Below are 144179 nucleotides of genomic sequence, written 5' to 3'. Positions count from 1 at the left end.
GCACAACCAAACCTCCTGACATTTTTGTATGCGAATGGACTATTAAAAGCCTAATGCCCTTGAACAACTGTCTGACAGTCTTACTTCACTAGATTAGGGGACTGAATTGTTCCAAGATTCCCTGATCCATCTTCCCCATCCCAACCTCTCTATTTTAAATACAGGTAAGAAGGTTGGTGACCTTCAAGATGCTTCTTTTATCTAAGAAATCTTGGGGGCAGCTAGGTGGCTCAGTGGATAGAGCACTGGCCCTGAAGTCAGGAGGACCTGAGTTCAAATCCAGCCTCGGACTAAACACTTGACACTTATCAGCTGTGTGACCCTGGGCAAGTCACTTAACCCCAACTGCCTAAAACAGAGAAAGAAATCTTGGTTTGAGTTCTTTAGGTTGCATGGAACTCTTCTTACTAAAACTTTATTTTGTTGGACTAGACCAGGGGTGGGGAACCTTTGGCCTTGAGGTCACATGTAACCCTCTAGGTCCTCAAGTGCAGCCCTCTGATGGAATCCAAACTTTACAGAACCTGTAAAGTTTGGCCTCAAGGTCATATGGCCTGGCAGGTTCCCTACTCCTCTCACTCTGCCGTGAGAGATTATTTGTACTTGTGATATATGTGATTCCTTCTCAGCAAAAGTGAAATTTAAGTGAATATAGAGTATTTTCCAAAACTTTTATAAAGCTGTCTGTTAAACTCCATTACTTTGTTAAAAGATGATCCTAGTTACATATCTGAATATCTGGATTAGTCAATGAAAGCAAAAATAAAACTTTTACATTAAAGTCCCAACAGGTAGTCTGAATAACTACCTACTTTATGCATCATTAATAGGAAGTTTGTAAAAGACAGAAAAGGCTGTGGAATTTACAGGTTGATCTCTAAAAATGGAACTATACCATGACAGTTTCATAGCTATGTCTAGTGTATTCTCTGTGGTTGCAGAAACCATATTATTGAAAAGCCCCTCTAAAAGCCACACATGCCTACCAACTAGAGTTGTATAGGTCTGGGGCCAGTACAGTACAGTTGACAAAAGTATTAGACTTCTTTCAGAAAGACCTGGGTTTAAATCCCATCTCTAATGCTTGCTAGCTGTGTGACTATGGGCAAGTCACTCAACCTTAGTTTCCTCATCTGTAAAATGGAGATAATAATAGGGAAGGGAATAAGTACTTATATAACACCTTCCTCATCTGTAAAATGGAGACAATAGTAGGGAAGGGAATAAGTACTTATATAACACCTAGTATGTCTCAAGCACTGTACTAGGCACAGTGTACAACTATCTTGTGTTATCTCCAAAACAATCCTTTGAGGAGTGTGCTATTATCACCCTCAATTTACAGTTGAGAAAACTTAGGCAAAGAGAACTGAATGATTTGCTTAAGTACATACGGCTAACAAACATCTGAGGCTGGATTTGAACTGAGGTCTTCCTGAGTCTAGGCCCTGAGCTCCATTCGTGACACCACCAGCTGCCCGATGTAGATAACCCTTAGTATCTACCTCACTGGGTTGTTGTGAAGTTCAAATGAAATACCATACATATGTAACATCAAAGCACTACTTAAACATTGGTTATTTTTATGAAAAAATTAATACCATCCTCTTGAGCTTCTGTATTAGCCTCTAAGAATGAATAACAAGAATAGTAAGCAACTTGAATAATATGATGCATTAAGATTCACAAAACACTCTCTTCAGAACAATCCTGTGAAGTAGAATTTCAAGTATTCTTCTCCTTACTTTTCAGATGAGAAGACTAAGACAGAGAAGCCTTAATCAACTGGTCATGGAGAGAGAGCCTGGTAACGCTCCTTCACTTGTTTCCATTTAACCGAATGGTTACGCCTTCTGACTCAGAACACTCGCCCTAAGACTCAGTCACTGTGCTGATTGGTTTTCTGGAGCTTTGCTGTTGTTCATGAGTGCCCTGAAGATTGGGGAAAGGTTTTGTCTACAATGCACCTTCCCATTCTAATAAGTGCATGGGAAGGCTGAGGGTTAAGGAAGGATGAAAAAAACCCAGGAGAGTTTAATTTGTGTGGAGAAATGTTAGAGAAATTATTTTCTGACAAATACTGAAATACAATTCATATGTTTTTATGGCAGAATCCTGAACCTACTTGCCACAGCTTTTTCGGAAGCTAAAAAAACAACAACAAAAAAAACCCAAACCGTACTAGTTAGTACAAAGGTCCATGGGTGAAAAAGAACATTTTTATATTTTCATGTTTTTAAGAGTTATTCATTTATTTACAAAAAAAAGGGAAAATTATTTCAATTTAAGTAACTTGGTTTGACAACAATCAAGAAATTATGTTAGATCACAATTTTTCCCCCTAACGAAGTACTTTACAATCAGGAAAAATCCATATATAACACAAAACATCCACATAACTAACTCTAAAGCATTAAATTAGAACACATCATAAGGCAGCTAAATAAAATGGTTCTATTACAAAGATAATTTTTTCTTTTGTTTCTATACTTTATGTATATATATATATTGTAAGCCTAGGAAGAACTAACCTACTTGGGTCTTCATTTCCTGGACCCATGTGTCTTCACCTTCATCTGAACAAATTGAACCACTAGTAGCTATGCCTAGGAGGAGTTAAGCCCCTTGGATCAGCACTCCATGCGCCCATGTTTCTTCAGCCTCTTTATCCACCACTTCCCTCATTTATCTCCTTGCCAACATGGACATTCCCCCTTTCCTCCTCAGGCTCACAGAAATTAATATTATCATTGTCTCCAGAAAGGACAAAATGAACCTCCCCTATTGTTCTATTCAAGAATACACAGAACTATACAAGAAAGATTTTAACATCACCAGTAACCACGACAGTGTGGTTACTTATCTAGAGCCAGACACCTTGGAGAATGAAGTCAAGTGGGCCTTAGGAAGCACTGCTTACAATGAGGTTAGTGGAAGTGATGGAATCCCAGCTGAGCTATTTAAAATACTAAAAGATGATGCTGTTAAAAGTACTGCCAGCATATTTGGAAAACTCAACAGTGGATACTGGATTGGAAAAGATCAGTTTACATCCTAATCCTGAAGAAGGGTAATACCAAAGAATGTTCGAATTACTGAACAGTTGCATTCATTTTACATGCCAGGAAGGTTATGCTTAAGATTCTGCAAGCTAGGCTTCAGCAATACGTGAACTAAGAATTACCAGATGTGCAAGCTCGTTTTCAAAGAGACAGAGGAACTAGAGACCAAATTGCCAACAATAGCTGGATTATGAAGAAAGCAAGGGAGTTTCAGAAAAACATCTACTTCTGCTTCACTGACTATACTAAAGACTTTGTGTGGTTCACAACAAAATGTGGAAAGTCCTCAAAGAGATGGGAGTACCAGATCATCTTACTTGTCTCCTGTGGAACAGGCTCAAGAAGGAACAGTTAGAACTGAACATGGAATAACTGATTGGTTCAAGATTAGAAAAGGAGTATGACAAGGCTTGTATGCTGTCACATTTATTTAACTTATTTGCAGAGTACACTGTGCAAAATGGCAGGCTGGATGGATCATAAGCTGGAATTAAGGTTGATGGAAGAGACAGAAATCTCAGACATGCAAACAACACTGTTCTGATGGCAGAAAGAGAACAGGAATTAAGAGGAATTAAGACGCCTCTTGAAGAGGGTGAAAAAGTAGAGTACAAAACCTGGCTTGAAGTTTCACATAAAAAAAATCTAAGACTTTGGCAAATGGTCCCATCATTTCTTGGCAAACAGAAGCATATTCTTGGGTTCAAAGATGGTGGCTGCAGCCATAAAATTAAAAGAAAGTTGCTTCTTGGAAGGAAAGCTATGGCAAATCTGGACAGCACACTAAAAAATAGAGATAACACTTTGCCAACGAGGGTCTGTATAGTCCAAGCTATGGTTTTTCCAGTAGCAATGTTTGGCTGTGAGAGTTAGATTATGAGGAAAGTTGAGTTGTGTAGAACTGACACTTGAGCTGTGGTGCTGGAGAAGACTTCTCAGAGTCCCTTGGACAGCAAAGAGATCAATCAGTCAATACCTAAAGAAATTAATCCAGGCTATTCACCAGAAGGTAAAATATTGAAGCTGAAATACTTTGGGATTCTTTGGAAAAGACCCTATGTTGGGAAAGACTGAAGGCAAAAGATAAAGGGGATGGCAGAGCATGAGATGGATAGATGGTGTCATGGAAGCAATGAACATGAACTTGGACAGATTTCTCGAGATACTGGAGGACAGAAAGGCCTTGGGGTTGACCAAAAAATAAACTGTTCTATTCATCACTTTGTGATTTCTCACACCAAAACTCCCTAAGGGTGTGGCTATCACTCCCCAGTATGGGCGGTCTTCTGGAATAAAACCTAAGATCCTTGAGGACAAAGCTGTTGTCCAGTCACTTCAGTTGTGTCTGACTTTGATGACCCCATTTGAGGTTTACTTGGCAAAGACACTGGAATGGTTTGCCATTTCTTTCTCCAGCTTATTTTACAGATGAGGAAAGTGAGGCAAACAGGGCTAAGTGACTTGCCCAGGGTCACACAGCTATTAAGTATCTGACACTGGATTCCAACCCAGGTCTTCCTGACTCCAGGTGGGGCACTCTATCCACTGTGCCACCTAGCTGCCTAGTTAAGGACAAAGGACTGCCTTGCTTTTGTATTCATAGCAAAAGAGCAAGCATGAACTAAAAGCTTTTCATCCATTCATCTAAACCCTCAGGTAGAAAAAGTAAGTTACTTGAGGGCAGGGACAGTTTTGTTTTTGTATTCCCAGGACCTAGCAAAAAGACTTGCAGTGGTAGGTGTTTAATGTTTGTTGAATGGAACTGAATCATATTCACTCTCTTACATGATGTAATCTATTATGGTCCTATTATGGAGTCTTTTCATGATCAGGGGTTGTGATTTTAAAATTTCCTCTTAATACATTAATTTTTCTTCTTTTTATTACTTTTCTTATACCACACATCTCCCCTACCACATGTTTCCTTAGTGCAAAAGAAATTAATGGATTTCCCATTCTTCTGATAAGTTATCTCCTAGAATAGGAAACCTCTACATTCTTACATGAATGTTCAAATCCATCATTTTAGGATTTAATACTTTTATACAATATTTAACTGCCATTGGGTATTTTCAAGAATTTGTAAGCAGTTTTGGGGAATGGCTGAACAAGTTGTGGTATGGTATATGAATGCTATGGAATACTCTTGTGCTATAAGAAATGATGAGCATATGGACTTCAGAAAAACCTGGAAAGACTTGTATGGACTGATGCTTAGTGAAGCAAGCAGAACTAGGAGAACATTGTTCACAGTAACAGCCACATTGTTCGATGACTGACTTGATAGACTTAGCCCTTCTTAGCAATGCAAGGATCTCCAAAAGTCTCATGATGGAAAATGCTATCCACATCCAGAGAAAGAACTATGGAGTTTGAGTGCAGATGGAAGCATATTATTTGCTATTTTTTTTCTTCTGTTTTGCTTTGTTTCCTTTATCTTGTGGTTCCTCCTATTGGTTCTAATTCTTCCATACAACATGACTAATGTGAAAATATTTTTAACAGGAATGTATATGTAGAGCCTGTATCAGATTGCATGCTGTCCTGGGGAGGGAAGTGGAGAAAAATTTAAAACTCAAAAGCATATGGAAGGGGCACCTAGATGGCATAGTGAACAGAGCTCTGGTCTTGGAGTCAGGACAACCTGAGTTCAAATCCAGCCTCAGACACTTAACACTTACTAGCTGCGTGACCCTGGGCAAGTCACTTAACCCTGATCACCTCACAAAAAAAAACACCACAAAAAAACAAACAAAAAAAAAACCCATATGGAAGTGATTGCTGAAAACTAAAAATAAATTAATTTAAAAAAAAGGAAAAAAATAAAGTTCAACTAGAAAAAAAAATTTGCAAGCAGTTTTAACTACGTCTAAGTTTCCTATTATAGCCGGGATCATCACTGAGAACAGTACAGCTCTGTCATTTGTCCAATTAATTTACTCCCAATTCAATTACTCCACCTCTCCCCATGCTTAACCCTTTCTAGACCTACTCTTGGTCCTCAATGAGACCTGCAATCCCTCTACACTTCCTCCCTACTTAGCCAGGTCATCACCCCTGCTCTGCCCATACTCTCTTCTCTTTCAAATCATGACTCTTGGAGAGTCAGTTAAAACTCTACACCAGGGGTGGCCTTGAGGCCACAAGTGGCCCTCTAGGTCCTCAAGTGTAGCCCTCTGACTGAATCCAAATTTCACAGAACAAATCCTACTGCTCTACACTCTACTCTCAAATTCCTTATTCCCTTGTCCAGTCACTGCTCATGGAAACATGATCAATGGGTCCACTACAAATTTATGTTATCTAATCTCAATTGGGTCCTTGCTGCAGCAAGACAATTCTACTATTTCCCCCTAACAGACTCCCTATTCTACACACCACAGCAGCTGTTCCAAAGCTTTTCTTCTCAAACTTTTTATAACCTCTTCCTTCCTACCACCTTTTCAGCTAGAGAATCTTGCCTCATCCAGAAATACTGAGACCATCCACTGAGGCCCTCTTCTTCCTTTCCAACCTCCTTTCCCAGCAGTGAGAAAATGTACCTCCCTCCTCTCCACTTTGCTATGGGTATGGAACACTGAAGATTTAGTAAGACTCTGAAGATATATGTTGGTTAGATTAGTTGAACTGTTTTTTTTTTCCTTTTATAAAAAACTGTCAAAAGACAGTCTGCTAGGTAGGAAGGGGGAGAAGACAGGTGGTGTAAAAATAACAGGAAACTACAAAAATTAGGGGACAAGTAGAAAAATAAAGAAGCAAATAGACCTGTTAAATAAAAATCTGAAATAAAAGTGACAAGAGGGGAAGCAACCTTGAGAAGGTGATGTAAAGGAAAATACGCAGTAGGTCTCTATGAAAAAAAAAACCAAAACACTGTACCTTCCAATGAGTCCCTCACAGGTCATTAGAAAATAGTTAGGAGGCAGCACATTTTGAGTAGTACCACTGTATTTAAGCATTAACACCTCAAATGGAAACTGTACGCTGGAACCTTATACTACTTTACAGACACTTTAAAAAAAAGGCCTATTATGCAAGACTTTTTCAGAAACAATCTACTAAAATCAATAAATTATTTTCTATACAGCAACTTAAAAAAAAAAGCCAGTAGAGTACACGTGATTTACATTAAAACACATGCAAGACATGGTTTTTTTTTTAATGAGTCAAGTTTGTTTTTTTTCCCCCCTATTCTAATAGACATAAGAACAAATATAACTACCTATTTTATCAAACTTTTCCCACTAATTAAGCAGGTAGGAATAAGGATGCTCTTACATGGATATAGCTTACTAGGACTTAAAAACAACATTTAAACTTAGGACAACTATTTATGTTCAACTGATGAAAACCATGGGAAAATTCAAAGTTCCAAAAATTGTTTGTTTCCAAACACACACCTGTTCAAATCACTGCAAATGGATCCAGTAAGCAAGTAACAGGTACAGCAGTGTTTTGATATGAGAGTTGGGTTAGATTTCTTCATGCAATTTCTGGTTTCCCTTCCTATGTTGACAAAATTCCAAGGATGCCACAGAGGGAGTACGTCTTCAGCTCCAGAAGCCAAAAGAAAAGACTTTTCTTTTTGATCCAACATCTCCATTCAATTGGAAAACTGCATGCTTAAATCTTGGAAGACATGTTTGTTTTTTGTTTGTTTTTTCTACTGAATTTTCTTTCCTGGAATGTTTCCAGCTGTTTCAAGAGGCTTATGATTATGGGAAAATAAAATGCAAATTCAATTAAATTTCTAGTGGGGTGGGGTGGGTCAAATGATTGTTTTGAGGTTAAATCTTAGAATTGAAAAGGTCACCTTAGACTCAGTTTTGGTCTCCAAATAATGGAAATCGACAACAGTTCATTTGATGGGCCAGAGAGCCCATGCTGCGCTAGGCAGCAAGAGAGCGATGAGGATGGAAGAAAACAGGTTCACAGCGTTGTTATCAAGAATAGGCTTCCCCGATATGTATTTCGTCTCACCAGTTGGCTGGCTGACAACTGAGCGGGTGTTTTCATCCCAACCTGAAGCGGAAAGGAAGGAAACATAGTACAGGCTCAGCTCACAAATTACAGATAACCATACTGAAATGAGGTACAAGCAACTATCTCTTAAAGACACACTCAACCACTTAGATCTCTAAGCCATGGAAAGGAAGTCAGGTTTGGATTTTAGTGGAGAAGGTCTAGACGTTGGTCAAGTTAAAGCAATAATTTCATCAACACCCCAGCTCTTAGCATGGTGCCTAACACACTGCAGGTGCTTCCTAAATGTTTGCTGATTTATTGATTCACTATGGAGATTCGTAAAAACAAACAGCTTTGATAAAATAATTTTGTCGTTTAGTCGTTTCAGTCATGTCCGACTCTTCGTGACCCCATTTAGGGTTTTCTTGGCAAAGATACTGGAGTGGTTTGCCATTTCTTTCTCAAGATCATTTCACAAATAAGATAATGTAACCTTATTACTAAACAGAAATGATCAAGTAAACCAAATGAGGAATAAAATATAATCATGAACAAAGTCAAGAGGAATAAAATCACACATAAAAATTCAAGTATTTACATTTTCATAAAAGGAAGGCTAAACAGTTACAAGATCTTCTTTGCTCTCTGTTTTCTTCCTATATCTTTTTTGTCTGTGTATGTTTGAGGGGGAAAGATGGGGAGGGAGAAAGGAAAGTCTGGACCTGTGATTTCAGTGATCTAGAAAACTCCGAAATGAAATTTATCTGCAAATTTTAATTGTATTGGCTGCAGCACTAGTGTGTCAAGACTTGAACCTAGGCCTTCTTGGTTCTAAGGCTGGCCCTTTATTCAATATGCCATGCTGTTTCTCTGTATACATATAAGATTTTACTGTGGTTATTTTTGAAAACAGGCTGTGGATACACTCTTAGATTTTTGTTTTCTTCACTTGGCATTACTTCACATATTTCCCAAGTTCTTTTTGTGTCCTTTATACTTACAATCTTGAATGGCACAAGGGAAGAACATTGACTCAGGAATCAGAGGCCCTGAGTTCAAATCCTACCTCTGATATTTACTACCTGAGTGACTTTGGGCAGGTCATTTCCCCACCCTGGGCCTCAGTTTCTTCATCTGTAAAACTACTGGGTTATGTCCAAAGTTCCCTCTAATGTTAGAGCTATTCCACTAGATACAACTCCAAAATTTATTCAGTCATTCCCCAACTATTGGGCGTGGAGTTTAGTTTTTCACTTTTATAAACAAAACTGCTATTAACATTTCGGTAAACATAAGTCTCTTTAGAATTGCATCCTTAGAACTCAGTTTTATAAATGGGATCATGGGCCAAAGTATATGATCAATTTTGTAAACTTTATATATGGATTGACCTTTTGTTCTTCTGCATTTTCTCCCCAATTCTTTATAGACCAATATAGTTAAACTGAAGTTTAAAAGGTAATGTAAATATACTTACCAGAGTACTGCATTGTTGCTCCTAAGTATGAGTCAATAACTGACCCCAATAAACCGGCCATTCCCGCAAACGCAACAACTGGCCATTGGGGAGCAGAAGATTCCAAATCATTCACAAAAATCAGCTGTGTGAAGAAGAAGGCCATGCCCACCAAGGACCCACCAAGAAAGCTGGAGAGAAAGCCTACCGCAGTGACCCCTCCATTGGTACCTAAAAAACATAACACATCCCCATTGAACTAAGAAACGTCACTTGTTGACTCGGATAACTTAAAGAGAATTGAACAGCCATTAGGACTACTGTTTACAATTATGGATATAAATGTGATGACAAATGGGGGAGGGGGAGTATCAAAGCCATCAGGTTGGAAAAACAGTGGGTAAGAGTGCTAGAGCTGGAGTCAGGGAGACCTGAGTTCAAAACTGGCCCTAGAGACTAAATAGCTGTGTGCTTCTGGGCAAGTCATTTAACCTCTGTCTGCTTCAATGTCCTCATCTGTAAAATGGGCATATAATAACAGCACCTACCTCAAAGGGTAGTTGTGAGAATCAAATGAGATAATATTTGTGAAGCACTTAGCACAGTGCAGCACATAGTAGGTGCTATATAAATGTTAACTATTACTGATAGTAGTAATAAACAGGCACCTGAGATGAGCTTTGAATAAATGAAAAAGCATTTACTGAGTGCTTACCCTGGGGTCATTCATCATGCTAAGTGCTAGGGATATAAAAGAAACAAGACTAGGTGCCAACAAGGACAGAACTTAACGAGAAGGGAAGACAATGCAGAAGGGACAGCAGGAGGTGGAAATCTAGGGCTTCCAACAGGCAGAGCTGAGCAGGGAGTCTATTCTAGGCACTAGGGACTGCCGGGCAAAAGACCGAGAGAATGTGAGAAGTAAGAAAGCCCGTTTATTTGTACCCAAGAAAACATGAGGGGAGTGATGTTCATAGGAACCATTAGATAAGGACTCACTGCCTAACTGATTATGTTATCCCCTTCTTGAGCCAAATCTGATGAGAGTAAGGTTTAAACAATGCTCATTTCCCTCCCTTCTTTCCCTCTGCTAGATAAGGAATCACTGAGGATGAGAGGATGACTGTGGGGGCAATCTGGGAGAAGCTGAGAGGTATGATATCAAACGCACCTAGGGTGTGGTGAGGAGGACCACCTCTGGAAATGTTCATGGCTTTTGAGATGTGGAGGAGTGAAGAGGAAGCTCGCTGGGAACTGAACGGTCTCTACTTTCCCCAATGGAATATGATTATAAGGTCTTCAGCTCACTTAGGGCTGGGTGTTGTAGTGGAAAACTGTTTTGCGTATGTTTCTTAAACTCTTGTCTTGTTGCTTGAGACTCATCTTCTAGTTTTGATTTGCGATGTAGTTTTAATTTGCTGCAGAAATTTACTAGCTGGCTTGCTGAATCCCTCATGCCTTGGCCTCCCTTGACTGAGTATTCTGATAAATTACCATCCCCTTACCTTGTTCTTAGGTATGAGTCCCTAACAGCGAAGTTGTCTAAGGTTAGAACACTGGGTGGTCCTTCCTTACCCAGCACCTAGAAATAAGCCTTATCACTGTTCAGATCCACAGGGGGAATGCCCCACAATGCCCTATCCCCATCTAGATGGTTAGGGGAGCACTCGATAAAAACCCTGGTGGAGCAAAGACTGTCAGTCTCTTGACTGCATGATTGTCTCCTACCCTCGGCTGAAGCACCAGGAATTCCTCCTCTCTCCTTTTTCTTATTTCCTCTAATAGGCTTTGCCCACTTATACTACTGACCTCTGGGCTTTGCTCACTACCCTCTAAAAATGTCAGCATGCTACTAATAAAGCTTCCTGTAATGACTCTTGAAGTTTTCCTTTCCTCTCAGAATTCAACTGAACCACCTATATAGGTAAGAGGTAAAGGCTGGACCACCAGTACTTCCCTTTAGCTTAAGACTTTAGCTTTAGCCTAGGGTTCCAGATAGGTGTATATTTGTGAGTAGGACCTCCTGCCCTCACTGAAGAGACCAAGAGTCTTCTGGTCCTCAAGGCTGGGGGTCTAAACCTAATGCCTCAATGTTACGGAATAGGACCTGGATGTCTCTGCCACAGGGGAAGGGAGTTTCTTCCCTGTTGTGGTCAAGGTGAGGCTTGTACCCCCAGTGATATAGGTGTCGTGTAGGAAGCTTGACAAGAGAAGAAAAGGTCTGGAACAGCCCACTGAATGGGAAATGAGACAGAAATTCACTGAAAGGAGTTCTGATATGCAACATGATCTTCTCTAAAAGCTGAAGGGAAGAAGGTTTGGGTAACTACATAAACCAAGATTAGTTTTAAAGAAAGGACTGTCTCCTATGAGATGAAAGACAATGGGCCATCTAGAACATTTATTCTTTCTTCTTTGGCTCATGAGATCTTAGGACAGATATTATCATGGATTCCAATGTTTCCCTCTGAATCCCTCAGAGAGGTATCTTGGTATAGTGGATAAGGTGCTGGCCTTAGAGTCAGGAGCACCTGACTTCAAATCCTGCCCCCAGATGCTTCCTAGCTGTGTGACCTTGGGCAAGTCCCCAACCTCTTTGTCTTCAGTGTCCTCATCTGTAAAATGTGGGGGACTGGGCTCAGTGGCTTCTTCTCCTGTTTTTTGTTTTTGTTTTTTTTTGAAGGCAACTGGGGTTAAGTGACTTGCCCAGTAAATGTCTGAGGCAAGATTTGAACTCAGGTCCTCCTGACTCCAGGGCCAGCGCTCTATCCACTGTACTACGTAGCTGCCCCTGACCGGCTTCTAAGGTCCCTTCAAACTCTAAATATATGACCCTATGACAAGTGACTGTATCTCTAGCTAGAAAATGCCTATGAATATTTTATATTAATAATAAATTTTATGTTAATAACATCTGTATTTCATATTAACAAATTTGTGTTTATGTTACATTAATATAAAACACTTTATATTTATAACAAGTTAAGAAACCGTACTAATTTTGACTGATTAAATCTTCACTTTCAAAGCCTAAATAAGATTAAACAGACATTAAACCAGAGATTTCAAAACCAAGGTCACGCCTCACCAATTGGAACTCTTTGCCAGGTTGTTATCAGCCTTGGTTGGGTGGTACTCGCAACAGAGCCAATTTCTGAAGCCCATGTATCTCCCGCAGAGGAGGCCAAGGAAGCCAAGAGAGACAAACACATCCAGGAAGCGGTGTACTGTTTGGAGAAATCAATGCAGATTTCACCGGGCCCGTTTTCTATCATGTACAGCAATGCCAGCTCTGTAGGCACAGCTCCATTACAGAAAACCTGAATCCAATTTCTCTGCCCCCCTGCAGAAAAAAAAAAATTAAGACAAACTTGTAGGCTCCAAAGGAAATGCTTAAAGAACTACAAAAGCCACCTGCAGAAAGGATGTGTATTTTTTTTAAACTGTGAAAGGCAATGGAAGATATGATTGTGGAATCCTTATGTGTTCAGTATTGACCAAAATGAGGATAAAATGTATGATAAAGTATAATAGAATGTATTATGGCATAAACTGTGCTGATGGCTGCTGTCACAATTAAATGATTTAAAAAGAAGAATAGCTCAAATGCTCTAAAATTCTAGGAAGGGGCAGCTAGGTGGTGCGGTGGATAGAGCACCGGCCCTGGATTCAGGAGGACCTGAGTTCAAATCCGGGCTCAGACACATAACACTTACTAGCTATGTGACCCTGGGCAAGTCATTTAACCCCACTGCCTAGCCAAATAAATAAATAAAGTTAAATTCTATGAAAAAAGACTACACTGGGGGCTATCATAAATGACTTTCAGATAAATTTAACCATGTCAGAAGAGCCAAACATGCTTACATTTGAGGAGAGAAACAAAAAGAACCAAGTTCAAGGCAGACAGCTTGGGATATTGTACAGTGAAACACAATTTACTCGTGACGTTATCAGCAGATATGATAAAATTTACCTTCTTTATATTCGGGATCTACACGCTTCTTTTCTTCTTCTTTCCACTTGGTGAGTTTCGAGGAAGAAATGAAAAATGTCATCAGAGAAGTAAAAAAGCTCAAATTTGCGATGGTCAAGATGAATCCAACTACTACTCCTAAAAGAGACACAATGAAGAAACGCACAAAAGTTCAGTCTATACTTTCATTAATTTAGAGAAAGAAAAATAAAAGTTATGACTTTTTCCTACCATTTCAAATACACATTTCTGAAATTTATACTTAGCAATTTAGATATTCCTAAACAGAGAGAGAAGCTGAAGCCGTTTCAGGTCCATTTGTTTCTTTTCTTTCCTTTTTGTATAAGAAATATAACGTCAGCTTCACCAGTCTCTTCCACAGAGACTGTTCTATTTACTATGCTGTTACTATACCTTTAAGAGGCAATAAATTCTTGTGCATTTATATATATGTTTTAATACTTTGTTATGCTACCTTTATAATTTTCCTAGTATTGAAGCAACCCTACATGCCTGATGTAAATTCATGCAAGGGTAAAATCTTAATATATGTATTAAAACCTTTGCTTAAATTTTTGCATCAATATTTACCACAGATCTCAGTCTGTAGTTTCTTTTTCTGCTTTATTTCTCCTTGGTTTAGAGAAAGGAACCATATTTGTCTCACAGAAGGTGTCTGGTAAGATCTCATCTTTATTTGTTTTTGCAGAGAGTTTATATTACATTGCAATTAAGCTTTCTTTGAATGACTGCCATAATTCACTTGTAAAGCCATGTGGTCCAAGTAAGAACTATTCTCTTAATAAGATGTCGCAATTTTAGTAATTAATGTGGAAATATCAAAACACACCCTTTCATTACTTTAGAACCCAGAAAGAAGTCTATCAGCCAAATGTGACAGACTGTAAAGCCTCACTTCGCAAACAGTGCTATATAAATGTAACATTATTACGTAATGTAACATTAGCTTCTGCCCTGAAATTAAAGTCGTTATACTTTCAAAAGAACTTTCATATTCATAACTTTCATTTTCACAATAACCCTATGAAGCAGGTAGGGCCCTTATTATCTCTGTTTTACGGGTGAAGAAAATGAGGTTCAAGGAAGTTAGATGACTGCTCAAAGACAGCTATATTTTATTAGTGAATCCAGGACCAGAATCTATCTCCTAATGCCCAGAGTTAGAAGCAGCTAGGTGGCAGAATAGGTAGGAGTGCTGGGTTTGGAATCAGGAAGGCCTGAGCTTGAATTCTGCCTTAAACACTTACTGGTTGTGTGATTCTATGCAAGTCACTCAGCCTTTGTTGCAACATCTGGGAAATGGACCTACCCTACAGGGCTGATGTGAAAATGAAATGAAATCGTATATGTAAAAAACTTTGTGAACTTTCAAGCACTATATAAATGCTATCATAATAATAATAGCTAACATTTATATTGTACTTACTGTATACCTGGCACTGGGCTAAGCCCTTTACAAATATTATCTCATTTTATCCTCAAAATAACACTAGGAGATAAGTGCTATTATTATCCCCACTTTACAGATGAGAAAATTGAGGCAAACAGAGGTTAAATGATTTGCTGAGTGTTTGATTAAAGTGTCTGAGGTCAAACTTGGACTCGGGTCTTCCTGATTCCAGACCTGGCACTTTACCCATGGTTACACCTAGCTGCCTCCAATGATGATAATATGATCATCGTCATCATCATCGTCTAGTGCTCCTACCCTAAAACCAACGTCTAATTGTTGCTAGATTCATACATTTTCCAATACTTTAGGCTATCTGTATAATAGATAAAAGCTACAGAGTCAGTTTTCTGTATATAAGAAAAATTTCCTAACAATTATAGTAGTTATAAAGCAAAACAGGCCATCTGAGATGGAAGGGCATTCTTTCCCAGAGATAATGGTAATGTACAGAAAGTCTGGTTTTGTCTAAAATACATTCTCTCTCTGCTTGTTAGGGGCTATTTACTTTTCCAGCCTGGTGCCTGGTAAATCCGTTGAGTGGGCCATCAAGGACTGCCACTCTTTCCATCCATCCTGCTAGCAACATTTTCAAAAGAAATCTAACAATTTGACAACAAATACTACTGAGGAGCCTTCTGAATCACTTCTGTGAGGGTTTTAAATTTGATCTTTTACATGTTCTGCATTTTTTCCTCTTCTAATTATCACTTCTCTTTACTATCCTTCCACTCTCCCCATCCTACTTCTACTTTAAAGAGACATTTTAATGAAGACATTTAGAATAAGAAATAGATTTTTTCCTATATTAAAAAAAGTTATTGAAAATGTACATTTCTGGCAGAGCCAATATAGTGGAGTAAAAGCAGCGACTTGCTTGACATCTCCCCTAAACCCCTCCAAATACCTGTAAAAAACGGCTCTAAACAAATTCTAGAGCAGCAGAACCCATGAAAATGTACATTTCCCAAGGAGTTCCAAAGCTTTCTTATGAGAAAAAGAAAATCAAATACAAGATTGATATGTTTTGACCAGCTGAAGTCTCCCTTCCCATAGCCAGTAAAACACAGAGGATGCTATATCTCTGTATTTACACGCTCCAATAGAGCATGGGCTTTTTAATGCGGGGGCCCCTGAACTTGGGGAAAAATGCTTTCTTTATTTTCCCTAACCTCTAAACTTAGCATTTCCTCCAATTATTTTAAAACATTATTTTGAGAACTCTGCCAAAGGGGGCTAATAACATAAAAGGAGATTAAGAAGAAGACAGAAAGGCAAATGAAAACACTTTCAATGACACAAAAAAAGGTAAAGGAGGTAAAAAGAATAAACAGAGTCTGTCAGGTAGGTTTGGAATTTAGAAGAGCTTCCTAATTCTGGCTAAGTTAGAATAGGTGAGAAATGATAAAGATTTCTTTAGCACAGAAAAGGTCTCTCCACCCCCACCCCTCCACCGCAATCTGCTAGAATAAGCTTATAATGTCACTCCTCAACAAACTGTAACAAATCAAGTGAGATAATGTATATATATGGAGGCTAGTAGGGACTTGAATAAACGCTTACTGCAAAAAAAAAAGAATCACTTGGTTAATCATTCACCGCAATTAAATCTAGCCATTTCACAGGGCGAAGGTGCTCAGTTTACACCACAGGAACGTGGCCAAGTGGCATTCTGGCTAGTACTGGACTTGGGGTCAGACGACCTAAATCTTCCCACAGACACTAGCTGCATAACCCTGTGCAAGGCACTTAATAACAATAACAACAGCTAACAATTACATAATATTTACTCTATGCCAGGCACTGTGCTGACACTATACAATTATTATTTCACCTGATCCTCAAAATCTACCTGGGAGGCAGGTGCTATTATCATCATCATCATCATCATCATCATCATCATCATCATTATTGGTATGCCCATTTTACAGATGAGAAAACTGAGGCAAACAGAAGTTAAGTGACTTTTCCAAGATCACAGAGCTAATAATCATCTGAGGCTGGATTTGAACTCAGGTCTTCCTCATTCTAGGTCCAGCACTTTATCCACTGTGCCACAACTTCTCTGTGCCTCAGTAGCCTCATTTATAAAATGAAGAGCTTGGATGCAATGGCCTCTAAGGTCTTTTTATAGTTTTATCTCTATAGTTCTGTCAAATTAAAAAATGTTACATATAATACAAAATACAAAAATATATATAAAATGTGAACATATATATAACATAAAATAAAAATAACATACACACATATTTGGGCTTGGAATCCGGAAGACTCATCTTCATGAGTTCGAACCTGGCCTCAGACACTTAGTTGCGTGACTCTGGGCAAGTCACTTAACCCTGTCGGCCTCAGGTCCTCATCTACAAAAACGGGCTAAAGAAGGAAACGGAAAACCTCTCCAATATCTTTGCCAAGAAAACCCCAAAATGGTGGCTACAAAGAGTTGGACAAGACTGAAACAACTCAACAATGATATGTCTGTATGTATATTTCCCAATTAGCAAAATTCTGCCTTCTCTTCTACCCACCCAAATTGATCCACCCCTTACCCCACCCAAATTAAGAATGCAAGAAAAACAAAAGACCTGTTAAAACATGAATACTCAAATTTCTGCACTGGCCATGTCCAAGAATGTGTCTCATTCTACACTCTGAATCCATCAACATTCCATTTCTTTCTTCCATAGCTCTCATTTCTTTTCCAATTTTCCCCCTAGCACTCTCATTTCACTTATTAAAAAACCATTTTTAACCCTTTCTGTAAAATCTTGCTTCATTTCTTCTAGGAATTCTAGTTGAATCTAGGCCCAACTGTTTTCCTTTGAGGCCTTGCTTGTAAGTTGTTTTGGAATCATTCTCTTCTGCTCTTGCATCCTGAGCACCCAGGTCACCATAATAGCTTTTCATGATCTCTGTGTGTTTGCTCATTCTTCCAGCCCACTGTTAGGCTTCAGGCTTAATTTTAGTACCAGGCTCTGTGTGCTTCTCAACGGAATGTCTCTGCAGGTTCTGTTGCTTCTTTTCTGGGACTCTTTTATTCAAGGATGCCAGGGACAGCTCAGGCTGGGGACCTGCAATATTTCAGCGCTCCCAAAGCGGTCTGATCGAAGGCAAAGTCTGATGGCTGACCTCTTGGTTTGAGCTCTGCAAGCTCCTGACTTGCGTTTGGGTCAAAGCAACAGCAAAATGTCTACAGGCCTCACTTCCATGTTGGTCAGGGCAGGAAAAATGACTCACAATGCCCTTTTCTTGGATTTCCCCATCACGATTCACTCTGGTGCTTTTTCTAGGTCTGTTTAGACGAGTTGGGTTTTTGTTTTGTTTTGCTTTTTTGTTGGGAGTGAGCTCACTGTCCTGTTTTCTGCTACTCTGACATCCTGGCTCCATCTCCCACTGCTGACCTTGAAAATTCCCAACAGTATTATTAAGAGACTACAGTCAGGGACCATCCTCCTGTTCTCTTCTATATCAGACAATCACAGACTTATGAGTTGGAAGGGATTTCAGAGGCTATCTAGTCTTCATTTAAAAGCTGAGGAATCTGAATCCTAGTGGTTAAGCTGACTTGGGCAAGCTTACACAGAGACAAAACTGGAATCCAGGTCCCCAGATTCCAAATCCAGCGTGCCAAACTGCTTCCAAATATCTGTATCACTCCATAATAATCTGACACAATGTTCTAGGACAACATGCAGCCAGTAACCTTTTAGAAAAAGTTCTTATCCTCTTTTTTACATTGATTTCACTTCCCAATACTCCTATCCTGAAACAGAACTCTCCCTTGTAACAAAGAAATGCAGTTAAGCCAAAATATATCAATATATACTGGCCACGTCTGAAGATGCATGCCTTATCCCACCGCTACAATCCACCACCTCTCTGGTAGCAATCAATCAATCAATCGTTAACTGACTGAAATATTTATCCCAGAGATAGAGACAGCTATTGATATTTTAGTGAAGTGTGTGTGTGTGTGTGTGTGTGTGTGTGTGTGTGTGTGTGTCTGTGTGTGGACGGAGAGAAAGGGAGAGACAGAGAATATAAGGGCCAGGATCTCCCCTGCCCTGTAACTGTACTGTTCAGTTGTGTCTCATTCTTTATAACCCTATTTGGGGTTTTCTTAAGCAAAGATACTTAAGATGGTTTGCCATCTCCTTCTCCAGCTCATTTTATAGATGAGGATACTGAGGCAAATGGGGTTAAGGAACTTGCCTAAAGTCACACAGCTAGGAAGTGTCTGAGGCTGGATTTGAACTCATGAAGATGAATTTTCCTGATTCTAAGCCCAGGGCTCCATCCACTTCTCCACCTAGGTACACCGCCCGTGCCACCCCCCCACTCTGTAGTCCCCTCTCCCACCTTTACATAAGATCCAAAAAAGTATTATGTCTTAGAAGAAAAAGGCACACACACACCAGCCCATGTTCATTTTTCCTACTACTGCTTAAAATGTATACTTAGTTACTAAGATAATGTTCTGAGTATTAATTAAAAGACAGCATTAATTAATTAAAAGATAGTATTAATACTGTACTTTGATGTCAGGTCCTAGTGAAGGAAGTAAATGCTTTGAAGGAACAGATTCCTTAAAGATATAGGATAAGAACTGGATTATAATTTCATCGATATGAGAAGCTCCCTACCAAAGGAAATTCCCTCTTGCCTAATGCAGATTGGCATTTTCTCAACAACTTAAAAGATTAAGTGACTCGCCCAGGGCCACAGAGCTAGGACAGGTCAAGAGTCAGCACTTAAACCCAGCCCTTTCTGGCTCCAAGGCCAGTTCTTTATTATCCCAGGGCTGACTTTAAAAGACAGGCTAATTCATTCCTTTGCATATCAGTCATCTCTAGACTGGGCCCAAGCCTTTTAGTGTCACTTTCCTTAATAACTTCTCCATTTCTTTTTTTCTCCTACCCTGCCTCTAACCTCACTATGAAGTTCTTAAATATATAGTTGCCCTACTGTTGATACTAAAAACAAACCACTAGACCAGGGTTCTTAACCTATTATGCTGTGTGTCATGAACACTTTTGGCAGGCTGTGGAAAGTGTGAACTCTTTCTCAGAAGTTTAAAAAAAATCACAGTGGAAGGAAATGCTAAATTTTAGTTGGAGACTAGTGAAAATAAAATTTTCTCTTTTTCCCACTGCAGTTCTCAGATCCCTGAAATCTATCCACAGGGATATATGGACCCTGGGGAAGAACCCTTGCATCAGAAAGATGGTTTTGACCAGGGAAATTACAACCATAAGACACCAACTACAACCTACTAATGGTCCAAAACATAAGAGCAACTCCACCAACTTTTTTGAGAGGCCCTTCCAGCCACCACGTATTGTGATTCTTTATCTATGTGAAAAATGAAAAGGAATTAAGAAGACTCTTGATGAGGGTGAAAGAAGAGAGCATAAAAGATGGCTTGAAGCTTCACATCAAAACAAAAAACAAAGATTTTGGCAACTGGTCCCATCATTTCCTGATAAAAAGAGGAAGAAGAAATGTAAGCAGTGTCAGATTTCATATTCTTGGGCTCAAAGATCACCACAGATGGTGGCTTCAACCATGAAATTAAAAGACACCTGCTCCTTGGAAAGAAAACTATGGCAAATCTGGACAGCATGCTAAAAAATACAGGTATCATTTTGCCAACAAGGGTCTATATAGTTAAAACTATGGTTTTTCCAGTAGCAACATACGGCTGTGAGAGTTGGATACTGAGGAAAGCGCCCACAGAACTGATGCTTTTTAACCGTGGTGCCGGAGAAGACTTTTGAGAGTCCCATGGACAGCAAGGAGATTTAAGTCAATACTTAAATCAATTCAGGCTATTCACTGGAAGGTCATGATGAAAAAAAATGGGACTCTTTGGAAAAGACCCTATGTTGGAAAAGACTAAAGGCAAAAGGTAAAGGGGATGAGAGAGAATGGGATGGATAGATAATGTCATGGAAATAATGAACATAAACTTGGATAGACCGGGAGAGATAGCAAAGGATAGAAGGGCCTGGTATGTTGTGGTCCATAGGGTCACAAAGGGTCGAATGCCCCTGAACAACATCTATCTGAAGTTTTGTGGGGAACTCTAGCAAGATAAAGAAGTTAGAGTTAATTTAGGCTTTATCGGAGCTGAGAACAAAATGCAGAGACTGGTTTTAAGAGTCAACTAAACAGCTGCAGGCTGTTGCAAATATCTTGGCTCCTTCTGACATCACTGGATTTGGTGAGAGAGGTGTTCAGATTCTATCTTTAAAAACAGGGAGAATCAGACCAAACAGTTGACACCTACTAGCCGTGTGACCCCGGGCAAGTCACTTAACCCCAACTGCCTAAAAAAAAAATGAGAAAACAACATGACTAATGTGGAAATATGATTATTATGATTGTACCTGTAAAACATATCAGATTGCTTGCTGTGTTGGGGAAGGGGGAGGGGAGGGAGGAAGGGAGATAAATTTGGAACTCAAATTCTTATAAAAGTGAATGTTGAAAACTATCTTTACATGTAATTGGAAAAAAATAAAATACTATTGAGTGGGAAAAAAATTGGTGAGAAGCCTTCATTGAGAAAGTGTTCCCCCTTTAAGACATTACTTGGTTTCTCATCAGCATGCTTCACCATCAACTTGCATTTATCTACGTCCTTCTTCCATAGCCTTTCTCATAATACTACTATGAATCCACATGACTTCACATTGTGAAACAAGCAGGGGATATGTGATTAGAGATTATTTTTCTATCGGAGGCATAAGTGGTACACTAGTTTAAAGCCTTAAAAATAATGAGGTCATGAAAGCCCAATGGAAAAGAGGCACAGAGGGTAAATTTTGCCTCCCAGGCAAGCAGCAAGAAAGCCTCAGATCAGATTTGTCTTAATTACTTCTTGTGTTATCTCTACATTGTGAATTACAAATCCAGCTGGGTGGCAGGGTGGCTCAGTAGGTGGGCATGGCTCTGCCATTTTAACTGATTATTGTTGCTAGTTAAGAGACTTAGCAAAGCCAGTAGATAAAGAAAGAGAGCAGGGAGAACTGAGTTCTAGTCCTACTTCTGACAAATTTGCTTTGTGACTCTGGACAAGTCTTTTCTCCCCTCAGTGATATAGGAAACTCTCTAAATCTACAAGTTGCTGAGAAAGTGCAAACTTGCGTTTATGGAGGGATTTTCCTCACCTGGGAGTTTCCTATTGCAAAGAAATCCCATAGCTAGTCCCTATCCCCTAGTCTTGCTAACTAGGTGCTAAGCCACACCACTTCTGAATGACTGCTTATTAAGGTTTTGTACCCTTTACATGTGGGAGCAAAGCCTCAGTCCACTCATGCTCGATTCACAGCTGTCTATGGTCAATCAGCTTCTATCCTAAACTTTAAGAGTTTACGAGTAGAGAGTTGGTTCTTGTCAATTAGACCCTATCATGTTATCCAAAGTCCTACCCTCTATTCCCTAGCAGGAGTGTCAATAGGAAAATTCAGTTAGCAAGCCAAAATTTGTCAAAACAAAATTTTGTTGTTCAGTCATTCAGTCGTGTTCGACTCTTCTGACCCCATGGACCACAGCACACCAGGGCCTTCTGTCCTCCACTATCTGGAGAAGTCTGTCCAGGTTCATGTTCATTGTTTCCATGACACCCTCTATCCATCTCATCCTCTGCCATTTCCTTCTCCTTCTGCCTTCAATCTTTCTCAACATCAGGGCCTTTTCCTTATCTTCTCATCATGTGGCCAAAGCATTTAAGCTTCAGCATTTGACCTAGTGAATAGCCTGAATTAATTTAAGTGTTCACTGGTTTGATCTCCTTGTTGTTCAAGGGACTCTCAAAAGTCTTCACCAGCACCACAATTCAAAAGCATCAATTCTATGGTGCTCAGCTTTCCTTATAGTCCAACTCTCATAGCCATACATCACTACTGGAAAAAACATAGCTTTGACTATACAGACCTTTGTTGGCAAAATGATGTTTTTGTTTTTCAGTATGCTGTCCATATTTGGCCGTAGCTTCTTTCCAAGGAGCAAGTGTCTTTTAATTTCATGGCTACATTGGCAGTGATCTTTGAGCCCAAGAATACCAAATCTGACACTGCTTCCATTTCTTCTTCCTCTATTTGCCAGGAAGTGACAGAACCAGTTGCCAAGATCTTAGTTTTTTTGATATGAAGCTTCAAGCCAGCTTTTATACCCTCCTCTTTCACCCTCATTAATCTAATTCGTCTTCTCCTTCTGCCATCAGAGTGGTATCATCTGCATATCTGAGATGGTTGATATTTCTCCCAGCAACCCTAATTCTAGCTTTTGATTCATGTAGCCTGGCATTTCATATGATGTACTTTGCAATTAAGTTAATAAATAAGGTGACAGTATACAACCTTGTAGTCCTCCTTTTCCAATCTTAAACCAATCAGTTCTTCCATGTTCAGTTCTAATTGTTGCTTCTTGTCCTGAATACAGCTTCCTCAGGGGACAAGTAAGATGATATGGTATATTCATCTCTTGGAGGACTTGCCACATTCTGCTGTGATCCACACAAAGGCTTTAGTGCAGTCAATGAAGCGGAAGTTGATGTTTGGTTTTTTTTTCCTGGAACTCCCTTATTTTCTCCACAATCCAGCAAATGTTGGCAATTTGGTCTCTAGCTCCTCTGCTTCTTCAAAAACCAGCCTGCTATTCTGGTAATTCTATCCACCGTACCACCTCCAAATAGTAACAGCTAACAGGTACATAGCCTTTTAAGACCTACAAAGTCTTTTACATACATTACACCATCCACCTTCACTAAAATCCTATGATGTGGTACTTCCAGAGTTTTGATCTGGGTGTGGCCAAGTCATTTAACCTCTGTATGCCGCAGTTTTCTCATTTGTAAAAGGATGAGGATAATATGTATGAGGATAATAACCTTGCAGAGTTGGTGTGAGAATCAAATGAGATGTTAGCTATTATTACTATTATTAGTCTTAATCCTAGGCAGTATTAGTCTTATTTTAAACTTGAAGAGACAAGGAAGTTAAGTTGTAGCTAATTTGTATCAGAGGCAGGATTCAAACCCGAGCCTCTACTGATTTCCATCCCAGGCCTCTTTAGCACACTGTGCTAAAATGGAGGAGGATGTACAGGTAATGCTGGAATTTCAACCTCCACACCTCCTGTCTACCTCCTCTCTGCAATGTGGGGTGGGGATGAAATTCGACAGGATCTACCAGCTAGGTTATAACCGCATATCTGCAGATACCTGAAATGCTGCTGAATCTCAAGCCTTTATAAGCTATATGTCCTGTATTCCCTTCCAACCTACCCAACCACAACTTCAAATTGAAAGGAAGTGAATTTTTCCTGACATTCAACAGAGCCCAGCAATGTCAATCAGTGACTCACCACAGAAATCTAGAGCCCCAAGGACCAAGAGAAGTGAACAAGGAGAGAAAGGTGACATGTCACCAAATTGCTTCCCCAGCATACACATGGCTATTTAAACATGAAGGCTACAGACCAAGAATCAGGAGTTCCATTCTACCCAGGACTAAGTCCCTGACATAGAGCTCCATATAATGAAAAGACCTCAGTACTTTTGGATGCACAAATTGTTTCACTGAGTAAAAGGACCATGCACATAGAGAGAATACAAGCTTTCAGTCAAAAGAATCCAGCAGACAAAAACAGCAAGGGTGGAAGAATTAAATAAAGTTAAGAGGCATGTACCAGGCATGGGGTCAGCCAGGCAGGAAATGGAGGGCCACATGTGAGGAGTAGCAGTAACACTACATGAAAGAGAACGTAGAATGTATGGATGGTAGCAATGTATCAGAAGCCTCAAAAGGTAGGTTGGAGTCAAAATGGAAAGGAAAGGTTTTAATGACAATTTTTAAAAATTATAATAAACTTTATCAGTAATTGTTTTCCCATTAATTAACCTGCATGCATGATCAGGGTCATGTCCAGATGAAAACACTTTCAGAAGATCATTCTCATCATTTCCATGGTAAGTGATAGAAGAGGTATTAGTATCTGATTCCAGTTTTGTTTAAATATATAGAGATGAATTTCAGCTAAAGCCCTAATTACTGTAGCCCCTGAGATGTAGGATTTTAAGGCAGCCCAGAGTTTAAGACTCTAGACTATTTTGTTTTTTGGGGTCAGGGGGAAGGGGAAAAAGAAGGAAACCAGAACTAAAAAAAAAAAAGCTATAATACATATAAAGTACCAACATTTTTTTTCTATTGGAATTACTAAGGAAGTTCAAATCAAATTTTGAGAAGCCTCATGGAACCTTATTTCATAACTCCTATTATTTGGTATCTCTCTTGCTATGATGACTCAATTATATTTACTTTAAATTTAAAGAAATATCATGTAACCTTATTTCTTAACTCTTGCTCTACGACACCTCCCCTATGACTTAATATAGGGTGTCCCAAAAGTCTTGGTGTCACTTTAATCTATTAAATCTTTGTTTTGTGGTTGGATATTTCAGTCATGTCAGATTCTCCATGACCTCATTTGGGGTTTTCTTGGCAGATATACTACAGTAGTTTGCCATTTCCTTCTCTAGGTTATTTTACAAATGAGGAAACTGAGACAAACAGGGTAAAGTGACTTACTCAGGGTCACACAGCTAGTAAGTACCTGAGACTGGATTTGAACTCGGGAAGATGAGTCTTCCTGACTTCAGGCCTGGCACTCTATCCACCGTGCTACCTAGCTGTCCCCAAAACACAGATTTTTGTTATTGTTCAGTCATGTCCAACTCTCTGTGACTTCATCTGGTTTTTTTTGGCACAGATACCGGAGTGATTTGCCATTTCCTTCTCCAGCTCATTTTACAAAAGAGGAAACTGAGGCAAACAGAAGTTAAGTGATTTGCCCAGGATTACACAGCTAGTAAGTGTCTGAGACTGGATTTGAACTCAGGAATATGAGTCTTCCTGATCCCAAGCCCAGTGCACTATCCCCAGCATTAACTAGCATTTTGGAGAAAAGCCTCAGTCTACTCATGCTAGATTCACAGCTCTGTAAAGCTTATTATTTACTATTATTATTTATCAGCACTTTACTTATTTACTCATTTATTTATTAAAGCATAATAAATTTCTCCCTGAGAGGCAAGGTGGCCTACCAGATAGAAAGGCCCACTGTCTGTGTCAGTAAGATATGGAGTCTTGAGGGACCACTTACTGGCTGCGTGAGCCTGAGTAAGTTATTAACCTAAGGGTGCCTTGAGACACTCTTAAGTTGCAGATTTGGGTTGGTAAAGGGAATCCTCACACCAGGAGCTCCCTACCCCCCAGTGAAATCATAGGTTAGTAAATTTTTTAATGGAAATAAGAATTTAATCAAGTATTGTATAAAACTATTTTTTATTTCTTTTTTATTAGATAAAACTTTTTAAAAATTCTCCTTTATCAGATGAAACATACAGAAAATTAAGAGTTTTTGGCTACCATTATTCATTCATCTCACAGTAGAAAGAAATGCTTCCATTCTTTGAACTCAAAGTTAACAACTTCAAACAGTCTTCAAAAAGTCTCCAGGTTTGGAGATTCAACATCGGCATGATGTGAAATGAAGTAATGTCACTGCTGGGCTGAGAACTAGCGTGTCCTAGAACTTAGGAGACTTAGGTCTGAATTTATGGTCTGCAACTTTCTAACTACATGACTCTGTCACCAAGTCACTTAACTTCTGAGGTTCAATTTCCTCATCTGTAAAATAGGAATATCGATATTACCAAACAGAGCTGACGTGAACAGCAAGGTTTTTAAAGTGTTGTAATCTATTAGCTAACAAAAATGTTACAAAACACCTATTATGTGCCAGGCACTTTGCTAAGCACTCAGAACACAAAAGTAAGCTCTCGAGGAGCTTAAATTCTGCTGGGAAAGACATAGAGACAGAACGAGGATGCCTAGCACAAAAGTACAGAGATAAGAGACAGAATATCACATGTAGAACAACAAATAGGTCACTATGGCTGGAAGGTAGAATGCGTGGAGGCGAGACATGGGTAAGAAAACTGGAAAGGAGGGCAAGGGTGAGGCTGGAAAAAGAAGACAACAAAAAAACAAAAACGCCCTAAATGCCAAACAGAACAGTTCATATTCGGAGTTTATTGAGTAGAGGGTGTGATACAGTTAGTACTTTTTACAGGTGTGTGGAGGATAGACTGGGGTATTGAAATAGTCTAGACAAGAAAGAGTTGATCAGGACCAGAATTACGGCAGTGTCTGTGTGAGCAAGAGAAGGGATGTTACAGAGAAATAAATGAAGAGATCTGGCAGCTGATTCCACATTTGGGGTAAATGAGAATGGAAGACTCAGGGATGACACCAAGGTTGTGAACCTACTGGGCTAGAAAGATGGTAGTCCCTTCAACAGTAACAGGAAAGTTTGGAAGGGTGGGTTTGAGGGAAAAGACAGCGTATTCTATTTGGACATGCTGGGTTTGAGATACCTATAAACACCCAGTGTGAAATGTCCACCAAGTAGTTTGTGATAAGGGACTGTAAGATGCTACATTTAAAAAAAAAACAACATTTTTTTTTGCATAGTGGCGATTACAATCCTCAATCACTCACCTTAGATTGGGTTGTTACATTTCTCCCTACCTTCAGCTAGCTCAATTCCCTTTTATTTCTCATTCCAGGTTCTAAGGTAAATGAAAGAGAATGCTTTAATAATTCTACTGATTACTAAAATGGCAACATCTTTCTCATTAATCACTTACCTCTGAGCCCCTACCCCAGCTAATCTTATCATTATACTGAAGAAACTTCTTTTCTTCATAAGCATTTGTTTATCACTATATCAGCTCTCTAATCACCAAGTTTAAATGAACAAATGTTGGATATACTATAATAGTATAATAAATAAGAGACAAATAATTGTTTATAATATATCAGCTGTGAGAAAGATCACAGTAAGTCACCTTTAACCATCACTACAACTGCTTACTTCTCAATTCTGGAAACACAGCCCTACCACTTGGTTCTCTTCCAATACCAATTAAAGTCTTCTCAAAAATTTTCTTTAGGTCTCTTTGAAAGATAGGAATTAAATCCAGTTCTCTCAAGAAATAAGTTCTGTTACTTTTTCTTTGTTCTCTTTTCACCCATCATTTTAACAATCTCTCCAGAATCCTCACACTCCTCACAGAATAATAGTTAATGCTCCAAGATTCCATTCTCTCTTAAAGATACAGTACCAATATCTATAGTACCTGTATGAAGACTTGAAGAAAGTATTATACATTCTTAAAAAAAAAAAACCACAAAACTTGTTAGAAAAAGTATCATTCCTTTTCAATATCAGTATGGAACTATTAGACACAAGGGTAGAAGAGATAATTATTAAATGTTCATAGTACACGCTAGTGGTTGACTGTCAGTCATGTGTTGAAGGGGTACCGCAGGAAAAAGAGTCTTCCTCATTGCTTAACCTGAATGGTATTAAAATGAAGTGTCTTAGGAAGAAGGTAGCGATCTAGAGGTAGTCCATTATATTTTCTATGTATTCTGGATATTCCTGTTTATATTCTGTCTCTAATAGACTGTAAGCTCCCTGAAGGCAAGGACTGTTTCATTTTTTGCTTTAGGATAGAGCCCAGCATCTAGAAGGTGCTTGCTGACTGACTGCCACTGATAAACTTGATGCTGACAGTACTCAACATGTTTCCGAACAACTAGATAAGCATGTGACCACAGCCCCAGGCTGATATTTAGTTCAGATTTAAGGAAATCAGCCCAGACCACTAAGAATTCTTGTTGTCCAGTGGCTGCTCAGGATCTTCAAAAATCTACCCACATCACTTCTGATGGCTATTTCCAAGTTTCATACTTTCGGACTGTCCCTGGGCCTAAAACTTGGGAAGACTGCTCCCAATGCTATGAGCAAAAGGGCAATTATCCCAAATAAAAGACAAAAACTGTCAGATTCCTGAACATTCTCTCCTTGTTATCTACTGAAAAATCATTTGATTCAAAAGTCAAATTTGATACAATTCTTGAATCATAAATTAAGTCCCATGAGTCATTTTGATTATGGGAAAATAGCCATGTGAATAAATTATACATAAGTTTATAATTTAGAGTTTATGTGAAGTAGTGGATGCGTGGACTCCAAGTTAGAAGACAGGTCCAAATCCTACTTCTGACACTTATTATCTCTGGGACCCTGGGCATGTCACTTAGCCTCTATGTGACTCAAGTAAGACCCTAGGGGATTTATATATGCTATGTATTAGATAGGTTGGATCTGCCTTGGTAGAAGGAGTTTCCCATACTGAGGAAATCACAGATTCTTATATCTTCATGTAAGTTATTTTCAAAATCATCATTTCACATAATTAAAAGGCAAAAACTAGAATAATATAAAATCTAATGACATTTCCATATTGCACATTTGGTAAAACACCATATGTTAGTTTACAAAGATGCTGGCTAGAGATACTAATTTAGTTTAGAAAGAAGGATAGGTTTAAAATCATATAGCAAGCAGACATGAAAAGGCCAAATACTCACTCCACAGCTCATTTAAATGCTACAAGAAAATAAATACCTCCCAAGGCACCACTGTGGTCCAGACTCTTCTTTTTTAAGCCATTAAATGCAATCAAAACAGGAACTATCACAGAAAACAGCCATCGCCACGGAGAAACAGGGTGCAAGGAACCTGAAAAAAATCCAATTAATAGCAAAGATCTTGTTAAGCATGGTCAAAGTGACCAGACTCTGCAACGATCTCCAATATACCCATTAAAAGTTAGACATGGTTACTGGTTAGCTGACATGTGCATTTGCAGCCGGATAAACCTACAAATGGATCCTGTCCAAGTTTGCATTAAATAGCCCAAGCAGTTAGGTGGCTCAGTAGAACAGACTGATGGGCGTGGAGTCAGGAAGACCTGAGTTCAAATGTGGCCACTCACAACCCAGGTGACCCTGAGCAAGTCAATTAACCTACCTCAGTTTCCTTGGTGGTAAAATGGGAATAATAATGGCATCTATTTCCTAAGGTTGTTGTGAGGATCATTTGCACAGCACCTGGTACAGAGTAGGCACTTTATAAATGCTTGTACTTTTCTTTCCTCCAACCTCAACTTTCATGGCTGGTTTTGAATCAAAAGGGTCTTCAAATCTGCGGAAGACCCACCTGGCTACACAAATATCAGCCTACACATTGGTAGATTTCCCAACTTGACCACCAAGTTACAACGGCATAATGTATGTGTAAGAAGGAACCCTTTTATATGTCAAATAATTTCATGGATCTCCAATATGACAGCAATTATGGGACTACAGTTACTGTTATTATTATTCACCTTAGCATTTAACACAGTGCTTGGAATACAGTAGGCATTTAATAAATGCCTGCTGACTATAGTATCCACTGACTGATGAATTATTTTTAAAAGCTGACATAAATTCAGTAATGCTTTACAATTAATATTTAATCATACATTAAAAGCAGTAAGAATTATATGTACAAGACATTATGTACTCTGTCTGCAGGAGGTAAATTTGCTTATTTATAGACTTGAGAACCTCTGGTAATAATTCTGCACCACCCCTACCCTGAGGGTCCTAGACCCACAGGCTGGGAACCACTGACTGTGTGATCTGGGATAAGTCAAATAAACCTCTTAGTAGCCTAGGCAACTCCTTAAGAGTGTATGTTACAGAGATGTTGACTAACATTGGTGGTAGAAATTTTCTTAGCTGTAAGGGACCTGTACGCATTAAACCAAAGGTCCAGTTCCTATCTCTATATCTCAAAAGATCAAAGATATGCTCTTAGAATGTCAAAAAAACTATGTAAAATTACCTTCAGGATAAAAAGAAAAAGCCAAGTTAAGACTGTCCTCTTGAAAATGACCCATCTCCCCCCAAAAGAAACCCAACCCAAATTATAGAAAGACCCAATCTTTCTTTCTGAAATTCTTCTATGGTAAAAGTGAAAAATCAGATGAAGAATTAAAGTACTATAAATTATTCAAAAAGAAAGCCCTAAGTCAAAGTCACAAAACTATTTTGTAGTTCCCTGGTCTTTAAATCTCAACAGACTGTACACTAAGAATTTCAAAAGTTATATTAAATGAAACAATATTAGGCACCAAGCCCCTGTGAAGTTAATCCATTCATTTTTGGAATTCCTGCCCTGAGGCCCAGAAGCCTTGCTTCCAAACCAAGTGACTGTAAACCAGCCCACTTATGCTTCCTAATGCCTCCAAGACCAAATACAAAATGCTGGGTTTGGCATTCAGAGCCCTTCATAAAATAGCTCCCTAGCCTTAACACCACACTGCCCAACGTCTACTCTTAGATCCAGCAACACTGGCCTCCTAGTCTTGTTCCAGGAACAAGACACTTCCCATCTCTCAGCTTTGGGCATTTTCTTTGCCTGTCCCCAATGCTTAAAATACTCTCCCTCCTTCACTTGGAATACTGACTTTTCCAGCTTCCTTTAAGTCCCAGGAAACCTTTAAATTCCAATGCCTTCCTTCTGTTAATTATTTCCTATTTCTCCTGTACATAGCTTGTTTTGTATATATTTGTTTGCATGTTGTTTTCCCCTTAGATAGTAAGCTCCTTGAAGGTAGGGCCTTTTTTTCTATCCCCAGCACTTTTAGCCCACAGCCACAGTAGGTCCTTAATAAATGTTTATTTGACTGAAAATCAATACTACTAACAACTCAGAACTATTTTCAAAGGGCTATAAAACTGTGCATACCTTTTGACCCAGCAATACCACTTAGAGGGCTGTACCTATTTGTATAAAAATATTTATAGCAGCTCTTTTTGTGGTAGCAAAGAACTGGAAATTGAGGGGATGCCCATCAATTGGGGAATGGCTGAACAAGTTGTGGCATGTGATTGCAATGGAATTCTATTGTGCCATAAGAAATGATGAGCAGAATACTTTCAGAAAAACCTCGTTAGACTTACATGAACTGGTGCAAAGTGAAGTGAGCAGAACCAGGGGAACACTGTACACAGTAACAGCAATACTATATGATGATCAACTGTGAATGACTTAGCTAGTCTCAGCAATACAACGATCCAAGACAATTCTAAGGGACTTATGATGAAAAATGCTATCCACCTCTAGAAAAAGAACTGAAGGAGTCTGAATGCAGATTGAAGCATATTTTTTTCATTTTATTTAATTTTCTTGTTTTTTTTTCCTGCAAAGTGGCTAATATGGAAATGTTTTGCATGATTTCACACATATACCTGACATCACATTTCCTTCCTTCTCAATTGATGAGGGAGAGGTGGAAGGGAGAGACTTCAGAACTCAAAATTAAAAAAAAAAGTTAAAAATAAATAATTTTTTAAAAAGATCTGTTCAGTTGACTGACTACTCTATCAATCCATCATCCCTGTCTCCCCAGATTCAAACTCTTTCCTAGCACCCATTCCCCAATGTGTTGTTTTTCCCTAGTAGAATGAAAGCTGCCAGAGTGAAGAAATTGTTTCTTTGGGGGGGAGGGGTATTTGCATTGCTCAGCACAATGCCTAGTGCACAGTAAAAGACTTAATAAATGTCTTTTAATTTTCAAGAACCAGCTAAGTAGTAAAGTGGAGAGCCACTGAGTTAAAAAACATTTACCAATAGCCTATGAAGCCCCAAGTACTGCACTAAGATCTTGAGATACAAAGAAAGGCAAAAAAACAGTCCCAGCCCCTCATGAAGCTCACCATCTAATGAGGGAGACAACATACAAACAAACAACTATGACCATGACAGAGTGCTGAGCCTGGAGTCTTAAAAGACACAAATCCATCGTAAAACACTAACTGTGTGACCCCGGGCAAGTCACTTAACCCTGCTTGCCTCAGTTTCCTCATCAAGAAAATGAAAATTAAAAATAGCACCTACCTCCCAGTGTGGCTGGGAAGGTCAAATAAGATAATTTTTGTAAATTGCTTTACAAAGCTTAAAATACTAGATAAATATTAGCTATTGTTATTATTTCAATGCATTCATTTATGATATCTGACATACAATTTCATTTGAAATAGTTCCATTTTTAACTACTTGTGATGATTAAGAGAAGCAGCAAGGTGCAATAGATAAAGAGCCAGCCTTAAGGTTAGGAAGACCAGGGTTCGAGAACTACCTCTAAATTACTAGCTATGTGACCCCAGACAAGTCACTTAACCTACTATTGGACTTGAAGATTCTCCAAGACTTTAAGTGGTAGAATAGGAGCAGACTGGCCTTGGCAGAGGGAATTTACTCACAGATAACTCACCATACTAATGAAATCATGGTTCCGCTCCAAGAAAAAAAATTACAAAAGTATTCCAATTTATTTATGATCATGTTAGGAAATCTGCCATTTTTAGGCAGGCATTCCTGGAGTCAGAATGACCCTATCCAAGCTTGAAGACTGTTTAAGGCAGGGGGTTCTTAAGTTGGATATATTTCAGAGGGCTGGGGAACTTGAACTGGGAAAAAAAAATTTATCTTTATTTTCATTATCTTCGAATTGAAATTTAGCATTTCCTTCAATTATGAAGAGGCAACAAGATGTTATTCTGAGAAGGGGTCCAGAGGCTTCACAGGCCTGCTAAAGGAATCCACTACACACACACGTATCATATTTTTATACATACACACACACACACTCTCTCTCTCTCTGTGTTAAAACAGAACCCTTGATTTAGGATTATTTGAAGCCACCCATAGCCAAAAGGTAAGAAATGCAGTGAATATGCCTTTATTTTTCAAGTTAGTCGGCTGGATTAACTATACTGATAATTACGTAATCAGGAATTAAGAACAACCAACCTGTTAAAAGGCATACACTTGAAAAGATGGAGGGGTAGAAAAGGTGCCATTTTAATATAATTTAGAAGCTAAAGACGAGTAAACAAACCTTTATACTTACCATAATAGGTGCTTGCAGTCATAGACACAATCCAGAAAGATAAAGAAATGAAAAGAATGAGGCTCAGGATAATTATATTAGTCATCATTTTTATATATCCTTTGCATATATTGGCATCAAGATCTTTCATGGGATATAAGGAAGCGATCATCTGGGAAGGAAATAAATACACCGCCTTTTTGGAAAAAGTCAAGTAAAACATTCTTTTAAAGGCAAGCAAACAAACAAACAAACAAAAAATCCACCCCCGCACAAAACAAAAAGCCCCCAAATTGACAGTATCTCCTATGGAAGAGGGGGAAAAAAGAAGGCTGCTTCCAATCTGCAGCTGCAGCTGCTGTTAAGAATCGATTCTCAGATTGGAAACGCAGCAGAGTCCAGGAGGAAAACGCGGCCATTGAGGCAGAGAAGGCGAGGGCTCTAACCTGCCCATTCTTGTCCTCTGGCCGCCCAAGGCAAGGAGGTGAGGGTTCCCCCACCCCTCCCAAGGAAAGGAGGCAGGGGCGTCTCTTCCAGCCAACCAGACCGGGCTGGGGAAGGAGGCAGGGGGTGCGCCCTGGGGCCCCCTCTTGCCGCAACCTCGGAGGAGGCTTCTTCCCACGCCCCCAGCCCCAGGCGGGGACAGATGGGAGGGGGACCCAGAGCCCCAGCCAGCCGCGCTGCAGGTCTCCAAGGGCATGCGCTCTGCGGGGGACACCTGGGACCCCCAGCTGCGGGGCAGCTGCGTCCAGCTGTCCCCACCCCCCCCCACCCCCCACCCCCCCCACCACCGACCGGCCGGCGCCGCTCACCTACAGGAAGGCCCTTTGCTGCATCGGGAAGAAGGAGAGCAGGCTCCGCCTGCTCCCCGGCTCGGCCCTCCCAGCGCATGCTCCGAGCCGAGCAAATCAGGCAACGGGAAAGGCTCTGGGCTCACGTGGGCGGTCAGGGAAGCGAGCCGAGGTCAAGGACAAGGCCACGGGAGTGGGGGCTGCGTCGGGGTCTCCAGCTTCGCTGCGCGGTCTGTCTGCAGCACCCGCGTCCTTGGCTGCAGCATGCAAGCCTTCTCGTGTGGGTGGGATTATAAATTTAGCATTGGAAGCGACCTTGGAGGTCATGGAGACAAAAATCTGTATTTTTACAGAGGGGGAAACTGAGGCCCAGAGAGGTGGGAAAGAATAATAATAATAACAACAACAACAACACCTATTTAGCACTTACTATGTGCCAGGCACTGGCTAAAGCCATGCTGCTTTACAATTATCTCATTCGATGTCCCCCACAACAACCTTGGGTGATAGGTGCAATTATTTTCCCCATTTTACAGATGAGGAAACTGAGGTTCAGTGACTTGCCAAGGATCACCCAGCTACTGAGGCTGGATTAGAACTCAGGACTTACTGATTCAAGTCTGATTCCCTATCCACTGTACCAACTAGTGACGACCTACCCAAGGTTGCAGAGGATGTTGGTAACTGTTTAATAATGGGCTCTCCAAATTAAGAAAAAAAAGTACGGGGACCCATAATTTTATCTGCGCTATTAACGTTTTCTCCATTACATTAAGTCTAGACATCAGCAAAACAATAAAGTCAAACCCTTTTTTGTAGTTTTTGCAGATTCCGAGATGAAACTGTAAGCAAAGTGACTTGCTTGGCGATCACACCATGATCCATGTGGCTACTAAGCGCCTGGCACTGTGCTCAGTCTTGGAGATTCAAAACGGGTTGGGGGGGGGGAGCAGAGGCAAAAGATAGTCCCTGCCCCAAAGGAACTTGCATTCTAGTCCAGCATCGAAGGCTATGCAAAGTGTATGTACTTAGATCCACAAAATTTTTTTGTGTATGAGACCAATGATTTCTTTGGTATAGGGAACTCGAGTCCAGGAAAACTCCTACCAGCCAACATCTGTACCCATTAATTTTAGAGAGCTGCCTGGTATGTTGAGTGGTTAAGTCGTTTGCCCAGGGTCTCACAGCCAGTATATATCAGAGGCAGTATGCAGACACAGGTCTTCCTGACTTCCAGGCCTTCTCTTAATTCACCAGGCTGGGGAAGTGTTTATTTTGCATTTACAAAATAAACACAAGGGGAAGGAGGGAAGAGGGAAGACATCAGTACTGGGAAGGGTGTTCAGGGAAGAATTAAGTAAGTATCTGGATAAATATGAATCTAGTTCTTTCTGATTCCAAGGCCAACAAACAAATTTATTATGCTGTGTTGTAAAAATTGTGCTAGGTTGGTTGGTTTGTTTGTTTTAGCATGTAGATTGTGGAATCAAGCTTTCCTTATCACATTACTTTATCTGGTTTGTTTATTGGGAGAGGCACTGTGGTGTAGTGGATAGAAAGTTGGTTTCAGTACAAAAGACTTGAGTTTTGTCCCACCTTTGACACACTGTGACTGCCTAACTCACAACCTCAGTGACCTCAGTAAAATTCTAAGTTGAAGAGTATTTCCTAACCTGTATTCATAGAAATTTCCGCTTAAGTTGTTCCCTACATCTACAGCTAGGTGGTGCAGTCCAGCTTTTGAGTCATGAAGAGCTGAGTTCAAATTTGACCTCAGACCCTTACTGGCTGTGTGATCCTAAGCAAGTCACTTAACCCTGTTTGCCTCAGTTTCCTCATCTGTAAAATGAGGATGATAATAATAGCACCTATCTCACAGAGTTGTTGTCAGAATCGAATGAGATAATTATAAAGTGCTTAGTGAAGTACCTGGCATTTAGTAAGCACTATATGAATATTAGCTATTATTATTATTGTAAAATTTCAGTTCTTTCTCTGCCAAAGTGACATTTAAGTGAGTTGAGAATATTTGTCAAAACTCTTAAGTTTGTACTCAATTCTCTTTAATGATGAGTCCTTCAAGTCTCAGCTGAAGTTCTACTTTCTGCAAGAGGCCTTTTCCAGTTCTCCTTATTCTCAGTGCCTGCCCTCTGAGACTATTACAATTTATACTGTACACATGTATCTCATTTGTACGTAGTTTGCATGTTGTTTCCTGGAATTAGACTGTGAACTCCCTGAGAAGAGAGGCTGTTTTTTGCCCTTTTTTTTATCTTCTGTGCTTAGCTCAGTAGCTGGCACATAGTAGACTTTAATTAATACTAGCTGACTGGAGTAATTCTTCTACTCAAAGGGTATGACATTTACATACTTGAATTTATCTTATCAATGATAACTAACAATTTATCAATGAAACAACATAAAATTGGTTATAAGTTCTTTCAACAGGTAACCTGGAATTTTTGCTTACTTGTACATCTTAAATAAAGGCAGCTAGGTAGTAAAGTGAATAGAGTGCCTGGCCTGGAGTTAGAAAGACTCCTCTTCATGAGTTCAAATCTGACCTTGGACACTTACTAGCTCTGTCACTTTGAGCAAGGTTTGCCTCATTTTCTTCATCTGTAAAAAGAGCTGGAGAAGGAAATGGCAAACCTCTCCAGTATTTTGGCCAAGAAAACCCCAAATGGGGTCACAAAGAGTTGGACATGACTGAAAAATGATTCAACAACATCATAAATAGGAATTTTGTGAAAGGGCATCAGAAAAGACTGTAGAATTAGAGCTTGACCTTGACAAATTTATGTTGGGTAAGTTATGTACCTGTAGTACCTACCTCACAGGGTTGATAGGAAGCTCAAATGGGATGTAAGTAAACCACCACACAAACCCAAACCTTTATAGAAATATCAGCAATTATTATTATTGAGAATCGGACTTTGTGCCATGCTTTGTAGTATTTACCTATAGCTGAGTTAACCTGTGTACAATTGTTAGTCTAGATTTTGTCAGTCAAGAAACATTTATTGAGCACCTACTAGGCACTGTGCTAAGCAGTGGCGAAAGAGACAAAAGACAGTCCCTATGCTCACAGAGCTTAAAAATAGGAAATAATTAACAGAAGCAAGGCACTAGAATTAAGAAGAGGGGTTGGGAAAGGCTTCTTGTAGAAGGTAGGTTTTTAGTTGGGACGTGCAGGAAGCTAGAGAAACCAGTAAACAAAAATGAGGAGGGAAAGCATTCCAAGCATGGGTGGCACCCAGTCAAAATGCCTGCAGCTGAGAGATAGAGTGTCTGGTTTGAGGAACGGCCAGGCCAGTGTCACCGGATTGAAGAGTATGAGGTGGGATGTAAGGTGTTAAGAAGACTGGAAAAGTGAGGGGGGGAGGGTTAGGTAATGAAGTGCTTGGAACATTAAGGAGAGGATTTTATACTTAATCCTGGAGGAGACAGGGAGTCACTGGAGTTTATTGAGTAGGGGGGTGCTGTGGTCAGACCCATGTTTTAGAAAAATTGTTTTAGTGCCTAAATGGAGGGTGAACTGGACTGGAGGAAAACTTAAGACAGATAGAAGGACCAGCAGGCTATTACAATATTAGTGGTGAAAGTCATGACAGCCTGTACCCGAGTGGTAGCAGTGTCAGAGGAGAGAATTACTTGTTATTTGTTGTTTATCCTTCCGTTCTGGAAGAAGACCAATGCTATCATGAGGGTGAAGTGTTGGCTGGTAAGTGAATTGGATTTAAGTGAGGTAGAGTAGAGCAAAGTCATCGGCCTCACTTTCTCCTCCAAAGTCACTGGAGTCCAGTGGCAAGATATATGTCAAGAAGACTGGTGATGGCCTGGCCAGAGGAGAGAAGATGGCATATTCAAGAGATGTTGCAAAAGTGAAATCAGCAGGCCTTGGCTACAGCTTGAATATGGGATGTGAGAGATTGTGAGGAGTCTAAGATGACTTTTACATTATGTACCTAAAGGACTGGGAGGATGGTGTTACCCTCAACGGTAACAGGGAAAAGGGAGGGGCAGGGAGGTTTAAGGGAAAAGATACTGAATCTAGTTTTGAACATGTTGAGTTTAAAATGGCTATTGGATATCCAGTTCCAGATATCTGAAAAGTAGTTGGAGATATTAAATTGGAGGTCAGCAGAGAAGTTAAGGCAGGATAGATAGATTTGAGAATCATCAGCATAGAAATAGTAATTAAATCCACTGGAGCTGATGAGAGCACCAAGTGAAGTAATATAGAAGGAGAAGAGAAGAGAAGAGGGCCCAGGACATAGTACTCTGGGACACTTAGTGGGAGTAACCTGGATGAATATCCAGCAAAGGAGACTGAAAAAGAAAGTTCTGATAGGTAGGAGGAAAACCAAAAGAGAGGGGTGTCTCAAAAAACTTGAGAGAAGAGAGTGTCCAGGAGCAGAGAGTGATTAACACTGTCAAAGGCCACAGAGAGGTCAAGAAGAATGGAGAGTGAGAAAAAACATTGCATTTGGCATTTAAGAGATCACTGGTAACTTTGGAGAGAGCAATTTTGGTGGAATGAATGGTGGAGTTGAAAGCTAGATTGCAAGGGGTTAAGAAATGAGTGAGAGGAGAGAAAGTGGAGGCACCAATCTGTAGATGGCCTTTTCAAGGACTTTGGCCACAAAGGGCAGGAGAGATAGAAAATGAAAACAGGGATGGAAGGATTGAATGAGAGGATTTTTGAGGGTTATTTGCTGAACCTGTGCCATAATTATTGATTATTATATCTTCCTAAGAAATCAGCATTTAATTTTACTCAGTGGATCAGTGGTTTTTTAAATGTGCTACATATATTTTCTCATTATACTTATTATTATTTAAAATTCTGATCTTAGTTCTGATAAGCCAGTAGTCTGTACATAGACATTTGACTCAGGGATACCTATCTCATGAATATGTTTAAAAACCACACACTTGTTTCATTCTTCATGGCACTATTTGGTATCCCCAGCACAAATTCTGGTTCACAGTAAGAGCTTAATAAATACTTATTGACTGCCTGGCTCAGCATACCAATTCTTTCTTTTTTTTCTTCCTTCTTTCCTTCTTTTCCTTTCCTTTCCTTTCTTTTCTTTCTTATAAAGTATTCATAATATAGAGCAAGGATTTTTAACCACTTTTGTTTCAGGGACCCTGTAGTTAATCTGGTGAAGCCTATGGACCACTTCTCAGAATGTTTTTAAATATATAAAATAAAACACATAGGGATATAAAGGAAACCAATATATTGAAATATAGATATCACTTTTTTTTTCAAAGTTCACAGACTCCAGGCTAGGAACTCCTGATATAGATGCATAAAGTTTATATATTATTTACACATCTTTGACTTCTCTCCTTTTATTTTTCTTAAGCCACATATTTCTCTTCATCCTCACATTTTCCCATCTTTGTACTGAACTCATTAAGTATCAGCATGCATGCTGATTTGACTCGAGGGTTTTATCAAGTGCTGCACAAAGTCCTACTCTGATGCTTCATCTGGAAGAGACTCTGGGTCCTTGAACATTCTATCAATGGAGCACAAACTTTGTTGCAGGTTCTGTCATACTGGAAAGGCTTCAAGTATGACCCCAGGAACAGTTCTTGTCTATTTTTTTTCTTGTTTATTTTCCAAGGGCCCAAACAGCGAATTACAGAGAAGCACATCATCAGAAGTCTGGCCACGTTACTTGAAAGCTTCTTTTGGCCATGGCAACCCATGAAAAAGAAAAGAAAATAAAATGCTTAATTTCATCTGTCAAGATGTATGTCTCAGATACCCTTTGATCCAGCAATGCCATTACTAGGTTGGTATCGAAAGAGATCATAAAAATGGAGAAAGGACCCACAAGTACAAAAATATTTATAGCAGCTTTCTGTGGTGGCAAAGAATTGGAAATTGAGGGGATGCTGATCAATTGGGGAATGGCTGAACAAGTTGTGGTATATGAATGTAATGGAATACTATTATGCTATAAGAAATTATGAGCAAGTGGACTTCAGAAAAACCTGGAAAGACTTATATGAACTGATACTGAGTGAAATAAGTAGAACCAGCAGAACATTGTACACAGTAACAGCCACATTGTGTGATAGCTGACTTTGATAGACTTTGATCTTCTCAGCAATGCGAGGATCTAAGACATCTCCAAAAGTCTCATGATGGAAAATGCTATCCACATCCAGAGAAAGAACTATGGCATCTGAATGCAGATCCAAGCATAGTACTTTCTCACTTTTTTTCATCTGTTTTCTTTTGTTTCCTCTTTCTTGTGGTTTCTGCTATTGATTCTAATTCTTCCTTACATCATGACTAATGTGAAAATATATTTAATAGGATTGATATGTAGAGCCTATATCAGATTGTCTTGGGGAGGGAGGTGGGGAGGGAAGAGTAGAAAAATTTAAAACTCAAAAGCTTATGGAATTCCAGTATTGTTGAAAACTGAAAATAAATTAATTAATAAAAAAAAGAAAAGAAAAAAAATGATGAGCAGGCAGATTTCAGAAAAAAACCTGGAAAGACTACATGAGCTGATGCTGAGTGAAGTAAGCAGAACCAGGAGAACATTGTGTACAGTGACAACAACATTGTGCTATGATCAACTAGGATAGACTTAGCTCTTCTCAGCAATACAATGATCCAAGAAAATTCCAAAAGACTCATGATGGAAAATGCTAGCCACATCCAGAGAAAGAACTATGGAATCTGAATGCAGATCGAAGCATACCATTTTCACTCTTTTCTTTCTTGTGGTTTTTCTCTTTTGTTCTGATTCTTCTTTCACAACATGACTAATGTGGAAATATGTTTAATGTGATTGTACATGTATAACCTAACATGTATAACTCATGACAAGTTCAAATTGTGCTCATTAAAGGAGACAAATATGATCTTGCAATTTCCTGTAGAATAAATTCACCTGGAATGTAGGGATGGTTGCAGTTTTTGATTTTTGTATCCACAGTGTCTAACCACAATGCTTTCTGTATAGTACACTTAAAAATATTTTTTGAATTGAATTGAATGGTGTGGGACTCCCATTTACTGACTCAATTTGTTCTCTTTGTTACCATATATTCCCTTCCACTTCACTGGGGTAGGAACTCAGTGTCTCCTTGATCTAGAAAATCTAGGTAAAATTTTTTGGTCCTCCCTTTGTACCAGAGAAGAAGTCTGAATTGTTATGGTATTAAAAGATAAAATATGTTAATATTATAGAATACTATCCACATATTTTATATATTTAAGTTTCTAAACTTTTTGTGTGTCATCTGTTGGCCTTCGTGTGTCATTTTCACATCTGTAGCTTCTGCTAAAAAACTCCCCAATTACCCTTTAATTTCTTATACTGACCCATGTGAAACCTCAATGGGAAAAGTCATGATGTGGAAGGGATAACTGTATATTCTTGTATTTTTTACATACCTTAATTTCTTCCCCCTTTGCCTCAAAATGTTAACATACTTGAAAAAAGTTGTTACCTCCACAACACAAGCTGGACAAATTCTCACGGTGGTCTCAATAGGCCAAATTAGTACAAGGAGTAGGTTATTACTATTCCTTTTCTTCATTTCTACTACTCCTTGTTCTGTCCTGCCTCTCAAAAAAAAGCTCCCAAGATGCAGAACACTGCCCCCAAACCGATAGATATTATGGTACCCTCTAGGGGTGTCTCAAGATAAAGCAAAATGATTAAAAGGAAATAGGTGGGAATTTGGTCCAGAAAAATAATGCAGCTGAGATGTAATGAAGAACTAGTCTTTGTTTAATGCTAAGAATACAAACTCAGGCTTTTTCTACCGATGTAGTCAAATATAAATATGAATCTTCCAAAGAGTGATGAAGAAGCCTTGTGGCCCAGTGACTTGAAGTCAGGAAGACCTGGGTTCAAATGCCACCTAACTAGCTGGTTGACATCCAGCAAATACTTGAACCACTCTCAGCCCCGGGTTCCTCATCCACAAAATGTGCATAATTACACCTGTAGTACCTACGTGTAAGTAAGGTGGATTTTGTTATTCTTTTTTTTTTTTAGATAATAGTTCCCAGCAGGATTTCACATTGTAAACAAATTCTACTGTGACTGTGCAGTGAGACATAACAATGAGGTAATGTAAACATTTGAGTTAAATTATAAATAACCTACTGTGTCTTTGTCTTGGAAATGCTAAGTCATAAGGATATTGCTAGAGTTAAAGTAAACTTGTGAGGCTATTGCTGGAAAATTGCCTCCTTTGTGTGCTTTTCTATAAATCAATAGAGCATTGATCGTTGAGAGGGGATTTGGGGAATGTGACAGCTAGGAAGGCTGTGCATGCCTTGATTGGCCCCCGTCAAGGCTTGGAGGGGGGATTTGTGAATGTGCTTGCCTCAGCTGGTCCCCATTGAGGCTTAGGGGGAATGCACAAGCTGGAATGCTGTGCTGCCTTGACTGGCCCCCATCAAGATAAGAGCCTTGCTCTTACATAGGGATTGTTGCCCCATTCCCGAAGCCCCCTGTGAGAAGAGTAATTAGGGAGGAGAAGCTGTAGGAGCTGGTGCTGCCATTATCAGCAACCCACTTGAGAAGAATAAAGTAAATTACTTAACCCCTCATTGTCTCCATTCCTGTCTTTCTGGCTGTCCAGAACCTGCTAGAAGCTACAGCCCAAAACCTCCGGTGTCCCAATAACACAGGTTTTATGAAGATCAAGTGAACTATTGAATGTAAATTGCTTTGCAAACTTAAAAATGCTACGTCTGTTTTGTTATTATTACAAAAAAAAAAGGAAGTAGGAGGCTGATGTTGACTTGCTAAACCCCAGATCATTTCTTATTCTCTAACAATCTGCTCTGCAGATTTACTGGATTGGCAGCCCCTCCTATCTTAACTGCCACTAACTTGATCTAGTGTGCAGTTCCAATCTGTCTGGGCCTAAGGTATGGAAGAAGGCTTCATTTTTTTTTTAACCAATTGAGCCATGATAAGTTTGAAAAAACAGCCTCAAAACTTTACTAGGCAAATGGGGTTAAGTGACTTGTCCAGGGTCACATAGCTACTATGTGTCAAGTGTCTGAGGCAGGATTTGAATGCAGGTTCTCCTGATTCAAGGATAGAGCTCTATCCACTGCACCACCTAGCTATCCCTAGCAATTTTTTTTTTTATATTTGGCTAGGCAATGGGGTTAAGTGACTTGCCCAGAGTCACACAGCTAATAAGTGTTATGTATCTGAGGCCGCATTTGAACTCAGGTCCTTCTGAATCCAGGGCCAGTGCTCTATCCACTGCGCCACCTAGCTGCCCCAGCAATTTTTTTTTTAAAGCAAACACAAAACAACATAAGACATTAAAGTTCAAGGTGAAGGGGGATGTCACCCTGACATGAGGTGTAATCCTATTAGGAAATAAAGGAAATCTGTAGGGTTGGGTACGGCCTATGACCTTGACTGCTGACTCTGGTTCCCCCTTTATTGCATTTAGGCAATGGTCAATTCTTCTCTGATTCATTGTAAGCACTTAATAAGTATTTATTGATTCTCCTAGCTCTTGTCAGTTTATTATTAAGCAAACACTGACAGTACCATCCATCGAACACAATGAAATCTAATGGCAAGAATTTTAGATGTACCCTGTATATGGTTTCTGAAAAATAAATTTTATTCATATTTTGTTGTCCTAGTAACTTGCTAACTCTTCTCTCAGTATTTTCCTGTAAAACAGGTTAAATGAAATTTAACTGGTGCCTTAGAGCAGTGGTGTCACACTGAAATAGAAATGGATCTCTGCAGGCTTCTTAGTGACTTAAACCATACATTAACATCTATGCTATATTATATTTTTAAAAAAATGTTAAATACTTCTCAACTGCATTTTAATCTGGGTTGCCCGTGGGAAGTTTTGCATGAGTTTTACACCTCTGTCTTAGAGTACATTCCCTTGCCAGTTATGTTTCTGACTGTCTTGGACTTCACTACCAACACTCAACAGCCTTCTTATTTTTCAAATTCTCTCAGCACCTAGGGCCTTCTTACCCTGGGGATATCCCTCCACCATCCCATTCCCCTTCTCCCATTGACGAGTTCCTTTGGGGGCCCTCCATTTTGGGGACTGACCTGCCCAGGCTGGCCATGCCTTATTTCTCTCCAGGCCAAACTTCTGACTATCTGGACGTTGCCATCACGGCCCTCCTTAACTACCTTTCTTCCCATTACGCCTCCCTTTCAGCTTCCTTTTATGTATTGTCTTTCCCAATTAGAATATAAGCTCTCTAAGGGCAGCTATAAAATGAGAAAATACTTGTAAAAGACTTGGCAAAGTACCTGGAACATAGCAGGTACTATGTAAATATTTATTATTATCATTAGTTTTTGCTCACATTTGTATACCCTAGTACTTAGCTCAGTAAGACTTAATAAATGCTTGTTGCCTGCCTCCCTGTTTTTAGTCTGCTATTTATTAAAAGGAAGGATGTGTTTTGACTTTAGTAATTTGGAACCAGTTTTATGTATTGCATTTGAGCTGTGTTTTGTTGTGTTTTCATGCATTTTACATCTGTAGTGGATCCATATTTTAGTTCTTCTCTCTTCACTCTATTGTTTCTCTGAATTCTTCATACTTATGCTCCCTTCGAACATAGTAATATCCTATTACGTTCATGTACCACAATTTATCCAGCCATTCCTCAATCATTGGGCACATAATTTGTGAAATAATTTCATTAGAATATCTAAAATGTGGATTATTATATTTTTCACCAAACCAACTTCTTCCGAATTGACAATTTTAGTAGGCTGCAGTCAGCTATCTTTATCTAGTTTTACATGTTTGAAACATCAGTGTTTATTTTTTATTGTTCTTTCTCCCTTACCTATCACATCTAGTTATCAAGTCCAATTGATAACGTTTCCCACATTTTCACCCTTCTTCTGGGCCATCACGGTGGCAAAAAGTTTCCTCATAGGATGAACTGGAGGTCACCCCTCCACTCCATTCTTCTGGTCACTTTTCAAACCAAGTTTCCTTATGCATGAATTTTTCATAATGTTTCTTTTCTCAAAATCTTCCATTGGCTTCCTGATGCAGTTGAATAAAGTTCAAATTTCCTGCCTACTATACCTTTCTAGTTGTAGCTTGTCAAAGGCCTTCAGGAAACCTTCCCTGATTCCTTTCCACCTACCCTCAGGTCTTATCTTTATTTACTTCTAATGAACTCATGAATTCTAGTTGTATGTCACAGCTTCTTTGTGTTCTAGGTCAAAGATTTCACATGCAGCTTCCACTCAGGATTTGACAGAACCAGATTAAAATGCAATCGGGAAATATTTAACAAAATAAATTAAAATACAATAGAATATAGATAAAGGGTAGCAAGGTAGTGCTGGCCCTGGAGTCAGAAAGTTCAGATCCAGCCTCAGACATTTACTAGCTGTGTGACCCTGGGCAAGTCACTTAACCCTGCTTGCCTCAGTTTCCTCATCTGTAAAATGAACTGGAGAAGGAAATGGCAAACTACTTCAGTATCTCTGCCAAGAAAACCCTTGGTCACAAAAAGTGAGACACAACTGAAATGATTAAACAACAAGGAACAAAGGTAATGTTAATATGTGGTTTTCTAAGACAATATGTGGACAGGCAGGGATGCTTATGAATAGTACTGACCCTGTTTCTTTTTGAATTTGACACTGCTGTGATCTAGAAAATTCCCTAAGACTATAATATAAAGTTTAGTCAAGATACTGGCCTTCATTGGTAGGGGATTTTCTGCATCTGGGAGTTCTCTATACTGATTAAATCATAACTTTTTACCTATTCAGCAGGCAATAGGAAGCCAATAAAATATTTTGGTTGTAAAAAATAGATTGTCAATTTCATGAAAGCAGATAGAGTGAATCTAAATCTTATTTGAACCTTGTATCATTTAGCTCCCAGCAGATGGTCCATAGGTAGATTTCAGAAGGTCAGTGAATTTGGATGGGAAAAAAGTACATATTTATTTTCACTAATTTGTAACTAAAATATAAAAAAAATTATTCTAAGGAGGGGCCCAGAGACTTTACCAGTCTGCCAAAAGGTTCCATAAAACAAATAAACAAAAAAAAGATTAAGAACCCCCAATTTACACAACAGATATGTTTGCTAAATTGGAGTCTTAAATATGTGTGTGTGTGTGTGTATTATGTGAAAGCTGCTAAGATGCAGAGATAATAGTGCAATATTCTTATTCCATATTTATCAATCAGTGTCTAATTCTTGACTTTTACACAGTGCCCCATAAAACACAGTTCATTTTAGCTTGAGGCTGAAATGACTCTAATCAAATTAAAATGTGCTTTTCTATAAAATGGGCTTAAACAGTAATTCTTAATGGTAGGTGATTTACAATGTTTTTATTTTTCTTTCATTTAAAAAAATCTATTTCTCGAATATGGAAGAGTTGCCTAATTCATAGTGTAGCACATTGGAGACTTTCTGCTGTATCAGTAACTTTTCCCTTTACACAATTATGGGAACCTATTCCTATGCTTAAATAATCTTTCCCATTTATAGGGTTTCAGGTTTTTCTGGAATGGAACTACCATGTTTACAATATGGAAATGACACCACCATATATGCAGCATTTGCTGATGGGGAAATTTTTAAAGGCACTCTGGCATGCAACTCTTTAAATGCAAATGAAGAGCACAGCCTAGCAATTTCACTCACGTTCTGAAATGTTTTACTATATCAGGTCTTCTTAAAACTGGAAGCTCTTAGAAGGCAGAATTTGTTATTCAGTTGTTTAAATCCTGACCAACTCTTTGTGACCCCTCTGGGGGGTCTCGACAAAGATAGTGGAATGGTTTGCCATTTCCTTCTCCAGCTCATTTTACAGATGGGGAAACTGACGCAAACAAGTTAAGTGACTTGCCCAGGATCACATAGCTAGTAAATATCTGAGGCTAAATTTGAAGTAGGGTCTTTCTGTCTCTAGGCAGGGCACTCTATTCACTGCACTACCTAACTGCCCTGGAAGGTAGAATACCTTGACAAAACTGGCAGTTGATATTTGGTAGCTTCTAGACTTAACTATCTTAAGTTTGCCCAACAAAAAAATTAAGTGATAACAAATGCACTGAAAGAACTTAGGGCAGCATAAAAGAATGAAAGTCTAGTTATCTATCTAGGATTTACTTTAATTTTCAACAACAAAAAAGAATATACTAATCCCTTTGTATAACTATTCATTTTATTCCAATTTGCAATACATTTCCCTGTGGAAGTAGAATCTAGGAAGACATTTGTCCAACTGTCTATATATTGGGTTACTCCATCTTTTGGAAACAATAGAATGGCAGCTCATTTTGCTAGGGATGGGAGTTGTATTTAACAATACACATTAAAAACTTTCGTATATTTTATGCTGACAGTCCGCAACTGTTTTGAAACATTGTGAAATGATGCTTTGGGCAAAAGTATTATACAATCGAAATGCTGACATGTAAGTACTCTTCTAAAAGGAGAGAACAAGCTTTAAAAAAACAAACCAGAATAATTTACTATCATAAAATAGAATTTAGCAGTCAAGCATTGACAACCATACTCAAAACTGATCTTTCAAACAATGATAATGACCAGAGATACTGAGGTCCTGTACCTTGTCTCACTTCACAGGGAAGATGAAAGACTATTTAAAATTTTTGCTCAAGTCTTGTTTTGACGTATGGTTAAAATGAGACACGACCAGACAAAGGGAGAAGAGAAAGGGTGATCTAAATACCACCTTATAGAGAAAACAGGACCAGGGCAGCTAGGTGGCACACTGGATAGAGCACTGGCTCTGGAGTCAGGAGGACTTGAGTTCAAATGTGACCTCAGACACATAACACTCACTAGCTGTGTGACCTCAGGCAAGTCATTCAACCCTATTGCCTAGGCACCCCCCCAAAAAGGTAGAGAAAACAGGACGTCATGTTTTAGAGTCCTTGTGCTACAGAACCAGAGCCTACTACTAAAATCCTAATCTGATAATGGGAATATGAAGGTGGACCCAGTCTTCGAAAGCTATACCAGCAGAACATTGTGTCTGAAAGTTGCAAAAACTTTGAGCAGGGGCTCGGCAATAAACTCCAAATCGGTCATCTGAAGATCATTTTAGCTAAGACAGAAGAGACTGAAGGATCAAACACTGTGTCACCAGGGGCAGCCAGGATAGAGAGCTGGGTCTGGAGTTAGGAAGACTCGACCTTCCTGAGTTTAAATCTGGCCTGAGACACGTACTAGCTGTGTGACCCTAGGTAAATCACTTAACCCTGTTTGCCTTAGTTCAGGGGTGGGGAACCTGCAGCCTTGAGGCCACATGTGGCCCTTTGACTGATTCAGTCATACTTGAGGACCTAGAGGGCCACATGTGGCCTTGAGGCCAAAGGTTCTCCACTCCTGCCTTAGTTCCCCATTTGTAAAATGAACTGGAGAAGGAAATATCAAGATACTTCCAGTATCTTTGCCAAGAAAACTCCAGATGGGGTCACAAAGAGTGGGACACCACTGAAACAACTGAACGATAACTGTGCCAAGCTGGGGATGCAAGTATAAAGAATGAAACCAATCCCTTACATTAGAATGGGAGAGATACTTACAAAAATATGTACAGTATAAAGTTAATAAATACAAATGTATACAAAGTAGTTAAATATAAGGAGTTTGGGAGGGCTTAGTGGTCATGGGAATTAAGAAAGTTTTCATGCAGAAAATAGTGCTTGAGTTGCATCTTAAAGGAAAACAGCTTCTATGAGACAGAGGTAAGGAAGGGGGGACTATAATTGGCAAGTGCAAAAGCACACAAATGGCAGATGGAATGTCATGTGAGGAACAGAGAAGTTAGCATTGCTGAGGAGCAGTGTTGGAGGAAGTGTAATATCTAGTGTGGTTGAAAAGGTAGGTTGCAGCTAGGTGGTGAAAGGCTTTAAAATGCAGTCAGAGGGTTTATATTTTATCTTAGAAGAGACAGGAGGCTACTGGAGTTGATGGAGGAGAAGAGCCAAATGGTCAGATTGGAATTAGGATCATAGGTCTGGAGCAGAACTCTAGAAGTTATTTATTCCAATTTCACATTTTACAGATTAGGAAACTGAGAATCAAGAGAGGCAAAATGACTTTCCCAGGATCACACATTTAATAAGAGACAAGGATGGGACTTGAACCCAGGTTCTCTGACTCTAAACCCAGTTCCTGAATCATCATCAGGAGGTTGGCCACAAGGGAAGCAACTGGTGAAGATGGTTTAAGTAAAATATGTAAACACTGATTCAAGAAAGACATGCTTGCATTGATGAAATCACAGATATTCTGAAGTACAAAACCTGAACTACTTCTGACTGGAGACTTGTTAACAAGACTGATGTGAGGTGGAAATGGGGCTAATCTGTGATTTTGAAATAATAAAACAATTACACAGGAACATGCAATATCTAAGAGAAAAGACATATATCAGCAGCTGCATTGTAGGAATAGGGATTCTAGAGACCAATCTTGAATGGATTAAAAAACAACACAATAATGCACAGTAGTGGTTGATCTTTCCAAAAAGCTTTAATGTTTGTAGTTGTAGTGTTATGTTTCTCCAGAGACATTGCTAACAACTTTACAGCCATTTCAGTTACCTGTTGTGAACAGGAACTAGTGGACAGGACTCAAATGAATATTACTTTGGTCCTTCGGTGACTGTGAGCTAATATTTTAAAAGATAACACATTGCATTTAAGTGGGTATGTGACCACCTTTAGCCAGATGTATAAAACTAATAAACAGTCATTTTTGCTGATGATAAATTGGTGAAAAGATGTAAAGATGGTCCATGACCAAAACATAATAGTTATGTTTAACACGTTAACACGGGACGATACTTATGTGAAAGATTAAAGTTTTTCAATGCATAAAGTTTTTTCCACAAGTATTTCTGACAAGTGCCCAATAAGAATGAAAACAAACTATTTCTTTACTTTTGCATTTGCCAAATCTACCTTCTTGATAGATACTGAAAAACATACCAATGTTAGGTACTACAGATTTAATTCAATAGATTTTTATTCATTCATTCATTCATTTACTTACTTATTATTTATCTGTTTATTTATTGTTTTAGGCAATTGGGGTTAAGTGACTTGCCCAGGGTCACACAGTTAGTGTCAAGTGTTTGGTCTGCGGCTGGATTTGAACTCAGGTCCTCTTGACTTCAGGGCTGGTGCTCTACCCACTGTGCCACCTAGCTGCCCCCTTGCCCTCATATTGTGCCTAAATTTTGGGAGTTGCTATTAAAAGTGTCATACTTGCATATACAAATTCTGATAGGAAGTATTCATCTGCTTTTTCCAGCAGTACATATTTTATCAAAGTGAGCAGTTATCTTCCATTATAGAAAACCACCTTTTGTGAAAAATTGAATTTGTGCTCTTTATGGTTACTAGAATGTAAACAAGTGTCATTTTATTTTTTTTTTAGGCAATTGGGGTTAAGTGACTTGCCCAGGGTCACACAGCTAGTAACAAGAAGTGTCATTTTAAAAAGAAGAAACTCCCAGATGTAAGTCTGACTTGCTTGTTTTCCCCATAAAATAAACCCCTTATGTGCAAAAAGGTGGAACCATCTATGGTTAAGCATTATACTATTTTCATGATATAATATCGTACATTGGAAAGAGGATTAAGAGATTTGATTTAATAGTTAATGGACTTTTCCATGATTTTGTTCACAGATATCTGAAATACAAGATGCTGAATAAATACAATTTATGAAATAAGGCAAACTCTTTGAATGATTCAATTAGAAAATAAATTCTTAAAAGAGTACCATATGCATATATTTGTTTTAGAAAAGAATCATTAAAATCCTATTTTTCCATATACAATGAAGGCCACAGAGTGATGCTGTCCTAAAGAAAAATGGAGGTGGCAGAGGGAGTGAATTCTTCTCTATACTGTATTTTCATGGTGTATATGTTGATTTAATGGTCTATAAATTGATTCCATTTTAAAACAAATTATAAGTTGTCAAGACTTTACATGGCTAAGTACCTCTCTGCACTGAAAGGCTATTGTGTTTCATGGAAAAAAACTGCTATGCTCTGAGCTGACTACCTAAGTAAGTAGTACAATAAATACTTCATGAACAACGTTGATATCCTAACACACATAAAAATTGCTTAATATACAACAGCATAAAACTAAAAACATATAAGTTATGAGAAAACAATAATATCTCCCTAATTGTTTAATAATTTTGGCACAAAACAGGAGATGGACTCAATGTCGCTGTTTCACAGCTCTGTGTGTGTGTCTGTGTGTTTTTTCTTGGAGCTCAAGGTGCCAAAGTACCCATCTGAGCAGATTTGAGGTATGCCTGGCCTCTTCTCGTCTGATGGACTCACTGGCACTTCCCATCTAAACAGTACTGAACATTTAAATTAGTGTATCATTCCCAGTCTAGTATTTCCGTGAGAGAGGTCACTATTAATCCCTTTTAACAGATATGAAAAAGGTAAAGGCAATAGTAAGTAAAGTGATTCACCATATATTGCCAAGTCAGTACCCACCACAATTTAAATCAAGAACTGGTACTTTTCTAAGGTTATATTTAATTTTGGAAAAGTACTTCAGCATCATATTTAGAATACAAAAACCCTCCTCCAATGCAGTTCAACAAGGAAAATTCCTTTTCTGACAGAAAATAAGTCCGTGAAATGACCCAAACATATTACCTGGCATAGACCATTCCTTCAAAAACAGGTTTTTAAAGAAAAAACAATAAATAAACTTGTAAACATAAGATTTCTTCATGTAGGAAAAATTTCAGCCAGAGTAAGTGTTTTTTTGTTGTAAGGCACTTGTGCTTACATTACAATGAAGTCTTCATATGAAGTTTTCTTTTTCCACAAAAATAAGTAACAGTCTTTATAAACAACATCCAGAAAATTATGCTATTCAAGCAAAACTGTCCTGAGAATATTGTTTTTAGCATAATTCCAGTAAATAACTTTTACTTCTGAATCCAGTGAAGGCTGGGCACAGAATTCAGTTTTGGCTAATATCAAAAGCCGGCTCCTTGGCTTGGTGCTGTCTTCATTTAAAGACTTTGTTATGTTTGATCTTGCTGATCCTGTACAATGATTTTGAAGTTTTGTAATGTAAGATCATTTAAGGCACTTGGCAGGATGTGTTCTGATGTGCCCCTGGGCAATATGTTATTTGCTTCTAAACTTTTCACCAAGCATGTGATTTTGAACCATCTCTGTGTTGCTCTCCGTTCTTTCTGCAAGCAATTCTTCATCTTTCTTTTTAAGCTTGCTATCTCTTTCTCCAGTTGAATTATCCTCTTTTTTGCCTCTGTGGGGCTTCTAAAGGCATAGCTGTGTTCAAGTAGAACTTGCTGACAGCTAACATTGGATTTCATATTGGATGGTCCTGCTGGGATGCAAGAGTTTTTCTTAGGAAGATTTCTTGACTTGGGTTTCTGTACAGAATAAAATGAAGAGTGTTACACCTGAATTACAGAGTTTTATGAATCAAAAGTAAATTTGCCCACTTTTGGAATGAAATAATTTTAAACTATTTACCTCATGGAAAGGTATACATTAAACAGAAATGACATTTTATATAATGAATAGAAATGTCCAATGAACTGATAATCAACCTTTTAGTCTTGTATTACCCATTAATTCAATGAGACTTTAGACAAGCTACTTAATCTCTTCATTCCCCTTTTAAATACATGGACCCACATGATATGTGTATAAAAATAATGATTACTTTAGGAATATTTTAAACATTATGATTACAAATGTAGGTTTTTTTAAAGCTTATTTTAAATTCAATAAACCTAATCATTACAATCATTGCAAGTCTAGTATTTCCATGAGAGAGGTCGTGATTAATTTCTTTTTACGGGTAAGAAAATTATTAAATTTTTTTTTAGGCAATTGAGGTTAAATGACTTGCCCAGGGTCACACAGCTAGTGTCAAGTGTTTGGTCTGAGGCCGCATTTGAACTCAGGTCCTCCTAACTTCAGGGCTGGTGCTCTATCCACTGCACCATCTAGCTGCCCCAAGAATATTATTTTAACACTGGGTTATTTTTAAGCTTATGTTAAGTTTAATAAACCTAACTAATAACCATATGTAACCATAATAAACCCAATTAATAACCTGAGAAAAGCAGTGCACACCTCTTCAAACAAGCATTTGAATGGCTCCAATCATGTTCTCTTTCTTTCAGTCTGAGGGAGAATCAGTCCCTTCCTTTAGGCCTCTGGCCTCCTCTGCCCTCTACCTATAAACGGGCTTTGAGGTGTTGCCTTCACTGCTGCAAGTCAATTCTTCTACACATCCTTAATTAACGAAGCGGCTCTTCTAAACCTCTTCATCTTTTCTCAAACCTCCCATGGCTTCTCCTCCCCAACTCTCAAATTTTACTGAAGAAATTGAGACCATCTCCCTAGAGCAGGGGTGGAGAATCTGCAGCCTCGAGACCACATGTGGCCCTCTAGGTCCTCAAGTGTGGTCCTTTGAAAGGTTTGTTCTGTGAAATCTAGATTCAGTCAAACATCTTTTGTGGCCAAACTCCTTAAAAAAGCTGGTTACAATAGGTTCCTCTGCTTCCTCTCCTCTCACTCTCTTACCCCTGCAGTCTGGTTTCCTACCTTCTCATTCAATGGAAACTGTTTTCTCCAAAGTCACTAAAGATCTCTTAACTGCCAAATCTAATGGCCCTTTCTCAATCCTCATCCTTCTTGAGCAGCTTCTGACTCTGTCAATCACCCTCTTCTTGATACTCTCTCATTGCTTGCATGTTATCTTCCCCATCAGATTGTCAGCTCAATAACAGGGACTATATTTTGCCTTTCTTTGTATCTCCAAAGTTTAGCACAGTGCTTGATACATAGCAGGCTCACTCTTTCTCCATTCATTCATTCATTCATTTAGTAAATGTTTGTTGACTGACTAACAGTCAGTAACTAAGGTAAATTGGTAGAGAGAGTTTCCTCACCCAGGAGTTTTCTATACTAATAAAACTACAGGGTCAGTCCACATTCCTATGTAATTGTGTCTTAACTGGCAAAATTAATGTCTCTGGAAGAACAAAACTTTCTTGATAAAAACTTTGCCTTGTTACTGATCCATTTTTCTTTCAAACTCCCTACCCTCTAATTTTTTTTTTTTGGTGAGGCAATTGGGGTTAAGTGACTCGCTCAGAGTCACACAGCTAGTAAGTGTCAAGTGTCTGAGGCTAGATTTGAACTCAGGTCCTTCTGACTCCAAGGCTGGAGCGCTACCTACCTGCCCCTACTCTAGTTTCTTAAAAGAATGAACTCTGCCCAGTTCCCCAACTTGCTCCTGACATACAACTTTGTTGGCCCATTGGGGAGTCAGATTTCTGTTTCCTTCACTCTCCTTTAAGGTTTCTCTGTAAAGTCCCCAGGGGCTTCTCGGTCTCTGTGGCCCATGATCTGGGCAGCATTGCGTTGTTCGTCACCGTATCCTTGGCTCCCAAGACAATATACTTTTTGTTTCTTCTCCTATCTGCTGGCTTCTTCTCTCACTCCACTTTCTCCTTTCACCCTGCTAAATGTGGCCATACTAAGCGATTGAAGTTCTTAACTCCTGGGAGAAAAAGCCAGTTTTCCTTTTGAGGGGAAAAGAATTTTGAAGAAGAGAGTGTATGAGTGTGTATGTATGAGAGAGAGAGTGTGTGTGTGTGTGTGTGTGTGTGTGTGTGTGTGGTGCCTTAAAGTCTAAGGAACATAAAATGTATTGTTGTTTTATTCATAAAATTATCATATTTGTTATATTTAAAATATATTGTAATACAATTACAAATTTTTAAATGTTTAAAATTTTTGTTATAAATGGTGCTACAAGCAGCTCCATTTTAAAGTTTAGGTAAAACTAAGAAATAGTAGAATCCTTAATTTGGGAAGCAGATGGAATTAGAGAACAGAAGAAACCTGAAAGAAAAAAAGTTCAATTTTCTGAACTTAGTGTCTACTTATTTTTTGGCTGGACCTAAAATTTCACTGGTGTAGGAAATTTTCTGTGAGGAAGCTCCTTCGATCACTGCAACTCTGCAAATGTCCTTCAACTTAGTTTTACAGTTAACCTGAGACGTTCCGTGCAGGGGCCATTACAGGCCTGGAGGGACAGCTTTCTAGCTCCTTAGCCAGCCAGTGTTGTTCAATATCCTTCAAAGTGTTGAGGAAATGCAGAAAACACTGACTTTCTGAGGAGGTATGACTAAGACCCCCAGACTTGGTGAATCTAACTAATCTCTGTCATACAGAACTCTACACAAGCAGTCTCACTTCTGAGTTTCGGCTATGAATAGTGTCTGTGTCTCTGGTGCTTATTTTTAACATTCTCCTGGACTTCTGAAAACTGAATGTTTGCTGGGATGGAGACAGGTTTCTCCACACTAATTTATTTCATGGTTTGGTTGGAGTACTTTCAATCATAATAGGTAATAGGCCGTTCAGACTTCTTACTACCCCAAGTTCTGAGCCTTTTGAGCAGGGGAGGCAATCAGTTCATCGTTTCTAACCACAGAAGGAATAAATGGATATCTCTGTTGATGTTCATTCCACCCTTAGGCCTTTGAGACCCTCTGGTCAGGCAGTTCTGACACTGGGATTCCAGAAAAGGACAATCCAAGAAATGGTAACACTGAATATTTCTTACTTTTCTTGTCAAAACTGCATTTTGCTTCTTCTGTACTGTTTGTACTCATATATTAATAAGCAGATACTGAAGAAAATTTTACACAAAAAACCTTCCTATGGCACATTGTTAACTATTTTGGGAAGTAAAGGCTAGGTAACAATATATGAATGCTGTATTTTATGTTATTTTTAAAAACAGGATAAAGTAGCAGTGTCAAACTCAAACAGAAACAGGCCACTAACCTGGAAGGCAGTCCCATAAAGACTAAGAAAACCACATATTAACAATATGTTTTTTCACTTATTTTGTTAAGTGTTTCCTAATTACATTTTAATTTATTTCCAGCTGCATTTAGAAGAGGCCCATTTATGCTTTAACACATCTATTAATTCTTCTTCTGTAATGTCTCCTCTTAGTCTAGTCCGGGGGTGAGGAACCTCAAGTACAGCCCTTTGACTGAATCCAAACTTCACAGAAAAATCCCCTTAATAAAAGGATTTGTCTGTAAAATTTGGACTCAGTTAAAAAGCCGTACCCAAGGACCCAGAAGGCCACATGTGGCCTCAAGGCAGAAGGTTCCCCAACCCTGGTCATTTCTATTTCTACTTTTGACCCCCTTTTCAGGCCCTCACCGTTTTACTACTGATATAGCCTCCCAAGTAATAACAAAGTATAATTACATCACGGCAATATACATATCATATAATTTCAAAGCTACTGGCTTGTTTCAAATGATATGCCAGTACAATGAACAAATCTGGAAAGTGGTAAATGTTCCTGACTGTAAGTCAAAAGACTTTCTATCAGTTCTAATATTCTATATCTTTACCTAGTCAATAAACATCTATTAAGCACTGATTATGTGGCACTGACTATGCTAAGTGCTAGGGATACAAAAAGGTAAAAAAGAGTCCCTGACCTCAAGGAGCTTACCGACTAATGGGGAAACAATGTGCAAAAAATATATATATGCAAAGCAAGCTATATATAGAACAAATAGGAAATAAAAAAGAGAGGGAAGGCACTGGAATTAAGAGGGGTTGGGGAAGGCTTCCTGTAGGACGTGGGATTTTAGTTGGGACTTAAAGGAAGCCAGGGAGGTCAGTAGTCAGAATGGAGGAGGGAGACCATTACAGGCTTGGAGGACAACCAGAGAAAATGTCCACAGCTGAGAGATCTGGAGCATCTTGTCCCGGAACAGCCAGGAGGCCAGTGTCCAGGATCAAAGAATGTGTTGGGGAAAAAAGTGATTCTTTTAGTCCAGGGTTCTTAACTTTTTTGTGTGTCATGGATCCCTCTAAGAGTCTGGTAAAACTTATGAATCCTTCTTAGACTAATGTTTTTAAACACAAAAAATATCAAATACATAAGGATGCAAAGGAAACCAATTATATTGAAATACAGTTGTCAAAACATTAAAAAAAATTCATTGCTCCCAAGTTAAGAACCTTGGTAAGGTCAGGTCTACAACTTGACTCTAACTAGTTGTAGGCCCTAAGGCTAGGTACTTAGTTAATTTCTCAGGGTCTCAGTATTCTTGTTTATAAAATGAGGAAGCTTACCTGGATCAGCGGAGTCAAACTCAAATAGAAATGGAAGCCACTAAATAGTACCTGACTTAGAAAATCACACATTAACATTTTCTATGTTTTATTGTATTTTTATTTTGTTAAATATTTCTCAATTACATTTTAATCTGGTTCCCTCAGCTGGGAAACGCTTCAGCCTTACTCCCTTAGTGTTTGACATCTCTGATCTATATAATTTCCAAGCTCTCTTCTATCTCTACAAATGAGATTTGGCAGGTATGAGGCACAGCAAAGGACAACTTTTTTGATCATATATGGTGTTCAGGACAGTCTTGCTTTCTTATGTAAAGGATAGTCTCCGTCAGAGAGATGACAAAAATGGGGAGTTGTGAGAAGGAAAAAAGGGAAAAAAGAAAGGAGTATCACCTACCATTGATTTTAGATGAGTACAGAAATCAAAAATTGTTGGTACAGCATCCATTTTAAGTCGTCTTGTTTGTCCCGTTAGGTCAAAACAGGAGGCTTCAAAGTGTTTTGAGCAAAGAAAAGTGTGTTTTCCCGGCACAAAATTTTTGCGCCTAACCAGACGAACCCATTCCTTTCTTCTTTGGGGATCTAAGGGAAACCTAAGAAACAACATACATCTCAAATGCCAACTGATTTGGAGAAATCACAACATTTCAGGTAATTCTAGTGGTTAAAGATAATTAAAAAATAAACAAAGATTTAATGTTGATTACATTTAAATATCTGCCTAAAAATATTAACACTGAAGTGATTTACACACTCTAATGAAAATAATTCATGCTTATTTTCATAAGAGTGAATAAACAGTAACTTCAATGTAGGAGTGATTAAGTGGTTTCTGTGATTTGGAGGAATAGATCCTTCAACATATTCCCTAGAATTACAAAAAACTGAATTTTTTTCCCCAGTCTAAAACTGTTTTTAACACATTCAATTTATCAAATGCATAGAACTATTTTATTAGGAAAATTTAGCCAGGCCATCTACTGTTGCTGATATAAATGGTGAAGGCAAATCAGATACAATACTCATTTTGTCAAGAAAACTTAGGTAAAAATGCCTCAATCTCTAAAATTTGTATTTTAGTTTCTAGTTAATTTGCATATATTTGTAATTGTTGAAATCAATACTTTGTCTATACTGATCATCCCAGTAGAAATCATGATTCTCATGAAACATAGTAGAAATATCACTAATAGGCCCAATTAGATTTTCAATTCCATTAAGGAAAATACCCTTTTCTTATAATATGCTATTTATTCTGAGGGTGCTCAGCAAAAATTTACTGACAAGCATATATATATATATATATACACACAAAAGGGATGTCTTCCTGTGTCTCTACATAGTTCAGAAAAAAATCAATAGGATATTGGAGAGATTATTGATTTAGAATCAGGGAAGCAACACCTAGATGTGATCAATTTGATCTCAACTTTACTCTGAGTGCCCTCTAATGGAAGTGCTGATCATTATGACCTTGCTATAACAGGGATGAGAAATGAAACTGCTATATTTGAGAAGCAAAAATATTGGGGACATTAAGAGATCATGAAGAGAAGGGGTCTGCATTGGAAAGCTGCCACTGCCATGACCCCCCATTATTCCTACATTTCCCTAGCAAGAATTTAGTAAGGTGAACTAGTGCATCTTTCACTTCTTACAGCTATACTGCCTTGCAAATCTCAAGGTTTCTGGGACACAAAAAGTAGTTCTTCCTTAACAAAAAGTTTAGAGGCATTTTCACTTTCATTCTGTCTTCCCCTTTTAAAGGATCAGATCTAGGACAAAAATGTAAGCTGACTTCAAAGATCCCAATTCCAATATTTTGTGATCATGTTAATAAAGCCTAAATAATTTTCTTCTCTTCCCCAGGAAAGACTAAGGAATGTTGACTGTCATTTTCTAAGACCTCTTCATGACTGTACATAGCCCATCAAACAAGTCTTGAAGATAAATAATTCCTATGATTAGTTATCCTTTGTTCAAAGGCATATTATTTTCCAAACCTTTGTCCTTGTAGCTTATCTTAAAATTATAGAGCCCAGACCTGGGGTCTAATCTGTATTCCTTAAACACAGTCATATGGATCATGGCAGTGACATTCTAAGATAACTTTTAGACTGAGAGGCACTGAAGTATAGTGGATGGAGGACTATCCTTGGAATAAGGAAAACTTGGTTCAAGTCCCGTCTCTTGGTCACTTACCATGGGTAAATCACTTAATCTCACAGGGTTCCACAAAACTCTTTAACATTAAAAATTACAAGGGAATTACTGTATTGGACAAGTGACAGGTCTGGACCATTGCCGATCTGGGACCATTCCCAAAATCTTTTGATTATCTATGCTGATGGAGAACATTTTTGTTATCATTTCCTAACCCATGATTTCATCAGTTGGGGGAACTCCTAAACTGTCACAATACAGATTAGCAATTTACCTTCAGATTTATGTTCTTAGAGAGTTGCCTGGGGCTTGGATCCACGTATTCCAAATGCAAAGACTAGTCTTAAATTCACTAAGCCACATTCTTCTAGAGAGTTTTCAAGTATTGAGAATTAGAATGAAATTTTGAAGAAAAGCACTGAGTTTGAATGAACCAATCAAGATTCTCTTTAAACTTTTATTCTGAACAAAAATAATTTCAATAAATTCAATTCAACAAATTTTTATTAAACATGTTCAGTCTTTTCAGTCCTGTCCGACTCTTTGTGACCCCATTTGGGGTTTTCTTGGCCAAGATACTGGAGCGGTTTGCCCTTTCCAGCTCATTGTACAGATGAGGAAACTAAGGCAAAGAGGGTAAGTGACTTACCCAGTGTGGCACAGTTAGTAAGTGTCTGAGGCAGAATTCAGACTCAGGTGCTCCTGGCTCCAGGCCTATCCGCTGAAAAAAACAGAAGCAGCTTGGTGTAGTGGATGGAAAGCCTCAATTAGAATCAGGAAGACCTAGGTTCAAGTTCTGCTTCTGATACCTACTTGTCTACGTGACCCTGTGTCAAGTCACTTGACTTCTCAATGCCTTCAAGACTATTATTTGTATTATTTGCAGCATCTGACAATGCTGATCTACTTTGGTAGAGGGAATTTATTCACTGGGAGTTCCCTATGCTAATAAAATCATAGTTCTAGTTCTCCCTACCCAACATCTCAAAAAAGTGCTTGGTGCTAGAAAACAAGTCTCAAGCTGGTACACAGGAGTCAAAATGGGGAGGTGGTGGTGGCAAAAAGTGTCCCCTCTCCAAAGTGTCATACTATATCATACAAATCCTGAAAGGTTACATATATTTTTTAGCAGCCAATTGTATACAGCCCTTTTGAAAATGGTCTCCATAAAGAGCTTATACTTGAAATAAGCATAAAGAAGATACAGAAGTTTCTGCAGAACCTATGGATTTTTTGTTCATTTTAAAGCAATTGGCAGAGAAACAATTTTACCTTTCTTAATCCTAGGGGTAGAACAGACACCAACCCCTGCTTTGGATTCTGATAAACAATTAAATTCATTAGCATTACCACACTTTTCATTGCCTGCTGCCCCTCAGAAGAATAAACTTTGATGTCAATCCTGTAATTCGGCATTTCCCAATTTTAATAGCAAAGCAACTGTTTTTTCCAGATGGGAATCGAAGGGATTTCTTTGGTCCAACCAAGCTGAAAGATGCCTCTCTTTGCTCTGGCCTCCAGAACCTTGGCTCCTCCTGTATTCTTTCTTTCTTCCTCCTACCATCCTTTCTTTCTTTCCTCTACTCCAATCTTCCCCCCCTCCCCCATCGAAGCTGAAAATGCTGGTGGAGAATCCGGTCCCCTACGGGAGAGATGATGATGCTCCAGTATCGTCTAGAAGAGGGGATGGGGAGCAGGGCAAGGGTTTCTTGACCTTTTGTGCGTCATGGACCCCTTTGGCAGGCTGGTAAGGCTCGGGATCCCTTCATATAATAACGTACATATTTTTAATTTGTTAACTAAAAAATGCTAAATTTCAATGAGTGGAAAGATGACATTTTTCTCCCGTTCAAGTTCACGATCCCCTTGAAATCTATCCACGGACCCCACGTTACGCTCCCGGGTTCGAAGGGGGTCGGGCTGGGTGGCAGCTGGGTCAAGGACAGCCGCCCCGGGCGGTCCTGGCTCTGGCCGCCCCGTACCTGTTACCTGTGGAAGCTGACGTTGATGTGCTTGTTGTAGGTAGCCGCACAGCCCGCTGCGGCGCAGTTGGTGGGCATCTCTCTGACTCCCCTTATCCGACACACGCGGAGCCGAGTCAGGGGACGGGATGCAGCCCCGGGGACCCCCGCGGGGGGGTTGGGAAGGTGGGAGGTCCCTACTCAACCTGGGCTTTCTTTTCCTTTAATAAGATGGCGGGCTCGAGCCTGCAGGGCTGACGGTCCCCGAGTTCCCGCTGCCCTTGTTCTTCACCAACATGGCGGCGCTGTTCCTCCACATCCAGCGCCCCCCTCCGCTGCCCTTCCTACCCCCCCCTTCTTTCCCTCGGGGAGAAAGAGAAGCATCCGAAGTCACCCAAGGAGGGGAGAAAATCTTCCTCCAAGGAGCCGCTCAATGGGAACCGATTCAGGGTCTGCAGGGGGTTTGTGAGTGTCGGGAAAAGGGCGAATAACGGGAAGGGGAAAGGAGTGGAAGAAAAACTACACCTCCCATCACGCACCGCGCGCCACGATGGATCACCGCATGAGCCATCCTTAACCGCGTGCCGCCTCGGCCTCGGGAAGGCACTTCCGGTTTGCCTCCTTCCAGCCTCCTTACTCGCCTGTCTTTTCTCGCGAGGCCCTGGCGGAAGATCCGGGAATCTATCTCGAAAGGGGCACAGAGAGAGCTGGGTGGCCGGCGGTGGCGGCGGGCGTGGGGGAAGTTGGAGGACGGCGCTCCTTCGGTGTAAAAAGCGTCCGCCTCGGGGTAGGGGTGAGGCTCGGCCGGCCCGGTGAGTGAGGAAAGAGGGAAAGAAGGAAGGAAGGAAAAAAAGAAAAAAAGAAAGAGAAAAGAAAGAGAAGCAGGTGAGTTATTTCTTTTTGGGTGGCGGCTGCCCCGACGGTGGGGGTGCGGCGTGAGTCCAGGCTGCTCCGTGGATGGCGGCCCCGGACGCCGCGGCCCCGGCCTCCAGCGGCCTCTCGCCTAAGGAGGAAGGGGAGTTGGAAGACGGGGAGATCAGCGACGATGACAACAGCCAGGCCCGCAGCAGGAGCAGCAGCAGCAGTAGCGGCGGCGGCAGCGGGTTGCCGTACCCGCGGCGGAGGCCTCCGCACCCGCCCCGGGGCGGTGGCTCCGGCTCGGGCGGAGGCTGCGGCGGCGGCTCGTCGTCGTCGTCGTCGGCCTCGTCGCAGCAGCTGCCGAGGAGTTTCTCGTCCCGCTCGCGGCACCCGTCGGAGCGTGGCCCCCTTCGCGGGCCCAGCGGCGGCTACCGGCCCAAGGAGCCGTTCCGCTCGCACCCACCCCCCATGCGGATGGCGTCGTCCTCTTCGCTGTCGGAGGGCAGCCCTCGGCAGTCATTCTGGGAGCGGAGCCACATCGCCCTGGACCGCTTCCGCTTTCGAGGCCGGCCCTACCGCGGCGGGGGCCGCTGGGGCCGCGGGCGAGGCAGCAGCAGCGACCGGGGCGGCAAGCCGGCGGGCGGCAGGCCGCCGGCGGGAGGAGGGGGATCGGGCTTCGGCAGCGGCGGCCAGAGCTGGAGGGAGCCTTCTCCTCGCAAGAGCTGTATCCTTTCCGTGGGGGTGGTCGGGGATCCCCTTCTCCTCGTTTCACAACCCTTTCCCCTCCTCCGTCCCTAGAGTCTGGGTTTGGGAAAAGTAATGCCCAGGAGCAGCCCCGTAATAAGCAATGCCATCTTTTATTGTTGTGGGATATTCATTGACTTGTCTACTTTTACAATTCATTCCACAAAAGAGAAGCGCCCACAGGCTGTGCTGGGCGCTGGGATGAAAAGACCAAACAACCCCCCCACCAAAAACCCCCCCAAAACTCCAAACCTCTCAAGTCCATCAGTGTCCTGGAGGAACTTATCTTTGGAGGAGTACAATACACATATGTAAGTAAATAGAATTTTGTACCACGTAATGGCTTTGCACTCCTTTTAATTGTAAAATTTCCCATCACTCCGTTCATTTGCAGAACTCAAGTTGTAATTTTATTTAATGCTATCTCTTCTTGATGCCTTTAAAAGTGAAGGGAAAAAATGCTCGACAAAGAGCTACGGGAACCCTCTGTTATTCAGAATTGTGACCCCTTGATTTTCCTAGCCTCTTCCATTTTTTTCCCTTGGTGTTTGCTGTTTGTTAGAAGATCGTCAGATTTGGGTAAGTATGGACGAGAGACACGTTTTAGTAAGTTTGGCTACTGATTAAGGTCTTGGGAGGGATTGGGAAGGAAAACTTAAGTTTTTATTTTTATTTCTTTAAAATATTATTGTCTTCAGGTACCACCCTGTGTGGGGTTATAGAGTGAGTAATCTGTTGTTAAGAGTTAGTGTTCATACTTTTGAAACAATCCTAAGATTAAGAACTAGGAGGAGTTTTGGAGTTTCGGAAAGGGTTAGGGCTATGATAGAGATGAGAGATTAAAGCTCAGAGTATCATATATCAGAGTTGCCAGGGGCCTGAGGTGTTCTCCTGTATATTCTGTCAGTCAGTAAACATTTATTTAGGTCCTCCTATGTGCTAGGCACTCTGTTAAGTGCTGGGAATACAAAATCCTTGCCCTCTAGGAGTTTTTACAATGGGGATGAGCAGGAGAGGTGGAGACATCCAGTAAAAAAGTATGTTCAACCAAGCTATATACACAGGATAATAGAAACAGACAAGAATCCTTTCTAAAGAATCTGGCCTTTGTTTGAAAGCCATTTCTCTATAGGCAGTCCATTCCATCTTGAGTCAACTCATTGCTAGGAGCTTTTTCTTTAAGTCAAATCTAAATTTGCCTCTTTATTCAAACCCTTCAGAGGGGTTAACTTTTATTGTGTGATAGACTCTTTTGGGGCTCTGGTGAAGCGCCTGGACTCTTTCTCAGAATAATGTTTTTAAATCTGTAAAATAAAATATATATGATTGTAAAGGAAACCATTTATGTTGAAATAGTTACCAAATATTTCTTAAAAAATGGGCCCCAGGTTAAGAACCTTTGGTTTAAGGCTACACAGAAAGTAGCAGACTAATAATTTTTTCAATTAGAAATTAGGCCAGATCCCAAATCCATTACTCTTTTTCCTAGGCATATTTTATTTTTTTCCAATTACATGCAAAGATAGTTTTCTTCATTTTTGTACAATTTTGAGTTCCAAATTTTTGTCACTCCCCTTGTTCCCTCCCCAAGACAGCAAATAATCTGATATAAGTTGTACATGTACAATCATGTTAAACATATTTACACATTAGTTATAGTGTAAGAGAAAAATCAGAACAAAAGGGAAAACCATAGGAAAGAAAAATTAAAGTGAAAATGGTATTCTTCGATCTGCATTCAGATGCCATAGTTCTTTCTTTGGATGTGGCTAGCATTTTTCATCATAAGTCTTTTGGAATTGTCTTGGATCGTTGTATTGTTGAGAAGAGCTAAGTATATCCTAGTTGGTCATAGCATAATGTTGCTGTGGCTGTGTATGATGTTCTGGTTCTGCTTACTTTATTCAGCATCAGTTCATGTAAGTCTTTCCAAGTTTTTCTGAAATCTGCCTGCTTATCGTTTCTTATAGAACAATAACATTCTATTGCATTCATATGCCAGAGCTTTTTCAGTCTTCCCCAATTGATGAGCAAGCCCTCTGTTTCCAATTCTTTGCCACCATGAAAAGAGCTACTGTAAATATTTTTGTACATGTAGGTCCTTTTCCCTTTTTTATGATCTCTTTGGGATACAGACCTAGTAGTGGTATTGCTGGATCAAAGGGTATGCATAGTTTGGTTGCCCTTTGGGCTTAATTCCAAATTGCTCCCCAGAGTGGTTGGATCAGTTCACAGTTTCATCAGCAATGAATTAGTGTTCGAATTTTTGACATCTTCTCCAACATTATCGTTTTCCTTTTCTGTCATATTAGCCAGTCTGATGCACGTGAAGTGGTACCTCAGAGTTGCTTTAATTTGCATTTCTCTAATTGATAGTGATTTAGAATGTTTTTTCTTATGATTATGGATAGCTTTAACTTCTTCCTCTGAAAACTGCCTGTTCATATCCTTTGCCAAGTCCATTACTCTTTGAAATAAAACAAAAAACCAAAACAAAACCTAAAACTTTTACCAAGCCGTATGGCCTAGCTTATTTTGTGGTAACTACATAGGCGTAGCTTACTAAGTACTTTCATTTTAACTATTTTGCTTGGCGTGAATCCCATAGTGAAGTGATTCATTTGTGGGTGTGTAACATTTAACCTTTTTTTTTTTGGTGAAACTCTTTGAAGGCTTCTGTAATGTTACTTTACTTCAAGTGGATTTCATAGAATGATATGATTAGGAGAGACCTCCAGAGGTCCTGTTATAGGGAGACATTAATTTGCAGGACTCTGACACATTCAGAGCTTTAGCTTCTGTATAGGGAAAATGAAAGGTTTGGAAGGAAAATTAATCCTGACTTCAGTTTTACCCAATGTGACTGCAGAGTCACATTGTTTCAGTGTGTTCAGAAAGGAAGGAGGTAGAGAACTATAATCTTGTCACAGTGATGTTTATTTTTGTGTTCATCTTATGGAAGTGTATGAGCCTTTTACAAGTAATAGTATAAAAAAGATACATTGAAAGATTTGGACCCAAAACCTTAAGTGGCACTGCTTTATGAATTAGCCAACAAGCAAGCAGAAAATGCTTTATTTTGTGGACTGGGCTGTTACAAATGTTTCTGAGGTTTCACTACCTCTGGCTGATTTCTTAATCTTGATGATTTTTATGACCTGGGATCATAGGATCACAGATTCAGAGCCTTGAAGGGGCCTTGGAAATCATCTAGTTCAGCCTCCTTATTTTATGTATAAAGAAACTGAGGCCCGGAAAGTTAAGGTTATACAGGTATTAAGTGAGAGAGGACTCAAACCTACAAAATTCCAAATCTGACTCTAGGTTGTATTTGGTGCTTGAAGTATTTCCCTATTAACTCGAACAGTGTTGAGATAGAGAGGGAAAAAAATGTTCCATGTGAAAATAGTTACATAGAAGAAACCATTTAATTGCAGATAACATTTTGAATTTAAAGGTTCTTGCTTTATAGTGCAAACAAACAGCCTAAAAAAACCTCATATACAACTCTCCCTGAAAAACCCAAACCAAAACAAAAACCCCAACATTTTCAGAACCACCAATAATGTGGAATGAGTGGAGACCTTAATGTTGGTTTGGTAAATGATAGCATATTGCTCATCATTGGAGTTAATTAATTGACCTGGGAGGATAGCTTTATTTTAATGAGCAGCTTCCAGAAGCAGAAACTGGCTATACAAGATATAAGGTCCCTTGCTCCACATGTGGGTAGGAATAATAGTAATAGAATTGACATGATAAAGATATTCCTCAAAAGCTGAAGAGTATTCACTTAACATGTATGTAGAACTACACCCCTCTCCCATCTTTCCCCAGAGACATTATTGAAAATATGGTACTTTGTCAATTCAGGGGGTTAGGGAAGTGAAAATTAACTTCTTACATTAAAAAAATATGTATTCTCTTACCCACTTTTTCAGTTATTGTATAGTTAATACACCCAGTATAAGGAAAACATTGAAAGAAGGATATTGCTTTAAATAGTAGAAACTACTTGGAATGGGTAAGATTCCCTGTGTTTTAAGAAAATCAAGTGTGTGAGCTGAGCTTTTTCAACTGGTAATTATATATTTAAAAAAGAACAGTTTCTACAACTGTCATGTTGCTTTGTTGCTTTTCTTTTCATAGATGCCATACCTAAAGGAAGATTTCATGTACTTTAGTTTGTTTTTCTTCCGTATTCCTCTACTGGTGAAGTATCACTAACCTGTCTTAGAAATGGGATTTGAGGGGCAGCTAGGTGGCACAGTAGATAGAGCACTGGCCCTGGATTCAGGAGGACCTGAGTTCAAATGTGGCCTCAGACACATAACACTTATTATCTGTGTGACCCTGGGCAAGTCACTTAACCCCATTGCCTAGCTTAAATAAAAAAAAAATAAAAAAAAAGAAATGGGATTTGTATGTGAGTTTGAAAAGGAACGTAGTTCCTAATCACCTTTGTGAAATAAGCAAATAAAATTTGGAATAGTAAACCATTTATATTAGCCCATCATATTCTTACTCTACCAAAGTCCACCTGGTGGCTTGGAGTTGACCCAAGGTTCTTAAGTCTGTAAATGGAAGAGAAGCACTGGCAGGTCCTACTAAAAGACATAGGTTTCAGGTTGCCAGAACTCTTGAGTTTGTCCCCAGTGATGGTGGTGGGGGGCGTGGGGGTTGGGGGGAGAACCATTGTAGCCAAGTCTGGAGAGGTACATTGCCAGGGTGGCTGCAAGATGATGGAGTTTTTGGACCTGGCAATCTTAGACTAGTTTCAAAAGAGTTTCAAAAGTCTTCTGTTGGTGAAGGGAATATCCAAACCAGCAAATTCTTGGATTCTTGAACATCCTTAGTATTATATTAAAGGTATTAGTATTTTATTTAGAGGTTATCATTGTTTTAATTAAATACTTTAAAGGCCTTTTCTTTCTCCAAAGATTGTAAGAAACAAGATTGCAATAGTGTTTGTGGTTCACTTCCATAGATACAAAGTGGATGTTTACACTGTTTTCATGGTGTACAGAAAGTACAAAAATTTTGTTTTACTTGTCCTTTGGTCCTTTGATTTAGGGCTGAGAGGGACCTCAAGTTGAGTCTAATCCTTTAAAATGAGGCCTAGTGAAGTTAACTTGAGTTCCCAGTGTCACATGGGGATTAAGAATGAATGACTTGAGGAGTTTCTCCTTGTTGTACCTTGCATGTGACCTTCCATCTCTCTCCTCTGAGTATTTTATCTGATAGTCTTCCATGCCTGGAATGCCTCCCCTCCTCATCTCTGCCTTGAGGTTTCCCTGGCTTCCTTTCAGGTCTCAGCTTCAAGTCCTGTCTTCTGCCAGAAACTTTTCCCAGATCTCCTTAATCCTACTACTGCTACCTTTTCTTTGAGATACCTCAATTACCTATACATAGTTGTTTGGACGTTGTCTCCCCTGTCAGAGCTCCTTGAGAGCAGGGACTGTCTTTTTTGCCTTTCTTTGTGTCCCCAGCTGTTAGCCCAGTGCCAGGCATGTAGTAAATGTTTGATAAATGCTAATTGACTGACAGCATTTCTTTTAGTAAGACTTGTTTTCAAGTTTCATTTAAAGTAGATAGATACTTCTTTCAAAAAAATTATTTCAAAATATTCAAAAAAATTTTCAAAAAATATTAAGCAAACATACAGAAGAACAAAAATAATTAACTAAACCCTTAGCTTTTGAAAAAGTAGAAGCCAAGAAATAAAAAAAAATTTCACGTCCCATTCCAAGCTTTGATTCTTTTGAAATTTTCTTCTTTCTGTATGTGTATTAGTACCAGCTGCGTGAACCTAGGCAAGACACTTAACTGCTTAATGTGCCTCAGTTTCCTCACCTGTAAAAATGAGGGGGTTGGACTCTTATTAAGGTCTCATCCAGCGCTAAAGCTATAATCTAATTCTACTGGTTTGCTTTACATACAAAGTGATCTCTCTATACTTCCTTGTATTTACTTTAAAAAAACAAATGGCCTGTGGCTGCCAGGGGTCATGAAACCAGGCAAGGATTGACTTTGATCAAGGCACTGTATCAGTGTGAAAAAATGCCAGTGCAAATTGGGAACTTATAATGGCCTTTTGAGTTGCTGGAACAACACCTTGTTTATTTCTTGTTTGAACTACAAATTTCGAGATGCTCAGATGGAGGATTTGTCCGTTACATAGGTAGGTGGCTTTAGAAGGTTTATTCATTTATTCACCAAATGCTTGAGTATTTAGTTTGGTTGCTGTAGAGGAACACAGTTTTCCATAGGCTTAGCATTAGCCCATTACTTTTTTCAGCATTTTCTTAATTGGTGTAAGGCCTGCTCTTCCCTCCCCTCCCCCTTTTCTTTATTTTCCTTTAGTCTTGCTTGGTTTATTGGGTTTATTTGTTTACTTTGGTTCTGGAACAGTGACTAATGGTAGCTGATGATATGTAACATATATGAAATATATGTGTGGTATATGAAATATATGTAATATATATCATAAAGCATTGCCATTAGTTCTTCTTTTACATAAGAGGAAACAAACTTAGGTTAAAGTCACAACTGAACCAATAAATGACTTGCAAAAAAAATGACATTTCAGAAAAACTTCATAAGAGATATTTGACACTTTATCTGTCCCATTTAAAAGCAGAAATCAAGTTGATGGTTGACAATTATGAAGTATTGAAAATTACTTTGACTTTAAGGATTTTTTATGGGGAGAAAAATTTCAAAATGAAAAATGAGTACTCTGTGGTTCTATCATTTTTTGAAAATGACCTTTAAAAATACTTCTTTTTTTGTTTGTTTCATTGCTGGTTATATTGGTTCTAAATCTGTTGGTTGAATAGGTTCTAAATCTAAATATGAACAATGTTTAAGGTGAATAAGTAAGTCTTAAAAATTTGATAGCATTACTATGAAGTTGACAAGCATGAACATTTCCTTATTCAAAAAAGAGGATTTTGTATGGCACCCTGAACGTTGATTTGCGTAGAACTCCCCCTCCCTTCCTGATAGATATTAAATTTAACTTGATAGTTCCAGTATTGCCTTTTCTGTACTATAGCCCCTTCTGAACTTCCTTCTGCTTTTTTTTTTCTGGGTATATTTTAAATGATTCATTGATGCTCTTTTTCTTTTGTTACTGATTACTTATTACACTATGATTACTTATTCCCAGTTTCTCCTTATAACATCTGTCACCCTTCTCCCCCATAAAATAAAAACTCTCTGCTATAACAAATAGATTCATACAAAACAAATCAATACAAATGCAAATCAATTGGCTGTATTTGAAAATGTATGTCTCAGTTTGCGCTTTTAGTCTACCTCTCTGCCAAGAGATGGGAAGCATGATTCATCGTCAGTCTTCTGGAGTTAAGGTTGGTCATTGCATTGATCATAATTTTTATGTCTTTTATAGTTCTTTTCCTTACAGTATTGAAGTTGTATAAATTATTCTTGTTCTCACTTCCCTCTGCGTCATTTCATACAAGTCCTCTCAAGTTTCTCTGAAGCCATTTTGTCATTTCTGATATATAAACTATAATATGTAGATAAGTGGATAATGTTCCATTACACAGATTCACCATAATTTGTTCAGCCATTCCCCATTTGATGGGAATCCATTTTGTTTTCAGTTCTTTGCTACTACCACCACCACAAAATGCTGCTATAAATATTTTTATGTATCTTGGTCCTTTTTCTCAGTCTTTGATCTCTTTATAGAATATATGAGTAGTAGTGGTGTAGCTGGGTGAAAGGGCATGCATAATTTAGTGACTTTTTGGGTTTATTTCTAAAATGCTTTCCAGAATGGTGCTACCGTTTTAGTCTCATCAACAGTGCTTTAGTATGCCTGTCCTTTCACAGCCCTTCCAACAATTTGTCATTTGCATTTATCTTATTCGTGATCTGGAACATTTTTTAATATGGTTGTTGATAACTTGCCTTCTTTTAGAATTGCTTAATTATATCTTTTGACCATTTATTAATTGTGGAATGGCATGTTATGTATTTGTATAAATTCCCTATTATATGTAATGTTAGATTTATCAGAGAAATTTGCTTCAAAGCTTTTTCCCCCTGGTTAATCATTTCCCTCCTAATTTTAACTGCTTTGATTTTGTCAAAAACTTCAGTTTTGTGCAGTAAAACTTGTTCATTTTATCTCTTTGTTTAATCAAGAACTCTTTCCCTATCCACAGTTGCTAAAGAAATCCTTTTCTCTGTTCTTGTAAGTTGTTTATGACCTGACCTTTAATAGCTAGGTCGTATCCCTTTAGAGCTTATTGTGGTATCATAGTGTGAGTTGTCCCAAACCTAGTTTCTACCTGACTGTTTTCCAGTTTTCTCAGCAGATTTTGCTGAATAGTGAATCCTTGTTCCAGTAGTTGGGGTTTTTGGTTTTATTGAATGTTGCTGCCATGTTTCTTCTGCGTCTTGTGTACCACTGACCAGCCTTTCTGTTTTTTAGCTAGTGCTGAACAGTTTTGATAATTACTGTTTTTGTAGTATAATTTGAGATCTGCTAATTTGAGGCTTACTGCCTTCCTGCTTTTAAATAGTATTCAGTTTGTGTCTTAAAAACAATTACTAAATTTCTCACTTTTGAGATAAAGACAGGAAAGATAGGTTATTTCTTGATTCTTTGCAAGTCTAACAGGTTGTGTTGGGGATCTGTAGAGGGACCTAAGAACCATTTTTCTGTTTTCATGTTAATTAATGTATGCTTCTAATAGACCTGCCTGGGGCTAGACTAACTTGCCATTGATACTAGGGCTAGTACCCCAACTTAACCAGGTAGATTATTTTCAGATAGCAATTATTAGTGTTGAATTAAGCTTTGACTCTAGTAGCTTGACAGAAGTTTCATCAAACATCTGTTAAATGGTGGATGTGTAGGGGTTGTTAAATGATTACTTTCTTTATCTGGTCATTGATCTCATCTCTGTACTTTCCCAGCAGGTTGTATACTATGCCTTGAAAGCACTTCCCCCTTTTCTTTAAGGGCCTGCTCAGCTGCCACTTCTTCTATGAAGCCTTCCCTGTTGTACCCAGCTGAAAGTGATCTCTCTCCCTCAGATTTTCTTATAGCATTGTTTCTGGATCTCTGCCTTGTTCGTTTCCCATTGTGCCTCATGTCATACTTATTTGTGTACCGTGGCTGCCTTACAACCAATAGTTCTTTTAAGGTGGGGACTGTGTCTTTTTCATCTTGGTATCTCCAATGCCTAGCACATTATCTGGAATATTACAGCTACTTAATTCATGTATGTTGAATTGATATTTTTAGGGATCACAAAACCTTTTAAGAATTTTAGAATTCTTGTTTCATGCAAAATATAATTGAAGAACTCCAGCAAAAAGGAAGAATTCACTTGAAAGTTAAGTATTTTTCTTAAGTAGAATTATGGGAAAAAATCTGTTGAACCAATTTTTCTTAACAGACTGTTCAGCTAAAAGTTTTGGAAGGTCTCCATCAAGAAAGCAGAGTTATTCATCCAAAAATGAAAACTGTGGGGAAGAAAGTTTTGAAGACTTGCTTTTAAAATATAAGCAAATTCAATTGGAACTTGAATGTATTAATAAGGATGAAAAACTGGCTTTGAGTAACAAAGAAGAAAATATGCAAGATGATGCTAAAATATTAAATTCTGAGGACCAAATAATTACAGAGAATGTCAGTATTATAAAGGACCCAGTAAAAGAAGTACCTCCTGAGGAGAAAAAACAGGTTAAAACTTTTCAGGCATTTGAACTGAAACCTCTCAGGCAGAAATTGACTTTACCAGGAGATAAAAACAGATTGAAAAAAGTTAAAGATGGAACAAAACAGCTTTGCCTAAAATCAGAACCTACAGAATCCAGTCAAGGTAACTGAATTGAATATTTCATTTGTATGGTACTGCGCTGATGTAATTTTTTTGTTATTTTACTTTAGAAAATTTAAAGGAGGTTTGATTCACCTCATATAATGTTATGCAAGAAAATTTAAAGGAGGTTTGATTCACCTCATATAATGTTATGCAAATGATGGATTACATGTTTGTTGTTAGAGGATCAACCTAGCTAAATTCCTAAGGGGTTCATCAACATGTTACTTTCAGGGTGACAGTTTTTCAGCCACAACCCCCTCAAAGACTGTCTGATAATAATAGAAGATGTTGCTGTCCATGTTAGTGGGATTGAAGTTACTCATCCCTGAACTATTAGTGTCATATTTTAGAAATACTTTTCTAGGTCAAGTTTAATGTCCTAATTTATTTTATTTATAGATTTTTGCATTAGTATTTAAAAATAGGATTTGTGGAAAGCTTGGAAATGGAAACTTGTTTCATTTTTATTCCCCTAAACTTAAAACAATCAATAGTTTTAAATTAAGAACTTAAAAAAGATTTAACAGCGTTGTTGGTGATTCCCAGGTCAGTTATCAGAGTCTGTATTTGTATCTGACTACCTTAGGATGTAATACTGGCTTTTGCATATAATTGAATTACAATATTTGACAGTTTCCATTTTGTTTGCAATTGGTTGTAATCAGGCTTTACAACAGGCAATGACAATTTATACCATGTATCACTTTAGAGATAATTTTTAGTAGTCTTGAAGTCTACCCTAGACAGATTGTGAAGGAAAGCCTTTCCCTCCCTGTTCCCTTTGCTCCTTATGTGGTTCACTGATTAGCTTCTAAGAGACTTAAGGTCTGAACCTCCTCAGATCTATTTGTATTTTAATAAAATCCTCAAAGGAATGAAGGAGGGGGGAAGTAGTTTATTAACCCTTTCTCTATAGTTATCGTACTTCTCATTTGCTACTCTTAAGTCTTCCCTAATGAGGTGTACTTAATCACAATCTGTGGAGTAACTGTTGAAAATGTTCTAAGGACTATTTCTATATTGTCTCTCTCCCCTCCTTTTTCCCACTCTCCCTCTCTTCCCTCCTCCCCTCTACCCCCTCTTCCTCCCTTTGCCTCCCTTTCCTTCCTCCCTCTCCCTCCCTGCCTCCCTCTCCCGTTTCTCCCCCTGTCCTCTCTCCTTCCTCCTCCCTCTCTCCCTCCTTGCCTTCTTCCCCACCCCCCCCCACCTCCAATCTCCTTTTTTGTGAGTCTGAGGTCTGAATTATAGCACTTAAGAGTAAGACCAACTTGAAGAGTTCTTATGACCTCAGTTTTTATTCCTCAGTTGCTTTAATGTTTAAAAAAACTTAAAAATTACCAGTGTATTTTAAATTTATGTACTTCTCTAACATGGCATTCTTTATATAGTTTCCTCTCTCTCTCTCATGATGTTACAGTATATTTAACAAAATGAACAGATGAAAAATGTAAAGATATACAAGCATTTGGACTCAACACAGTCCTCAGTGTGCAGTATGAAGAAATAGAAATGACAGTAAAGAAAATATGAGAAGAGTAGCTGGACCTGACTAAATATACAGATAGGAATTCTATGCAACACAATTTTGGGACCATTGAGGTATTAATTTTAAAAACAGTTGAAAGAGCAAGATTCCAAACTCTCAAGAAAAAGGAGACAAAAGATATTAACCAAAAAAAAGCCACCAAGAAAATACCAATAACTGCTCTACCCATATGGTCCTATCTTTACAAATTTTATGAGAACAGAATTTGCATGCATTGATGTCTTCCTTAATGAAGGTTTGACAAGGGAGTAGACAAGGCTTTTGCAACCTATACTGTAGCAAGCCACATCTTTATGGTCACAATTTAGTGAAGGGGTAGAGAATATAAGATCCTACCGTGCTTATTATTTCGTGATTGTAAGAAGAACATTTTGAGTTGGAAGAGCAAAAATTTGCCTAAAAGTCTCTTCTCACAAGCTTTCTTCCATGCATAAATCAGTAAGGTTCTTTGAAGATATAACAACATAGAGTTTTTTGGTACTTTTGAGTATTAACAGATGAGGCATAAAATAAATAAAAGTATGCTCACCAAAGGCATTTGATACTGTCATGGAGGATGTGCAGCATAGAGTACAGATTGAAGAATTCCTCATAGATGATGAGTTTCTCCACGTGTGGGTTAAATTGTGCTGATTGTATCGAGTGTCTTAATGCTGCAGAATATCCTAAATCAGATTCATAATCACTTTTTTGGTCTGTCTATACTGGAATAGTCCAAGAGTTTATTGCCCAAATAATGATAGTAAGATGAACAACCTATAGAGATCAGTATTAGTACATTTATCCTGGACATACATTGCTGATGGACATGGAGGAGGAGCCAAGTGGGCTGGATTGCTGTCAGGAGCTAACTTTTCTGAAACAAAGACTCAGTTTTTTCACATTCACAGTGTACTCTTGAATCCCCTGTGGCTCTGAGTCATGGAACCCTCTGAAGAAACAAAGCTGAGGGATGCCCTATGGGCTTTGGAAGAGCTCATGGTGGGCATGAGTAGGCAACATGTTAACAGCTAAAACAGAAGTAGCAGCATAAGGAATCTAATCAAAGTAATGTATGACTAGAAAGAATGAGGGGTAACTGGCGGATAGCCTGCGTTGTCTATTAAAATCTGCACTATCAGGAGATCTAGAGAAAGGCATATTGCCTGGGTACCCATGGAGAATGTGTGTGGGGGTGTGTGAAGGAGAGGTCCAGATAGACTATAATCTTCACTCCTCGACAATACATACAACGTGCCAGTGCACAAGATCACAAATTCATTGAAATATCCATAACGCATTCCTATGAAGGTAGTAACCTTCACAGATGAAGAAACTTCATTAAAACTTTTGTTGATCCTTTAAAAAACATTTCTGCCATTCCCAACCTTGCCTCCCCCACCTTCATAGGAAAAGCAGCACAATGGCCATGACTGATGCTTTGCCTCATTCTGCACATATAGTCTACCAACTCAACGCTGAGAGGTGGGAGACATACTTCAGCAGTCCTGGAGAGTCAAGATTGGTGATAGCACTGAGTTCTGTTCTTTCAGGGACATTTTTTCTTTGTCATTGCAGGGATTGTATTAATTGTTCTCCTAATTTTTCTTTTTGTACTCTCTTAAAGACCTTGTTTTCTCTGAATTATCTTTGTCATTTCTTACAGTGCCACGATACTCCTTTTATATGTGTACTACAATTTTGTTTACCAGACTCTTAATCATTGTGTATGTGTTTGGCCTCCAGTTTTTGAGTTTTACCCAGTACTCTCTAACTAGGGCCAGCAGGTCTTGTCTCCCAGTCCCCCTGCACTTTCCATTTTATCTAGATCCTACAGTCTGCTAGTGGGGCTTGTATGGAGTAAATACTTAAATATGTGGGAGCAATGGCTAACACTTTATATTTAGTTCTTGAAGTCTTGTTAAATTTTACATTAAAATTCACCTTCTTAGTTTTTAAAACTTAAAGCAGTTAATGATAGTCTGAAGTTTGTCTATAGAATGTCTTAGTTTTTTCTTCTTCTGAGTTTGAAATCTAATGCTACTTGGTTACTAATCCATGTTCTACTTGAAATAAGTTTGATGGATTTGTTGCTAATGAGCAGTGCCCACATTAGCAGTGGAATTGTGTTTGGAACACAAATGTTTTACCATCTGCTTCTCTGTTCTACCAGTTTAGCAGAAATCTGGGCCTAATCCTGGAAAATCTGGACATGTGTGTGAATGAATTTAGATTGTAAAACTTTGCAGTATATGTACCTATGCTGTATCTGCTCTGTGGATTAATGGAAGACTTTTCCAGATTTCACCTTAGTATAGTCTGTGAGTGAATTAAATGCTCACATTTTCCGGGTGATAGTTCGTCTTAATTTTGTTTTCTAAGTTTGTAAATCTGTTGTAATGAAGCTGCCTGCCCCCCCCCAAAAAAAAATCTAAGGTGGTTTGGGAGTACTTATTTTAAATCTGGAAGTAGTTTTAGGGCACTTTCTTTTTTCTCTCTTAAAATAAAACATGATGGATCAAAATTTTAAAATTGGTATGTATTATAGGAGTTTTTTTTTAACCTTTCACTTCAAGTGATGAGAGAGTCATAAGAAAACATATTTGGCCCTTTGTTTTTATTATTGGCATTGTCTTTAATAATCCCATAGTCTTAATATTGTCATAGATAGGTTTTTTTCTGTAATTTTGTTGTGTATAACTGAGCATTCAGAAGTTGCTATCTTATTTTAAAGGATTAGAAGACAAAGAACAAAGTTTAACAAGAAAGATTAGCACTTCAGATCTCCTTTCTGAAAAGGTAAGGAATTTGCTTTGTGTGGTTGGAGTGGTGTTATAAGCATTATTTATTGGGCTGCTTTTCTTTTGAGTCTTCTGAAAGAGGAATTCGGAATATCTCAAGGAAGAAGAGATCTCTGAGGCCTTAATAGCCCACCCAAGTTAACTAAACAAGAATCCTCTCTTGACAATATCTCTGACAACAGCTTGTCAACTTCAACAACTTGATTTTAATTGGTCAGAAGTACAGATCACCTACAGATCAGTATCTTACAGTGTACACCACTGTACCATGTGTGACATGAATGCTTTGGGAGAGGCATAATTTTGTTTTTCTTTACATCCATTCTTATCCTTGCCTTAGCTCTGTTTTACTTGGTATTTAGCTTGCTTACTTTGAAATGGACTTGTTTGGAGATATCTTCTTGTGTTTTTTTTTAAAATCTTTTAAATTTAAGAGGTATACCTGCCTGAGATTTGCTAGTTAGAGGGTAAGTAGTTCTAGGGAAAACATAAATGAGCTCTGAAAAGGACCTTATTGCTCAGACTTTTTGTTAGTGCTTAATTATAATTTATTATGAATGTGATGCATTGTGGTAGATTATCTCCCTATGGAAATCTCTCATAACTCTCTAAAAACTGGAGCTATGGTGGTTTTCATTGAAGTCTTTGAATTAGTAACCTATGTAAATGTGTTTTATGGAGCCTCACTTAGCTAGGTGTAAGATCTTGAACAAGTAAACCATGTTGGCCCTGTATTTCTTTTATCTATAAAATAAGGGGTTGGACTTAAATGATAATTAAAATCTTTTCTAGTTTAAAAATTCTCTAAGCCCAGGATGACTTTGGGGGAGTTTTGAGTATTTTTGTGACTGCTATTGAAATTTTTCTTCTGATACTCATTCTAGCATTAGTTGTGAACTAGGCCCAACAAGAAATACTTGCAGATATAAAAGACTTTAAGAAATACTCACTTTCATTAAGCTCTCTTAATTTAGAAGGCTAACTAATGCCTCAACTCGGTGCAGAGATGAAACTAAGTAGAGTACCTTATTTTGGGGTTCTGCGTAATTCTGTAGGCTCTTCCTAGAACAAGCCAAAACATTGCATTTGCATATGATACCTGGGGTCTCAGTATAAAAGAACTTTTGTTTTGCTAATTCAGCAAAGGTTAATTACAGAAAATTACTTGATCTTCAGATGAAATAAAATGATGTCATGCCCTTTCAGAGGGGAGAGTCTAAGGCTTCCACAGCACTTTGCAGAACATTAAAAAAAAAGCAGACCAAGTGCAGAACATTAAAAAAAAAGCAGACCAAGTGGAGTCAGTTGTCATGTGCTAATAACTGTCAGAGTATACTGTAGTTTATAAAAGATTCCCCCCAAAACTATGTAAGATTTACCATTTTCTTTATATTTGATAGAAAAAGTATTAATTCCTTTCACTTGTGAAAAATAGTAACAAGTCATTGCCAATTAATTTGCAAGATTTTTGGAAGAAAAATACTATAATGGCCAGAATATTGGCTGGATTCCCTAAAAGTGGGGGGAGGGAGGAGAATTGTAGTTATAAACTGAAAATAACATTGATTACAGTGCATACTAATGTTTTATGTAAACCAGAGTTGGGTCTGTCTATATTTGGAACAAAGCCTGAGTATAAATACAAGATAGGATCAGAGTTCTGGACAAATAATCCAAGATATATCCTGAAGTGTTTTGAAAAAAAGTTATTTTGTAAGGCAGATCATTTTCCTACATTTTGAGTTGTTTTTCTATGAGAAAATTGGGATTCCAGAAAAGATAAAAATTTGTTCCAGGTCCCTTTAGACTTGAAGATGTCTTAGGATACTTGGGGAAGGAATTTATTACATACATACAATGGAATGGCGTTGTTTGGGTTTGCCACTATTAGTGGCAAAACACGTTTCCTCTAGTTCATAGGCCATAGAGCTAGAAAGGGACATTAGACATCATCTGGTCTAGTTTTTCTTTTTACTGATGAAAGATACTTAGCCCCAGAGAAGTTAAATGATTTTGTGTCACAGATAGTAGCAGGGCTGAATTTGAAATCAATTATTTGATATTAGTTGCACTGCTTTCCTTACTATAAATCAAATTTTTAGGCCTAAAAAAAAGAATGAATTTTTTAATGAGAGCAAGGTGTAAGTTTTGCATGTAGGGTGATTTATGCAAGTTTTAAAATCCAGGTGAATTACTTATGTTAGGTATTTTTCTGTACTGTTCTGCTGAAAAAAAGTGCTGTCTTGCAGGTTGGTCGTTTACAAAATGATAAAATCATTGATTAAGAAATTAAAAAAAACTGCTTTCTGATCGGTTTTGCTTAGGTCCCTAAGTTTTTGGGGATATGTAATGTAAGTCTATAATATTTTTTTTCTTTTTTTTTAACCTCTAAAAAGTTTAAAATGTAGGGAAAATGTCCTTAAAGTTAGCATTTTTAAAAAACAATTATATTTGAGTTTTTCTTTGTAGGGAATTTCTTTTGAGGAAATAACCTACAATGTAGATTGACACTTGCTCTGCAATTTTAGTCTAAGCTTCCTGGGACACTAAGAGGTAAAGTGACTCACCTAGAGTCGTTTGGCTGTATTTGTTGAAGTTGGGCTGAACCCAGCTCTGTCAGAGACCAGCACTCTTATGCTATGTTGCTTCTCTGTTTGGATTGCTAAGACTTGTAATGTGATGTGGAATCTAAATATTTTGCTAGGATAGGTGATTTTGTGGAGTTAGCAGTGAATTTCTCACTTTCTCACCTTTCTGCTTTCTTCAAAGTTGCCAGCTGGGACACATGTTCACATTAGTCTTCCAGGGGGCAGTGACAACTGTGACAGGATTGGGGAAAGCGGATTTCCCTAAGTAGTGCTGAGATCTGCCTATACTTGAAGAGTGACAATAATTTTGGTAGCATAGTAGCCAGAGACTTGGAATTAAGGGGGTTTTCCTTTTAGGAGGCATTCGTACCTTTTCTTTATCTTTACCTCCTTTATTGATATCCTCTAGATACTTCTCCAGTCTTTTTACTCCTTATTCCTCTCCATTTGACACTGGTCTCCTTGTACTCTGATCACTAACTGAGCATCTTTACTGGCAGTCCATGTGTCTGGAATTCTCTCCCTTCTAACCTCATCTCTGTGTCCCCTGACTTTCTTCTGGTGACAGTTAAAATATTACTTTTTGCAAGAGTTCTTTGTTCTCTCTTAATGCTAGTGCTTTCCTTCAAAGACATAAATCTCCAGTTTATCCTGTTTACATCTCATACATACATAGTTGATTAGACTGTTAAACACATTCGATTATGAGGACCTTGGGAGCCAGGACTGGTGTTTCTTTTTTTTTTTTTTTTTGGGTTTTTGTTTACCCTTTGCACTCCCAGCACTTAATGCAATACCTGGCACATAAATAGGTGCTTAATAAATATTGTTTTGACTTCTTAACTATTTCTTCTATCTGATACCATGTTCTGGCTCATCTGAGAAGGCATAGTAAAATTTTGTTTTAACTTTTTTTCTTCAGCATTTTTTTTTTGACTTATACTTAGTTTGGGGGTTGTTGACTGTTTTTTCCCTTTTTCCAATTTACTGCTTTTTGCTTAGGTTCATTTGAAAAGCCTGAATCAAGGTGAAATATTCTATTGCATATAATTTAATTTTCTAGTTCTTAAATTATGGGAACTAAATGTTTTTATTAAATTTATATCATACATACAAAATATCCTGAAACATCAGATTTCTTGGAATTTGTATTTAATGTTGCTTAAAAGTAGACCAATAAGTTGGAAGATTTAGAAAAATTTCAATACCTTGAAAGAGTTAAGCTTTTGGGGTGTGTGTGTGGACCTTGGAGGGACAGGATAGTGGCAGTAACATTTTGAAATGTTAAAATAAATTTGATAACTGCATCTTTCTTGTTTTTAAAGAAACTTGGAGAAGATGAAGAGGAGCTCTCTGAGTTGCAGCTTCGCCTGTTGGCTCTTCAGTCAGCCAGTAAAAAGTGGCAACAGAAGGAACAGCAGGTGATGAAGGAAAGCAAAGAGAAGTTGACAAAGACGAAAACTATTCAGCAAAAAATTAAAACCAGCACAAAAACGCATTCAGCCAAAAAAGTTAGCACTACAGGTGATTTTACTTTTACACAAATATCTTTTCATTGGATTCTTACATGATTAAGTTTGCCAGATGTCAGTTTACAGAATATGTGACAGACTTACTGGGTGACGAGGAGGTTACACAATGGTTATACCTTCTAAAAACTCGAGGATTTAAAAGGGCACTGAAGTGTAAATAATGTTGGTAGCCCATTATTGTTTTTTTTGAAACTTCCTCTGAAAAGCTCCTAAACAGAATTTACTTTTATACATAGGGATACTTAATTAAATATTTTTTAGTCAAAAAATATTTTTAAAATTTCTCCATTAAAGCTAAACAGGCCTTGAGAAAGCAGCAAACAAAGGCATGGAAGAAACTACAACAGCAAAAAGAACAAGAAAGACAGAAAGAGGAGGATCAGAGGAAACAGGCTGAAGAAGAGGAGAGAAGAAAAAGAGAAGAGGAAATCCGGAAAATCCGAGATCTCTCAAATCAAGAAGAGCAGTACAATCGGTTCATGAAGCTAGTAGGGGGAAAGAGGAGGTCAAGAAGCAAAGTAAGGCATGATCAATCTTGGCAAAAGAGGGGTTTCAGGCCTTCTCAAGAACAGAAGACCACTACTAACCCTTTAACGTGCCTACTACTAGTGTCCTGCATTTGCAGGTATAGGCCAGCAAGATTAACAATACATTGCATTTGTTAGACTGCAGGGAAATGGAGAGATGGAAAGGAAGCCTTTCCAAGAAGGGCTAAAGATTAGGATGGGTTAAGAGAGAGCAAGGAAGAAGTGTTGTTAGTGTTGGATTAGAATTTACATAAGGAAGCTCTACTTTTTTTTAATTCAGCCAGAGATCAGCCTTGGAAGGCATGAATATGTGGGATGTTTCTATTGCAGAGTTTTGACTTTTCAATTGTAATCTTTTAGATTTATGTCTTATGTTTGTATATACACATGCATATATACTGAGTGCCTACCCACATTTAATGAAAACTAGTGGGAAAACTTGTGTTTTACTAAATTTTGGCTGGTGTCTTGAGGAACATAAATTTCCTATAAGATATTGACAAAAAACCATTCATTAATAAAAGCTCAGATTTAAAACCAACAACAGTGTTTTTTAAAACAAATATAGATATATGCATGTGTATGTATCTGTTTATACACACACAATTCAAATTTCACTATTATATTTTATTCCTAAGGAATTAGAATTGGCGAAAAATTAGCTTAAGCTTAATTTTTCAAAATTTAGTATTTAGGGGAGAAATAAACTACATTCAGCCATTAGTTTCTGATTGAGCACACAAAAGTTAAAGACTGAATCATATAATATTCATCTCATAGTAAAGAAGTGTGCAAATTAATCTGTGGTTTTTGAGAACTTTAGAGAATTTTGCTAAGAGCCCTGGCTCTAGAGTCAGTCAGCCTGACTTCAGATCCTATCTGATGCTAATTATGCTTATGAACTTGGGCAAGTCATTTAATGTTCTGTCTCAGTTTTCTCATTTGTAAAATGAGATGAAGTAGTCTTAGTCATTTTAAGTTTTAGATCTATGTTCTGACATATACAAAGTGTACCCCACAGTATCCTTGTTTATTAAAATGGATTCTCTTTAAATTAAAGAAGAAATGCATGTTTGATGTAGTTTTTTATTCCTACTTATTGCCTCCCCCCAAATATTTGTAGCATTTCATTATTGTTAGTACTTTATTTTATCTATATATTTTACCTAGCATATATATATATATATATTTTACTTAAGAAAGCAAGAAAATTTTAAATGTGTAAATAAATGTGTAAATAAATTGAGCAAAGCTTTCTCTTGTGTGTTTAGTCTTCCGATACAGACCTGAGACGATCCTTAGATAAGCAGTCTATTGATAGTGCTGGAGGCATCTATCAATATGACAATTATGAAGAAGTCGCAATGGATACAGATAGTGAAACTAACTCTCCAGGTAAAGTAATTTTTTAAATTGGTTTTTTCTTGCACTTTTGAAATACAAAACAAAATTTTCATTTAACCAAAAATTTTGGAAAGAAATACAGAGTTGCTGAAAATCAATCTTCGATGGGTTAGTATAACCAGTAGGACTTTCGGCACTTTCTAAAGACATCTTTTACTTGAAAACAAGAAAAGTTTTTAAAAGTTGTTCCAATATTTAATAGCTCCTACTTTTACTTGGGTTTGTTGTGTTTGAGCCAAAGGTAAGAAACCTCTTACAAGGAAACCAAAGGATTATGCCAGATAGTTGAGGTGCTGTTTAGAGTACCACCCTAGGAGAGACAGATGTGAAAAGTCCGTTCTAGTTTTTAATTCTCATTTTAATTTAGGTCTGTTTTTGCAAAATTCTGTGTAGCAATTACTGTACATTTAGAGTACTTTCTACTTCAGTTCATCAGGAGCAGACAATGTTCTTTCTAAGTCTACAGCCAATAGAATAGACGTGTGGTTGTTTCAAAGTATTTCCTATCAGTGTTTTTGGATCCTGAGGATAGATGTGGAAATGATAACTCAGAGCCTTATTAAACTATGTGATTGCGCAAAGTCATAGAGCTGGGAGGTGGCAGATTTGGAACTAAAAATTTCAGTCTTTAAATTCCTGTTTTGAGGCTCTTCCCAGTAGGCCAAGGTAACTCACTGTTACTTATTTAATTCCTTGGCTTCTTTCAGTGTAGGGGAGGAAGGAGCATATTTGCTAGAGTGTTGTTGTTCTTCTGTGACATCTTTCTGAAAGTGCTCAAAGTGGTATTTTTTGTCTTTTAAGTAAAAAAAAAGGCAAATTATTTTGGTACTAACTACTGTCATTGTTTACTATCCCTTTGACATGGAGCTATGTAGAGAGCTGAAGTGTTCATTTGAGAGCCTGCAATGCTAGGGAAATGGGTAGATGTAAACAACACAAATTTTGTCAAATGGGGGAATGATGGGATGAAATAGTGGAAAGAATGAATGCAAGACTTGGGGTCAGAACCTAGGCTCAAATACTGACTATTGGTGCTCCTTTTCTGATGATATGTGATTCTCTGGACCTTATACTTTATACTTTGCCTCCCTGGGCCTAATTTTCCTTTTCTATAAAATATATTCATCAAACATCTACTGTGTGACAGGATTTGTGCTGAGCATGGGAGATAGAGATAAGGAGGGGCAGCTAGGTGGTGCAGTGAATAGAGCACTGGCCCTAGAGTCAGGAGAACCTGAGTTCAAATCCGGCCTCAGACACGATACTTACTAGCTGTTTGACTCTGGGCAAGTCACTTAACCCCAATTGCCTAACAAAAAAAAAAAGAGAGATGAAGAAAACAAAGATATTTCCAAAGATGAGGGCATGCTGCTTCATAACCTTGAGCATCTGTAGTATACGATACCAACTCGTAAAAATCTGAGAGGCATGGATGTTGACCCTGTGGCCAAAGGTGATGGGCTGCACAAATGAACCCTGGGAGTTTATTTCTCCCCTATTACCTCACCGGATAGGTAAAGAAGTGAAGTTTGTTACCTCTTGGTTGTAAATAAGGAAAGAGAGTTTGCCTTTTAAGTTTATATTTGGAGATTAACTTTTGACTTGCTGGACCTAGGAGAAGGGGACCATTGGTTTATTAAGCAAAATGCATAAAGAAGAGGGAAATATGATAAGGAAATAGGAGTAGAAAACAGATAACGTAAAACATGTCATCCAAAAAAAAAATCAAACTTACGGAGTTTTTCCTTTTTCTTCAACTACAAGATAAACTAATTAGTAGTGAAAATAAAGGGAATAGCTTATGTAAAAAAGATTGTTAGTAAATTGCCAAAACATAGGCAGCAGGAAGAAATGAGCAAATAGGATATGATCTCTTCAGATTCCTTCTAGCTAACAATTTTTGGATTGTGGTACGAGGACAGGTGAGGGAAATCCCATGGCTAGGTGCAGGTAAAGTGCTATGAGAAATTTTAAGAGGGGAGCTACCACTCTTGAAAAGAGGATATCTGAGAAGGTTTCAGTGGAAGGTAGATTCTTAGTTGATCTTAGAAAGAAGGTGAGACTTTTAATGTCTTGGCATTGCAGAGGGGAGAGAAGGGAGCCCATCCTAGTGTCCAAGTTAGCACCACTGTCCTCTGCTGTTTGGGAAGGATTGTAAGAGATGGAGTTTTTACATATTTGATAACAATCTAAATTTATGCTTTAGCTTGGTCTCTGGGAGATTTACCTTTTGTTAATTTAAATATCTTAAAATTATTTTCTGTTAGAATATTCCTGTAATAAAAGTGTTAACAATAACTTCTTATGTTTTGTTATAGCTGCGTCTCCAGTACAGCCTCTTTTCTTCCCTGAGTGTTCATTGGGATATTTTCCTCCGTTACCACCTATTTCTTTGCCTCCGCCACCTCAGGTTTCAGTAAGTCAGCTTTTGGTACGTTTTACTTCATTCCTTTTTATCTTTTCTGTCAAAAGATTTTATAGTGAATGAATATTTGAAATGGAATTACTGAAAACAGGCACTGTTTATTCAATGTATATAATCAAAATCCATGAGTATGACTGCAGGCAAATTTATCCACATGTCGTTCTCAGTCATTTTTTAAGCCTATTTTGGCTTCTTTATAGCTTGTCTTGGTATGCTTTTGGACATCTCTTTGCAGTTAAGCTGGTTTGTGCTAAGAAAATAGAAAGTGATTTTGAGATTAGTCTGAGCAAATAGCTGTTTTAGTAAAATTGTCATACCAAAACTGAATCCGAATTTTGGATTATTTGAATCTTTATTTGTACTTGTTGCACAGAAAACTGATCATAAAGTGTTATGTTTCCAAAAAGTATAAGGATCATGAACTATAAGTTTAATTACATGTATCTTCTTTTTTAGAGAAAAAAATGTTGCTCGCGTCCTCGATTCTGCATCCCCATTCATGTCCTAATATATCCCTACCCTGCTCAGTGAGTTAATGTAATAAAGATTTTTCAAAACCAAGTAGTTCGTTGAAACCAACCAATCAGCCACCCAACCAACATACTGTCTGTGTACAGTAGCATACAGGCATATGGTACATTCCACTTGTACAGTCCTCTACCTCTTAAAAAAAAAAGAGGATAATTGATTTCTGTCTTTTCTTCTCTGGGGCCAAGTTTGGTCTTTCTAATTACACATTATTTCACTGTAGTCATTGTGGTTCTGCTTACTACATTTTGCATCAATTCATGGAAGTCTTCCCAGGCTTCTGCATTGTTTATTCTGGCACAGTACTATCCCATTGTATTTGTTTTCATCCATTTTTCCCCACTTGATGGACATCTTCTTTGTTTCTAGTTCTTTGCTTCCACAAAATAGCAAATGTAAATATTTTGGTATATAAGGGATCTTTCTGTTTGCCTTTGACTCACTTATGGAATATATTCATCGAGGGAGAAAGTCAAAGGGCCACTTTTTTAGCATAATTACACATTATTTTCCTGAGCAGTTGGACTAGTTCACAGTCCCACCACAGTATATTAGTGTGTATGTTGTTCTGCAGCCACTCACTCCAGCATTAACTATTTCCATCTTTTGTCTTTGCCAGTTTGCTAGGTGTGAGGTAAAATCTCAGGGTTTTAATTTGTAGTGATTTGTAGATATCATTCCCACAGTTGTCAATTATTATTTGCAATTTCTGTGAATGGTTTATAGCTTTTGACTACTTACATATTGGGAAATGGCTTTTGGTCTGTTATGTTTGTGGTCTTTTTTCCCTAATGTATCTTAGTGTCAGACTTCTATCAGAAATGATTTATGAACAATTGATTTAGTTTTGGTTTCATAATTATGTTTTCCTCTGAAGTTTGTCACTGGAAATAGTTGTGATATTTAGTAATGTCCACAGAAAAAGAAAGTGAAGTTCACACTTTGTTTTCAGGATTTTTTAAAGTTACAAAATATTTATAGTTCCTTAGTTTTTTTTTTTAAATGAGACAGATTTTGTCTTAATTTTTGCTCTGATTTTTATATAATTTCTGCTGTGGCATCTTGGCACAGAATTTTGAGCAATCTTGTTTAAGGGTCAAATTCGATCTTACAAAATTGGTTATGTTTTGAACTAGGTGACACAAGGAAAGTCAAGTCCCTCTTTGGTTAATTTTTATCTTAATATCTATACACAAACTATAGTGCAAGGCTCACTGTCATGTAACAGAATGAGAAAAGAACAGCTCTCTAGGATAGTAAAATGTATAACCAGCCAGAAGGAAGGAGGAAGAAGCACCTCAATGTCTCCCACCCTTGTGTGTAAATACAAGACACACTCGCTCGCGCGCGCACACACACACGCACACTTACATGCATGCATACACATGTATGTACGTACGTGCATACATCTAGTCTTGGTTGATCTTTCCTAAATCCTTAGTTTTGGACCAGATTTTTGAACTTGCTTCCTTTTCTTACATGTTGCAGAAGATTGATTTAGACAATAATTGGTTTAATTTAAAATTGCGAACATTTATTAACCACTTAATGTGCTAAGTGTTGGGGATCCAAAGGCAGAAATGAAGCAGCCTCTGCTCTTAAAGAGCTTATGTTGTTTTCAGAGCATAATATGTATATAGATAAATAAGTGCAGGTGTAATGACCAGTAGGGAGAAAGCACTAATGGAGAAGGAAAGACTTTGTGGAACAGCCACTGGAGTTCCTGAATCTTTTTAAAACAAATTGAAGAAAAGTTCTCTTTTCATAACTGTCACAATTAAATAAATTTAAAGCTTAGACAGATCCTAGTGAATGCCATTAAACAAATACAGTCTGTAACTAAGGAAGCAAGAGCCCTCTGGAGAATTCCCTAGAATGAACCTCTTCCTTTCCTATATATATTCTCCAGTGGTCTTCTCTCCTAACTTCTATGGAGTGAATCCAGGATTTTTGTGAAGCTCATATATTGTGGCTGGAAGAGAATCTCTGTTCACCCTAGTTCAACTCCTCTTTGCTTTGGTGGGTGGTAACATCTTAAATCTGGACTGGGGCTATGAGGGAGTGGAATGAGGCATTATCTTCCTTTGACTGTCTTCCTTATAATTTCAGAGAGTAAGAGATAATAGTTTGGGGAAAGTTCTTTGACTAGGAGAAAAGTGGTCAGTCCTTTGGCCCTTCAAGTAACCTAGATATATGGAAGTTCAAGGGTCATGTGTTAGGAGGAGCTTTTAATCCAAATTACATGGGTGAATGAGAGAAGTTTTAAAAAATTACTAATTTAAAATAATCGCACTTAGAATAACAATCATCTAAAGTTCTTTCTCCATTAAAAACTTTTCTAATGTTTATAGTTTTATTTGCTCTTTACTAATCTTTTTTCTTTTCTTTTTTCAACATCTGTAGGCTATGCCACCTTTGAACCAGCCTTATGTTGAGAGTATTTGTGTTTCTCTTGAGCTTCCTCCTCCTCTCCCTCCTCTCCCACCCCTTCCTCCAGAAGACCCTGAGCAGCCTCCTAAACCACCTTTTGCAGATGAAGAAGAGGAAGAAGAAATGCTTCTTCGGGAGGAATTACTTAAATCTCTAGCTAATAAAAGAGCCTTTAAATCTGAGGTAATTTTAGACCTCTAGATGGCATTATTGAGCTAAATTAGCACTTTGTTCTCATTTAGCTCTTTATTTTGGCGTTTACTTTTTTCATTGAAGTTGGAATGATCCTAATACCGCTAACAATGTAGATATATTTAAATATTATAAATGATTTTTTTCTGCTTAAAAATAACAATTTATGTGTTTTATTTCCTTATTTAGGAAACATCCAGTAACAGTGGCCCACCTTCTCCTCCGGTTCCCAACAATTCTCAGCCTGTGCCAAGAAGCAATCTTTCCATAGTCAGTATTAACACAGTATCTCAGCCTAGAATACAGAACCCCAAGTTTCACAGAGGACCTCGTCTTCCACGTACAGTGATATCGGTAAAAAGTAGCTTAATCTTTTAAAAAATAAAACAAGCTACCAGAATGTATGTATAGGGATTTTTTCTGGAACACCAAAAGTGGCAAAATTTTGCTATTGTTTCGTGAAGTTAGTTAGCTTCTTAAGGTTAAGTAAATGTCGTAGTAATATGCTTCTTTGTTCAGCTGCGTAGAAACATTGTTTTGGGAATACTTTTTTGGATAATAAATACAAGGTTGGTAGAATTTTGTCTATTACCTGATACAAAATGACCACGTGGGCTTGTGGTGATTTATAGACCACCAGATGAGGTCAGCTTAGATTTTCAGTTTGGAAGAAATAAAATGAATAGTGATGCCTCATAATTACTCCAATTACTCCTCTTTGCTGTTTTCCCTTCTAAGCCATGCATACAACCTATGTGATTCAAAGAGACTTCAAGTTGGTTTAATTGTTTGACTTCTTGTGAAGTTGATTGTTTTTCTTTATATGAGTCATCGTGGTTCTTCCATGTGAAACAGACTTTTTTCACAAATGAATTATCTGTGCATGGATCTACTTACGTTAGAAGGGGTTTTATAGAAGAAAAATAAGAATAATGATAGCTTATATTTATGTAGTGTTTTAAAGCACTTTATGTATTTGATACCTTATTTTATACTCACCACAACTCTGTGAATTAAGTACTTGAGGTATTATTATTTTCATTCCTTGGAGGGACAGGCTTAGGGAAGGAAAAGTATCTTGACCATATGGTTACACAGCAAGTAATAGTATCAGGGCCCAATACCAGGTTTTTCTGATGCTTAAGTCTAGCATTGTATCCATGTAATGAGGCCTCCTAAATAAAGATAATTTAAAGGTAATCTTGGCCTCCACATGTAAAGGGAGACTCTGATTAGCAGTTTAAATTGAGGAGAAGCAGAGTGTAGTATTAGCATTAAGAGAGAACTGGATTGGAATCATGTTAGTTTCCTCGTCTGTAAAGTCAGGATACCTGTATTACTTATTTCTCTTTGGCTATTAAATTGTATTTGGCGCTTTAGAGAAATGATATCACTTGAATAACTTTTGGTAGGCTTTGAATGAGAATAAGACAGAATTTTGGATTCAGTTTTTGATTCTGTAGTAGGATCTATGACATTATCAACCATATATGGAAGAAATCATGTGTTTTTTCAATTAGAAACTTGCAAAGTATAGTACAGTTTGAGTGTAGTTTGAAATACAAAAAACTTGATTATTATAGCATAGCAAAAGATGATAGTTTTGACTATTACGTGTAAATCCTTGAAACTTTAGGGGATAACTAATATTTTTGTAAGAATTGTATTTTTGTTTAAAATGGGTTAATAATTTTTTGGTAATAGATAATGCATAATAATTGGATAAATCCATAATTGAATGGGAAGGTTTTTAGGGATTATAACCAGGACTGGTAGGAATAGGATCAGATTGAAGCTATGTACCTTACCTTGAGCTGAAAGACTAAAGTAAGAAAAGTAGGTAGAAGTTATATGGTGGTATATTTCATCTAACAAGGAGAACTACTCCAAAATAGAATGGGCTGCCTTGTGAAAGTACTGAATTCTCTGTCACTGAGAGTCACAAAGGTGAAGCTGGATGGCTGTAGGAACTTTATAAAAGAGATTTGTGCTTCAGGTATGAGTTTGAGCTATATGACCTCTAAGGGCCTTTCTAACTTATTGAATGTTTGTCTGTTCTTTAGAAAAGAAACATCTGTTACCACTAACAAATATATTATGTTTACAGCTTCCTAAACATAAATCAGTGGTGGTAACACTAAATGACTCTGATGATAGTGAATCTGATGGGGAGCCATCCAATTCAACAAATAGTGTTTTTGGAGGATTGGAATCCATGATTAAAGAAGCAAGACGGACTGCGGAGGTAAGTGGGACAGAGGAAAGAGGAAGGAAAGGTAATCTGTCTCTTTAGAGAATAATCTTTTTTTCCCTGTGAATTATATAATTAAGATATATTTTTAATTGATTAAAACTTGGAGGTATTAAATATTTGTATTGTGAGAAACTGTCAAAAGAAATACACAGAGATTGGGATATTATTTATGATTGATTACATTCTCAAAAATAGCAAGTTACTTTATTGTTTTCCTAAAATAGTCTTATTTAGAAAATAACTGTGTTACTGTGCTAAGAGGTAGTGTTTTATTTACAAAAATTTGCCTACTTACATGTATTCCATCTGTTTCTACTGTGTTTTTTGTTGGAGTATATTCTACTTGACTTCAGATGTTTCTCATAGGCTTCAAAACCAAAAGCACCACCAAAATCAGAAAAGGAAAATGATCCTATGAGAACACCTGAAGCTTTACCAGAAGACAAAAAGATTGAATATAGATTATTAAAAGAAGAGATTGCCAGGTGAGTGGCATTGTTATACAGTTAATTTTTTAAAAGTGGTCTGCTTTAAGTATGGAAGCCTGTGTGGGACATGATTGAGGAAGATTTTTCTCTTTTACCCAGGTTAAATGTTATTTATACCCATCACCCAGGAGGGGGAGCCAGATAATCATATATAGAAGTGAATGTGGTGGTTTTTTTTTTTAAACCACATCAGAAAACACTATAGAACAAAATAAATATAGGAGTAAGCAACATTTTTAATTACCTAGCGACTGATACAGCGTACTGCCTGCTACACAAGTGCCTAAAAGTGTCATACACTACTGTGTACACTAGTACAGCTTTCACAGGCACTAAGGAGGCTGTCTCAGGTTATTCAAATCAGGGTTAATTTTTCAATAGTAATGTTTTTGGTTTATTGTCTATTAAGTACACTCTTAAGCTTTACAAACTTAGCTTGTTTTGAAGTTTTTATTTACTCCATGTTCCCCCACCTTCTAGTTTTGATTCTTAGAGTAATGATGCACCCTTTTATTTTTTACTTTGGTCTTAGTCGAGAGAAACAGCGTTTAATAAAATCAGATCAGCTGAAGACGAGCTCGTCATCTCCTGCCAACTCAGATGGTGAAATTGATGGGGTTGGAAGAATAGCAATGGTTACTAAGCAGGTGACAGATGCAGAAGCAAAACTTAAGAAACACAAGTAAGTCTTTTATCATCTCAACCAATAATAGCAATAATTTTGGGGGGAGCTAGGGAGGAAGTTTTCTGTTGTGGTGAATTAAATTGGTATTCTGTTTCACAAGCAGAACTTTTTTTTTTAATAGAGCCTGTGATTTCATTAGTATGAGGGGTTTCCCATAAGGAAAATCCTTTTACCAATTCTGATTAGCACTTGTTCTGCAATTCAGTTTCAGATTTGCCGAGGGCACTGAGAAATTAAACGATGTGCTGATAGTCACGTAGCTAGTTTGTGTGAGAAGTGGAGCTTAAACCAGGTCTTCCTGATTCCAAGGTGCCTCTCTTATTGATGATATGTTGAAACCTAAAATGATTGAGATCTTCTATAACAATTTTGGATTTAGTTGAAAGAACTAATAGAACGGGGTAGGGAACCTGTGGCCTCAAGGTCCTCAAGTGCAGCTCTTTGATTGAATCCAGACTTCATAGAACAGATTCTCTTAGTAAAAGGATTTGTTCCATAAAACTTGGACTCGGTGAAAAGGCTTCACCCAAGGACCTAGAAGGCCACATGTGGCCTCCAGGTTGCAGGTTCCCCAGCCCTGTACTAGAGGCATAAGGTAAGTAATGTAATTAAAAAACAGACATCCCAGAATACTGAAATGAGAGTTATCTCCTTTAAAGTAGGCAATAGTCACCTTACAAGACAGTGTGATGTTTCCATTTTGGAAAATATCTTTGGAACTGTTCTCTCTTTCGAGCTATCTGCAGTAATGGGGGGGGCACAATAAAACTTTGCAGATTTTTGTTCTTTTGGTTCTGATTTTTGGAAATAGCCAGACCTTTTTAAGGGGCAGGTTCCGTAAATTAGGTGGATGGACCATTGTGGGTGATCATTTTTGTTCAGTAAGGAACTGTGGCAAAGTAAGACTCTGTTTTTCATGTAGCTATGAAAATTGTTATGGTAATTTCCAGAGAATTTAAAAACTGTCAGTTGAAGTAAGTACAGCCTCAGAAAGTGATTACTTTGAAGGGTAGCACTTGTTCAGATACGGAAATGTGGTATGTTTTTATTTAGAAAAGCTCAGCAATTTTATTGCTTTGTGATCACTTTGTTTAATTTTGCTTAGTTTAATATCAAACTCTGAAATAAACTAATTACAGACAGTTCTTGCTTTATATGAATTTGCATTACACAAATATGACTTTACATAAAGAATTCTGAAGGAAATCTGTATTCTAAAAAAAAAAATCTATGTTAACCATACACTACTATGCAATTCTTTCTGTTTCTCACTCTCCCCCCCAAAAAAACCCAACCCTAAACAAAAACCTCTAGAAAGAAAACCTTTCAAGTGAAAGTAGAACTGTTGCTGAATCATTGGGGAGGGGAGGCTTGGCTTAACAATCTCCGAGGGGGAAGACCTTTGCCCTGCCCCACTCAGCTGCCTGTGTGTCTGGGTGACAAGTCTGTCTTCTGTCCATCTGCACTCGAGTACTGCATGTCTCATCCCAGCTCCCAGTTTTCCTTCTCCTGTTTTTGCTTCTGTGTCCCTGGCCCCCCCATGTCCCTGAACTGTGTGCTAGTCCCCTATCTCCATCTGCCTCCTTTCTTTCGCCACATCTGCAGATTGGTGTTATTTAAAAACTCAGTTTATGTAGAGGTCTGTGGAGTGTTCCACTTATGGAAAGTAAGAACTGTCTGTGTTCTCTGTGAAGAGATAAGAATTGTAATTTTCATTCACTTTGACTATTTTTGTTTGGGTTTATACCATTGGAACAAAGGACTGCAGTGAGAAAGTACAAGCCGTTTTCTGGCCTGCTTCAGTAATTAGATGTCAGAAATATATACTTGACTTTAATACTTTAAAATAATGAAATTAATAACTTTAACTACCAAAGGTAAAGAGGTCATAACAAAGTTAAATTGCCCAATTCTTAAACACTTAAAAGTTAATGGTAAGGAGATTGATAGCATTTCTAATAATGCAAGTAATTCCAGAATGATTTCTGTGAATATTATGAAAGATTTCTTCCATTTGTAGTATTTAATATTGCAAGTATTATATATTAGATTTAGTAAAATGAACTTTTTTCTTCAAGTAAAACACTGAAACTTTAGCATAACATATTTTAGATATATGTTCAATGTGTTTTCTCAAAATTGAACACTCTTAGTATGTCTTCAGTTTTCAAGAATTATTTGTGATGTTTATGACCACCAGTTAGCCTAAGGAGAAATTTAATGTCCCTGTTAGAAATGATAGTAGATATATAGATGTGAAGGTGCCAAAGTAATTTGTAGGCAACAAGTATTTGCTGTGTGTGTACACCAATTAAGTAATAGCTAATTAAATATGGTTGCTAACATTCGTATTCCTATCCTATTAAATCTTTATATGCATATATTGTTTTGGGTGTGCTGTAAAACAAACTATCTTTATTTTTGAAAACTTGAATCATTAGTTCAAATAGGCTTTAAGTTTTTTTTTTATTATGAACTAGAAAATCATTAACAAATATCCGATCCCGGGGGCAGCTAGGTGGCGCAGTGAACAGAGCACCAGCCCTGAAGTCAGGAGGACCTGAGTTCAAATGTGGCCTCAGACCAAACACTTGACACTTACTGGCTGTGTGACCCTGGGCAAGTCACTTAACCCCAACTGCCTAAAAAAAGAGAGGGAGAGAGAGAGAGAGAGAGAGAGAGAGAGAGAGAGAGATGCCTTGTATAGGGGGCAGCTAGGTGGCGCAGTGGATAGAGCACCGGCCCTGGATTCAGGAGGACCTGAGTTCAAATGTGGCCTCAGACACTTAACGCTCATTGGCTGTGTGACTCTGGGCAAGTCACTTAACCCTGTTGCCTAGCAAAATACAAAAAAAACCCCACCTGATCCAATAAATATGTATTAAGCACCTACTATATGTCAGGCATTATGCTATTCGATGAGGATACAATTAGTAAAATGAAAGAAAGTCCTGCTTCTCCAAGAATTTACAGTCTAAAGGGGGAGAAATGGCACAAAAGGAGGCAGGTAGAAGGGGTGGGGCAGGGCACCAGGGTGTACCTGTCAAGGGGGTATCCTATTCAATGGAGTTGAAACCAGGCAGGGCAACAGACGCAAAGTGAAGTGAACTGAGTCCAGTTTCTGCCTTCCATAAAGGGAGGCATTGAGAAGAGTTTGGTGCTCTGCCCTCTAGTCAGAGGGGAGAGAAGGCTGAGGGAAGGGATGTCAATTAATGCTTAAGATTAGCAGCCTGGTGATGAGTTTAGAAGGGATGAACTATCCTGGGAGGGGCATCTTGTTCTGTGGAGTTGAAACCAGGCAAGACAGCTGCTGAAAAGTGAAGAACATGAGCATTTCTATACAAAAAAGGCCAGAAAATTGGAATTATATGGGAAATCATGAATCTTTTGTAAGCAGCTTTTAATTTTTCTTTGTCTATTTTTAGTTTTTATTCACTTTTATATGATTTTGACTTCTAAATTTGTTCCCCCTTCCTCCCCTCTCACCTCCACAAGACAGCATACAATCAGATATAGGCTCTACATGTACAATCATATTAAACATATTTCTGCATAGTTATGTTGTGAAAGAAGAATCACAACAAAAGGGAAAAAAACCACAAGAAAGAAAAAAAAAGAAAATAGTATGCTTCCATCTTCATTCAGACTCCTTAATTCTTTCACTGGGTGTGGATAGCATCATGAGTATAAGCAGCTTTTAAAAAATGGATATTCAATTTAATTTACTATTACCAGTATTGCTTTGCTTTTCTCTGTCCACTTCTGAACTTTGGCTTCCTTCTGAATTTTTAAATGTTTCATTGATGCTTTTTTGCTTTTTTTTTTTTTTTTATTATTATCACATACCACCTCTCTGTTTTCCGCTCCTCCTCTTTCCTACCCCCCAAAAGCCCCTTCCCTTGTAGTGAAAGTATAATCAAGCAAAGGTTGATAGGTTTTGGGTTGATTGTGTCCAAAAGTATATGTCTCCTGAGGGGTGAGAGACATACTTGGTCATCATTCTTTTGGAATGTGGTTGGTTATTGCATTGATCATAGGTATCAGATTTGTTTTCTTTTACAATGCTGTCATTATCAGGTTTTTTTTAAAATTTAATTTTTTTTATTTTTATTGAGTCAGTCAGGGTTAAATGATTTACCCCGGGTCACATAGCTAGTAACTGTCAAGTGTCTGAGGCTGGATTTGAACTCGGATTCTCCTTACTCCAGGGCTGGTGCTCTATCCACTCTGCCACCTTGCTGCCCTTGTCAGTTCTAATGGTTCAGCTTTCTTGACAGTGTAGCTGTTCATAAGTCCTTCCCTCCCAGTTTTCTCTGAATTCATTCTTTCTGTGATTTCTCATGGTACAATAATAATTCTGTTACACATGGTAGTGATGGTTGGTTCATCTGTTGTTGAATTGATGGGTGTCTGACTTGTTTCCAGTTATTTGCTACAAGGAAAAGTGGTGCTATAAATTACTTCTGTCCATATTGGTCCTTACCTCTGTCTTCGATCACTTGGGGTGGGAGGGAGTAGGGTAATGTGTTACTAGTAATGGTATCGCTGGGTCAGAGAGTATGCACAGTTTATGACTTTCTGGGTATAGTTCCAAATTGCTTTTCAGCATAGTTGTACCACTTTAAAGCCTACCAACAGTGCCTGTCCTCAAAGCCTCTTAGATAATTGTTATTTTCATTTTTTGGTCTTCTCTATCAATCTGATGGTTGTGAGGTTGAACCTCAGAATTGTTTTAATTTGCATTTCTCTTATTAGTCATTTACAGCATATTTTCATTTAGACCTTAACTCAAAAAGGTTATTTTGAAGGCTTTAATATTTCCATTGTGAAGCATGAGACTGTGACATCTCTGTTTGTTCTTCTGTTTTAATCCCTAGATGGTTTATGTAAAACCACTTTGTGCTATGTAGTTTCTAGGTTCTTTTCTTCTGATAATGTTCTAATTCTGTTTTTTTCCCCCCTGTTTAGACTCCTCCTTATGAAAGATGAGTCTGTGTTAAAGAATCTTTTGCAACAAGAGGCTAAGAAGAGGGAATCTGTTAGGAATGCTGAAACAAAGATTGTGAAACTTACAGAACAGCTTCAAGCAACTGAAAAAATCCTTAACGTTAACAGGATGTTTTTAAAAAAGCTTCAGGAACAAGTAATACTGCATTTTGGGCTTAAAACACTTCTAATTTCACGTTTGCATTATGCCCTCAATCTGCAACACACCTTGTTTTTCACCGGGTCCAGAGACCTTTCATGGCTTTATACAACCTGACCTGTGTAAATTCATATAGAATTTGCTTGTCTTCATTTTAAAAAGAAAAAATTCCCACTAAGTATATTCAATACATATATCACATTTCATTACATACAAAAATTTCATTTATAGCCAACTTTTAAAAGTTTCTTGAATTGAAGAGGATGTTTCTTCAAAGGTACATTTCTCTTTAATAGGTTTTTAGAAGTTTTCTTATACTTGCAGATTCACAGAGTTCAGCAGCGAGTAACAGTTAAGAAAGCATTGGCACTAAAATACGGAGAAGAGCTTGCTCGAGCAAAAGCAGTGGCTAGTAAAGAAATAGGAAAACGTAAACTGGAGCAAGATTACTTTGGAGTAAGTTGCTTACAGAAGTACTACCTTCATGGGTGGGAGGTTTGTAATAATTTGCCCAGCCTTTGTCTACAAGTTCTAGAGGCAGTTAGGAGTCATAGTATCTAATTACTGGACTTGGAGTCAAGAAGACCATAGCTTGAATCTTGCCTCAGACCCTTATTAACTGTGTGACCTAGGGCCAGTCATTTAACTTGTGTCTGCCTCAATTTTCTTATCTGGAAAATAGGGATGATGATATCCTCTAACACTCATATTGGTTTTGAGGATAATGAGTTAGTATATGTAAAATGATTTGCAAATCTTTAAGTGCTATATAAATGTAGCTACTATTACTGTTATTAGCAAGAGAGAGTACAAGTTTATTTTGATGGATTTGTGATTGTACATGCCTCTTGGAGGCTTCAGAATTTAGCTACAGAAACTGTTTTAGACTTCAGTGAAATGGCTGACTAAAGGTGAGTGACAACTATTTTTTGATGTTCTTGAGATCACAGAGAATGTGAAAGTGAATGCTTTCTTTTTCTAGCCAAACAAAATGATAAAACTAGACAGCTCCCCTGCATCAAGTCCAAAAAAGCATTCAGCAGAAATGATTGCTTTGGAAAAAAAACGATTACAGCGACTAGAATATGAGTATGCTCTAAAGATTCAAAAGCTAAAAGAAGCTCGTGCTTTGAAAACAAAAGAACAGTCAAATACAGCCCCTATTTTGGAAGAAGAACCTGAATTTTCTTTACCTCAGCCTTCCCTTCATGATCTAACGCAAGACAAACTGACTCTGGACAGTGAAGAAAATGATGTCGATGATGAAATTCTGTCAACTTCAAGCAGAGAACGAAGGAGATCTTTCCGAGAATCCAGTTCTTTCACCAAACCAAACCTGAAGCACACAGATACACCTAATAAGGAATGCATAAACAAGCCCAGTAAAAACACTGTGGAGAAACCGGAACTTTTTCTTGGTTTAAATATTGATGAATTGAAAAGATTGCATGCTAACGAAGATAGCCTGAAGGAGCTGATTTCAAAAAGTACATCCATCATTTCAGAAAAGGTTTTGCGTGGTCAAGTAGGTTACAGTTTATTTTTGAAAGTTAAATTTTGCTCTCTAAAATGTTTTTTTGCCATATGAAACATTTTTGGTTTGTTTCTTAGGAAATTTCTGTGGATGTGGATATTGTTACATCACAGAACAAACAAACAGAAGGGAAACCATTTCCATTTGGACCATACCATAGCCCTCTTCTTGTTTTTAAGTCCTACAGGTAAAAGAGAATTCGTTGTTGCTCTTCTGCTGTCATTGATAATGTCAGTTTTTACTGAAAGCAAGCGCATTTATAAAACTAGACTTTTGTTCTCTGTCGGACAGTTAAATTAACTCCTGGATCATATAAAACAGGATTAAAGTCGAAATTGTTTTCAGTTCTTTGACTCTGTGGGGTGCAGGAAGGGGATGTGTGAGAGAGGAGAGTAGACAGGAGAGGATAGGAATGTGGGATAGTCAGAAAAGCTATCAGAATTGGTGATGGTTATTCTTAATAGGATTGTGAGATTTCTTTGGATTTAATTTTTTTTTTTTAAACTACAGCACCAACCATGGTAAGGGGTTTTTGGCTCTGTGTAGTTTCTGATTGGTGGTCCTAAGAGTAAGGTATTGTTCACAGGTTTCAGATGGTAGAGCAGACATTAGAACCCAATGAGATCTTAGAGACCAGTTTATTACCTCATTTCACAGATAATGAAACTGAGCCATAAGGAGGTTAGATAACTTGCCCAAGGTCGCTCATATAACAGAGTTGGTGTTATCAGGATTTGAATCCAGACCTTTCATTTCTTTTACTCAAATTTCTGTTATGTAAAGTTATGTTAAAAAAAAAGTTCAGTTGCTTATCTGTCTTGGGAAAGATTTCAGGTAGTATGTTTTGTTTACACAAGCCATTGGCATGTTTAAAAAAAAACCAACACAACTTCTGAAACACCAGTAGTATCTCAGATGCCTTTCCTGGATGTCATTAGCGCTCACCTAGATGGATTCAGTAGTTTGTCAGGTCTTTTCATCTTATTAACCTCTCTTCTCCCTTTCAGTTGGCATTTCACATTACACTTTTTATAATTCCTCTGCTCAGAGTCCTTCAGTGTCTTCTTACCTAATGTATAAACTATTGCTTTGGCAGCCAGACACCCAACACTTTGCCTTTCAAGTTTTGCCTCATAATGTTCATTCTGTACTATATCTCCTTTATACACTGTGGTTTTTTTTTAAAAGTAGGTTCCCGCCCCCCATCTTATGTTTTTCCATCACCTACATTTTCCGATGTATCTCTCCCTTCTCCAGGTTCAAGAAAGTCATCTCTTGTGACAAAAAATGGAAAAAAGAGGGGAAAACAAAACTGTTGAAAAAAACTACCCAACACTTTCTTTAAGTCTGATGTTTATTATTCCATTTTGAGGTTATGGTGGTATTTGGTGTAAGAAAGTTGGTCTAAATTTGATTTCTGCCGAATTACTTTCCAGTTTTCTTGAGAATTGTTTTAGTCAATTAGGGAGCTAGTTCCCTAGGTAATTTATGTTGTTCAAAGCCTGGTTATGGCTTTATCTATTTCTGAATCTTCCTTATTTAGTCTGCTTTTCTATTTTTTAACAAGTACCACAAAGCTTTGATCATTTCTGCTTTAGTACTTTTTATTTCCCTTAAGATTTTACATTACTTATTTCTCCAGATACAGTATGTTATTATTTTGCTTGATTTTGTCAGGGACAGTTTTGTTAGTTTGGTATAGCATGAAATCTATAAATTTATTTAGGTAGTATTATCATTCTTATATCAAGTAGCTTATCCATGAGTAGTCAGTATTCTGGTTATTTTAAGTTATGGGATAAGTAGTGATAAAAAAGGAAACTGTATCATGCTTCAAAGGATCCATAAAACAAAGAACCACTATCAGTATGAAACTCGCCCAACAAATGGCATGAGATATTGTAAAAGAGATAGTAAAACAGTAATAGAATTGAATGTTTCTTGCTGAGAGCTAGACAAATCTAACATAAAGATTAAAAGGGGAAAATAAATTAGTATACTTTTATTAAGCACCATCTACCTGTTAGGCCATGTGTTCTTTTCTGGAGAATACAAAGACTCAAAGAAACAAAGCCTGTCAAAGGACTTACATTCACTGAAGAAACCATTAGAAAATTTAGAATTGAAAGCCTTAAGTTATCTTGTAAATGGGAATGTTAAAGGAGACACATCTTTCATAGGATTAAAGGGTACCTTTAAAAGACAGACTGTGCTAAGTCATGGAAAAATTATTAAATGTAAAAAAGAAATGCTAAACTCATTGCATTTGATATCCATTATAGGCAATAATGCAAAAAAATAATAATTAGTGCAGGGAGCAAGAGCAAAAAGTATAGACCTAAACAGAGACTTGCTAATTAATGGGGCAAAGAATACATCATAGAAACAATAAATGTGTGAAAGTGACCACGAGACAACAAACCGGAGTTTCTGGGATGCTATTTTTGAGAAAAAAATTGTAGTTTTGAAAACATATGTTAACAAAATTGAAGCAAAAGGATTAATAAATTGAATGTGCAATTAAAAATTACCCAAAATTCATGCAGAAAATGAAATATTTAAAATTAGAGGAGAAATTGTTAATAAGAAGAGACTTCTAGAACCCCTAAACCTGTCAAAGCTGGTTCTTGGAAAAGACTAACAAATTGGATAAAGAAGAAGAAGTAAAATTACTAAGTTAGACAAATAGAAAAATTATAAAGTGAACAGGATGAAATCACAGCAGAAACACCGCGAACCTCCAGAACTGTCCTGCTTGTTGGGTTGACCTCAGCCTTTTGGAGGTAGGCCCCCATGCATCTTTAAAATTGAGAGAGCTGGATCTTTTTTTTGTTTGTTTGTGTTTGTTTTTAGGCAAGTTGGAGTTAAGTGACTTGCCCAGGGTCACACGGCTAGCAAATGTTAAGTGGTTAAGTATTTGGTCTGAGGCTGGATTTGAACTCAGGTCCTCCTGACTTCCGGTCTGGTGCTCTATCCACAGCGCCACCTAGCTGGATCTTAGGGGCCCTCTGGTCGCATGTTTTCTGTCTCTGGTCTTCTTTCCTATGACCACCCTGGCAGGAACCTCCTTTTCTGATGCCCGTGAGCTGTGGCTGAAGAAATACTGTAGTTTTGTTTTTGTTTTTGTTTTTTGTTACTGTAGTAGTTTTCATCGAAATACTTGTTCATTGTTTGGGTTGCTGCAAGCTTAAAGGGCTTTGTTGAAGTGATGTTTGTTTGTTGGTAGTCTGCCTCTTTATGGCAGGTGAGTGCTAGGTTACTCTTTCTGTTATTTCTTAGGTCCCTGATAAAACTGAAATTCTAGCAAAGTCATTGAAGTACAGGTGACAACTTGGTGTTCAGATTTTTCCTTTTGATTTTTTCCTTTAATTCTTTTGACTATATATGTAGCATACTATTGCTACTTATTTTCTATATTTTCCAAAGTCACTTTAGCATCCATTTAACAAACTTTTATTGGAAATAAGGTGCAAAATTTTAAAAAAATGGTAAAGATCAAATTATTTATCCTGGTTGCTTTTTTTTAACTTAATTTTTTTCCTTTTTATTAGATTTAGTCCTTTTTTTCGAACCAAGGAAAAGCTTTACCTCAGTTCAGTATCATACAGTAATATGATTGAACCGAAACAGTGTTTCTGCCGTTTTGATTTAACAGGCACATGTAATGATGATGATTGTCAATGGTAAGTTCTGGTCTGTCATCAACATTTTGTTTAATTGAAGAGAAAATCTTGCTGTTAATTAACTTTGTGTATAATTATTTCTTTTGTGCTGTTGTTATTTTACTTATAGGCAACACATGCAAGATTGCACTTTTACCCGGAAACAGCTGTTCCAGGACATTTTGTCTTACAATTTATCTTTGATTGGTTGTTCTGAGAAAAGCACAGAAGAAGAAATTACAGTTGCAACAGGTTTTTGTCAGCCATTTCCCTAGCACCCCCCACCCCTAGTTCTCCAAGTGAAAATATGAAACCGACAAATTCAAAAATTTAACTTTCCGTCCAGTTCTGGTTCTTTAAATGAATTCAATAGATTTTCTTGACTTAGAAATGTCAGCTTATTTAAAAATAGTAAGTTTGACTGTGAAGGATTTGAATCTCTATAGAAAGAAACTTAATGTTAATTATACAAGCCCTTGCTCCCCTTTTGTCATTTAAAAAAATGTCAAACATAAGGCTCGAGTCATAGTAAACATTAATTAAGGTTATGGTAGAAATCACTTTTTATGTTCTTTATTGGTGTGGCAGTATTTAAGCTAGGTTTACTTTAAGTTTTAGTGTGCTGTTCTCCCTGGAGAGTGGATGGTGACTAAGTTGTATGTTTTTATTGATGCCCCTGAAAACCTCAATGTGTGAAAATCCTAAACCTTTCTATATTTGGAATCCATTCATAGCTAAAATTGCTGCATTAGCTGACTCGGGGGACTTGATCTCCCTTAGTGTTACTGTGAAAACTTAGAACTGTTTTAATCTTCCAATTCAACTGTTTAATTGGCTGCCATATAAGGTCCAGAGAAACTATTCAGATTCTGTGGTTTAAAAACTTTTTGCCCTTTAAAAAAACACCCATAAATAACCTGTGTAGTTTCTGAGTTTAGGGTCCTCAATAGAGAGCTGGTTGGGGAGAGGATGGTCATTGGTGCAGGCAGTTTTCTAGGTGAGGAGCCTGAGACCCAGAAGAGAAAGACATCATGAGGCTAATAAATGTGAGAGTCAGTGTTTGAAGTCAGGCTACCTGATTCCAAATCCCTCCTTTCCACTCTACTGTGAATTGCCTCACTTCTGAAAAAAGAATCTCCCTTAGTTCTAGAAAGATGCAGAATTTAAATTTAATCTTTTGTCAACTTTAACAAACTTAAAATACGTTTTCATTTTATTTAGTATGTATCTTGCGTAAAATAGCATGAAACACTATCCGTAGAGATTATTCAACGTGTAAAATAATGATGCTTGATTATTTTAAGTGGAAAACCAAGTGTGATTGTCTATGAAAATGAAACTTTCCATGTGGTTTCAATTCTTCTTAGCAAAGAAGGCTGAGTAGTTAGCTTTTCTAAGAAAAAAAAAATCCTGCTGCCTTTCATCATTGTTACTGTGGAGGCAGCAAAGCATGGCAGAGTGCTGGAAATGGCATCAGGAAGTTCTGGGTTCATTGTTACCTCTGACACTTACTACACCTCTGTGATCTTGGGCAGGTCTTTTCACTTCTCTGGGCCTCAGTTTCCTTCCCTGTAAAAAGGAGAGGATTAGATTAGATAATTGCCAGGGTTCTTTCCAGCTTTATATTTGTGATCCTAAATTTCATGCTGCTCATTATTGGCATTTCCTAAATACTAAGTTTTGTTTAAAAAAAGTAGCTTTTTGAATAGGTTTGATAGCTGAGTTAACCACTAAACTTCAGTTCCCTTATGTGTAAAATGATGATTGTAGTGCCTATAGTGCCCACATCGTAAGGTTACTGTGAGGATGAAATGAAATGAATATATAAAAGTGCTTTGAAAACTTTAAAACTATTATGTAATTATTATTAGTTTTTTAAAATTAAGGTCTATTTTATATTTGTAGCTTAGTATACATTTTCTATAGCTTCCAACATGTCCAAATTGATGATAGATTTTAAAGAAATCAATGGGTCATTTTAGAATTTGGACAGTATTTAAGAAAAATAAAGTTTCTAAAATTGTATGAAAGGGTAATAAAAATATTTCCTGTTAGGAGTTTTCTTTTAAACCCTGTATGTAGTCTTAAGAACTGCATTAATACTTCAAAATAAAACATTCTCCTATGGTGTGTCACTCATTTTGATGAGTGAACTTATCTTTTATTTTGCATTGCACATTGTCTTGGCTAACCAAGATAATGTGATTTTAAATTTTTGATAATTTTGAATTACATTAAAATTTTCATTTAATATGTTCCAGCTTTAATTCAGTATAACCAATTTATTGCATCTATAGCATTTTTCAGTTTATTTTTCCACCTTTCATTGAATGGAAGATGCTGTGAGATTTGTTAAGAAATTTTTAGATGACATAGACTTTGCCTTAGGTAGATAGAATGCTAGTTTTACGAAGTGACATTATGCAATTCTTTGTATTGACTTTTTTTTGCTATTTTTTACCTGCCCTTACACTTTCTTTCATTTTTTTCATTTTCTTTATGTTGCTTCCTAACCATTTTTACCATCTCACATATTTCTTATTTTAGTTCTCTTCTGTCTCCATGATCTGTACCTTCATCTCATTATTTGTGACATTTGCCCAACTCTCTTGTCTGGAGACTTGAAGGGGGTGGAGAAATGTGCCCTTGGGCTTTTCCTTCATGAAACAGTGTAATACATATATATGCACCTCTATCCTATACACTATTTATGAAGATAGCATTGTTCTAATTTCAGAAAAATACATTGAAAAACTTTTTGGTGTAAACAAAGATCGAATGTCAATGGACCAGATGGCTGTTCTTCTTGTTAGTAATATCAATGAAAGTAAAGGTCATAGTAAGTACTTTTTCCTTAAGTTGTACTTTAAATATACTGTTTTATGGTAACTTAAAGGAAAATGCAGTTTGTAATGTTATATAGTGAATCTTTAGAAAATAAATTCTTCACATGGCATTGTGTTGTATAGAATATTTTATATATGTACATATATATATATATATACTGACATTTTCATTATATAGCTTATTGCTTTGGTTGTTTCCCAAACAATATGTATTTCAACCAGTTCGTGTTCTTTTGTCTTAGCACCTCCATTTACAACTTATAAGGAAAAAAGGAAATGGAGGCCAAAATTTTGGAGAAAACCCGTTTCAGATAATAGTAGTAACAGTAGCAGCGATGAAGAACAATCCACAGGACCTATTAAATACGGTAAGAAAAAAGATTAAGATACAGAAGTCCATTTTGAAATTGTTATAAGAGCTCTGCATAATCATTTGCTTATTAGAATATTCTTAATACTAAAGAAATTTCTGACTTACATTTATTTATGTGAATTTAAGAAACCACTCAGATGAGAAAAAGTGTACTCTTATTAGTTGTACCGTGTTATTTATATTTCTGTAACATTTCTTAGAGCTCACATTTATTTAAATACTATTTAAAATGTGTTTCATTTGGAATTTAATGTGATGTGACAGCCACAAAATCAAAAGGTTAACTTAGATTGCATTAATAGAAGTATTTTATTGAGAATAAGGGTAATGCTAGTTCTGTTCATTGTGTTCTTGCTTGGTAAGACTGCTTCTAAAGTACTGTGTTTAGTTTTTGACCTGATTTAGAAAGATCATTGGTGATCTTTCATCCCTTTCATAGCACTTCTGGAGGAAGTCGGCCAGGGTGGTAAGGAACTTGAAATCATGTCAGTGAGGATCAGTTGATAGGACTGAGACGTTTTGAGAAAAGACTTTAGGGAGGGGGAGATACGTTAATGTCTTCATGTATTTGAAAGGCTGTTGGATTCACCAGACATTAAACTTATTCTGCTTGGCCTCAGGAAAGAACTAGTGTGAGAGGCAGATTTTTATTGCTTATATGAAAGAACTTCTTATCAGTCAGAGCTGTTTGAAAATTGTAATGGTGAATTTACTGACCCTGGAGGTCCTAAAATGAGGGTTGGTTGATCACTTGATGGTAAAAAACAGATGCATTGTGACCTTTGAGACTCCTTCCAACCTGGGAATCTGTGGTATTTTAAAATTTCGTTTTGTAGCAAAATTGTGGTGAATACAATTAACAGGATCTATAACGCACTGTTAACAACTAGGCTGCATTTCAACAGATTCTCATCTTGAGAGTACAAGATGATCTTTTAACTGGTTGTTGAATGCAGTAGGTGACATGGGGCAGTTGGTGGCGCAGTGGATAGAGCACTAGGACAGGTAGACCTGAGTTTAAATTTGATCACAGACACTTACTAGCTGTGTTCCTTAGGTTGCTTGCACCCAGCTTCCCCGTCCATAAAATGGGGATATACCAGCACCTACCTCCCTGGGTTGTTTTGACAATCCAGTGAGATAGTAATTGTAAAGTGCCTAGCACAATGCCTGACACATAGTAAGCACTATATAAATGTTAACTGCTTATATTATTATTGATTAAATTATCTTTCCGTAGGCAGTCAGTTTCTGTTGATTATACAGCTCTGTGTCTAGGAGCCAAGGAGTTTTTCCACTGAATAATATTTTCCCTTTTAGCTCCCCCGCCTGAACACCAGACCAGTGTTCCAGTTTTGGATGCTGTTGTCACTCCTGATGATGTCAGATACTTTACAAATGAGACTGATGACATTTCTAACCTGGAAGCAAGTGTGCTTGAAAACCCTTCTGATGTACAGCTCTGGATCAAGCTTGCCTACAAGTACTTAAATCAGAACGAGGGGTAGGTCAATCTTATCTTTGTGTAAGCAGATCTGTTGTACATTTATATTTTTATGTGTTTGAGGTTTATTTCACCTGTAGTAATCAGGTTTCCTTTTTGGTGTTAAAAGGAGTCTTTGTTTCTTTGTCAAAGCCACAAGCACTTTATTGTTTAAAAGCAGTTAGAAAAGTTTTAAGATTAGATCTTGAGCTGTACATGAGCTTAGTATGAGTAATAAATTATATTGGAGCATTAACTCCAGATGGCTTAGTTCAGCATGGAAGTTGTTGAAATGGAAAATAGTTGATGCTGTATGGAGTAATTGCTGGTAAAAATGTCAAATGACAGTCTATCAAATTTAAAAGATGATGATAAAACAAGAAGTTTCCCACTTGGGATTCCCTCATGTTAAACATTTTAGGAGGGAACAGATTAATGTTTTATGACATTTCAGCAAAATTTGTGGGTTTTGACTAAGTGAATGCAAATTTTGGTGAGTTGAGTTATGGGCATTTTGAGCAGCGTTATTTTATTTGGTATTTCTGTTAAAGCTAGATCTTAAATTTGTATGCTGACATATTTTCAGCCTTAATTGAGTAATTTATGATGATGGATGAGCTAAACAAAAGGTGGTATATTCACTTAAATGTATTCTGTCACACACCTAGGGCATTTGATCTGTGTGTAATGATGGTAACAGCTTCTGAAAGTTCTCAATAGCCTCTGTGTGTTTGGCAACACTAGAAAGAATGTTCTCACTATGTAAGTGAGTGATGACAGTTTACCACTGATAGAGGGAGAGAAGAAATGGCCCCCATATGAAGGTTCTGCGTCTTTGTTCCTCTCTTCTCATTCCATTTGAGACTATGCTCTCCCTTTTCATAGGCAGCATGGGTGGGTGTGTGGGAATGCCAGATTAGAAGTAAAAAAAAAAATTAAGCAATGAAGAATGTGTAGATTTAATGTGATCACAATATCCTGAAAGCTAATTGTTATTTTGCAGTTCACTCACATATGTGATGAATTATGTGAAACATTTGAGAGAAGTTTCTGACTTTAAAAACTAAATTTGATAAAAGTGTTTGTGTTGTAGAATGTTCTCTTATGGGATATGCTTGTTCTGATGCAAGTGTCCAAAAATTGTAGCTGTACCTGTACCAGCCAGATATTTCTTACTTGGCTCTGCCATGCTTTAATGATGTATGCTTTAACTAAAATCTTAAGATAAATTTTAGAAGTATTTTTCTTAGTCATATAATGTAACAGAATGTTAAGCTAGTGCATACATTTGAGTTTTCTGCTCATTTAGTGTCCTTTATGGGTGGTTCCCGTGTTGAAGGGATCAATTACAGTGTTTTCTTTTGTGACTCACTGAGTGAAGGCCAAAAGAACTGTACCCTATTTTATGAATAGGATCATGAGAGAGAGAATTATCTTCTCTAGGAGATAGCAAGTCCTTGACCGTTGAAAAGGTCTTTTATATTGAATGCTTTGATATTTTGAGTTGGCAGTAGTTGGCCTTGAGAGAGAGTTGTTTAACTTTTCTTGGGTCAGTATAAACCTATAAAAGGCATTACTGAACATTGACTTGAAGTACGTTTAAAGGTGATAAACCTGTGGCTTTATAATGCTGTGTTGTTTTTGTCTGTGATAAATACTTGCTCAACATTCATTTAAAAAGCAATCTTTTTGTTTTTCAGTCCATAGCCGGAAGTGTTTTAAATTCAAAATACATTTTTCTTGGTTCAAATCTACCTTGTCATTAAGAAAATTGATATCTAATTCATATGAAGTACCTAGTAGATAGATGTAGTATATATGGCGACCCATTTACACATGTGGTGCAGGAAGCCCATTTTTCAAAAATAAGAAATTAGTAGATTAAAAAAACTTTACTAGATTGGCAATTCTGGGTACATATATCCTATGTTGGTTGTTTTTTTGGTTGGTTGTTTTTTTTTTTGTGAGGCAATTGGGGTTAAGTGACTTGCCCACAGTCACACAGCTAGTAAGTGTTATGTGTCTGAGGTCAGATTTTAACTCAGGGCCTCCTGACTCAAGGGGCAATGCTCTGTCCACTGTGCCACCTAGCTGCCTATCTTGTTTTTCAATAAATTTTTAAAAAGTATTTAACATATATAATACACGTATACATACACATGAGCATGTGTACATATAAACTAACAACAAACAATACACAGTTCTTCCTCAGAGTGTTTGGATGCAGCTTTAAATGTTCTGGCTCGAGCATTGGAGAACAACAAAGAAAATTCCGAAATCTGGTGCCATTACCTTAGATTGTTCTCAAAAAGAGGAACTAAAGAAGAGGTGCAAGAGATGTGTGAAACAGCTGTAGAATATGCTCCAAATTACCAAATTTGGTGGACTGTAAGTAAATATTGGCACAAATTTTTCTTTGAATTACAGTTAGACACATAGGAAGTAAATATTGAGGTCATCAAACAAATTCATCTGACTAGGTTTTTTTATGTTTTAATCTACAAGTAGATTCTCATGTATTCGTAAGATCATAAAATTTAGAACTAGCTGGGGTCTTAGCAATCTAATCTCACCTTTTTCTTTTTCTTTGAACAAACACATCTTTTGGCTTCAGTTTCCTCAACTGCAAATTGAAGGTGTTGAACTAGATGACCTCAAAGGTTCCCACCTCTAAATTGGTGGAACATGTGGAGAGAATTTAAATAACCTCTGATAGCGTCTGTTTTTAATAATCTAAGAGATAAGTTACTTTCTTAGGATTTGTAGCAACTTAGGCTAGACAAGGAGAAAACAATTTGATTTTTTTGTCCCCTTGAGGAAGATAAAAAGTAGAAAAAAATTTTGGGCAAGAAATCCATTTTGTATTTTGTTAGTATTTGTATTTAGTCAGTTTAGTTAGTAGTTGTAATTTATAAATCCTTGATAAAGGAAAGATAAAATTGAACTTCATAATTTTTTTTTTATTATATTCCTATTTATTATGTCATTTCCATTTAAACTTGACTTTCTGACTTATGGTTTCTTGAAACATGGCTAAGATGGGTTTGGTTACTAAATAATACTAGAAAATCTTAAGTTTATGCTACTGCTTTAATAAAATCAACAATGATCATGGTTCATTTCTGTACATAACATATGATTTAATTGTATGAACCATTTTTTGACAGTTTTTGAATCTAGAAACCACTTTTGATGGAAAGGATTATGTATGTGGTAGGATGCTTCAATTCCTTATGGAAGCAGCAGAGCGTGAGGATTCAGATCTTCTGTCCTTTCAGCTGTTGGAGTCTCTTTTGTTTAGAGTTCAGCTGAGCTTATTCACAGGAAGATACCAAAATGCCCTTGCCATCTTACAGGTAAGCATTGACTTCTAACATTTGAACTAATACTGTGTTGAAGACTCTATTATATAGACTGAAAATTTCCTCATGTTATACAATGTATAATGTAATATATACATTAGTTATATGTAAGATATTCAAATCTTAAGGCAGATTTGAGCCTTAAGAACAGTATCACTAACCACTAGTGGTAAACCTTAATTTTACTTGATTGAAGCAGATTTTGAACCACTGTTCGACTGTTTGCAAGTTCTTCTTGAATCATTTTATTAAGCTTCTGAAAATTATCTTAATTTGGTATTAACATTTTGTCAGAATAATTTCATTATAGCATATAATTTCATTTATTAAAAATTAGTGGTCTTTTAAAAATGTAAATCTCATTTAAGACAACTTGGCTTAAAAAAATGCTCCATTTAATTGAATACATATTCTTGAAAGAGTTTTCACCGTGGCTGCTTCTTTCTTTTTTAGCTAGATGTTTTTCTTGGACTGTTGACATTGTATTCCATATCAGACTTTTGATTGCTTTTGTCAAATACATAATTTACTCAGAGAAATGAGGCGGTTTTGTACTTCTTTGCCTTCCATTTTTTTGAAGCTTATTCTGGTGTGTCTGTTATTTAAAAAAAATATTTTGGATTCATTTTTCATTTTACATAGAATGCATTGAAATCAGCCAATGAGAAAATTATAGCAGAACACCTTTCAGCAAGTGATCGATGTTTGGCTTGGCTGGCATATATACATCTCATTGAATTCAACGTACTCCCTCTGAAATTTTATGATCCATCTAACGCCAATCCTTCAAGGATTGTTAACAAAAAGCCATTTTCAATTCCATGGCAAACCACTCAAGATGTGAAGACTGATCATGACATGTTAGTAGCTGTTTTTGAAGGTATGTGTGTACAAGTTTTGAAATTATTTAGAGCAAAACATGACCACCAGTGCTGAGACTTACCATTATTTAAATTGAATGTTTACGTTCAGATGTTTCAGTGATTCAGCAGTTCATTTGAATATACTAATAAGAATGGATGTAAGTATTTCATATAGTTAATCATGCTTTATATGAGGAAATAGAAGTGAATTTATAGGGCAACTAATTCTTGGAAAATAAAACTACCTTTTAAAGAAACTAGAAGCTATACTGTGTAACCATTTTTGGTGTACTTATTTGAAGATGTTGCCACATATTAAAAACTAGTCAGGGAATACAGATTATGTAGTGAAGAAGTGTTAACGCATAAGGTTAACTACTAAGGAGTTTGTAAAGTTAGTGAATCTTAACAATCTTGAATTAATATTTCTTGAGTACAGCAGCAAGTCTTTACTGAATTTACAGGCTGTCACTAAACTAGACACTATCTACATATGATAGAATGATGTAGCTGAGAAGGGTATGGGTCATCTAGATGTAAGACCACAGTTGGAACAGGATAGAGCAGAGGAGAAGGAAGTTGAATTGGTAAGGTCAGGGTAAGATAAGAGAAAGGACTGTCTAGGTACTAATGAGATGACAATGTAAGGGCTGTACTAACAACACTAAAAGTCTGCCACAGCAGCCTACTAAGGGGAAACTATGTGCACAAACGAGAAGAGATAGTGAATTTCACTTTAGATATGGATAGGGGGCTCTTGTGATGGTGCAGTGGTCTGCATGAATCAGGTGTCTACATGTCTATCAGAGCTAATGACTCTTCTTTGCATTCCAGAAAAGAGGTTCAGGGGCCTTGAGAAACACCTCTTCCCAAGTTATCACAGAAGTTCAAGAAATCTTTTAAAAAAACCAAACAACCCCCCCCCCGGCCAAAAAAAAATCCAGAAAGGCTTCAGTGAATGAATACATGTGAGGAGGTAGATGGGAATCCTGGCCTGGGTCAGGAGGTTGGATGGAGAAAGGGAAAAAGGATCCTTGAAAACTTGGGCCTAAATATGAGGTCATTCTCAGAAAGGAAAGGAGCTAGAGCCCCTCAAAGAAGCAGCAGCTCTTTGTCTTCCAAGTAATAAAGATGTAACTAAAGGTATAGTCAGGTACCATGGGTAAGGTGAGAGGAGTATTGGTGGTTGAAGGGACATGCATCCAGAACTTGGTAGAGTACCCCACAAGACATGTCGTACTGTATGGTGATTGACAGGGGCACAAGCCATCCTGCTGGAAGGAATCTAGGAAGCATTGCTAAAACCTAAGAAATGTTAGCACATGTGGTGTTAAATTATCACTGGCAAGGATTTAAGAAAAGCACTGTGGACAAAATTTGACAACAAGGCAGTTTTAGACTTGATTTAAATTTTTTATTAAATTTATTGTGAACAACTATCCAAAAGTAGAATAAATTACTTTGGGATGAGTTTTCTCCTCAGTAGGGGTTTAAGAGACCAAAATAACCATTTGTATGTTGTCAGGGAGATTCTTAGTTCATGCTAGTTATGGAGAGCCTTAAAAGCTATGCAGACTTCTTTTTCGTTCGAGCAGCATGGTTAAAATAGCATAGACTGGATTGAAGCAATTTCCCTCTTTATTCTTTCTGTCACTCATAATCTGAATCTTTGATTCCATGGTGTCTCCCCCCTCCCCCCAATCCTTCCATCTATTCCTATGATTTCTCTATCTTAATTGTCTGACCATATCAGTTCTTCCCACTGGTAACCAACCTGTAAGCCCTTCATTACCATCCATCCTGGACTATTATAGTGGGCTTTCAACTGGGTTTCCCATTTGCACTTTTTCTGTTTCCTAATTACCCTTCTTTCTGCTTTCAGATGAGTCTTCCTAATTATCCCATATTCACAACCCTTCAGTGGCTTGTTACAAAGTTTAGACACTTTGGCCTGTAATTCAAAATCCTCCATAATCTATTTCTGTGGGAAAAGTACATTTTTGTTCATACAGTACTACCTTCAGCTTTAGCCAATTTGTACTTCAGTGTCTCTCAAGTACACAGCCAAAATTGTTAGACTTTCTTTGACATCTCTCATGCTTAGCACAATGCCTAGTATATAGTAGCACCTAATGAATGCTTATTGATTGGTTGTCTGATTCTCTCATGGTATTTCCTGTGCCTATCTATAGCTTCCTTTCTATCTCTACTTGTCAAAAATACTACCTATTTTAAAATTTTATTTCACAATTCAATTTTAAAAGAACATGTATATATACAAAGTGGCATATATACATTTGGGAAATTGTGCAGCTTTTTAAAAAAAATCTACAATTTGTCAGTATTTCCTTCTGAATTCTCTTTTGTGCACCAAAAAATGTTTTAATGACTGACTTTTTTGGGGTAGCATTATTGCTAGTTCTTCTCCCAGCCTATTTTTCCCCACTCCAAAAAAAAAAAGAGAGAGAGAAAGCTCTGGTAACAAATGATAATATGCAAACAAGATTGAATCCACATGTTAGCTAAAAATGTATATCTCATTTTGTTCCTTGATTCCTCTGTCAGAAAGTGGGTAGCATTCTTCATCATTCTTTGAAATCTTGTTGCTTATTGCATTGATGGTTTCTGCTCTCTTTACTCTGCTTGAGTCTACACTTCCCTTCCAAAATTTTTATGAAGCTATCCTTTTTGTCATTTCTTACAATATAATTCCATTGATATTATTTTGGTTGAGAATGGGACAGATGAATTGGGTCTCCCCTGCCGTAACCCAGGCTGGGAGTGTAATAGCCAGTCACAGGCCTGATGTCACTGCTGCTTAGCATGGGAGCTTTGACTCACTTCATTTCCAACCTATGCTAGTTCATTCGTCTTAGGTAACCTGGTGCCCTGTATTGATGCTGGACTTAGTTTGGAAACCCATTCAGTTTAGCACATTGCAGCTCAGAACTCCTGAGCTCAAGTGGTCCACCATCTTCAGCCTCTCCAGTAGCAGGATACCATAATTGATCTGAGTCATCTTTAGCCATCCTGATCTGTATCTTGCCACTGGACCCAGATGGCTCTGGAGGAGAAAGGGAGGCTGGTAACTTTGCACAGCCCTCGATCACTTAAATCCAATTCACTTACCAGGTCATGACATCACCTTCCTGATGCCATAGACTTTTTTTGAGAACAAAGGACAAATAACAGCCACCATAACTGAGGTAGCTTGGTGGCACAGTGGATAAAGCTGGGCCTGGAGTCAGAAATACACGAGTTCAAATCCTGCCTCAGGTGTTTAATAGCAGCATGACTCTGGGCAAGTCAATTTGTGTCTGCCTCAAAATGGGGATAATAATAGTACCTGCCTCCTCAGGTGTTTTGTCAAATAGTATACGTATCCTTACCCCCAACAATTGTATTATTTGGGTCTATCAAATACTATGCTACTATGTTTGTTTCCTTTATGTTGTATGACTAAATTTATTCCCCTGATTGACCTCTATTTTTCAACTAGTACCAAATAATTTTTGATGATTATTACTTTATAGAATAGTTTGAGATTTTCCTTTCCCTTTTTTTTAACTTTATTTCTTTTGAGGATTTTGTTCTTTTGTTTTTCCAAATAAATTTTATAATTGATTATGGCACTGAATAATTTAATTTAGTTACTATTGTCATTTTTATTATATCGGCATAGCCCAAACATAAAGCAGTTAATTTAGGTCTGTTTGTATTTATGTAAGGAGTGTTTTGTAGTTGTATTAATATAGTAATTCTCAATTCTTTTAGGTTCAGTTCAGATGCCATCTTTTCCATGAAGCTTTCCCTAATATCCGTAGTCAGCCTTTCTGGGCTAGGACATCAAATACCCTATCACGTGTCTCTATTAGTTTATCTGAATTGTTTGTGTATGTCTATATGTTTTATCCCTGTACTGTATTTTAAGCTCTAAGAGGGCAGGGACTGTGTCTTGTTGAATCTCTGTATTTCTTTATCTCCTAGCACAGGACTCTATATGTAGTAGACCCTTAATAAATCTTTGTTAAAGTGGAAAAATCAGCTTTGAGCTAATTACTACAGGCCTAGGCTAGGGTTGGAATCTGTGGATGAATGAAAGAAGAATTGAAAGAGTTGATGTGTTGATTAGATATGAAGGATGAATTGGGGGTGGAGGGAAGAGTCCAAGATGATGTCGAGGTTTTGAGACTGGTGATTAATGAGGCCTTTAGCAGAAATAAGGGTAGCTCATTTGGTAGGAGGGAATATGTTGAGTTTGGCTTTATATATGTTATTAAAAATGGTAATGTGACACTTAAGTTTATTTGCCCTTTAGGATTTGGAAGTAAGAGACTTAAAGTTGGGTGAAAAGTAGGGCCTTTCATGGTGGTATTTTGGGAGCCATCACCATAGAATTCGTAGTTGAAGCCATATAAATGTTTTTATGAGGAAATATTAGTGGTCAGAGAGAAAGCAGAAGCCCAAATTATAATAAAACTTGGCCATATATCCACATATTGTGTGTGTGTGTTTGTGTAGGAAAGGGGGGAGTTAGTGAAGAAAGGAAAAAAAGATCAGAGAGAATCTGAGGATGAAGGGAAAGATGTTCATCAGTGTCAGATTTTGCTTCAGAGGTCAAGAGGATGAGGTAAGGACTAAAGAAAAAGCCTTGAGATTGGATTAGAAGCCAGTCACTGGTAACATTTAAGACCACTACTAAAGTAAGAGTAGATAGAAAAAACAGGTTTTGATGTGTTGAGGAATGAAGAAGGTAGAATAGCTGGGGGACAGTAAGACGGGGAAATCTAAGAATGTTTGAAGGGAGAAGGAATGAAGCCAGTGGAGAAGGGAGGATAAGCTGGGGGCAGTGCCCTAAGGACACTTAGAGGACAAACGCTTTAGAAAAGAAGGGAGAACAGTTGCAGAGACAAAAACATGTTGAAATGAAGAACAGTGTATTAATGAGCGCCCACACAGTATGGTCTCAATCTTTTCAGTTAAGTAGGAGGCAAGGGAAACAAGGTCATTGGTTAAGAGTAATTCAAGGGTTGGGGAGTTGGCAACAAGCACTTGAATAGGGAAAAGGTCTAAAGTACATGCTGTAGGAAATGAGCCTAGGAGTTCAGAGAAGCGAAAGAAAGTAATGACATATGGAGGTGATGGTTGGACATTTTGGATTATCCTGTGGACAAATGTCTTTAAGTATTATAATCTTTTAATTTTAGTTGAATTTAAGAAGAATTTTGTTGCCCTTTTTTGATACAGATGCAATTCAAGCATGTACTGATGAAGGCCTTGCTGTTTCTGAAAAAATAGAAGTCTGTCTTCCACTATACACAAACTTAATTGCTTTACTGCAGCTCCTAGACAGGTAAACTTTAATTGTCAAGCCATTGACCTTTCACTTGAAGGTTGATCTTTTCACCTTATTAAGATATCTTTTATTTTAAAGGTGTGAGTCTGCAGTGGAGCTCTGTAGGTCTTTATTGGCATCCTGTCCTGTGAACTGCCAGTTGTTGGAAACCCTTGTGGCTTTATATTTGCGATTGGACCAGCAAGACAAAGCCAGTGCAGTGTGGCTTAGTACATTTGAAAAACATCCTCAGAATGCAGAGGTTTTTTATCATTTGTGCAAATTCCTTATCTCAAAGGTAAGGTGTGCCATACAGATTTTGAAAACAATGTGCATAGCTCAGATTTTAATCTAGAAATGACTGTAGTTAATTGTAAGTCTCTGGTTTGTCAGTTAATTGGCACACATTTATTAAATGCCTACTATGTTCCAGGCATGTAGGGATGCAAAAGCAAAACCGTTTCTGCCTTCTGGGTGACTTACATTCTATGGGGGGGAGAAACATGCACTTATAGGTATATATAAAAGATACCAAGTAATCTTTGGGGGCTGTACACTAGCATTTGAGGGAGAAGGGAAGAGAGAGCATTCCAAATGTGGGGGACAGCAGTGGCAATTATTGGAAGTAGAATGTTGTGTGGGAGTACCAATGAGAAAGCCAGCGTAACTACTTGAGTGTATGGAATAAGGCTACAAAGGTAGGCTGGAGCAGATTGTGAAGAGCTTGGCATGAGTTTGGAGGCCAGAAAATAGCAAAGAAGTTTACTATATTGTGCCCCTAACCCTTCGACGTGGGCTTCTTTTGTAGTCATTTGTCCTAGAACACTAAATCTCAGTTTAACTTTAGTGACCTAATATGCACCTCTGTTTTTCTTTTTTAATAGGATCGATCTGACAGTATTCTTCCATTGTTGCGAGAATTTATTGCACCATTTTTTGAACTTGGGTGTGAGGAACAGAATCCCATAGATCTCTTTCGGTAGGTTTTTGTGGAGGTAATTGGAGAGCATACCTAAAACAGTGGAAACCATTGGATTCATTGGTTTGATTTATTCGTCATATAAGACTTGCTGATAGTAATTAGAAAATTACTTGACACCCCAGCTGCTTTTACTCATGCCTAGGGTTTAGCAGTCTTCAGTAGGCATTGTGTGAGTAAAAAGCTGTGTTAATGTCCTTAACCAAAATGAGGTAGTAGCAAGGGACCCTGCTTTTGCCATTATAAAAAGGCCATCTTTTATTAATAACGTTGTTATTCTAGTGCTGCTTTTGTTTTCAAATAATGCAAAAAATTATGTTCCCAAAAGGCTGCAAGTAGGCTGCAGCATGTTACCAGTGGTATTTTAAGATACAGAAAGTGGTGAGAGAGATAATTGTGAAAAATGTGTAGCACTGAATAAGGAAATGGGCTGCATGCGTAAAGAGAGACAGCAAATGGACAATCTTAATAGAGGGTGGGGTGGATAATCAGTTTTTAAGTACCTTCTGTGTTCCTGAAACTGCTCAGTTTATTGAATTATTGTTCTGTTATCTTATTTGATTCTCAAAACAGAACTTTGAGGTGTAATACAATTGGCAGTCAAACAGACAGGCAGGCTGTTGGATCAAAAAAAGGCAGGTAGCTGAGTGGGAGGCAGTAGTCAGTGCATGCCGACAGCCAAGTTCAAGGATGCAAGGTTGTGGGGCTAGGGGATGAAGGAGTGGAGACAGGCAGAATACAAGAATAACAGCAGAGCTGAAAGGCAGGGCAAGAAAATATTTTAGGGCCAAGAGGTTGAATATTTTGTAGATTCCAGTGTAGCACTTCTGCTGTACTGAGATTTATTGATACTTAATTTAAAACCTTACATTTAGGTTAAATCAATATCAAGTACACTATTTTTTTTTGGTTAGGCAATGGGGTTAAGTGACTTGCCCAGGGTCACACAGCTAGTAAGTGTTATTGTGTGTCGGAGGCCGGATTTTTGAACTCAGGTCCACCTGAATCCAGGGCTGGTGCTCTATCCACTGCACCACCTAGCTGCCCCATTCAAGTACACTATTGGAATAAATTTGTGTGAAAGCTTATCTTTTTAGTGTATAGAAGAGCTATATATAGTAGCAAAAAGTGCTGTTGTGATCTTGGACTACTTACTAGAAAGATGGTATCTTGCAGCAACAACTGAGGGGAAGGGAGGAAACAAGCACTTATTTAGCATCTACTTTGTGTCAGCTGTTTTGCTGAGAATTATCTCATTTGATCTTTATGGAAACTCTGGGATGGGGCTATTATGCTGTTGTGTTTCCTGTTTTACAGTTGAAGAGACTGAGGCAGATAGAGATTAAATGACTTGCCCCAGGATCACACGTCTAGAATATAATCTGTCTAAGGCAGAATTTGAACTCAGGTCTTCCTTCAAGTCCATTTAGCTGCCTTAGTAAGGGAAGTAGACATTTGCATTCTGCACTGCTATGCCAGGTCACACCTGGAATAATTGTGGGGTGGTTCTAGAGGACTGAGGTAATTTTAACAATTTAACAGTGACCCAATGTCATATCCCAATTGGAGAAATTGAGAGCATTTAGCTTAGGGAAGGTAAGAAACCTGCCTTCCTCACAGTTCTTTGTTTTTTGCTTTTTTCCCCAAGTATTAGGCTTTCAGGCAAAAGGGCAAGATGGCCTGTGTGCCTTAATAGGACAAAAAATGGGCCAGTGGGGGAAACTTGGCAGGCAGATTTCTACTCTGTATAAAGAAAGGGCTTTGTGAACTCAGGCTGAAAAAAGTTTGAGGTGGAGAGAATACTTCTAACTGGAAGAGAGTTGAGGTTCAGAGCCTCATGGAAGAAGGGGACCTTAGGAAAAGGAGGGATTTCAGCAGCTAGAAAGGTAGGGAAATTCTTTATATGCATGGAAGGTATTATAAGTAAGGACTTATAGATGAGCATGAAGGGGATGGAAATCTAAGAAGTGATAGTATTCTCATTTGGTTGAAATGTTCATGTTTGAAAAGTAAGTAGGAAAGGTAAATTTAAAAGGTAGGTTCTAGGGAGTCAGATTGTATGCATCCTGGTTGATAATTTTATGTAGTAGAGAGCCACTGGTATTTTGAGCAGGAGAGTGGCATGATCAAAGTAATGGATAAGAAATTGAATTCAGCAAATACTTTACGCAGAGTATTACGCTACACAATGGAGGAGATACAAAGGTGGGCAAAACTGGGTTCCTGCCTATGCAGGAGCTTGCCACGTGGAACGTAAATCAGGGAATGTGGAGGATGGACTAAAGGGCAGGGTCTGGAGGAAAGTTAGAAGGCAATTATTTGAATGACAGTTGTGTGTATATGTATATATCTATATGCACGTACACATATACACACAAATAATGTAATAGGTAATGAGATCATTACTATTATTGTGAGACTGAATCCAGGAGCCGCATACAAAAACTCATCTTAACTATGTTTCTATATACGTGAATATCTGGCAATGATCCTTTACTAAATTGTAGTACTTTAAAGTTTATAAAGAACTTTTACACTCATTATTTCATTGACTTTTTCAACAGCCCCAGGACATAGGACAATGATTGATTTTTAAAAATGTTTTTATTATTATTAATCTTATTAAATATGATCAAAGAATTTGCTGTGTATTCATAAAATTTTGTTGTTCTTGTTTTGATATAGTCAGTGTGCATATTCTAATTTTTTCACTTTTCCTAATGAATGTATAAATAAGTGCCTTTTTTGTGTTTTCCATGTTTTTCATTCTTTTACAGTGCAACAATATTCCCTTACATTGATAAAAATGTATTCAGCTATCTCAGTTATTAAACAGTAGATTTTTGGCATTAGCAACAGCAGCTATGAAGATTTTTGTACACATTGGCCTTTTTTTTTCTTTTAAAAACATCCTCAAGATCATAGCTCACATTTATATAGTGTTTTAAAGTTTAGAAAACACTTTATTCCCAGCCCTGTGAGGCAGGTATTATAAATAGTAGTATTTCTGATACAAGGCTTGTGTGAATGAGAGGATGCGCAGTCAGTTTTGTAACTCCTTCTGTATGCTAATTGCTCTTCAAGAAGCTTGTACCAACTCAAAAATCTATTCACAGTCTAATAAATCACCTATTTTCCTACAGCCCTACTAACATTTGTGTTTTATTGCGTGTAATTATTTTGGCTAGTTTGACAGTTTTGAAAGATATTATCTCAAGCTTATGGTACTTTGTTGTCCTGATTACTGGTAGCGTGTTTGAGCAGTTTCTGTTCTGGTTACTTTTTGAATTTCCAGTGCACATCATTTGAACATATCTTTCGATAAATTCATATAATTTTCTCACAGACTCTGAATGTCAGACTTTTATCTCAAAATTGCCGCAAATATTTTCCCCTTAAAAAGTGTTAACATTTCTTTTTTGTCGTATAAAGTCTTTTTGTTTTCATAAAAATCCATCTATTTTGTTGCTGATAATTTTCGTTTGTTATTTACAGATGGACAAAACTGGATCTCTTCACCATAATTAAGTTATTATTACTCTTTTTTCAGTTTTTAATGTTTTTTAAAAATTACATCATTGAACCAATTGGAATTCATGTATATGGTGTAAAGTATTGATTTTAGCTCATTTTTTACCCTACTGCTGTTCAGTTTTCTCAGCAGTCTTTTTATAAGTTTGTATTTATACTTTATATATTTTTTTACTTTTCCCAGTATTTCATAATTGTGAGTTTAATCACAATTGAATCTCTTCCATACAATTGGTTCTAGTTCTGAAGTCTTGTGTAATCTAATTTTTTGTGAGATTATAACACTGATCTCATGATACATTCAGTTTCACCTTACTTTAAATTTAGATTTTAAAGAAACACAATAAAGTTACTTCTTTGTAAGAAACTTTTTCAAACAATAGTATACATTCTTGTTTTCAGATATCTGTTGAATGTTCCTGGGCCCTTTGACTTTGCATCACCTTTGTGTAAAGGAAATTTTGATGATGAGATGTTAACCCATCAAGTCCCGTATCTGTGGCTGATCTACTGGTGAGAGATTATCTAGTGTGAGGAGAAAGATGTATTACATACCAGGCATGCATTCAACATTTATTAAATTACAATTATGGGAAATTAAAGTGAAGTTAAGAGTATAATCCAAAAGCAAGCTTGAAGGAATTTGGAAGTAAAATATCAAAGTTTTTATTGATGCTTTTTATACTAAACAACCAGATGAATCATTCAGCTGATAATGGTTAACATAAAGATCAGATGGAAGATTGCTCTGTAATAATGTCTTTAAAGTCTGCCTTTCCTTCACTTTAATACGGTTATGCAAATTAAGAATTGATCTGTGGAGATGTAATATTTTTCTTTGTTGTCATAATAGCCTCTGTCAGTCTCTTCAGACAAGTATTGAAGAAACAGTGGATGCATATGAGGCAGCTCTAGGGGCAGTCATGCATTCAGAGATGGTACAGAACATCTGGATGGAGTAAGTTCTGTTCTTGCTATGGAAACTCGGTTTTCAAAATGAAGAAATGTATGTTATTAAATGCATGGTTCAAAAGTTATAGAATTTTAAAATAGTTTTTCTTTTTTTTCTGCACAGTTACCTTGTCTTTGCCAACACTAGAGCTGTTGGATCCAAAAATAAAGTCCAAGAATTCAAAGTTTTTACAGATTTAGTGAACAGATGTTTGGTGACAGTTCCTACCCGATACCCAATTCCTTTCAGTACTGCTGATTACTGGACCAACTACGAATTTCATAATAGGGTAAGATATGTAATGTTGTTCTACAATGAATTTCCCTTCTTAATTTCATAGTCAATTTTGATTATCCTCAGGATCAAATTTTATTTTTTTTTTTGGCTTAGTTTGTCTTTCTTATCAAGAACAACTGTGCTATAAGAGTTAATTGACTTCCACTTATGGAGATAGGAAACCATGATTAAATTAGAAATTAAATGACTCAAAGGAACAAGTTTACTAAAATTAAATGTAGCTGTTTTTGTTAATATTTTATGATGAAAATATAGTTGTGGAAAACATAACCTGAAAGTATTGGCACCTTTTCAGATGAAATAGAAATTGGTCATGATGCCTGTTTAGTTCAGGTTCATCTTATTGTTCATATAATTTAAGCCATATAAAATAATGGCCCAGTGCAAAATTGTTGAAACTTCTGAGTTTAAAATTAGTAAAGCTGTCTGATAGTATTGTTAGGAGATATTCTTGCTAATCAGGATAACCTAAAGTCTATGCTTTGTACTTCTACAGTAGTGTTTATTCCCAGTTTTAAACCATTTACAAACATTAAACCATTTAAACACAGGCATTCTGTAAACAAGATGCCAGGTGGCGTTAAGGCCTAGACAGTAAAGCCTATGCTTTGCCCAAGGTTCCATAACAAGTAAAGATAATATTTTGTAGTACATGGCTCTCGTTAGTAGACCACATTTCCTAATTCATATTTGGAAACAACTAATTAGTAGTAATAACTAGTTCATAGCCCCATGTGTCATAATAATTTATGTATATATGTGAGAATACCATTTTGTTTGTTTCATAGCTATCTAGGTATGTTTTTAGTTACATTCATTTTCCTGATTCATACTTTGCAGGTTATTTTCTTTTATTTGAGTTGTGTTCCAAAGTCCCAGCATTCCAAAATCTTGGAACGATTTTGCTCAAATATGCCAGCCAATCCTGGGCTTGCACTGAGGTAAGGAACAGCATATAAATATTTTCTTAGTGGCCATTATTCATTTGAAAAAACATTTTTGGAAGTTTAAGAAAAAGCTGTTTTTTCAGAAATTTTTTCCATTGCTATCTGAAACTTGAGACTTAATAAGGAAATCATTAACATTAGAGCATTCACATGAGGATCACAGAACTTTTAGATCCTTCAAGGATAAAAGGGTAAAGGTAAATGTATAAATAAACCTTACTATTGTATTGTTAGACAATACAAAAATTATTTTTTTCTTTAGCTTGGAATTCAGTGTAGTTTTTTCTCCAGGAAATATTATCTTCCCAAACCTCCAAAATGTGCTTTTATATTAATATTGAAATTAGTTTGTGTTCTTTGATCATTCACTACCTGATGAGAGATAATCTAGGTGACATGGGAAAGACAGCTTAAGATTATGAAAGTTTGCTGTGGGATAATATGTGCAGGTAATTTACAACCAGTTTATTAAAAAAAAATCTCTTCTTGGGCAGGGTTGTTGTGAGAAATATTTTTACGTAATTGAATAGCACTTTTGTCCAGGATCTTTCTCTTGCTTAGGGTGCAATAACTTAGGAGACTTCTCTTTGGTTAGTTCTTGTGACCATAAGAGTGATTCCACTGCCATTCTCTTCTCCCTCTCCTCTTGCTCCACCTCTCTCCCTACACCCCCTCCCCGCCCCCCAACCCTCAGTTCAAAAAAGCTATGCTGTGCATTTAGGAGTGTTGCTGCCCCTACTGTTCACAAGAAGTTAAGAAAATTTTCCTAAGGTGTGTGGTCATCCTAGTGAGTAATGTGGAGCTGTGGAAAGAGCCCTGTATTAGGGTCTGAGCACCAGAATTTGAGTCCTGACTCTCCCTTGGGCCTGGTGACTTCAGGCAAAACACTTAACTCCTCTGGGCCTCAGTTTTATGTAAAATGAAGGGCTTGGATGCGATGACCTTTAAGGTCCCTTCAAGCTTTAAATCTGTGATCCTCTGATCTCATAGTCACAGGTGTTGCTGGTGGAGTTCAAGATGCCTAGGTGTGTATCAGGTATATTTGCTTATCTTTCTTTTAAAGTGTCTGTATTTCAGTTAATATAACATTGGAAGTGGTAAAAACAAATAAGAAGTAGGACTTAAGAACAATACAGTCAGTAGTTTTTTTATTAGTCTAAATAGGTTCAAAAGTAAAGGGACTGATCTACTGAAATTAAGAGCCAGTATTATGAAGTACAACTTTTTATATACAATGTGTGAATAAACAGGAAATTGGGCAACGTTTCTTCTGTATGCCTTATGTTACAGCTGAGACTTTTGAATGTGTTAAGTGATTGAATCTTGATGCATGCTGGCAGACGTTTTCTTTTTTGGTTTGTATTTGTCCTTTTGTTTGAGGGAGGAATACAAAACCAGCTTAGTTATGATTTCAGAGACCTTTACATTTTCATTTAATAAGGAGCCTTAAGTTGGGCATATTCCATTCTCATTTAAATGCAGGATACAGGAAGAAAATGACCAGAAATAGTAATAAATTGGTAGAATAGTTCTTTTCAGAAGTTTCAGTTTTCTGGAAAAGTTTATGTGAAGAGATAGCTGATGTTTATGTAGCACTTGTAGATTTTTGTAAAGTACCTTATGTGTCTCATTTGCTCTCATTCTGTTGTGAAAGGCAAACATTTTACTTCTCATATGGTGAGGTTCTTGACTACCTTAGGTAGCAAAGATATTATAGAAGTTGACTTTCTTAGTTGTCATTTGATGAAAATTTCTCTTACTGTTTTCCCTGGTGGAGCTGAATTAACTAGATGTGGCACTTTTGTTGAACATGATTCTCTTCATATAGTGTATTTGGATTTTCAGTGGTTGCAATGATCTGTTCATTTTCCTGAATGTACTTTACAGGCTACTCCAGCAAGAATGGGAAGAAAGCAATGTTCAGATTCTGAAACTACAAGCCAAGATGTTTACATATAATATCCCAACATGCCTGGCCATCTGGAAAATGTAATGCAACAGTCATATACATGTTTTCATAGTTATTACTTTTGTTTATAAGATTTGCATCATACAGGTAAATCTGAAATCCGACATCCTTTTTTCCTTTTCGTGGATACTAAGAGGAAATGCTAATATTTATACTTGGTTTAAAAAGTGGGAGACCTTTGTTTACCTTGAAGAAAACATTTGTCAAGTAATCTAGGCACTATTAAAATGACATCTTTCAAGTGCCTTTTTTATGATTATGATTCTTTTAGAAATGTGCTGCTTGTGGTAGCTTTGTTTTTACAATCTCCTTTTCTTCCCTGCTCTTCAACAGGTTATAGTAATTTTCATTATTAAATAGTGAATTGATCTTTTTCATCAACATTGTTTATAATCAAAAACTGGAATGTTATCTTCTTGTTAAGTTGATAAAAATTGTTGGATTTTTTTTTCTTCACTATAGGTTATCCTCATTGGAAGTATAGCCTGTTACTTTCAGGAAGTTTTGTACTCTGATCCCACAGTCACTATTCTGCCAGTAATGGCATTTTAATTATGTTCAGAGATATATAATTTTCTTCCTTTTCTATATCCTTTTTTCTCAGAGCCATTGCTGCTGAGAGCTTTCTAAAAGGACAGAGAGAGGTAAGCTGGCATTGATAGATCATTTTTGTATAAAGTAATCAATTTAAGCATTTAAATTCAAGGATTTAAAGCTCATTTTCTGTGTTTAATGCCCAAATTTAAGCAGCCATCATGTTTTTTATGTATTAGAATATAACATGTAAGTTGGCTTTTGATCACAGTGGGTTAATGATTTATTAAATGACTAAAGCATGTTATTCATTGGAATAATGTTTGTTAAAATAGGGCTTTTTGTCATGTTTGATGGAATCGTGTATATTTTCTTTTGCAGGTCCACCATTTATATCAGAGAGCCTTTCAGAAGTTACCTCTGTGTGCAACACTGTGGAAAGATGTAATGTTTTCACCTTTCATTTCAACTTGAAGTTTCCTAAAAATTTTCTGCATGTGCCATATCCATTGATGTGGTAATGCTCAGGTTTTAGCTAAATCTTAGTTGTCTACTTCCCTGTCTCTTACAGCAACTCTTGTTTGAAGCATCAGGAGGAGGTAAAACTGATAACCTGAGAAAACTAGTTTCCAAGTGCCAAGAGATTGGAGTCAGCCTAAATGAGCTCTTAAATTTAAACCTTTACAAAACAGAAAGCAAGAATCACTGAACACTGCGTGCAGTCAGTCCTAAGTCCTATTAATAATTGCCAAAATCATTTGAATGATTCTTCAAGATTAGGCTGATCCCTGGCTAAGGTCTGTATAAGGCAGACAAGCATTGTTGATCATATCAAGTCCCCTACAATCTCCTGTCCTTGAAACCAGAAGCAATGAACATGACCCTCTTCAGTTGGATAAATGGACTTCCTGTTTGGCCTGCTTCTAGGCCCTTCCAGATTCTCATAACATCATGTACGTAAGTATAGTTCATCAAAGTGACTGACATTTATTTTTATTTTATTTTGTTATTTTTATTTTACTTTTCTCCCCTTACGTTGTGCTGTTTCCTGATTCACTTGACACTCTCTGGTGCCTGAGAGATCCGTGTTTGGGATTAGTTCCTAGGGCTGTGTTTACAGTAAAAATCAAACAGTCCATTTTGGTTTTTTTTTTTCCTTTTTAAACCTTTTGAGATTCTTCATTACAGGATATAAAACAAAAGCAGTCCATCTTAAGGAAAGTGTAACTGCCATGGCCACAAGTCTGCTAGTGCACTTGAAGGCTCTAAGAGGGCTGTTCACTGCCCTTCTGCATTCTGGACTCGTTGCTGAGACTGTTTAACTTGAAGATAAAGAAACGATCACATATGCCAGTGCATCAGAACCCAAGAGTGGTCAATTATTATGTGCAATTTTTTTTGTAAAGAAATTTTAATTTATAATAAAGTTTAACAGTTTAAAGAACAGTTAATATTTGAACTGCTTTGTATTAAAATACTACTCTGTAGTATTATAATTGTTTATACAAAATATTTTGAATATAAGTTAACTTTAAAAAAACCTTTCTGTCTTTATTATCTATTCACTTTACACATTTTAGGAAAGGCTTGGTGTCATCCACAACATTTACTATACAATCACATACATAATTTACTCTTGAACATGCCTCACATAGAGTAGAATTTCAGCCTTTTAAAATATAAGACAATGGGCTTTGTTTTGCATTGTAAACAAGCCAGTTAGGGTTGATAATGTTGTGCTTGTCTATTGAAAATGTCGTCTGCATACACTGGTAATGTAGATAAAGTACTTTACGTTTGTCCAGTACACTTTACAAAGCACATTATATACATTATTTCATTTGACCTTCACCTTTTGAGGTAGATATAGTATCATTGTTACAACCTTATTTCATCATTGAAGCTCAACAAGATTATTGAACAGTTAGTAAATGACAGAAGTGACTAGAGAAGTAGAACTCGGGTCTTGTCACTTCCAGTGTTCTTTCCACTGTACTACTACATTGCCTCTCAATTACAGGAGAAACATTGTCCAGTTAGTTTAGTTCGATGTGGTATGCTTATTGCTTACCTAATGTTATATGATCATAGATTTAAAAATTGTGGAGACTCTTTAAGAGACTTAAAAGATTTCGAAAGGGGATATAAGAAGCCATCTCTTCTTAACCTCATTTTATGGAAAGGCAAATAACTTATTTAAGGTCACACAGGTAAAGTATAATAAATGGCAGAGTTGAGGTTCAAATTCGAGTTTTTCAACTCCAAATAGAGGGCTTTTCCCATTGTGCCAAATTAAGGATGAATGCACAACTTAAAAGAAATTTCATTAGCTTTCCATAAATGCAGGCAGAACCTAAATCTTAAATTGGAGGTTTAGGGATTCTTGGGAGATGTAGAAAAAAGGCGGGGGGGAAGGACTAATTCATAATGGAACTAAATTTAAAAAAAACAACTTTATGTTGTAGTTGAGTAAGAACAGTCCCTTGGTAAAAGTAGTACTAGGTTATATAAAAACATCTCTCAGCCACAGTCCCCAAAAACATGGATTTTGTAGTAAGTTGACTTTTAATTACCTGCATGTTTTATCGATAGCTTAGGTGTGGGTATCTTCCCCAAGTCATTTAGAATGCCTCACCTAGAATGCTGGTGCAGGCTCAGTTGGGAATATGAAGTTTTCTGAGGAAAAAGGTATAATGCATTCCAAGATAAAGATGATTTTCAAATTGCCTGATAATTGACTTACACATTTACCTTGTTTTATAACACATCATTGTCTGATTGGAACTTGGCATGACTATAAATTTTCATATGTCAGAAAAAATAATTTCAAAAATCCCTACTTGATTTTTGATACACACCTTCCTGGAATTGTTTTTGAAATTATCTGACATATGTATTTACAACTTTAATCACCCATGGTACTTGATGCAAAAAGTAGCAGAGTAGTGAAGAGAAAGGGAGAGAGGTCCTTATGTGATTGAGGGTTAGTATCCAATCTGAATGACTTAGTATTACAAATCAGCCCCTCAAGTCAGATTTATCAGATAAGCAAATGAGGAATGCTGAAGATAACCTCTTCTCTAGAGACAGACTGATGGACTATTTTGACCTTGAGAACTTAAAAATTTGTTTTGCAGTTCTCTGAAGACCATTGAGCCTCGCTATAAAAGATTCCAGGTTTATTTTTTGTCCAAGTCAAACGCATTTGTTAAAGACCTGCTGTGTGTGAGGTGCTGCACTAAACATGGGATACAAAGAAAGGAAAAAAGCCCATCTGCTCAAGGAGAACTCACAATCTAATGGGAGGTGGGAGGTGATGTGTATGTGTGTGTAGAGAACACACAAACTACAAGGTAAAATATATAATATATGCTAGCATGAAGGGGAGCTGAAAGTTCTTGTGCAAGGTAGGATTTTAGTTGACACTCAAAGCCAGAATGTGGAAATTAGAGCATTTTAGACTGGGGGACTGCCAGTGAAGTACAGTCAGGAGATAGGGAGTGTCTCGTGAGAGGAACAGGAAGATGACTGGTGTCACTGGCTCATGGAGTATGGAGGATCCTGAAGATTAAGAAGAGTGGGAAAAGTAGGAAGGTGCTAGGTTGTGAAGGACTAAAAAGGCAAATAGAATTTTATACTTGATCCCGAGGGTAATAGGGAGTCCCTGGAGTTTATTGAATGGTCATACCTGCACTTTAGGAAGATTGGTTTGACAAAGGAAAGGATGAAATGGAATGGGGAAAGTTGAGGCGAGGAGACCAACCAGAAGTCTATTACAATAGTCTAGATATGAGGGGATGAGGGCTTGCATCAGGGCATTGGTAGTGTCAGATGAGAGAAGGGGGCATGTTTGAGAGTCTACAAAGGGAGAATCATAAGAACTCGGCAACCATTTGGATATGAGGACATTTGTGTTGTGAGCCTGATTGAGAGGATAGTGGTGCCCTTGATGGTAATTGGGAAGTTTATAAGAAGGGGAGACAGTCAATGAGTTTGGTTTTGGCAGTGTTGAGTTTAGGATGTCTACAGTATGTCCTCTTGGAGATGTCCAATAGGCAGTTGTGGATGCAAGACTGGAGGTCAGGAGAGAGGTTGACTTGGGATATTAAAAAGTCCTTATCAAAGTGACAGCACAGTAGAGGACAGCGGCTCTTGTGTGTCGTATGACCTATCCTGGCAATTGTTATTACAGAAATGGTGTGTTAAACAGCTGCCCCCCACATTCTCTTTGGAAAACAGCCATAAAGCTTCTTTAAACCAATTTTTTTTTTGAGGCAGTCGGGGTTAAGAGACTTGCCCAGAGTCACACATCTAGTAAGTATCAAGTGTCTGAGTCTAGATTTGAACTCGGGTCCTCTTGACTCCAATCCCAGAGCTCTATCCACTGTGCCACCTAGCCACCCCTATGAAGCTTCTTTGAAAACAAACAACCTTGGGGTTGGTAAATCTGTCCTAGATTGCCATTAATCTTACCACTGTAGCCGTTTAACATATAACTATGTAAAAGGTTAAATGGCAAATGGGATATAGTTTGGGGATGATACTTTTTCTCCTTCCTCAAGCTTGAGAGTTTTTGTTTTTTGCCTTTAAAAAACTTAAATGGAATGCTTAATTGTTAAGCTGGGTGAGAAAAATCATTCATGTAAGGCGATGGTATCAGTCATTAAACATTTATTAAGTCCTACTATGTGCCAGGCATGGGGCTAAGTGCTGAGGATACAAAGGCAGGCAAAAGATAAGCACCTACCCTTGAGTTCACAATCTAATGTGGGGCACTACATGCAAACAGTTGTACAAACATGCTATATTCAGAATAACTAGAAAATAAGTGACAGAGGCAGATGCTAGAATTAAGAGGGATTGCCACGTTAGACTGAAGGAACTGAACCCCACTTATACCTGGGGGCAAGTACAGATGAGCCGTAAATTCTAGGCTATTATTTCTAATAAATGAAGTAGAATAGTGGCAGATGGCAGCTTATTTTTCTCCTTTAGGAAGCATAGCCGAAGTATTTGATGACGGTGATTTCTGTGTACCTTGTAACTGAAAATGGACCTTGTTTAACAGTGTTGTCATTGAATTATCTAAGGCGGTTTTCTTTCGATTAAAGGGTACTTAAACTACATCATAAAGGGTACATCTACTACATCATAAAGAATTAGGAAACTCCAGGTGCAACAACTAAGTGGGGGAAAAAACAGCACACAGGCAAGAAGGGGTGATTAGGAATGACAAACAGGCAATGACTCTTAGAAAATTCAAATATTTACTTTTTCTTTGTGGAGAAAGTAGAGTTCTTTGGTGAGAATAAAGTTCAGAGCCAGTACACAAGCATAGTACTGTGCTCATAGACTCATGATTTTCTTGAGTCTCTTTATTCAACTAAAGGTTAATGCAAACTGCTGTAGTTTTTGTGGTGGGGAGTAGGTGATTGGTGTTAAAGCCAGAAATTCCACCCAGCATTTCCCAAACACTATTAGGTGGTACTGAGGATATTGAGTCAGACACCCACCACCCCCAAGGATCCTAGAAGTGGTAGGAAAGATGTACGTAAGTCCAGCAGACAAGAATGAAGTCCATAGCAAACAGAGAGGGGGAAGATGTGCAGTATGAACGAGGGTCTGACGATGACAAAGGCTAGGAAAAGGGGAAGTTGAAAAAGGTTTAATTTGGCAGAAATGGTAAAATGATCAACAGAAATGGAGCAGTCTGAGAAGGGCAAACTTTGGGGAAAATATGAGGCTAAACTTGAGACATCATTTGGAACTCTACTCTGGGAAGAAGTTAGGGGTGGGGCTACAGATCTGGGAATTTTCTGCCTGCCTGAAGCCACTGGAATTGTCAACATTACAAAGGCAAAGAAAAGAAAGAAAGGGGCAAGGGTAAAAATCTTAGGGATGCTCAGTTTTAAGGGGTAGGAGGATGAGGAGGCAGTAAAAGAGATGCAATCAATTAGGGAGGGAACCATGCCAAGGCAGGGTGGTTGTCCAATGTCAATGCCACAGAGACTTGCTAAGGGGGAAGATAAGGAAAGGAAAAAAAAATGCATTTGGGTTTAGCATCAAAGAGGGTTATCGGTGACTTTGGAGAGAGCTATTTCAGAATGGTAGAGATGCCTGAAAAAAAAAATTTTACAAGAAGGTGATCAAGTGAACGTGCATTTCTCTTCCTAGAAGTGGTGGCGAATGGGAAAGAGAAATGTTATGAAAATGGGGTGAATGGGATGCATTAAACCTACTTTTTGTCCTCAATGTGGTGGTATCTCAATGCCTTCCATTTTTTTTGGTCTACAGCCTTTACTCTGGCTTCACTTGCCTCTATGCTCAGTTAACTCCAAGATCATCCACTCAAGTGATTTGCCACCTATGATTGTTAAACCTCTCTTTCCCCCTTTATCCACAATTGCATCTTTCCATCAATCCTGACCTAATCCACAACTCCTTTAACGGTTATCACCATTCTTGCCCCTCAAGGCTGCTGCACCTTGCTAGAGAATGCTACACACTTGTGCTTTCTTCCATTATACATTTATGTTTCATAAGTAAGGTTGGACACTTGCTCAACAATCCTTGACTCTAATTGCCATAGAGGAACCTGGTGGCCCCACTTAGGTAGAACACAGGCAGATGAGTTCAGATTAAGCCTCAAACGCTTAGTAGCTGTATGATCATGCCTGAGTCACTAAACTTCTGTTTGTCTCAGTTTCCTCAGCTATAAAATGAGAGAAATAACACTATCTCAAAGCGTTGTTGTGAGGATCAAATGAGAGAATATAAAAAGCACAGTGCCTGGCATATAGTAAGCACTATATAAATACTTCTTTCTTTCCTCCCCATCATTGCTTCCCTGTTTCATTGTGCAGAGCTACTCTTCCAATTTTTAAAAAATTTCTTCTAGAGATTCCATCCCCATCTATGTCAAAGCAGGTGAGTTTAACTTCCTTCTAAACTGAGATGAAGTCCATCCAAGGAGCAGCTCCCTCAATTTCCAGCCACCACACTTTATGGTATCTCTGCAATGTCTTCATCCATTCTCTTGCTTGCTTCCTGTCTTTTTGAGGATAGATGCCTTTGCTTTTTGCCAAGTTTACTCTATTTGTTTCTGTCCTTAACTTCGTACTCATTGTGGTTGTTACTGTTCAGCCGTTTCAGGAGTTTTCTTGGCAAAGATACTGGAGTGGTTTGCCATTTCTTTCATCAGCTCATTTTACAGATGAGGAAATAGGCAAACAAAGTTGAGTGACTTGCCCAGGGTCACACAGCTCCATTTCTAATTCCACAACTTTAAAAAAGCCTCTGCTCCACCCTTCTTCCTCATCCAGTAACTATTCTCATTTCTACTATGTTTTCACTAAAGTTATTGAAAATAATCTTCCTCATAACACTGTTGCCTCTGCTTCCTTAGCACCCACCTATACTGAAACTGTTTTCAAAGGTCACTAATGGCTTTATCACTACATCCTAAAGCCTTTTCTGTTTATTTTTCCTTGACCTCTGGAGCTTTGGGTGCTGACTACCTTACCCTTTTGGATAATTTCTCCCTTGATTTCTGAGACATTGCATTCTCTCAGTTCTGTTTCTCCAACTCCACCTCCAACTGTTGCCCTAATCCCTCAATGGTGGCGTTCCACTCTTCTATAGTATTTCTGCAGTACATAAGTGCAGCAGACAGGAATGAAGTCCATAGCAAACAGAGAGGTGGAAGAAGTACAGTATGAACAAGGGTCTGATGATGACGAAGGCTAGGAAAGGGGGAAGTTGAAAAAGGTTTAATTTGGCAGAAATGGTAAAATGATCAACAGAAATGGATGGAGCAGTCTGAGAAGGGCAAACTTTGGGGAAAATACAAGGCTAAACTTGGGATATCATTTGGAACTCTACCATAGCTATTATTTCTACTCAGGTGGCTCCCAAATCTATTTCTCTTGTCCTGACCTTCTGAGATATATAACTGTTGGCTTTTCAAAATTGAGGTGTCCAAAATTAAGTCCTTTATCCTAGGTCCTCTCCCCTTCTGACCCTCCGTTTTTTTTTTTTTTTTTTTTTAGCAGTACTACCATTCACTCAATTACCTATGTTCAAAGTTTGGTACTTTCTTTGATCTTTCCTTCTTCTTACCCCCATATCCAACCAATTGTCAAGTCCTATTATATCTGCTTCCATATCTACTGTATCCATCCAATCCTCTTGATTACCATTACCTGCCTACAACATGCCTTTATTACTGCCCAGATAATAGCATCCTGACTGTTTTGCCCTATTTTTCCTCCCTAACCTCACATGGTACTTGATTTGTATCCATCTTATATGCTAATCCACTATCATGTTTTATTCATGTTTATGTATGTGACACAATCCTTGGGTGGGTAGAGAGTAGGAACTAAGTCATTTTATCTTTGTCCTTTCTCAGCACCTAGAACAGTGCTGTGCAAATTATAGATGCTTAATAAATAATAATTTATAGAAATCAAAAGATAAAGAGAGGATGGGAAAAGTGAACTTTTGTGACTTTTAAGGTCTATCAGGATCAGGTCCATGGAACATATTTAGTCCTCAGTATGTCAATACATTTGTGATCTCATTGATATCTCTCATATGTACTTCCTCCCATGGTACAGTTTGTAATCTTTCCATATCTTCTCATCCTGTGTGATTCTTGTCCATGCCCTTTTATAAATCTTCAGGGGATTTACATAATATGCCCTGAGGTCTTTAGGTCTCCTAATCTGTGGTTAGCATTGTTGCCCTCCATTTTATCTGTCATTTTTAGCCAATGATTGGCACACCTTTTCTGAAGGCAAGTCACCTGGATAACTTTTTTTTTTGCCATGCTGCACAATTCCTCATTGATAATAAAAAGGTTGCAGCATTCTTACCTGTCCATCATGTCTCTTTCCATTGCCTTTTTATCACTGTCAATTTTGATGCTTTGGAGACTGTGGTTGCCTTTGGTTCCCAGTCAAGACAGATAAATAAAGTATTTGTTAAGTTCTTATAGGAGCTGTGCTAAGTACTGGAGATACAAAGACAAGTAAGAAACACAGTCTCTGCAAAGGAGCTAGAAAGTCCCTGAAGTTTGGGGAGGAGATGGTGTGGAGATTATTTGGAAGTGAGAAGTCCTGGTAATGAACAAGATAAAATGAAAACCTGTTTATCAGAGCACGATATTCTAGGGGCCTGGGGCAGGTCCAAGGTTGCTTTGGGGTAGAGGGAGTGGTAATTGAGATTGATGGCTGGAGTGCAGGTAGCATGATGAGAAAGTGGAGGGAAAGTAGCTAAGCGGCATCTTTATGTCAATAATTCCAGCAAAAGCTTTCCCTAGCACCAGAGAGACTAGAAGCATCTTGTGGCATAGTGAAGAGTGCACTGGACTTGGGAACAGAAGGACCTTAGGTTGAATTCTGCCTCGGAAACTTACCAGCTGTGTGACCCTGGGCAAGTTAATCTCTCTTGGCCTTAGCAGTTTTCTGGAGTATATACAATTCTCCACTCGGCTGTCAAATTGGTCTTCCTAAAGCTCAGATCTGATCATAACTCCCTCTAGTCAATAAACTCTGTTACCTTCAGGATCAAACAAAAAAATCTTCTACTTGGCCATCAAAGCTACTTGTCATATGGCCCTTTCCTACCTTAACAGTCTTGCATCTCATTCTCCACCATGTACTATATGACCTAGTGTCATGGGCCTCTTTGCTATTTCTCCAACATAATACTCCATCTCCTGACTGAGCACTTTCATGAGTTATCCCCAGTACCTGGAATGCCCTCCTTCCTCAACTCCACCTCTTGGCTTCTCTGTCTCCTTTCAAATCTCATCTAAAATTTTACCTTCTGAAAGAAGCCTTTCCCATTCTCCCTTAATCTTAGTGCCTGCCTTCTGAGATTACCCTCTGAATGTGAACTCCTTGACAACAGGGACTATTTATTGAATTATTTTTTTTGCCCTTCTTTGTATTCCTAATACCCAGCACAAGTGCTTAATAAATGCTAGTTGATTAAAGTGCTTTGCAAACTTTAAAACTGTCCCAAAAGCCTTAATGCATTTTAAATCTTTAATAGCTTAAAACTAGAGTAAGACTTTTGATAATAAATAAATAATAATTAAAAAAAGACTTTGGGGATGCTCTGTATAGATGTTAGGTATTATTATTCTCTTGTGATCTTTGGTTAATTTCTCCTTCTTAGCTATCCTAGCTGTAGCTATGCAACTGACATAGTTCAAGTGATACAGCTATACCAGTCACAGGGCATCTGGGCCTTTTATTTGATTCCTATTTCTATTCAGTTCTCTCCAGATAGTTGTCATATCTAGCTTATCTAAAGTTCTATTCACTTCCTTGACTTTTTTCTTATTTTTTTTTTGTTAGATTTATCTAATTCCGAGAGGGGAAGAATAAAGGCCCCACTATTATAGTACAGCTATCTCTACCTGTAATTCATGTAGCTTTTCTTTTAAAAATTTAGAGCAGCTAGGTAGTATAGTGGATAGAGCACTGGCCCTGGAGTTAGGAGGACCTGAGTTCAGATCTGGCCTCAGACACTTGACACTTACTTGGGGTGTGACCCTAGGCAAATCACTTAACCCTGATTGCCTTGCCAAAAAAAAAAAATTAGATGTTAGGAGAACAGATCAAGAGGCCATTTATTTCAAATAGGGTTGCAGAAGATACTGGAATACCTAAGAATTCAATCTCACACGTACATTTTGGTCTTTTGAGTTATGTTGCTGCTGGACAGAATTCCTGAAATACGCTGCTACCTGGTTTGTTTGTTGTTAACCATACTGATAAAAGCAAAACTTTGGGGGGGGGGTAGGTGGGCATTGGGGTGGGTTGCGCATTTAAGAATTTCATGCAGTCAATAAGCATTTATTAAGCCCCTACTTTGTGCCAGGCACTGTGCAAAGCACTGGGCATACAAAGAAAGACAAAAGACAGTCCCTGCCCTCAAGGATCTCACAATCTAATCGGGGAGACAACATGCAAATAGCTATGTGCAAACAAGCCATATACCTTATAAATAGGAAATAATCAGCATTAAGAGGAAAAGGCTTCCTGTGGAAAATGGGATTTTGGCTGGGACTTGAAGGAAGCCAGGGAATCCAGAAGACAGATGAAGAGGGAGAGCATTCCAGGGATGGGGACTGGTCAGCAAAACTGTCCGGAGCTGAGAGATGAAGGGTCTTGTTTAAGGAACTGCCAAGAGACCAGTGTCCCCGGATCAAAGAGTAAGCTGTTGATAACAGTCTTTCAGCATAGAGGTAGTGGGAAGGTGTGCCCATTTCATGATTTGGGGAAATGGTTTTGTTCTTTGACTTGACCCCCTTCCCAAGAGAAACCAGGTTAGATCTTGAACTATGCAATTTAATGTTTCTATCCAAAGTGACCTAGAGAAGATCTACATACATTTTTCAAGGGCAAACATCAAACTGAATGATTCTGGAGGCGATCATGAAGATGACTTCCCTTATGTATCATAGGCACATGAACCTAGTTATTGAAAGGTCTGCTTGGGCTAGACACCTTCAGCTTCCTGGGCTGCAAACACAAAAATCTTCAAAATGGGCATATGTGGAAGGTCTGAGTATAATTGTAACTCCACAAATCTCGGTGACCGCATCTCAGAAGTGCCAGGTTCTTAGAGTTTCACAGGTAACCATGTACGATCCAGAATGCTCAGAGGAAACAAATGCTAACAAAATGTTAAGTAACATTGTTCTATTGGGGAGTCATGTTGATTTTTTGTACTAAGAAGAGTACTATCCAGAGATGATCAGAGGAGTGATTCAGATTGCTTTTTCCTTCCTTTCCCCACTACCCCCAAGGATATATTTTACCCCAAATACCAGAAATGTTTGCAATCAGCTCAGAACTATGTGATGCCAAGAACAAAATACTTGAGCTGGGGAACAAAAATATTTGCTCAGGCATGGGAACATGTACTTCCTGGTTTGATCAAGGGAGCATAAATCCCAGAGCATGTGGCTTCTATAGTCAATTAATATTGGCCTTAGCTGGGATATGACCTTGGCAGAGATACCAGACAGGTCTTTTTTTTTGTACCCCCAGACTAGAAACCTCTTACCGTACATAGAAGCCAATACATTGCTTGTGTATAGCAGGGAAGGGTGCCCCACAAATACAGTAGAATAACATTGGTGTTTTAATTATTTTGTGCAAGCTGATACAATGACTTTTGGAGTCCATCCAAAATGTAAATAACAAGTTACCCTTTGAGGGCTCTCGTGTGAATCAGTGTCTGTAAAATGCAAAATCAAACAGACATATAAAAATATGATTCTATTTACAGCCCTTCAAGTGTATCTTGCATAAGCAGTAGTTTGAGGGCTTTCTGCCAGGTTTTTTTTTTCCTTAGCTTAGCCAACATCAAAGGTGGGGTTAAGAATACAGTTTGTTTCCTTTTGTGGTCATCCCATTGCATTGTTTTTCCATGGGTTCTTATTTTGTGAAATAGCCCCTATGGAAATGGAGTGGTGATAGCTAATGGTCAGCCTACTGTAGGTGGTCCAGACCAATTAGGAAGACATGGTGGGGACAGAATAGCACAGCAAGCTGTATGCTTTAACAGGGATGTGTCATATATCTCATAGTGCAGCCAAAACAAACACTCAGCCTGGCACATCATATTACCAAGTTTATGAGTCTGCCTGAATACAGATCTGGTTTTTCTGTGCTAGTTGAATGGGAGGTCCAGGAAAGAAGAAAAAGACAGCTGGGGAGTATGAAGAAATCCTAGTCTGATAGCATGAGTGGCTGACATGAATGCTAGACCTAGTTCCATCACAATGTATGACCTTAGCAAGTCACTCAAGTGTAGTTATCCAAATCTGTAAGATTGCGATAATGATAACTACCCCAAGAGGCTGTTGGGAAAGAATTGGGAAAGACCTAGGTTCAAATCCTGATTTGGATAGACACTGTCTTTGTGATTCTGGACTATTCATTTATCCTCTCTGTGCTCTAGGCATCTCTAAGACTTTAAATTGCAAAGACTTCTTAAGTTGTAGAGGGAGTTTCCTCATCTGGGAATTCCTAGTCTCTATGAACTCACAGATCCAATCCTCGTCCCTATCCTACCCTAAATACCTTATGAGGATGTTGTAAGGTTCAGATAAGACAGCAGATGGAAAATGCTTAGAAAAACAGAATTCCTATGTAATGTTATTTCTGAGATTGGTCTGGGGAGCCTTTTTTAAAACCCCTCATGAGTGCAAAGGGATGTGGCAAAATCTTAACATGCTTCTCAGGGATATAATTTCATTATTCCGAGTTGATAAAGAACACATGCCCATAGCCATGGCCAAGCCTCCAGCACTGATTCATAATTAGGAAAATACAAATAAGAGGAACTGGCCGGCTCCAATTTAGGCTCAGTGGGCCATTCCAAGAGTTACTCCTGGGTGTTTTCACCACCTGAGGCAAAAGAATGCATAGCCTTGGCATTAGGGATATAGGTTGCCAAGGATCAGTGAGTTCCAGAGGGGAGTGCTGGGAAAATCATTCTCCTCAGCACTTAGTCCTCAGAAATCTTGGTTAACAGCATCTTAACTGATCTCAGTTTGTGTTGAAATTTAGGGAGAAAGCTACTTACTCTCTGAGAGCCAGGACTCAAGATTAGTTATAGTTAATCCACTTTCAGTTATCATAAGATCATAGTTCTCAAGCTGGAAGGGACCTTAAAGATCATCTAGTCCTACCTAATTTTGTAGATGAGGGAATGGAAGCCCATTTAGGTTATGTGACTCTTAGGATCATACAAGTGTGTAGGCATCAGAGTCAGGTTTTGAACTCAGGGTCTCTGACTCTAGCCAGTACTTTCCATCATCCCATGTAAGATATCCAGGTAATAAGTGGCAGAGGGTTAGGCAAAGAACAAGCATTACTGACTGCAAGACAGTTAATTTAATAAATTCATTCTAAATATTCATTTGGAACATGTTTCCTGATTCTTATTGGAGCTGCTCCAGAAATGGCAGGATGGAATAATTGAAGCTTCAACTCCTTGGGTCCCTAATCTCCCTATGACAAAGTGTTAGGAAAACAATGAAATACTCCAAAGGCAGGCATTTTGGAAAAGGAGCAATGAGTGTAGATAATCCCCAATCTAGATAATCTACCCCAGAGACAGAGTTTCTTTCACTTCCAAATTCCAGCAAAATGACCTAATGGGGGCTTACTGGGTCCCAGGAGAGAGAGATATTATTGTGATAGGACTGTGGGGATGTGGATTAGTGTGTTCGGATCATGGGCTCAGTGTATTTACTGGCAGTGGCCTTATGCTCTATGTCCTCATATGGGTGATGATTAAGGGAAGTCATATTGTAGATGTAAAGGGAGGTGGGTCAGAAAAAGACCAAGAAGTACAAAACTGCACATGCCAGGGGATAAAGTACACCCCTTTCAGTTTTGATGACTCACGGAAATGTCTTGCTTGCTGTCTTATGGTTTGTCCAAGTTCACTCATACAACTAGTAAGTGTCTGACCCAGGATAGGGATCTAGGCTTCTCTTGAATCTAAGTCTAAGCCTCTTTCTACTAGCAGTTGAGGTTTGTGAAAAATGCTAAGGACCACAAAAAGGTGTTTTATTTTAAAAAGGCCTACTCAAAAACAAGTTAACAAATTAAGTACTCACTGTACTCTGTCTTGGTCAGATGTCATCTAGATTATTGTTATCAGTCCCGATGGGCATATTTTAGGAAGGACAATGAAAAACTGGAGTGTGCCTGGTGTATATGTGTGTGGGGATGTAAGGGTGGAGGAGAACAAAGACAGTGAAGGGCCTAGAAACCATCTAATAAGAGATTAAGTTGAGGGAACTGTGAAGGCTGAGCCTGTAGAAGAGATTTAAGGATGAAATTTTTTTAAGGTAGTTGGGGTTAAGTGACTTGCCCAGGGTCACACAGCTAGTAGGTGGCAAGCGTTTGATCAGAGGGTGGATTTGAACTCAGGTCTTCCTGACTTCAGGGCTGGTGCTCTATCCACTGTGCCACCTAGCTGCCTCAAAAATTTTTTTTTTACTTGCTCTCCTGAGCTCCAGCTTCATATTAGGAAAAGTTGTTTTTTTTTTTTGGTTGGGCAATGGGAGTTAAGCAACTTGCCCAGCGTCACATAGCTGGTAACTGTTGTGTGTCTGAGATCAGATTTGAACTCAGGTCCTCTTGAATCCAGGGCTGGTGCTCTATCCACTACGCCACCTAGCTGCCCCCAGGAAAAGCTTTTTAACAATTGGATCACATCCCCAAAGTGGCGTGAGCCACCTTAGGAAGAGTGAATTCTGGATTAAGGAAGATCGTGGAGAGTGAATAGATACTTACCAAATATATTGTAGAACCAATTTCTTTTCAGGATTGAATGGCCTCTGAAGAACCATCTAATGATGAGATTCTGTAGTTCTGTCAACTGGAGATGTTTAGCTTTCCTATGAAAGGCCTTGGAAGGAAATGTGAAGACTCTATCTATATGTGAGGGACTATCACATTGAAGAGATATTAAATTATCCTCCTTGGCTTCAGAGAGTACAACTCAAATTATGGTAAAAGGGAAAGAGCAATGGATTTTTAAGTCAGATGACCTGGGTTCAAATTCCACCTCTTGTGTGACCTTGGGCAAGCCACTTGATTTTGATAGAGATGGGTAGAGAAATGAAGGAGAGGAAAAAATAAAGGAGGACTCAGTTTGAGAATCTGAATAACTAGATGAGTGGTTTCCTTAACCCAAATTGACATGATGATAATACATTATTTGATGTGGCAAGGGCAAGGATTAGCATATGGATGGCCAGAATGCTCCACAGACACCCTTGCATCATTGGGAAAAAAAGACAGGAAAGCCTCTCACCTTTTGGTAGACTCACTTTGGTGAACTTTTTGGGTGGGGAGTCATGGATGAAAGTTACATAGGATAGGCAAGCGTGAATGTTTTTTGACCTGCATGGCTGGAGGAAAATTGATGAGATCACAAACTGTTTTGAGTATCTGAGCATATTTGTAATGTCCATGTGGGATGGGTAAGGACAGGAACTGGACTTGTGATTTCATTGGTATAGGGAGCCCCCAGACAAAGAAACTCCTTTGGATTGCAAGGTATTTAGTCTCACCCCTACCATTTTATAGATGAAGAAACAGTTTAATAGCCTTATGGGTATGGAAGACTAACTTCTTCAGAGATGGTTGAGAGACCTGGAAGAGATGGTCATAAGAGTATCTATCTCAAAAGGACTGTTTGCGATGCTCAATTAAGATGTGTAAAGCCTTGAGGACTTTAAAGTGCTATATATAACAATGCTAGCTATTATTTTTATTATTATTTAAGGTGTAGTCATCTGTTCATATCCAGCCCCATGCCCCTCCATAAATCAAACAAAACAAATTCCTCATACATTGATTGCAAAGGCTGACTGTGTAGGATGGCTGTTGTCAATATCCACTGTTCTCAGGATTAGGCTCTTTTGGCAAGCATGGAAAACATTTCAACTCTTTCTCTTTACTGAGTATTCCAGATTGAAAAAAAAAATAAGTAACTTGAAAGCAGAAGGGCACCAGAGATTCTAGTGGGCAAACAGATCTGCACAATCTTTTTCTAATTATCCTAACAAAACAGCATATCAGGAATTCTCATTCTTCCATTGGGAAAGTTATGCTAATAAGAAACAACGGTACTTGCCCTACCTAAGATCAAAGCTCCCCTCTAACCCTTAATTCTGCTCTTGTTAAAAAAAAAAAAAGACCCAGAGAAAACACAAGGATGTTTATTTCTGCGGATAATATCCCTATGGTTACTCATTGACTTCTATGGTGGTTTATCACATCAGATGAACTGCTAAATGGGCTAGTAAGATTTGGTCATAAATGGTAATTGAACAGCTTTTCTCTACCTGAAGAATAGAGACTTAGACTTTGAGTAAATATGAATCAGAGTTATAAAAAAAAGTAAATCCTTAAAATGGAAAAAACCTATTTCCTATAATAAATATACTGGGTTCCATATTTTTCATTCTTAGCTTTAATTTTTATAGTTAATTGGGTGAACTGAACTAGAAAAATCTGGAATTGTTCATATGCTTTTTACTCTGTGTGTGTGTGTGTGTGTGTGTGTGTGTGTGTGTGTGTGTAGGAAACAGTGGTATGGATGTTGTTCAGATCATTTGTAGTTGACTTTGGAATGTGTTTTGGTACTTATGTTTTTGTATGGATGTAATATAATCTGGGAATTTCCAATACAAGTAATAAAGCTGTACCGTGAAGACCTGACTCAAGAAGAATTGGAAAATCATCCACTTTCCCTGGCCTAGCCTGCTTTCAGTCTTCAGGGAGAGCTTGCTTCTTATTCTTTGCTGGAAATAGATAGCTCTACCTCTCAGACTGATTCATGTAAAACATCAGCCTTATCTGAACTACTACTGTTTTTCAATTCCATCGTAAAGTTAGAATGAGAGAATTATGATTTTAAGACTATTGAATTATGAAAACCTTCTTTGTGAACAAAATTTTGCTTAGTTTCTTCTTCTCAAGCACTAGGCCACTTACTCTGAAGCTCAAATCACATCTTCATTT

The 144179-nt window shown here is 37.8% G+C and overlaps 3 protein-coding genes across 8 annotated transcripts in view; 1 reads left to right on the top strand and 2 right to left on the bottom strand.

Annotated features, from left to right (window-relative positions):
• The window catches only part of TMEM19 (transmembrane protein 19), a 37031-nt gene extending 2332 nt beyond the window's left edge, over positions 1-34699 (bottom strand). Inside the window, exons 1-7 of one of the 5 annotated variants that reach the window (XR_002321054.2) lie at positions 34609-34698; positions 33814-33964; positions 29475-29588; positions 13460-13597; positions 12572-12826; positions 9505-9714; positions 7463-8084 (exon numbers count right to left, since the gene is read on the bottom strand). Coding sequence is in view for 4 of the 5 variants with exons in the window: in XM_020968858.2 (XP_020824517.1) it covers positions 7921-8084; positions 9505-9714; positions 12572-12826; positions 13460-13597; positions 29475-29588; positions 33814-33964; positions 34609-34683 (1107 nt within the window). In the remaining variant the exon portion in view is untranslated. Of the gene's footprint in view, positions 1-2197; positions 8085-9504; positions 9715-12571; positions 12827-13459; positions 13598-29474; positions 29589-33813; positions 33965-34238; positions 34536-34604 lie in introns of those variants that run through there. The other 4 variants (XM_020968858.2, XM_020968863.2, XM_020968861.2 and 1 more) reach the window with 4 other exon arrangements.
• Positions 34700-50122: 15423 nt separating this feature from the next.
• On the bottom strand, positions 50123-62517 carry THAP2 (THAP domain containing 2). The gene is made up of 3 exons (XM_020968868.2): positions 61972-62517; positions 58217-58412; positions 50123-53057 (listed from the first exon to the last, which is right to left on the bottom strand). Exons 1-3 carry the CDS (start codon positions 62040-62042, stop codon positions 52683-52685), a joined length of 642 nt encoding a protein of 213 aa, XP_020824527.1. The 5' UTR covers positions 62043-62517; the 3' UTR covers positions 50123-52682.
• A 104-nt stretch (positions 62518-62621) lies between these two features.
• Positions 62622-128052, top strand: ZFC3H1 (zinc finger C3H1-type containing). Of its 2 annotated transcripts, none has more exons than XM_020968867.2 (35): positions 62622-63525; positions 72995-73411; positions 77674-77738; positions 81654-81852; positions 82155-82378; positions 83659-83782; positions 86110-86207; positions 89148-89357; positions 89556-89720; positions 91474-91611; positions 91987-92105; positions 92641-92790; positions 97762-97936; positions 98264-98395; positions 98922-99464; positions 99551-99660; positions 103025-103156; positions 103266-103387; positions 105873-105974; positions 106224-106349; positions 107675-107858; positions 110039-110225; positions 111005-111193; positions 111842-112079; positions 117310-117415; positions 117497-117695; positions 118282-118376; positions 122310-122420; positions 122761-122865; positions 122983-123148; positions 123997-124097; positions 125991-126092; positions 126677-126716; positions 126988-127050; positions 127178-128052. In XM_020968867.2, the coding sequence occupies exons 1-35, from the start codon at positions 62901-62903 to the stop codon at positions 127313-127315; spliced, it is 6000 nt and encodes a 1999-aa protein (XP_020824526.1). In that variant the 5' UTR covers positions 62622-62900; the 3' UTR covers positions 127316-128052. The 2 variants fall into 2 exon arrangements, with proteins under 2 accessions (XP_020824526.1, XP_020824525.1); XM_020968866.2 differs by having other exon boundaries at positions 86110-86222.
• The last annotated feature ends 16127 nt before the right edge of the window (positions 128053-144179 follow it).

The sequence above is a fragment of the Phascolarctos cinereus genome, unplaced genomic scaffold (genome assembly GCF_003287225.1).
Source record: "Phascolarctos cinereus isolate Bilbo 61053 unplaced genomic scaffold, phaCin_HiC Scaffold_1;HRSCAF=81, whole genome shotgun sequence".
Taxonomy (NCBI): domain Eukaryota; kingdom Metazoa; phylum Chordata; class Mammalia; order Diprotodontia; family Phascolarctidae; genus Phascolarctos; species Phascolarctos cinereus.
This window is presented reverse-complemented; position numbering and strand designations above follow the sequence as displayed.

Coding starts and splice junctions, on each gene's coding strand:
- THAP2 (XM_020968868.2), bottom strand. CDS start 62,042: ATGCCCACCAACTGCGCCGCAGCGGGCTGTGCGGCTACCTACAACAAG. Junction 58,413..61,971: donor ATCAACGTCAGCTTCCACAG/GTAACAGGTACG, acceptor GTTGTTTCTTAG/GTTTCCCTTAGATCCCCAAA. Junction 53,058..58,216: donor GTACTCATCTAAAATCAATG/GTAGGTGATACT, acceptor TATTCTGTACAG/AAACCCAAGTCAAGAAATCT.
- ZFC3H1 (XM_020968866.2), top strand. CDS start 62,901: ATGGCGGCCCCGGACGCCGCGGCCCCGGCCTCCAGCGGCCTCTCGCCT. Junction 89,721..91,473: donor TTCCACGTACAGTGATATCG/GTAAAAAGTAGC, acceptor TTATGTTTACAG/CTTCCTAAACATAAATCAGT. Junction 117,696..118,281: donor GCAAATTCCTTATCTCAAAG/GTAAGGTGTGCC, acceptor CTTTTTTAATAG/GATCGATCTGACAGTATTCT.